Source organism: Orbicella faveolata, unplaced genomic scaffold, assembly GCF_042242905.1.
Source record: "Orbicella faveolata isolate gen_17 unplaced genomic scaffold, um_ofav_v1 contig_35, whole genome shotgun sequence".
Classification (NCBI taxonomy): domain Eukaryota; kingdom Metazoa; phylum Cnidaria; class Anthozoa; order Scleractinia; family Merulinidae; genus Orbicella; species Orbicella faveolata.
The window spans coordinates 16,935,006-17,056,901 of record NW_028301564.1 but is presented as its reverse complement, the minus strand read 5'-3'; the positions used below and the strand labels follow the sequence as shown (position 1 = coordinate 17,056,901).

At 39.1% G+C, this 121,896-nt stretch overlaps 9 protein-coding genes, 2 long non-coding RNA genes and 1 pseudogene across 16 annotated transcripts in view; 4 read left to right on the top strand and 8 right to left on the bottom strand.

The window, feature by feature from the left end:
- The first annotated feature begins 956 nt into the window (after positions 1-956).
- LOC110042530 (3-hydroxyacyl-CoA dehydrogenase type-2-like) lies at positions 957-6,432 on the top strand. The gene is made up of 4 exons (XM_020747913.2): positions 957-1,308; positions 2,698-2,856; positions 3,364-3,601; positions 4,798-6,432. The coding sequence occupies exons 1-4, from the start codon at positions 1,126-1,128 to the stop codon at positions 4,986-4,988; spliced, it is 771 nt and encodes a 256-aa protein (XP_020603572.2). The 5' UTR covers positions 957-1,125; the 3' UTR covers positions 4,989-6,432.
- A 3,397-nt stretch (positions 6,433-9,829) lies between these two features.
- Positions 9,830-19,905, top strand: LOC110042115 (transcription factor E3-like). Of its 4 annotated transcripts, none has more exons than XM_089272563.1 (12): positions 9,830-10,090; positions 11,638-11,679; positions 13,061-13,304; positions 14,443-14,556; positions 15,167-15,195; positions 15,589-15,652; positions 15,775-15,837; positions 15,973-16,027; positions 16,318-16,377; positions 16,617-16,689; positions 16,886-17,033; positions 17,737-19,905. In XM_089272563.1, the coding sequence occupies exons 1-12, from the start codon at positions 9,981-9,983 to the stop codon at positions 17,995-17,997; spliced, it is 1,263 nt and encodes a 420-aa protein (XP_089128689.1). In that variant the 5' UTR covers positions 9,830-9,980; the 3' UTR covers positions 17,998-19,905. The 4 variants fall into 4 exon arrangements, with proteins under 4 accessions (XP_089128689.1, XP_020603117.2, XP_020603125.2 ...); XM_020747458.2 differs by having other exon boundaries at positions 14,443-14,691; XM_020747466.2 differs by lacking the exon at positions 11,638-11,679 and having other exon boundaries at positions 9,831-10,090; positions 14,443-14,691.
- Positions 19,906-25,680, top strand: LOC110042023 (uncharacterized). Its single transcript, XR_002295851.2, has 3 exons — positions 19,906-21,939; positions 22,028-22,094; positions 25,048-25,680. It is a non-coding gene; the product is annotated as an uncharacterized LOC110042023 (long non-coding RNA).
- A 4,168-nt stretch (positions 25,681-29,848) lies between these two features.
- LOC149103539 (uncharacterized) lies at positions 29,849-53,060 on the bottom strand. The gene is made up of 4 exons (XR_016201771.1): positions 52,763-53,060; positions 48,552-48,684; positions 43,411-43,505; positions 29,849-37,199 (listed from the first exon to the last, which is right to left on the bottom strand). It is a non-coding gene; the product is annotated as an uncharacterized LOC149103539 (long non-coding RNA).
- A 23,096-nt stretch (positions 53,061-76,156) lies between these two features.
- LOC110042436 (diamine oxidase [copper-containing]-like) lies at positions 76,157-79,819 on the bottom strand. Its single transcript, XM_020747811.2, has one exon. It carries the CDS (start codon positions 79,609-79,611, stop codon positions 77,260-77,262), a length of 2,352 nt encoding a protein of 783 aa, XP_020603470.2. The 5' UTR covers positions 79,612-79,819; the 3' UTR covers positions 76,157-77,259.
- A 2,918-nt stretch (positions 79,820-82,737) lies between these two features.
- Positions 82,738-84,968, bottom strand: LOC110042418 (dopamine receptor D2.L-like). Its single transcript, XM_020747788.2, has one exon. It carries the CDS (start codon positions 84,246-84,248, stop codon positions 82,953-82,955), a length of 1,296 nt encoding a protein of 431 aa, XP_020603447.1. The 5' UTR covers positions 84,249-84,968; the 3' UTR covers positions 82,738-82,952.
- A 3,049-nt stretch (positions 84,969-88,017) lies between these two features.
- On the bottom strand, positions 88,018-90,749 carry LOC110042500 (G protein-coupled receptor 161B-like). Its single transcript, XM_089274003.1, has one exon. It carries the CDS (start codon positions 90,657-90,659, stop codon positions 89,700-89,702), a length of 960 nt encoding a protein of 319 aa, XP_089130129.1. The 5' UTR covers positions 90,660-90,749; the 3' UTR covers positions 88,018-89,699.
- Positions 90,750-94,400: 3,651 nt separating this feature from the next.
- LOC149103538 (neuropeptide FF receptor 2-like) lies at positions 94,401-96,325 on the bottom strand (annotated as a pseudogene).
- On the bottom strand, positions 94,401-98,435 carry LOC149103537 (dopamine receptor D2.L-like). The gene has a single exon (XM_089273657.1). The coding sequence runs from the start codon at positions 97,713-97,715 to the stop codon at positions 96,420-96,422; it is 1,296 nt and encodes a 431-aa protein (XP_089129783.1). The 5' UTR covers positions 97,716-98,435; the 3' UTR covers positions 94,401-96,419.
- A 3,040-nt stretch (positions 98,436-101,475) lies between these two features.
- On the bottom strand, positions 101,476-104,207 carry LOC149103536 (G protein-coupled receptor 161B-like). The gene has a single exon (XM_089272812.1). The coding sequence runs from the start codon at positions 104,115-104,117 to the stop codon at positions 103,158-103,160; it is 960 nt and encodes a 319-aa protein (XP_089128938.1). The 5' UTR covers positions 104,118-104,207; the 3' UTR covers positions 101,476-103,157.
- A 3,674-nt stretch (positions 104,208-107,881) lies between these two features.
- On the bottom strand, positions 107,882-110,503 carry LOC110042294 (RYamide receptor-like). Its single transcript, XM_089273851.1, has one exon. It carries the CDS (start codon positions 110,319-110,321, stop codon positions 109,152-109,154), a length of 1,170 nt encoding a protein of 389 aa, XP_089129977.1. The 5' UTR covers positions 110,322-110,503; the 3' UTR covers positions 107,882-109,151.
- A 4,141-nt stretch (positions 110,504-114,644) lies between these two features.
- LOC110041979 (E-selectin-like) overlaps positions 114,645-121,896 on the top strand; it is an 18,040-nt gene continuing 10,788 nt past the window's right edge. The window contains exons 1-4 of one of the 3 annotated variants that reach the window (XM_089272814.1): positions 114,645-114,865; positions 116,296-116,484; positions 116,809-116,997; positions 119,659-119,847. In XM_089272814.1, the coding sequence (XP_089128940.1) occupies positions 114,760-114,865; positions 116,296-116,484; positions 116,809-116,997; positions 119,659-119,847 (673 nt within the window). In that variant the 5' untranslated portion in view covers positions 114,645-114,759. The remainder of the gene's footprint in view (positions 114,866-116,295; positions 116,485-116,808; positions 116,998-119,658; positions 119,848-121,896) is intronic. The other 2 variants (XM_020747303.2, XM_089272815.1) reach the window with 2 other exon arrangements.

Below are 121,896 nucleotides of genomic sequence, written 5' to 3'. Positions count from 1 at the left end.
AGTCACAGCTAACAAAAGAACGCAATGAACCAAACGGAACACGAAGGAAATACGCGTAGTAGGCACCAAGCTCAGTAAAAGGAGCCCAGCAGCCTGGCCATATTTCGACTGGTTTTGGTTTTGTGTCTGAGTAAGTTCCAGACAGGTTTTCAATCAGTCTATAATTAAAGAAAGTTAAAAAAAAAAAAAAAGATTTCGGATTATGTTTGACAATTAAACGAAAGCCACTTAAACGTTCTATAACAGCGTTTTATTCTCAAAGCGCTTATCAATAAAGCGAAATGCATCTTTAAGGCGGGGGTTAACATGAAGGCCATATTTTTGCTGGGTATTATGGTTTGAATGCAAATATCTCGTTCACGTTTCAAGCAGTGAAAAATCTCTCTGCTCATTTCACATAGCTACGCTTTGGGCTGTTTTGTAAATTTTTTGGTGATTTTTGGGTATATTAGGGGATAGTTTTTCTCAAAGGATTAGTAAAATTTATGGAAATAGGAAATTTTGAAGATTTGATGATGTTTTAAAATTAGAATTTGAAGTTAGAAGTTGGAAGACGTACACCAAACAGTTGCCCACCAACCCGGGGTGCCCTTTTGGGGGCAATCAACTGAGCTGGTGGTGTTCCAAACCCCTTTTTATCCTTTTAATCCCTCTTTAAACTTCCTATTAAATTCATGCGTACCCCCGCCTTAATATGAACTAGCTTATCAGAAAAATTTTTATTCTCAAACCAAAATACAGCCATAAAATATTAAACAAGGAGGTCTGGTAGTGGGCAAAGAATGTTACCTTAGAGAAGAGGCAACAATCGAGATATTTCAACTGGGTGTAACGGTCTTTTTGCAACGCTGACCAGGTCATCCCCAGGGGTTTTAGGCTCCCAGGGGATAGGAGGTAACGCAAAAATGCGTTGTTATTTGTTTTATTTTGCTTTGTTTTTTGTGTTTTGGCTGGCTTCTTGGGAAAGAGTATATTCTATACTAATTGATAACCTTGGTTGGACTGTGAACCGCGAAATGCGACGAAAGGGCGCTCCTGCGAGAAGCTTTCGTTACTTTTATACACTTGCACCGCTGACAAGTTTGTTTCGCGAGCAGGCAGGCTCAATACACGTGTAACACCAACATGGCGGCCGCTTTACGGAAGGCGGTGTGTATCGTTACAGGCGGTGCTTCAGGGTTAGGCCGGGCAACTGTTCAAAGACTGGCACAGAATGGCGCAAGAGTAGTGATAGCTGATCTTCCTTCAAGTGATGGAGAAAACGTTGCCAAGGAACTCGGAGAAAGTTGTTGTTTCGCGCCAACTGATGTAAGCAAAGTTTGAAATATTTTTCCGTACTCGTTTAATCCGATGAGCGTACTCTCTCCCTGTCGTTGATAGGGACTGCAGGAACTGTTACCTCGATAGACTTATTCTGGACACTCCTACTGTACTAGCTCCATCGACAGGAACATTTGCACCGAGATCGGATATTTGCTCCTTGTCCGAAATATTACGCAACGCCGACAAGGCAGGGTAGGGGCGGCGACGAGTGTGTGCCCTGGAATCGATGATATGTAAATTTATATCTATACATTGATTGATATGGAAGTCGGTAAATAATTTTTGATACATCTTTTGTGGTCTTTCACTGATTGATGATTGATTTCAAAATTGATTGTTTTAATCTTCGAAGAATGTTTTGTGTGGAATGTATACAGGTCATATGATAAACACGAGAACGCATATCAGTGTTTACTTGGTGTGGCAGTAATGCTTGTCACATGCTCTGGATAATTGAAAATGAGCAGAAAGATTTTGTTGAAAAAAAGAATATGCAAAAAAAGTCTCGTAACAGTATGTAAAAACGTTAATACAGAATTACTATATTCTACTGGCTGGTACATTAAAGCCCTTGCTCCAAAGTTTGCTTTCATATGATTTTGATTTAGAGCTGTTCCTTCCAATGAGTGAGTGCCTCCCATGGGGGAGTAGCATGTTCATTTAAACCCTTAAAAATTTCATTTTACCCTTGTTACATCAAATTAATCCCAAAAATATCTCTAGTTACCCACAGTGTTTGAATAAAAGATGTTGTTGTTTAAATATATGATCATGTCCCCTTGTTCCCCAAAACCCCTGGGAGACCCTCACAAGTGCCCCATTTCTAATAAGCCCTCCCCACTGAGTGCAACCTTTTTGCCACTATTCCAATAAGCAACCCCTTTTAATGTGCACCCTGTAACAAAAGTGACATCCAAGAATGAATGAATTATGAAGTCAGCCCTCTCACCTGAATGAAGTCCTTGAATATTATAACCATCAGAGCCTCTGATGTTACAGTTCTAAAGTCAGAGTATCTGTTGTTTTTCATTTAAGTATTTTATCCCCATCTACATGTATGTGTTTAAAAAGAAATTTAAGCCCCTCATTCTGAAATCTAATAAGCGTCATCTCTAATAGGCACCTTCCCTTGAACTGCCCAAGCACCCAAAGTACTAAATCAAATTATTATGGTATTTCTTGGGCAATTATTTTTTTTCTTGGCCAGTTACTACTTTTCTTAAATTTATGTGTAAGCACAAAATTTCACACCTTAATCCAATGGGTAGTAAATAATTTTGAGAAAATTAATACAGGGCCTGATTTTTCAGGGAAGCAAGATTGAGAATTATTTATTTAACTAAATGGTTATTTAATATTTGTTTTATTGCCCAGGTTACATCAGAAGCTGATGTTCAACAAGCTATCAAGCTTGCTAATGAGAAGTTTGGACGTCTAACCGTAGCTGTGAATTGTGCTGGAATAGGTAATGCAGCAAAAACAGTCTCAAAAAAGGGAGCTCATCCTCTTGATCAATTTGAGAAAGTCTTGAAGGTAAATACCCAGTTTTGGCCAACTGCCTCAAATGCTACTCCAGAAAAATAAGTTGAGAACATTATTGCCATGCAAAATGCTCTTGTTGTACACAAACTAACAAGTAATTGACAACAGAACTTGTATAAATTTGATGGGCTGTTTAGAGGTATATAGTTCACTTACAGCATTGAGAAATAAATGATTGCATGACATGAAATTATTGAATACCAACTAAGAACAATACTCAAGATTCCTTAAAGATGCTTATTGTTAATAAACATCTAGCTCAAAATAAAGGCCTGTTTCGGGGAAACACGGGTTTTTCTGGGTTCAAATAAAATGGCTGTTAATTGAGAAAATATGGAAATTGTTTTTCACAGTTATATTGGCTCAAATCTCAGACTTCTTCTTCAGGAGTAAGACAACATGTATACATACAAGCATGTGTTTTCTCCTAACATTTTAGATTTAATGTAGTACCTGTTGAATACATGTCAAGTAATTTGAAGGTTTTGTCTTGACCAGGTGAATACTGTTGGGACTTTTAATGTCATTCGACTTGTTGCAGAACAGATGGCAAAAAATGAACCGAATGAGGGTGGGGAGAGAGGAGTGATTGTGAACACTGCTAGTGTTGCTGCTTATGAGGGTCAAATTGGACAAGCTGCATATTCAGCGTCAAAAGGTGCTATTGTTGGAATGACACTACCGATAGCTCGAGATTTGGCACAGTATTGGATCAGAGTTAATACTATTGCTCCTGGTAAGTTAGTTTATTCAGTAGGAACATGACACACACTAACCTCCTACGGAGACACTCTTTGGGCTTGTCACATAATCTTCCGGGGGAGAGAGATTACGTGACGAGTATGTGTACAGGTAGCTAGGAGGCTAGGCACACACAAATTCATTGCTAAATCTCGAAAGTAGAATTCTAACCATATGTGAATGCAAATGCTGCAATCTGATTTGCTGAGTTATTGTACACTATCAGCGATGAGTGTGCAGAACCTGTTCAGGTGATCTACAAAATGGTAACACATTCCCATTTTCCCAATGTTTTGAAGGAACATTTAGAAGTGAATGGATGGCTAAATTCCACAGAAGACTACAAGAAAGATATTCACAGAAACTATTATTTTTAATCTACTATTTCTTTAGCTTTTGCAATTTTAACTTTGCAGGGCCCCACTGAAAACCACATGTATGTGAAGTGGGCTCCCTGTTGAAAGATCTTTATTATTATTATTATTATAATTATTATTATTATTATTATTATTATTATTATTATTACAGTTTGTTGACATTTCGAAATTGTTCAATAAATTGATGTGCACATACAGATCAGCAAATTTCAGGTAATTAATCATTGCCAAAAGGTCTGGATGGTAGCAGACATGTTAAAATTTTTAGAAACAACGCAAAGATTTTTAAAATCATGTTTCAACATAATCTTCTGTCATCTTCAGTTTAAATTACAAAGTACAGAGTTGGATATATAGTGTACGCAAAGTGCTAATTGACGATAAGAACAAAAGGAAATGTTACAAAGAAAGTTTGAAATTAACATGATTAAATTAACATGATATCATGTTAATTTAAAACTTTCTTTGTAGTATTTTACATTGTCATGTTTCCTTTTGTTCTTATAGTCAATTAGCATTTTGTGTACACTGTATATCCAACTCTGTACTTTGTAATTTAAACTGAAGATGACAGAAGATTCTGTTGAAACATGTTTTTAAAAAATTGTTGTGTTGTTTCTAAAAATTATTCATTCTGTGCGATTTTCCTCAAGCTAGAAGTTTAACACTACAAAGAGAAATAATTGGGAATTTTCATTGTTGGGAAATTTTTCTTAGAATTCTACTCAAACAATTGGTGGGTCACTTTTGATTTTTACACATACATGTAGAAATTGCATACTTAAAGCCATGTTTCTATGACCCCTCTTTACAGGCCTCTTCCTCACACCATTACTGATGCAGTTACGGGAGAAAGTGAGGAATGAGCTGGGAAAGGCAGTGCCTTTCCCAAGTCGCCTTGGTGACCCCTCGGAATATGGCCAATTGGTGCAGAGTATCATTGAGAACCCAATGATTAATGGTGAAGTCATAAGGCTGGATGGTGCTTTGCGCATGCAACCTTAACATTTTGATGACAGTTAAGTGTCTCTGGGTAGATAGAATTTCAAAACAATTATGATTTTATACCAGCTTTCTGAAACCCAAGCAGGTAAATACTAATAACCAGAGAATCTCAGTGAGACTACTTGAACCAGGCCACTTGGAAAAGAGTCACTTGAGAATAAAGGATAAAGGATAATTTGCCATCAAGGGCTGAATCTCTTTAGAAGAGTGTGTTTAACACAGAGGAGTCGCTTTAAGTACTTATATGTCTTGAAAATGTCAAACAGCTCTTATTACTTGCCATATTAACTAAACTATCTCAGTCTAGACTTGGAATAATGTTTTAGGTTGATAATAATAATAATAATCAATATTTAAACAGGGTGACCCCTTCAGTCGCAGGACTGGTATCAACGGGGGCCCTGTATAACGTAAAATAAAAAGAGCATGTATAAATAATATATATCTATAAAAAAAAATAACTACTTTAAAAGATACGCTGAAAAGTTTAAAAAATTTAAAAGCTTAAAATGGTAATAGCGTTCTCATAAAAATTGGATATAGAATTGAAAATGTTCTAAAAAATAACCTAAGAAAAAAAATCGGAGATAGCCTTTGGATCATTTGGATCTTCAGATGATGTGTTCCAATGATGGGTGTTGTACTTGAAAATATAAATTATATATAAATTATTGGCCTGGAGCAATAAACTACTGACAGTACTTACTGTAATTCTGTTGTACCTCTGATGATACCCCTCTTTTAGGTGGACACAAACATGGACCACATTTTTCATTTTCCATCAGCAGAGATCGATCAATTGACCTTTCTTCTAAGCAAGCACTTTTTTCTGCTCTCAACAGTGTCTGCTTATACCAAGTAGGACTGCATTCACACTTAACTCATCTCTTAATCTCAAATGTTTGGAACAACATTTCTTATGTGCAGAATATTCTTAATGGCAAAGCTGAGTTTCATTATTTTCTACCAAGAGTTAAAACTATTTATTTATTGTTCTTAAACTCAATAATTAATAATTTATAGAGTTAAAACAAAGGAAATGATGACTGTGACAGTGTCTGGATATCTGATGCTTGAGTTAGCATAGATTTTTTACGATTTGTTTTCCATTTTCTCGTTAGTTTTAGTTTTGAGTGAGAAGATATATCAACCACTCAAGACCGTGTTTGGCCACATTTCAGAACACCACGAAGTTTGTGAAAAATTATCAGAGTTATTATAATAACTCCGCTGTGCATTGTAATTTCAACTCTCTTCTCAGTATTTGGAAAATGAGGTCAAACACAGTCTTTTTTGTTTGATATATTACATAGAATTCACTGCTGATTCCTCTTCTTAAAATTACTTCACAATTATACCTACCGATGAATATGCTTTATTATAAACACTAATGATAGGAATGGGAATAAAATGAATAAAAGTACAGTATTTTTGTTGGTCTTAATTTGCTTGTAAGCAGAAGTGGTTTTGATTTTTTGACAATGATCAATCATCACCTATTAAAATGTGCTTTTACTTTGGGTGTGCTTAGTGAGCCACTGGGAATGGCCAAATAGCTTTGAAAAACAATGGCTTCATTTACTAGCTATGGCATGATGTGTTCACATGCAAGAGACCTGAATATTCCAGTTTTTACCCCTCTCCTCCACAAGTCAAGCAAGTCCCCTTAGAAAGACAATTTAAGCACTTCTTTCTTGATCTTATCATTCTATTTTTATTTAAAATATTATACTCTAATAAACATGTCATAGAACAAAGTTAAAAAAGGATTGTGGGACTGCTATTAATTTTGTATCACCAAACACTTCTTCAGCTGCTGATACTTCTATTTCCCAAGCTAGGTGTTCCATTACAGGTCTGAGGTTGGATAATTTTTTCCCTATCCCGCAGAAATGTGTGAATCTGGGAAAGGGGAGCTCCTTAGGTACAATTTTTTTAATGGGGTGGGGGATGATGAAATTGGAACTTTTGTTTTTTTCCTATATTTTATTTATACTTTTTTGGCGAGGGGATTTTGGGCGCGGAGGGGGATGGGGAGGAATACGTTTTCACCAGTATTTTATGGGGTGAGTCGAGTTCCAGGGGGTATTCTAAACAATCTTTTTAGTGGTTGATATCGTGTAGGGTTTCTTGAATTTGAGACGTTTCGGCTGTATAGGTTCGCTTTCCTCACTTTCTCACCTCCACTCTCGACTCAGCCGGTACTATCACACTTACCTGGCTTCAAGAGGCTTTTTCTTGTCTATTTCTCAATCAAATCTGAGCTCGCTTCAGCCAATGCAATGGCGTTTTTATTTAACAGCAGTGGGGCAATTAAGGAGAAAGAAAACGTCTGGGACCAGGGTACAGGACTCCTTTATAATATAGGGTCACGTCTTCTGTTCAATGTTTAACGCATTTTTTTCCAGTTTTGCATATTTTCGTACACGTCGTTGATCACGCGATTGCTATCGGGAGGGGGCATTGGGGTCTAGTAGAAACCACAATCAAGAACTGCAACACCGCCCCTTTCATCAGAGTCATCAACTTTTTGGAGGGCTAAAATCAGACATTTTAGGTTTTACAAAGAGACGAATATAATATAATAAAATCTTTATTTACCCACGGTGTCTATTTCACATTGCACTCTTCTACCAAGACTTTTAGACTTTTAGACTTTTTTTGATAATAAAAAACTTATTTGACTTCAGTAAGTGCAAAGGGTTCCCCCATTTGAATTATGACATTTGTAAGTGTCCAAGGTCTTTATCCAGCTTGTTTGTTTTAAATATTATGAGTATTAATCTGTTTCTCGCCTCCATTTGGGATGTTTGTCGCACCCCATGGATTATCGGGTACGTGTATTTTCAAGTCACGGTCTGCAAGGTCACACCTGAGGTCAAGTGATGAAATGTCTCCTTTCATGTCACGTTTGCTAATTTATTTCCTCACATCCTAAGTACTATAAATATGCCAGGGCCGTAGCTAGTAACAGGCAAACCGAGGCGCTTGCCTCAGTCATTTTTTTCGTTTTTGCTGTTTATAGTCATCAAAAACACTTTAAATTCCCAGGAAAAGAATTAAACCACGGACATTGCCTCAGTCACAACTCATTTCTTGGACACTGCCTCAGTCATAATTTGTTTCTGGCTACGGCCCTGTGCGCCTTGTCGTTATTTTTAGTTCAATTCATTTGACAATGATGACATGAAGTCGCCGAAACGTCATGCTACTTTACTTACGTTAACTTTCTTGCTAAAATAGTCTAAATAAAACTAAAGAATGAAAATAAACTGAAAGAACACGCTCACAAAAAGAAGTCAAAACTAAACTAAACTGAAACAAACTGGAACGGAGGGTTGTCAAAGTGAGAGGGTTGGCCAAAGCTTCACTTGTTCAGTCTGCAACAGTTCGAAATGACCTTGGTTTTGCGCCCGCGGAAACCAGCTTTACCTCTTTTTCCAGCCTTACGTTCTCTTTGATGCAGTTTATAAATACACCTTTTATCACCTTTTACTACTGTAAATTTTCATTAATTAGCCGTTTGGAATCTTGAGATTCGTTTACATTAGTTTTTCCTAAATTTGCTTTAACTGAAATCATTTTAGCCAGACGCGTCAATTAACAAATGAAGAGCCACCTAGTGGAAAAACTGGTGATAAAATTGTTTTTGTTACTATGATGATGATGATGATGACGCTGATGATGGCGATGATGATGACTATCATCATCATTATTATTATAATTATTATTGTATTATGTAAAATGTTACCGGAACATTTTTCGTTTCCAGGTATGTCACACACACAAAATCCACTTTTCGCGATGGCGGAGGCCTCGTTAAATTCAAATTGAAAATTTGTTGACCCTCTGCTATCTGCAATATGCAAATTGTACTCTCAGATAAAAAAAACTTTGGTTCATCAAGTGAGTTATCCGACTGGTTGGAGTCACGAGGTGCGTGGGATTATGTTTGTCGAGGCCATCTGAAGGAATACGGCGCTACTGAAGTTTTCTTTGACAGCATTTTAAGCCACTTGAAACGAGTAGGCGGCATTTGATGCCATTGTTCTTTCTGAGAAAGAATGAAAATGACAAAACATATTGCTCGTGTGAGACAGACCATTCATAGAACAGGTGCTTTTTCGTTATTTTATTTGGACAAGTTGTTCCCCTCAATCAGCATTGGTCGCATTTGTGCGCGTTCATGATAATACCAACTTTTGCCCGCAAGCGCGACCCCAGCCTGAACTCCAGTCACGAGATTCAATTCAATTTGTTTATGAGAGATTTCATTGTCAATTTTCAATTACGTTATTCCAGAAAGAAAAAGCTCAAAGATCACACACAAAAGAGGGACTTACCCCTGCCGATTTTCAATTTAGTTTTTTCTAGGAAAACTTCGTTTTATTTTAATTTTATTTAAAAAAAAAATAACACGTGTCACACAAAAAAGGGGGGTTACCCTTCTATATAAAGATAAAATAAAAATGTCTCTATAATTTACATGATTTCTGAGCTTTCTTTTGCATTTGATTCTATCGCCCGCAAAATGCTATTTTCTAAGGCTTTGTCAGTGAAAGGATTACCTGCGAAGCAGAGCACCTTGACTCCAAGTCTCATATTTCTTTGCTTCTCAAATGAAGGAAACTGGAGACATTGGTCGGAGAGGCCATAAAAGATTTGGTATTTTCATTTTCACGCCCGTACTTATCGCCTCCCATAAAAGGCATAAGGATTGACGTTTAAAACCACAAGAAAACATACTATTAATTATAGCCCTGCCCATTCCCAATAGACCAATTACATTACAGTGATGTAAGATGCTATTTTTAAAGTCACATGGTCCAAAGTGACCAATCAGAGCACAACCTACGCAAAGAAAAAACATGGCAGGTCGGCTTTCGGGATGAAACTCGAAGGTGGAACTCAGCGCTAGTTTCTACGAAGTTTTTCTTCCTCTCGGTACAGCAACCTTAGCTTCTTTTCAATCCCGATTCTCAAGGCTTTCAAATGAGTGAGTCCGGAGTAGATCTCGACTTTGATATTCTAAGTCCTGAAGGCTTCGATACACAAGACGACAGTGAAATATTTTACGAGCTGAAGTCGAAGGCTTGGCCAAGGTAGGTTTTTACAAGGAAGTATGTTTTTTTAAGACGTTCAATCGCACCGATTACACATTTTATGTGATTCAAAACCCCCAGAGGCCTTCATCATCGAGTGTAAGTTTGGATCGTTGAATGTCGACGAGCTTGCCTGTCGATTAATTCCTACGCAACGCAATTACAGTCGACCTTCCAAAAGTACTGGCTCGCGTTGGGCTTCATATGGTTTACTGTACACTGCAAAATATCTTTTTATCGAGCTGCATTTTGAAGACTTACATATTAAGTATTCCATATTGAAAGATCCGGTCCTCGTAATATTGGGATTTGCTAGTTTGTGGAAGCGAAATACGATCGAGCGCTAGCTCTCCGTCAATCAGGGCTTTGCATGAGCGAAGATCTTAAATAAGCTTAAAGTATGGTTTGCTTAGTTTCCAAGGATAAAATTTCGTGTCACCTAGAAGAAATATCCTTTACATGCCCGTTGTGCAGCGGACATCGACTATTGGCTCGCCCGGCAAGAGAGTTCTGCAGATGTATAGTCATATGACGATTGTTACATCAGAAAACACATGCGCTGCTCTATATACCGCTCACGGACTTCGCAGAGCTGTAATTTCTACAGTATTTATTACGTAAGACCCTTCTGTCAACTGTGAATATGATGTTTGTGGCAACCATTTTCTCTTGTATGTCAAATTTGTAATCACAGTCTGCAATCGCACAGACAATGCCTTTATTGAAGAAGGGTCCCTAGAAGGGTCCCTAGCCACCCATTTGTAGTTTTGTTTGTGTACAAATTGTACATACCTCGTATAAGATTGTTGTAAGCTTTATTACCTGTATTTTTTTACTTTGCCGTGGTAAATGTCGTTCTTCGTTTCGTAGAAATAAAGGAAGTTCTCGAAAGCGTGCTCGCGCGATTTCTGAACGATCAAATTTCCTGTCGCTTGAGGGGCTTCCATTCCTTTCGGTTTCGTTTGGCCTGGCCCGTAAAATGTTTCATGAGTGCTATCCAGTCGCATTTTTAAATTTATACTTCACTTTCATACACTTTAAACAATTTTATCTTTTCTCGTGATTTTTTGCTAGATCGATAGCTTCCTTAAAAGATTTCATTTCAATCGCAAGACAGCATCTTACAATTGGTTCTAAATAGTTGCAACTAAAAAGAACGTTATGGTACAAGTACATCTTTTACGGTGTTATCCATTTGTTTATTAAGTATAACCCAAAGTTAAGTGAAATCACGCATCCGTTAGTACATGTTTCTACCACGTGCGGTTGTTTTGCCCAGATTTATCGGAACAAAATTTTTAATAAGTTTCATGTGATGTTCACGTTAGATATTTTAAAGTCTGAAGTTACAGTTATATGCTGTTTAAAACAAGCGCTGCTCGCGGATTTAACAAAAAATCGGGACATTTTCAAAGGCTAATGGATCAAAAACTTTCTGGAAAAACCATGCAGAAATTGTGGTCTCCCACGAGAGGTTCTCCCCTCTCCTCATTTGGACCTGAACGTCGGAAATTCCCTTTCCATTTGCTTATTTCTCCAATCTCCAGTCTTGCAAGGGACAGCATTACCAGGAAACCAAATTTTAAATGGTAAGCGCTATCTATTTGGGTTGGGTTGCTGAAATTGGGGAAAACCCTTATCATGAATTAAAAGTCCATCCAAGCATTGAAAGCTTTTTTACATGATAATATACAGTTTTAGATTTAAAACTATTGAATTTGCGAAAGATCCATATCTATGATGTGCTCAAAGGTTAGAAAAGATTTTTGTTTTTCACTATTTGAGCATTGTTTTGACTCATTTGGGTACTTTTTGAAATTACCGCTGTATGCCTTATAAGGTTGAAAAGCACTTAATAATTGACTTAAGCTGTGGTTCATTTAACTACATTGAATAAATTTAAAATCTTTTCCACATTCAGAGAAAATTATCATACTGGTGTACACATACTTTTTCAGAATTATTGCTCAATGGCCTTATGAGGTTGAAAAGCACTTAATTTAAGTTGTGTGGTTCATTTATCTGGATTTAGAAAAAGCAAAATCTTTTCCACTCTCAGAGGATACTAACACACTGGTGTTAAGTTGCATTTATAGGACGATTTATCGTTTCCACTGCTAAAGTTGTTGTTCAAAGCCTTAAAATCTTAATTACATAATAGTTTTGGTACTTACCTCTTACCTAACGACATGGAAAATTTTCATCCAAAGAACCAACTTTTTTAAACAAAGTTGTAGTTTGGTGAAAAGTTCGCTCACCAGGTTGGTGATGCCACAGTGGGAAAAGGTTCTGGAGAGTTTGTCTTAAATATCATTTGTTGCTCTGAGCCTATTTGAGTATGCCCATGAAAGGAACTAGTGCTTTAACATGCTCAAAGGGGATTCCTTTAAATATTAAAGCTGTCCCACCCAGAAAAATCAAATTGCATGGTGTTCAATCCATTATGGACATTGAAAATTAAAATTTTCCACTTCCTGTGCAAGAAAATTAGATTGAAGGGCGTGAAGCTAAATCACACCATTTAAAACAAAGGGTAATTCAGAGCAGATCCTTGTATGGAACAATTTTCAACACTTGTGTTACATTACAGGAAATGGAAAGATCTTATTACAATTAATGTCAAGCAGTATAGGCTCCCACTGGACACATAGCAACCTTTACCCCCGGGTTTGGTTTGAACACTGATACGTGAAATTTTTATAATGCGTTATCTATTTTTAGACTGTTGGGTTAGAGATAATAAAAGTCCTGCTGTCACAGTCATGTTCAGCATTAAGAGAAAATCTGCACCAGACACTTGTATACTTATTGAAGTCAACTTGTTTTATTTATATTGTCTGACAGGATTTATACTTTAATAGTCATGATGGCAACAGCATATGCAACAAGTTATAGTGCGGGATATTATCCCCATATAGAACAACCTCTGAAGTGGATTCTAAGTAGTTTTTCTAACTCTTTCAAATGCAGTGACGATTCATCAACTCTTGGGCTGTTGTTAGACCGTAAGGATCCCATCAAGAACATGACAAATCCTATGACACGGACAAATTTTAAACAACAGCTCCAGCGTCAGCAACTTGAACAACAAGACCAGCTCTTTCACTCGCAGAAAGTAGGCCAACCTGATCAACCCCATTCACAAAGTATAGCCGTTCCGAGGACTTCATCTCCTACGACACTACCTCCTGATGTTCCTTCAAGCGTACTTCAGGTGGGAAGGCATTCTAATAAATTACTTTCCTGTTCTTGTGGTAAAATTGAATTTTGTCTTACATGTGTTGAGTTGCTACTTGGCAGATTTTTATGGAACCACTGGGACTCTGCAATCAGGTTAAGGTGTCTTAGCTCAAATATTTTTTGCTCAAAACATATAATAGTTTTCGTCAAGCTGGTAAACCTTTTTATCCAAGCTCCCTAGTTTGGGTAGGATTTCCTGCAATAATCTCAATTAAAGATGATTTATTTGATAGGTTTTTTTAGAGGAAGCTGTTTTTTGTTACAGGAAGTAAGAATCAGAGAGAGTGTCTAATTTTTCTTGTTGATAAGTTATATTTCTCTGTGGGCATGTGTGGACTTTCACATGGCTTTGATAGTTTTTAAATTTTAATTCAGTACACTGTTAATGTATATTATTATTTAATATTAACTCGTGGTCTTGGGGTATGTAATTAATCTTGCTCGGGCATTAACATCTTCTAATTAAAAACAGGAACCTTGTGATCGAAAAAGAACATATCATATGATTGTCATGTCTGGGCAAATCTTTTGAAAGGAAATTTTATTTGTTATGGGTGCACCCAAGTGTAAAGTCCATTTTAAACACAGTTGTTTGCTGTCTTTTGGGAGTCCAAAGTTTGGAGTCAACAAATATGGGTAATCAAACACATGAAGATGTGGGCATAGTTTTTGACAGTGCAAAGGTTTGAATACTATAAAGGGACGATAAAATGGATTCACTCTTTTTCAAAGGTTAAACATTAAGCTTGACCTTTTAAATCCACAAGAGATTCATTGCATGTTTCCTTTTATGGCTGTGTATACCTTTGTTAATCTATGATCTCTAAGGGTTCTTTAGTCAAATGCAGAAGAATGAAATAATGAAAAGATTTTAACTTAGTTGTATACTTTGGCTAACTTTTACACTTCTCCCAGAGAGGCTGAATGTTCTCAACTGAACAGAACATGAAAAGCTAGAAGGAATTCATGGAATAATATTTTTTGAACATGTTTTTTTTTGGTATTTGGTTACATGGGCTTGTGAGTGCAAATAATATTTAGCAGATCCATCAGGTGGATAGAATGAATGAAGTGTGGCGTGCATTGAGATAACATTCATTACTCTATTGCAGGTTAAAACACAGCTGGAAAATCCCACACGCTATTTCATTGCCCAAAAACAGAAAAGACAGTTAAAAGAATATTTGAAAACTCAAGGCTCGCCCTCTGCGGCTGGAGATTTAGCTGTAAGCAGTGCAAGTCAACCCACCCTGAATGCTATAAATCAACAAGCTGTTGCTGCTTTATCTTCTGGTCAGCTGGTGGGGCAATCTGGGAGTCCCATGGCTGTTATGAGTCCAGATGGAAATCACCCAACAGATGTAAGTTCTAGGACAGGCTTTCTTCAAGGTCTAACACATTATGTAAGAGATCTTTTCATGAGATGCCCCTTGTAATCAGATACATTAATTACCAGTGAAATATATGACCAGCGAGTTTCACATTACGGCAGCCTTTTGGTATCAGCTATTGGGTTCTCCAGATTCTTTTGTCTTGAATTGCTGTTAATCAAGTGCTTGTGATAACAAAAAGTCATATTGAAATCGTTTAGGACTAAATAAGGTGTAACAATGTGATCTTACATGGCAGCCATTAAAGAAGCACAATCTGTGATGTGATTTATACTACTGCACCTTTTAATATCAGGATAAATTTTTTCATGCAGTCATTTACAACAAATTTATAATTACCTTTAAGTTATTTCTTACAGCTTAGAAGCAGAATTTGTGGCTGTTTTTTGATTGAGTTATTATGCATGTATCACTAACATAGATTATATTTTGTGTCATTTTCTAGGTCGATAATTTACTTGATGACATCATAAGGTGAGTGTAAACATTCTGGTTGTCTTAATTATTTTTTTAAAGTTATATTTATAGCCTCTGGAGACAATATGGGATCATCTTCATGGTTTTTTACCTTAAAGTTTCCATTAAACGCCATAAATTGAGACAAACTTTGACTCATTTCACAGATTGTATCAAAATTGCAATATAATGGCTGAGAAAGTAACATAGTTCACTCCATAATCCCCTGCAGCGAGGAAAGTTTTTTCTCTTCAAGTAGACATAACTAAATTAAGAAATATCTTCTAAGAGGTACATGTAGTGTCTTTATTTAGCACAAAATTGTCAGAACTAAACAATATTAATCATTTAAGGAAATGTGTAGCAGTCAGTAACAGGAATTTATCTCTTGATCATTGATTTTGTTTTTAGTCTGGAGTCGAATGCTGGAGTCGATGATAGCCTTCCTTGGGATGCGACTTTAACTCTGGGATCGGTAAGTATAACTACTGTGAAAGTTTTTTATTCTAATTATCTTTATTTTTAATATTTTCATTGCTTAAACTCCACTTACATGTGTGCCTATGTGCTAACCAAATTGCATCATTTTCATCTAAGGTTCCACAAGTTGCAACAAGCAACGTGTTTGATTTGTATAATGGACTAGGCATGAGCACCTTGGTAAGTAACTTTGCCCTCTGAAAAATTTGATTTATAGGTCAGCTTGGAATTTTTTGTTTTTAAATTTGGTACACTGGATTGATTTTCTTGGACCAATGATTGTTTGACAAATGGATTGTTTTATATTTATTTTAGATCCAGGGCCCAGCGGCATCATCCTGTCCAGCCGTCATAAAGCAAGAGTCACAAGGTAAGGGATGTTTGGTGACAGATACATAAATGTCATATCATGCCTCTGATTGACATCACAAAGATGTTAATATTTCCATATAACTTCTTTGTAAACTAGTTTTCTATTGGACAAACACCCCGCATAGTACTAGGATTATGATGAAATCACAGCATGCTGCACGCAGTGCGATTCATGTGGTGTGATAACGGTGAATGGCAAATGGCTTTGATGAGATGCCCATATTGTGGAAGTTTGAATGTAGAAGTGAAATTAATTTATAAAATGTTTTTTCTTTCCCCTTGATCCAGAGCTTATGTTGGACCAAAGTTTTGCCAAAGACAGACAAAAGAAGGACAACCATAACATGAGTGAGTATCTGATTTTAATTTCACGTTTTAAAACCATGCTTGAAGTACATAAACATTATATAGATGGCTACCACAACACGGTTGTCTCTTGGTTGATAGTTGTCCTTATTCTCTTTACCTGTTTGCCGTACTGTGTGCTGATTTTGTAAGGAGAAATGAGGTTCTGGTCAGTCTTCCAAAATAAAAAGTGGAATGTTGCATTCACTTACTTATTTACATCTATTGCCTTTTCCTTACAGTTGAAAGAAGGCGAAGATTTAATATCAATGACAGAATCAAAGAACTTGGGACACTTCTTCCAAAGCAAGACTCGTAAGTTCAATCCTGCTTGATTTTATTCCTGCAAAATTGCAATTAGAGTGACAAAATTTTCACCATTTCTCCAAAGGTTGCTGTCTTGGATTTTTTTTTTTTGCATTTTGGCTGTTTCATTTTTGGGACTGCAGTGTTGCATGGTGGGGAAAAAATGTCCAGTGCAATTCACGAATGGGTTTTGTTTTGTTTTTAGTGATGTGCGGCAAAACAAGGGAACCATTCTCAAGGCTTCGGTGGATTATATCCGGAAGTTAAGACGGGAGCAAGATCGCATGAGACAAGTAGAGGAAGAAAAACGGAACACTGAGGAACTCAACAGAAGACTTTTACTTCGAGTTCAGGTGAGGATTGCCTTTGAGTAACTATTGATCTGTATTCATAAAGTTTCATCATCATTTATGCTTTGTAATGCAGTTGGCTGCATTGACTATTTCTTTAATAATTAAGGGAACTGAGCTTAAGTTACAGTCGCGTGAATCAGCTAGGTACATGTATATTGTTACTTCCTTTGATGGGCTGCTAGTTTATTGTGGAATCTTTTAAAATTGTTCTGGTATCTATTTGCTAGTATACTCATGGGTATGATTTAGAGAGAGAGGTGTAATGAGTGAAGAGTAGATCTGGCCTAAAAGCACGACATAACTATTTACAGTGTACATGTGTGTTTGGCAGGTGCTAGCTAGCATAGACCTCTTTATTCAAAGCCCAGCACAGTTCATTCACTTACTACTAAAATCATAATGTTGATGAATTTTTGTAAACATTCACTTTGGTTAGACTGTGAATTGGAGAATTAATCAAAACTATAACAAAATTAGCAAACGTGATTGGCCATCAGCAGCCCATTTTGAGTATTAACTGGTCAGTGTACGTGTCATGCTTCGCGTCGTCCAATTCAGTCTGTAATCATACTCGTGATTAACAGATTGGACTCCCGCTTTGCGGTTGTCTGATTTTGTTAATCACTTGTATGATTACAGACCAAATTGGACTCCACTTAGTCCTATTACCATTATTAATCGTTGTTTCTGTTGAAATCTTCAGGAGCTTGAGATGCATGCTCGTGCGCATGGAATTCCTACGACGCCTCTGACATCAGACACCACAACAGCATTGTTGTCAACTATTTTAACCTCAAAGCCAACCACGGACGTAATGCAAATAAAGCAAGAACCTGTGGACAGTGGTTGTGCAGCAACTCCATGTAGTCGCGAAAACCAGGAACCAATGGAGGACTATTCGCTCCCCTCATCCTGCAACCCCAGTCCACGCTCCGCTAGTATGGATGATGAGATGACAGATTGAGCTGGAAATAAATGATTGCAATAACTTGAGTTGCTTGTCAGGAATGCCTTAGGCCCACTTTCAAAAGGGGTTTAAACCTGTTCAGTAGCGGAGCTCCTCATCTTGGTCATTGGCATGATGGGACTGGGATCATGAAGGGAAAGCTGAGCATGCCAAGTTTTCAGAATGGTGCAAGTTCTTAGCAACACTGCCGACTTGCAGGCCCTCTTCTTGATAAATACACCCAAGCAGAGGCCCGGAAGAATGACATATCAGACTTTCTGCATCAGGAACAAGTAACATTACTTTGTCAGGGCTGTGTAAGGTTGTTGACATGTAGTTATTCAACAACGCTGTAGAGCACTGTTTGAAAACGTTTTAAGTTCAAGATCAGTCAATATCCTGTTGTGGGTACTTACATATCCTAACCTTCAGTCATAATATTGTCTTATTTATCTTTTCAAGACCCTACCAGGGGTGGGGCAGGGTAGGGACCTCTTTTTGCTGATGTCATTGGTCATAGCTTTTGGAACACTGATAGAATTACAAATTATTGTTTGAAAGAAACCTACTGCCTCTCACAAATCTGTGTCAGTCATGTTGCTGGATTTTTACTGAAGGCAATACCTCTTTCATTAGTGTATAGCAATGTTAAGTCATAGTCAAGTCAGATTTCTCAAAATTCATTTGTATAAAATACCTGTGGTTGCGTATGTGAACATGTCTTTGAAAAATATCATCTTTTTGGGTATGGAACATAATAAAGTTTGTGTTACAGTCTTCCAAACTTGAAATGCAAATATGTGTGATACCCAATTAGATCATGTTTTTTCATGATGTGTTTATGCTGAGATGCAATCAATTGTATATACAATGTCTTAAAGAGAGAATTGAAATTTTCCAAACTCTGGGATTAAATTGTGGAGTACATGTAGACGCGTAATCATCATGGGCTAAAGGGTGTGCATTAGACTGGGGCTTCAATACTTGAGTTCTTTTTCAGTGTCATGTACAGCTATAAAAGTTTTCCAAGTATGTTATCAGTCAGGTGTTGTTGGAGAGTTCAGAACTTCTCAACTCTTGAAGTCCCAGGTATGCAAACAGTTGTCTATCAGTCCTCGCATGCTTTGTGATAGACCATTTGGAAAATGGTTCTAATTTAAACATCTGTTGTTCAGGACTGTCCCACCAGACTTTCACAGCATTGCATCATAAAAGTATTTTTAAGTAATGCATATGAAGGTAGTCTTGGACAACAGTGATTTGAATTCAAAGCCATTTGAGGTCATAACAGAATTCTCAAAGCAGATTTTAAATTTAAATTCTCCAAAGGGAACTATAGAAAATACAGGAGAATAGGAAAGAGAATTTAATTTGTCATCTTGGGATTTGAAGACTTTAGTGACCACCGTACTGTAGTTAGTTACTGTTGATGTATCTGAAGGTCATTTTATTTTTTATCCATACGTGGAAGGTTGAAAGTGATTACAGCTTCAAGAGAGAAAGAACTTGGTCATTTCAGAAATATTGTACGTGTGAGAATGCCAATGAGTTTTTGATGGAATTTGTAACTTCTTGATGGAATAATACAAAAATAGTTTTATAATGTCTGCTAAGCACAAATGGGGACAGGACAGGCGGCAACTTGAGATTTAGCTCTTGTATACTGAAGTGCTAATGGGACAATAAAATAATAAATTTGAATAGCATTTTTATATTTAACTACAAAAAATGGTTTTAGGAAAAAAAAAGTGGTTTGAAGAAACCACTAGAAATCACATCCAGACATTAGATTTAACATACAAAAGTGTGATTTGTGCATGTGTAGGCCAACGCTGTTTGGCATCACTTGGTAGTTGGGCTTTGTGCGTAAATTAAAAAAACAACAACTAAAACAAAAGAAAAAAAAAATAAAAAATCATTGTTGAATGTTTGTTGTTCGATTCTGCTTGGTAGAAAGTGTCCCAAAGAGAAAGAAATTCAGTAGCAACAAACCAAGTAATTGCTTTAATCGTCATGTTATCTTTACAGTGCAAAGGTGTCATTGACAAACACTGTTATCATCGCTATCATCGCTATCATCACCATCATCATTTGTCGAATCACCTACATTTATAGCCGAGCACACAGTGTTATGTTCAATTTGAATTATTCGTTTCAGTTGTCTGCTCGGCCCCACTAGCGCTTGTGCTATAACACTTTCCATTTTTCTACCAGTCCAAGACAAGAACGATTTCATTTTCATCACTGTGATCTTTCTACAAATCACTACCAAAATGTGTTCCCTTTTTAATACGGTGATCTTTCAAATAGCCAATCACTATCGAAATGGATTCATCTTTTTACCACGATGATTTTCTACCAATCACCACGGTTAGGGTGACACGAACAAGACAAAAAACATACGCCAAATTCACTGAGAACGCAACGAAACGCACGCACAGGAAGAAAAACAGGGACCGTACAGATTAGGCGGTTCACAGCACGCGAAAGAAAAAGCGAGGTCCCTACCCCCTACCCATTCTCGTCCCCATAGCCCTTTTCGCTTCTCTTAGCCGGCGGGGCCTTGGCACGAGAATCGAAGGGACAAAATAGAGGGCTGTGAACAGTCTAGTACAGCTAGGCAGAAGGGACTGAAACTGAAAACAAGGTAAACAGGCAAAGAAAACCACATGGAAATCCCGGGGGGGTACTTAACAAATGTTAATATGGGGAGGCTCCGCTCCGAGGTCCAACCCCTTGCCATTATATATATATATATTATATACCATTTTGGCAGAAAAGGTACCCTTTTTATATATCTTTTATTGAAAAAAAGTACCCCTTTCACATACGTACTTTAGAACACTGCACCCCCTTTCTAAACCCTTGTAACGTCCATTCGAAATATTTTAATTAAAGGCCCTTTTAAATACCTAAATGACAGATTTCCCTACCCTTTTATATACCTCAACTTGTGAAATCCATACCCTTTTATATACCTGAAGCCTGGAAAAGGTGCCCCTTTCGGGCGGAGCCTCCCCGTATAGGCCATTATAGGGAGTACCTCCCGGGATGGAAATGTACAGGGAAAGCCCAGAGGAACGCACTCCGGGGAAGATCGGGAATACTCGTCGGAAAATTTGAATTAAATTCCCAACGGAGACCGATCTGGGTTTGGCTAGAGCTTTATTTGACCCCTTGACCGACAGCGGGTTTTTACTATTTCTTCGAGTGCAACCCTAGAAGACGGCAAAAATAGTGGCGTGTCGTCCTGAACATCCTGAGTGAGATCAAAATCCTTGATTTATACTCTTAAGCGAGTCGACGAGTATCCCCGACCTTTTCATACGGGAACACCTCCCCCCCGCTACCCCGGACCTATGTGTCCCCATGAGTTCCCGGCATCAGCTTGTCTTCCCTGTGGATTTTTACAAACCTCTCTTGGCGCTTCTTCTTACTCCCTCGTTCGTTATCTCCCGGGTTCCTTGGTGCGTTATCTCAAGGTTCGTTCTTATTATAATGTTTCCAGTGAATTTGGCGCCAGTTACCTCTGTTCCGGTACTAAAGGGAACGCACGTCATCCCTAACGGGAGTAGCCTGCGAACGCAGACGTATCTCCGACAGAACTAAGTGACAGCCGAAAATGCGTCTGCGTTTGCAGGCCAAAGCGGGAAACTTGGTGTACAAGTACATAAGGTATACCCTGGCCTTCTCTCGAGTCCCTGAGATCTCAAAATCCTTTCAATTTATTTAGACACAATATTCAGTTAAGATGTAAAATTTTTCTCTGCCCTCTTTATAGTCTAATTTCCATCATTAAATTGTTGGAAATGCGAGGTGCCTGTGGCATAATCGTCTTTCCCGCCCCCTCCCCTCTCCTCCTGACTATTTTCTTGTGATCTCTTCGAGTGTAGTTCGTCCTCCATTTTGGCACGTGTGCAAGAAGAATGGTGGAAAATTGGGTTTTTCGTAATTTCACAGGTTTGTTCTTTGTTTAAAACCGGCTTGAACCAGTGATGTTACTTGATGTGCGACATAAGCTAATTTGTTTTACATTCTCGCTTGTCAGAGTCATGAGATGGAAAACGGAGACGGTTGTCTGTTTGTTGACAACCTCTGAAGACCTCCGGACGAAGGTAAGGTTGAATTAGCTTGTAAATTGGTTTACAGAGTCATTTCCTCACAGTTTGATGTAATAAATACTATAATAGAATAGATAATAAGATAGCACATAAACATTGCTTGTGAAACCTATCAGAATTTATTATGGCTTTCTCCTTTCTACCATGTTAGAGGAACATGAAGTGGCAAACTTGTAGCGAGGTACTTGCGTGGGTAGAGATGAGTTTGTTTACAATCCTGTTCACAATCAGCTTGAGTTTTAGCTTATTCTGAAAAATCAAAATCGTCACTTTTTTCCCATTTGAATCTGCTACTGGTCATGTATTAGGTATATAGTAGGGATTCTTAGTTCTCAGATAAGTCAACGAAGACCCCCTTCCCCGCTCCATTTGGTCAACATTACTCTGACATTCCGTACGGTAGCTACGGATATTTCTGGAACTGCACAATGCATGTGCATGCGTGTCTAGGCGTACATTTTAAAAATTGCTTCATGCTTGAGTGATTTTTTCGAGTATTGGATGTAGGCAGAGTTTGGAGAGCATAGAAAAAGGGAAAGAGTTATTTGACCCATACGTAAGAGCAGTGCCAGCTTTTCAAGTGCTCTCTAATCTTCCAAGTGCATAATGTACCAAGTAGTGGATGGTGATCTGTGTTGTCGAAGCTTGAGGTTTAGAAAAACTGCTAGTGGATGCAAGAGCAGAGTGTGCATGCATTCAACAGTTTTTTTAGACCTCAATAGTGCATTATTTTCTTTGAAAAAATAGAAACACCATGCTTTGTTTGGTTTAGAACATAGCATGAAAAGGCAGAAATTTTTATATCTGAGATGGGCCGGTGATTGCATGTGCACACTGCTTTGGCCTATGATTTCGATTATTTCAATGAAATTTGTTCATTCATTCATTCATGTCTAAAATAATGTTTTACTCAGGACTAACAGATATAAACCAATAAGACATACTCCTAGGTAACTTCAAATGTTTTTTCAGGACATTCCCATTAAAATGCTCACATTTATACACTTTTTTTGCAAACTTTTGCCTCGGCTAGATAATAAGTTACTTTGGTAGAAATAGAAAGATTTTTTTTTCACTGTTTTGCAAAATGTAGAATGATACTAAATATAAGCTAACCTTGACATAACATGGAATGAGCTAACCTTGATGTAATATGGAATTCGCTTTTCACAAAAAAAAAGGGAAAAATTGCAATAAGGATTATCCAAAGCTTCTTTGACCAAAGAGAACAATTCTGACAGCAAACTTTCACATAGATCTTTTCCTCGGTCTTCATGCCCACAGGTTATCTAAAACCTGTTAACCAACGCTTTAAGATAATGCTGACAGATACATGTGTAAACCAACCTTTTCATGACCCTCAACCTTTCCTAGTCCCCTTTTCAGCATTTACATGTACCTCACTGTCAGGGATTGGGAAGGCAAAACAGGCAAAAGAGCCTATGGCCCATGGCATTGGAAAGTTATGGACCATTTATAACAAGTTTGGGTCATTAGGGTAAATAAATGGGCCATAAAAAAATTTTGACAAGCGATACATAATTCTTGATTGCTGTTGTTTTATACTTTTTACTGGACTTCAAGCTAGGTTAAAGTGTACAGTTACAGAATAGAGCTAACACAAATTATGTAACCTTTCATTGAGGTTAAACTATACATTCCGAACTGGAAAGTCTGACTAAACATAACACTCTGAGTCTGATATCAACATCACTGAGGCATGCTCAGTTTTAGATTTAGAGAACTTGAGCTACTTGTATGGATGAACTGTACATAACACACCTGTAGTTCTCTAGTAGTTAATGAAACGTTAACCAAAATTTTTTTTTGTTCCTCATAACTAGAAGGCTTAAAAGCTCTGCCTTGATTGTTGTTTTCAGGATCACAATTCATTGTGGTGGACTCGGCATTCGTAGTGCAAAATGGCGACAATCTCTGAGTCTTTTCCAATTTTGGAACTTTCACTTTTGGAGGCATATTATTTGGCTAATTGCAGCATGCAAAACATATTTGGATCAGCTGATTCTGTCATTGAAAACAGAAAGCACATGGATTGAGCAAGAACCTCGTTTGTGAGCAGAGTCCAAATAAGGGGTCTGGGGATGAAAACAAAACAAATGCTTTTATAATGTTGACTAGAGAGCAAAGGCATCATGATTTCTCGCGTGCTTATTCGTCATTACACTAAAAATTTCACAAATGAAAATCCTTTCCACAAAATAGTGTATATTGTACCAGCTGTTTCACGGCTAGGGTGCATCACGTAATATGCTAGCACAGAGGGGAAAATACCCTATGTGGTATTTCAGAACTCTTGTAGTGAATGATGATGATTGATAGGAGCCAACCTTTGCATAATATGGAATTACTCTTCATAAAAAAAACACTCGTGTCTTAAGTTAAGAGGAAAGACTACAGTAAGCAATAACCAAAGCTTCGTTAACTGAAAATAATGATTCTGACAGTAAACTTTCACCAGAAATTTTCTCCAGACTTCATGCCTGCAACAGAAAGCTTATTTAAAAACCGTTTACTGGAAGGGCTTTTGTTGATGTTCCTTTTGATAATGCTGATGAAGAAGCTTCTTCTAAAAAATGTAGCTATTTCAAGACTAGAGTGCACAAATCATACCCAGCGTCCCTGTAATTATTGAACCAAAATGGCCAAAATCAATACCCAATTTCAGACCAAATATATAGCCCATATAAGGGCTCTCACCTCAATTTTGTGCACCCCAAAATGTGTAAACACTTCATGTGCAATGTACTGGCCAATTGACTGGATGACTGACTGATATATTTACTGGCAGATTGATGAACTGATTCACTGACCAGATTTGACTAGATAATTAACTGATTGTTGGACTTACTGACAGCTGGCTCTAAGTAGTTATCTTATGATATCAATGGTAACTTGAGACTGAAAGAAGTTAATCTTGCTTTTCCAGATCAGATGCCAACAGAGACAAAGTGGACCAAAGCTTTGAGCAGTCATCTTTAGAAGGGCTGTATGTTTTATTTTGCAATCCAACTCTTGGGGGAACCGGGTGAACAAAACTCTTGAATAAGCCAAGTTCTGCCCTGATTAACTTAGTTCAGTCTTGCAATGTACATTGTATTCTTCTGTGGTTGACTTGCACAATGAATAGAAGAACTCTCATATAACACTTTGAGCAGTACAGTTTCAAACCCATCCTTGCTTACTGACTGACTGACTGACTGACTGATGCATGGAATGACAGACTGACTGATTTACTGACTGACTTACTGAAAGACATATGCACAGAATAATGGACTGACTGACTTACTGATCTACTGAGTGACTGACAGAATGGGAGACTGACTGATTGATGGTCTGACCGACTGACTGATTGACAAACTCGTTGACTGACTCACTGAAAGACTGATGCAAGGAATGACAGAGGCACTGACTGAGTGACTGAAAGACTGATGCATGGGATGATGGACTGACTCAGGGTTCGTATGGGTCATGGAAAACCTGGAAAGTCATGAAATTGAAGTGTGGGTCATGAAAAGTCATGGAAAGTCATGGAAAAACAATATACTTTCTGAGAATAAAAGGCAAAAAAAAAAAAAAAAAATCAAAAATTGAAAAAATAACAGAAAATTCAGTAAACCAGTTCTAATTCCAGTATTATTATAAAATATACAATGGCGCTCATTTTCTGTGTCATAATGTGACAAAATATTTTAAACAACAGATTGTTTTGACAATACTTTAAAAACAACTGCTTTTAACTGATTTTAATCTTTCCCAGTTTTCCATGACCTATGTTAAAACATAGCTCATGGAAAACTGGGAAAGGTCATGGAAAAGCCTAAAAGAGTATGAACCTTGTGACTGATTGATTGTCTCATTGACTGACTGGCTGACAGTATGATGGACTGACTGATTGATTGAGCGATCAACTGATTGATTGAATAAGTGCCTGAATAACTGATGGATCAAATGTTTGATGGTCTGACTGACTGACAAACTCATTGACTCATTGACTCACTGAAAGGCTGAGGTAAAAAATAATAGACTCACTTACAGACTGACTGACTGACTGACTGACTGACTGACTGACTAACTAGCTGACTGACTGACTGACTGGCTGACTGACTGACTTACTCTCTGGAAAACTAATGCAAGAATGACACACTGACTTATTGATTGTCTGGCTTATTGTCTGACTGACTGATTGAAAGACTGGCACACGGAATCACTGCCTGATTGACTGATGGATCAAATGTCTGATGGTCTGACTAACTGACAAACTCATTGACTCATTGACTCACTGAAAGGTCGATGTAAAAAATAACAGACTCACTTACAGACTCACTGACTTACTGACTGACTGACTGGCTGACTGACTGGCTGACTGACTGGCTGACTGACTGGCTGACTGACTGGCTGACTGACTGACTGGCTGACTGACTGACTGACTGACTGACTGACTGGCTGACTGACTGACTAGCCGACAGACTGACTGACTGGCTGATTGACTTACTGACTGACTGATTGTCTGACTGACTTACTCTCTGAGAACTGATGCAAGAATGACAGACTGACATATTGATTGTCTGGCTTACTGACTGATTGAATCATGGAATCACTGCCTGATTGACTGATGGATCAAATGTCTGATGGCCTCGCTGACTGACAAACTTATTGACTCATTGACTCACTGAAAGGCTGATGTAAAAAATAACAGACGCACTTACAGACTCAGACTTACTGAATGACTGACTGGCTGACTGACTGACTGACTGACTGACTGACTAGCTGACTGACTGGCTGTCTGGCTGATTGACTGACCGACTGACTGACTGACTTACTCTCTGGAAGACTGTTTCAAGAATGACAGACTGACTTATTAATTGTCTGGATTATTGCCTGACTGACTGATTGAAAGACTGGCGCACAGAATCAATGCCTGATTGACAGATGGATCAAATGTCTGATGGTCTGACTAACTGACAAACTCATTGACCCGTTGACTCACTGAAAGGCTGATGTAAAAAATAACAGACTCTCTTACAGACTCACTAACTAACTGACTGACTGACTGGCTGGCTGGCTGGCTGACTGAGTGACTGACTGACTGACTGACTGGCTGGCTGACAGACAGACAGACTGACTGACTGTGACTGTCTGATTGTCTGACTGACTTACTCTCTGAAAGACTGATGGAAGAATGACAGACTGACCTGTTGATTGTCTGGCTTATTATCTGACTGACTGATTGAAAGACTGGCACACGGAATGATGGACTGACTGATTGATGCCATGACTGCCTGATTGACTGATATGTTGAATGTAGACAGACATATACACAGAAAGCTCTGTCAGACATGACAGGCAGACTGAATGACTGATTGACAGACAGACCGACAGATAAATAAGACAGACAACTGATTGGCAAACTTACGGACAAACTGAACTAAGATTTATAGAGAGCTTCTGTCTATACATTTGATTATTGTGTACTGTGGGCTGTTTACAGCTTCTTTGTTTTCTCAGAGGACTTTGGCAGTGATATGAAACTAAAGAACCGTGGGCAAAGCAAGTTCACTCTCAGGGTTGCCAAGGCACTGGCGTTGCTTGTGATTCTTTAGCCTTGTGTTCCTGCTAAGGTCGTGCTAGAGAAAAGAGAGACTGTAAGCCATCTACAAAATTTGTAGAGATCACACCATTAAATGGTGAGATCTTGGTACAGTACATTACATGTCTACATTGCATTGAACAGTCGAATCTCACTAAGTGACCACATTGTTTATTGTGACCATCTTGAGTCTGTTATACGATTCCGTTTCAAATTCTTCGAAATTGTTTTGTGCAGCCAAATTATTAACCTGTCATAAGCGCTCCATCAGTTTTGCAAAACTCATGTAAGGTCGCCTGTGGGTGGCTCAACATTTCATTTTACTGTAAACCTTTGTGTGTACGTTTTTCAAAACATTTCCTTTGCCAGTGTATCATCGGGTGTCTTTAAATCCTTCACTAAACGTTCATTCGAGATTGCAGCAGAAAGTCTTTTTTTGTTTTTCCAAGTTTCGTGCCTTTTTAAGCAGCAAATCTCTTTTTCTAAAAGGATGCATTATTGCGTGACCGATTTACCTTGTGCTACTAAAAGAACGTAACAATGTCACGCAAGACGAGAAGTACAATTTCCTAAGTATTTTTGGTCTTGGAGTTTAAAAACTTAGCTAAAGCAGACTTCAACTCTTGTTGTTATAATTTTTCCAAGCGACTGCTAATTATACGATAACTTAAATCATCTCTAAACGTGCAAACGGACTCGATTCTCGCAAAGGTATTAACTTGAAGAACTTGTGAGCCTTTGTTATTATGCTAATTTGTAGAGACTCTAAAAAGTATAGAAATCAAATCTTCGCATGAATTTATTCACTTTGCCTTGAGAATGGTGCCACGATGACGTCGAAACGTCGGCTGTTAAAACTAATATTCGTTTGGTTATATTTTAAAAAGTCGCTATTGATCAAGACTGCAAATTGTTAGAAAAAAATAGTTCTTTGAAATGCATGTTTTTCTTCCATGTCTGTTTCTTTAGCAGAGCCTATTCTTGGGAATGAAAGGAAAAAACGTAAAGTTCTTTTGATTTTTTTAGCGGATTTAGAGCGTTTTATAACCGTAGAGAAAACGACAATTTACACAACAGTTGATTACAAAGCAAAAGTTCGAAATATTGTTTTGATCTATAAAAATCCAAATATTTGTGCGGTGGGTGCGATCAGCGTTGAGAAATTTGCATATTTTTTGTTCCTACGATTTTAAGCCTACGTTGTTTTCACAAATATTATAACTGTGACTTTGACAACAATTTTGCTGCAATCTCGAATGAATTCTTAATGCTACCCAGTTTGGAATCCTGGAATAGAATGATCGATTTATTTTGGTTGTTTATATGACGCGCGTGCAACAAATTTCTTTCAGATTCTTTTTTATTTCTCTTGATAGTTTACATAAGCAGGAAAAGCGCAAAAAACGCTCAGTTCGTATCTGGTTTCGAATTTTCTCGGGTCTACCAACGATTTATTTAGAAACGTACCAACAATGGAGTTTTAGTACAGAGGTTTTTGAAAAACGTTCTCCGTGCCAGTCCTTATGGTGGACATATTTTTTCTCCTTACAGTATCAGTAGATTTCCAAAACGACCGGAGATGAGAACAACGCAAAGATATTATTATACTTAACTCGCGATAGTCTTTATGTACTACCAAATTCTCAAAGCTAAGATAGAAACGCGTAGGGCACTTAGCAAGGAGAATTAATATGTCAAGCTTAGGACCAATACGGTTATGTTTACAGTAATAATGAGGTCTCAATAAAACTAAGCGGTACGATTGCAAACTGGTTTTAGTAAACGGTTTGTTTCTGTTACAATTTACGCCACAGGTACGTTCACAATTTAATATGGAAAAGAACTAGGCACCAGGGATTGTCACGCAACTGGACGCGACATCTTGTCACCCTTGTTCCTTTGCGTGACCACCCTTAGGTTGGGGTTTACACGCTTTCTAACAAAATATATTTCGTGCGTTTTGAAATGATGAAAAGACGTATCTATGGCGTACATTGATACGGGAAACGAACTGTTTATCAACACTAAGTGTTGATCGTACTGCAAAGTTTTCTTGAGACTTCTCTAGGACTTGGCTTATTTTAGAGAGTTTATCTGGTTTACTCAAAAGGTTGGATTGCAAAATAAAGCAACACGGGAGGAAAGATAACAATGTTTTATTGAAATAAAAAACTGCCTCTGTTTTCCATTACTTGAAGTTGAAAAAAAAAAATAATCTAGCCAATCTTGTCCCTGCCATCTGGGCTGCTTCCACTCTGCTTCTTGAAGTCGGCGTTGTTTCTTTAGTCCTCATTTAATATTCCAACTTTGAAATCCTGGTCTGTTTTATTTGATCCCTTTACCCAAGTCGGGGACAGGTGAACACTTGGAAGAGTTGACCGTTTGCTCTCAAGTGGGGTGGACAGCGTGAAGGAAAGTGAGAGTTTGCTCCCCATGCCTCCGGGGTCTCAGTCTTAATTTGTCACAATGCCACACTCATTTTGGAATTAATAAGTCCGAACAATAAAAAAAAAATTGAAAGCCAAATTCGTAGTTTGATTGAAGATGCTAATGCGCAAGTCAATGCATCGAAAAATAAATGAACTGTCGATAAACTCGCCCTCCCGGACTATTTTAGATGAAAACCCATTAAAGTTGGAAATGTCCGCCACCTAGACAAGAAAACCCGAAGCGCTAAAGTATGGCGCTTAATTCCAGTGCATCACCGTTGAAATCAAAGAAAGAATTGAACACAGAATCCGCCAGTCTGACCTCCGACCAAACCTTCGACCGACCGTCATTCCACAAACTTCACCAAAGAGCACAAGTCACAAAAAATCTTTCATCTGTGAAGCTACCATTGTCAGGAATCTCTCTTTAATTTGGATGAAAGAAATTGGCCGATTATTATGGCGAAAAAAAGTTTAGTTTTGTTTATAAAAATATAAATATTGTACCTAAGGTTTTAGTTAATTATGCTTATTCAGCTTGTTTGTTTATTTTCCTATTTCATCTCACGTGATGTTACTCTGGAGAGTTGTTTAATTCAAATGCAAATCAAATTCCCGTGCGAATGAATGAATGAATGAATGAATTAGAAGGACAGTTCTCCACAGAACATCCGTGAAGCTGAGCAGGTCCTGTTATTATATTAAAACTAAAACAAGTTGGAGGTTTAAGCCTAATCGTTGCTTACAGTGATTTAAAAATTTGGGAGCAAGAATGTGTTAAAGTTATGTTGAGTTTAAATTAAATAACTATGCGTGCAAAAATTTTAAACTAGAAAATTGTTGACTAACAAATTTGGTCGCGATCGTATGGCGGGTTTTGACTCGTTAATTTCTAAAATGGCTTCAAAAATCCTCCTTGCAAGTGATTGTAGCGTCCTTGTAGCGTCCTTCGCATCCGTGACTTCTCTACTCACGCAGAGCATTGCGTGACAATCCGAGACAGCCTGAATATTAGTCGATTTTAGCGGAAAAAGATAGAAACCGATGAAAAATCGAGCCAACCTAGAAAAGTGCAAGCCCCTCAGAAAATGTGTATGACTGAAGTTTTAGTGCTATTGCAAAAACTATATTCAAAACTAAAGAAATGATACACTGATTTAATTTTTATCTATATAAATTATATTTAGAAACTGTTGATGAAAAGTTTTGAATTCCTGTTTGGTTAGTTCAGTTGGTAAGAAATTAAAATAAGTAAAGGGCTTAAAATAATGATAAATGTAAGATATTTCAGGATTACCCTTCATCAATACTAATTAGCTGTTCAATGGAATGCTGCTGATGTACCTTAAAATAGTTTACCAGCCTACCAAATAGAATTAAGACCTATTATATATTTAGTTTCTAATAAATCGCCAACAGACCAATTTCGATAAATTAAAATTCAGCCTAAAACAAAAGACCTCATGACGAGGCCTTGGGGAATAACTACAGAGTTTGCGGCGTTTATTCCCCGGAGCGTCGTGCAGAGGTCTCTTGTGTTTGGCTGAATTTTAATATATCGAAATTGGTCTATTGACAAATGAGAATTACCCTTAGGCTAGTGAACATTCCCGAAACTTAACTACCAGTAGACACAAGCTGTCAGAACGAGGATTCCTGGGATTGTTTTGGGTCCTAGCATGAGCTATGCTTGGTTTGCGGTTACCAAGGCAGCTATTGACCCAATCACAGCTCATGTTGGTTACCAAGGCAATTCTAGAGACCCCGGTGCCAAAAGCTGGCGCCAACCTCTCATAAAGTTAGTGAAGTGTTAACTATAAATGAAAATTATTTTTGGAAATTTAAAAATTATGTTTAAAGTTCAATGAAAATGAAACAGAGAATGAAACTAGTTAAGTTGTGAAATTCCTTTAAAGGGAGAATGAAAATTTAAGATCGAAAGTGCTTAGTAATAATTTTTTTTGTAAAAAAGATGCTTTGTTTATAATTGGGCCGATAGGATTTTATTTTAGTTAATTAAAGTTAAAGCTTATTTTTTAATGGAAAACTAGAAAAGAGAGAAATCCTGACCCAGTAGCAACCCAATCAGAGAGACCCCCAGAGACTCAGCTCAATTTGATGTCATTTGTGAAAATCCAATCAGGTCAGACCGATGAAATTCAGTGATCTCCTCTGTCTATGCTTTCTCTAGAGATGCACCTTCCTCAAGCCCCACAATTCAACACCCTGTTTTGCGTCCTTGGTTGTGGAACATTTCCTGATACATTGACTGCGAAAAAGCATCTTTCTGGGCCAAAATTGATTGCGTAGTATTGTGACAAATTAAGTGAAACCCTAAAGACATGAAAAGCAAACTCTCACCTTCCTTCACACTGTCCACCCCACTTGAGAGCAAACGGCCAACTCTTCCAAGTGCTCAAACTGTCCCGACTTGAATTACAGGATCAGATAAAGTTTCCCAGGATTTATCAGTTGGAATATCTCAGAGGACATCAGAAACACACACCTTCCCAGATGCAGAGCTTCCACAACCCAGCAGGGACGTGATTGGCTAGATTTGTGTCTTGGTATGTGTGCCACCTTCTATCCTGGAATTAAATTATAACCTAACATTTTTAGTAGATACATGCATACAAGCTCATTAGCAATATAACTAAGCTAATGAAGAAAAAAATAGCTGTTTCTTGGTGATACTCGTCCAGAGGGAACCAAGATTGTTCAAAGCTTAAGCTAACCTGTGGGGGTTTGTGTTTAGGGTACCAGGCAAAAACAACCAACTAGCTTAAACAGGAAAACAGTACGAAAAAACCTATTTGTTAAGTACTGAAAAAACTTAAAGGAGGCCTAAAGGAACAATCAAAATATGACGACTTGCAACACCAAGAAAGAGCCAAGAAATCTGGACAAATCAAATTAAAATAAACTAATGTTCATCAACAGTCTGCATTATGAAAGTAATTTTTGCTGTCACTGATCACTTTGATCAGGCTAAGCAAAAATGATTATTTAATATACTTATGTGAAAGGATAAAAAGATGCTGTTTCTAGATTAAAATAATAAAAAAAGAAAATAATAAGGAAAAGAAGAGAAACTAGTGATTAGTTAAAATTAAAATGCAGACAGTTGATTTAACTTTTGTCTAAGCTAGTAATAACTGAATCAAAAATTGAGAAATTGAAAATTAAATGAAAATAAGCCTTTGGAAAACAAAAATAGGCCTATTCCAAAATAAATAAATAAATAATAATAATCCAAAGTGTTAAACCAAAATTATTTTTGGCTTATTTATTCTTCAATGACGCTACCACTCAAACTTTCTCCTGCAGTCAAGTAGTGTCATATTTGAACATTTTGGTGAGTGTTGAAAGTAATTAATAAATTCAGTTAAGAAGATAAATAAATTGTGATGGAGGTACAACAATAAGGCTATCATCGCACCTATATGTGGCTAGTTCACGTAGTTGCAACTTTTGCAGTGCTTGAAAATAAGTACTTTGTTTTGCTTGTGTAATTTCAGCTTGTGCTAATGAGCTTGCAGATCCACTTAATGTACAAAGTAAACTAAGATAAACAAAGGAAGCATTAACAACTATAACTATTAAAAGTGTTAAAAAAATAGGAAAATTGGTAACACTGCAAAAACTACCGTAGTAAGCTGCTAAATATTGTACTGGTCCACTTCCAGTGGTTATGACAACTGAACATGGAAAATGACATCTGTTTTCCCAGGCCAAATTTTGGAGATGAAACAATTTTTATCCAAATTGATTTAAATTTCAATGAAAAATATTTTGCTGACTATCTTGAGATTATTCAAGTTATAACCTTGAATGCTTCCCTTGTTTATGAATTAATCAACCACCATCAAACTGCCACACACTCGAAAATAAATACAAAAAGCATCTCAAAAAGTAAATACCCAGGTGAGTCAGTAATTAAAAAATAATTATTATTTTTGAATTACACATGACTTTCTGTTTCAAAAGCAGCGAGTCAATGGCTTAAACTAATACAAAACTTTTAACAAACTATATTAAAAATAAACATTGTTATTTTACGATTTTGTGAAAGCTACAGTAGGTAATAAGGTCGAGTGGCAGCATGTTGCTGGTTGTTGTTAGAGTTCATTAGACAGTTAAATATCTTACTGATAAAAAAATACTCTAAAATAACAATTAATCATTTAGCGAGCTTCCCTTTGAGCAGTGAAGAATGTGCTAGCTACATTCTAAGAGTTTTCTCACTTAAAAGTAATTTATTTTAGCCTGTAATGAGGCAAACCCTGCTGCAGAAGCAGAATACTGTAAATCTCGGTGTCCTGTGCTATGCTGAAGCCCTGATCTAATCTTGCATTTCAGGCTAAGAATGAAACCTTAGTATGCGCCCTTGGAATAAAACATCCCTAAGCAGTTACCATAACTGGCAAATTTTAAATTTGAAGCTATTTTTAGTCACATTTGTTGTGGTTTGCAAATCATCTGAATTTTGAATTGAAGAAATTAAGTCTTGAAATTCATTTGAACAAGATTTGTTGTCATTAATTTTTATTTTACCTTTACAGCCCAAAAATGATCAGCAGCTAGTTTTTCCTCACAGAGTAAACCAGACACATCACAAGAATTGACCAAATGCTCATGCATCACAAGGAAAATTAATTTGCCTGAGTTTGTTTCTCAAAATGATCAATTGGTACCCATTAGAAAGGTATGAAGACAAGATAAGAGAATGTGCTATTACCATTTGTTTGTTCACGATTGAGATTGAATTGTGTTTTTTTGCAACTTTTGGCCAACTTTTCTAAACAATTAATAGTTGAGACTTTGTCTAGGAGCAGTTGTAACTTACACGTCTAAAGAAAAAACCCACTGCTCAAAGGGCTCTTATGCTGGGACCTTCAGACCTAACTCAAAAGGAACAAACAAGTGCAAGAGTAATATTTACTGTTCAATGGATTCAATCAGCCAAGTGGAATGGGTTTCATGATTAACTGGTTCATTGATCGGAGTCATAGTTCTCTGCTGCAGCATGTAGTTCTCTCAAGAATATGTATCCAAAAAAAGTAAAATTTGCTGTGAAAGAGATGGTGGCTGTTCATTGTAAAGTGAGTTATTGTCTGTCTCATGATGTAGTCACTATAGGATGCAGATCGTGGTGTTTGACTACTTTCTGCAACCCCTCATTGCCAGATGAAGACTATGAAGACTTGTAGTAAGCAGTCAAAACATTACAGTCTACATCCTAAGGGACCTCATCAGGAAACAAACAACAACATTGTTTTTAATTAATTTATTCTGCATACTGCAGTAACAGAGACCTCTGACTCCAATCAATGGTGACCCAAATAATCACATTCAGAGTACAGCTTGGGTGATTTTTTTTTTCAAAAGGGCACTTGTTTGAACAATGGTGGCACACACACCTACATGTAACAATAATATTATCTGTCTATTGACTCAATGCTAATCCTTGCATTGGTGTGATGCTTGTGCAGTTTCTGTAGTCTGTAAAGTCTTGACATTCCTCAAAGGGGCACTCAGGATTTCAAGTGTCAGGGATGATCAAACTGGGGAAAAAATCAAAACCCCAAAAAATCCCTAGGGCTTCAAACAAACCCCTAAAATAATCCCTGGACCAAAAATTAACCCCAAGAAAATCCTATGCCGAATATATGAGCCTTAAAAATTTCCAGAAAGAATTAAATGTTATAACATGAAGAAAAAAAAAGAAAAAAAAAAAACAGAAATTTAATGTTACATGTACTTTGTGTTTGTTTATTCACAAAATCATCTGAATTTACCTTTTCATCAAACAAAATTCTCCAGTTGAAAAGGAGAGAGTCACAACCTTTCTTTATTATAAATGGACTTAAGCTTTGCAATTTCACTAGGGACACCCAAGAACATCTACTATTGGTTGTACTTTATTCACAGAACTATGCCGCTGGGGCAGTTCCATGAAACTTCAGATTGTTTTGAATACTCGAAACAAATCCCTACTTAAATCACGCCACCCAAAAAATAAAAATTTTCCCACCCAAAAAACTCCCAGAATTGAAAATTTCCAATACACAAAAATCCTTTGATCATCCCATCACTTGAAGTCCAGAGTACCACCTATGTGGCAATCATGGAAGAAGTCGGTAGTACCTGGCAGTGTCAATAACAGTCTTGTAATTTATTATCCTACACTGAAGTGCTGAAGTCACAAGTAGCTTTTAGGTTTGTTGAGGTCATGAATAACACAATAATTATTATTGTAAGGGTTAAGTTAGTAGATCTTAGTGTCAGAGAATGTCAGTCTCAATCCATCTATTGTTGGTCAAGTTTGCACTGGTCCTATTTTAAGTTCATGTTTGTTGGTTGGTTTGTTGAGGTCACAAATAAGTCATTTGTAAGGTGTCAGTAGTTGTTGGTGTCAGTTTCAGTCCATCTATTGTAAGTCAAGTTTGCGTTGGGTCTGTTATTTGAAGTAAATGTTTGTTGGTTGGTTTGTTGAGATCATGAATAAGTCATCTGTATGTAGTACATGTAAGTAGTTGTTGTTGTCAGATTCAATCCATCTATTGTTAGTAAAGTGTGAGTACAATAGGTCCTGTTTGAAGTCACAGTTAATTGTCTATTGCTTCGTTGAGGTATTGAAAAGTCACCTGCTTGGTGAAAGACATTAGTACAAGCCATGTAGTTGTTAGCATCAGTTGAGAGTTGTTTGTTCTAATAAGTTAGTGACTGTACATGTTTTAGAAATCATTGCGTTGACTTGCTCAAAACCAATGCAAGCAGTTAGCCAAGAGTCTATCAAGCTAAAGAAATAACCAACTATCTGTAACCTGAACAGGGGTTGTGGAACAACAGCTGGGTGAAAAACCTCCCCGTACGTCCACTTGCCCCTAGGAGGAAAACCCCAGGCCAGCTGTACCCCACGTTCAAAGGCCTCCCGGGCTGGGCCAAAAAAAAATATAATTAAACAGACAATCTACTTAAACCATCTTGTTGTCTTGCCTTGGTTTTTTCTAGCCTCTCCAAGTCCATGCTGTCTTGTGAGGACCTCAGCTGTCTAGCATCCTGAGATGAAACAACCAAAATGATAAATCATTGTGGAATTCAATCTTAAGCTCTAGACACCAAGAAAGATAGACCTTTTATTTACAACTTGTTTTGGTTTCGCAGACCAAAAAACAGCACTCACATGCATCAAAAGTGACAAAGTGAATTTAACACTATGGGATTATAATCCAGTTAGCTCAAAGTTGTTTTGGTGCTATTAACACATGTGCGGCTTTTAAAATTAATTTGGTTTTACTGTTATCTCATTAATATTCATATAATAATATTTGATTGTTCAGACTCTTGAATACAATATCATTAGGCTATTTACCATGGTCCCCATGAGTTGGATAATCGAAGTTTGACTGTACCCACCAAATTAGATTAGCCCTTAGTGGGGTTGCTACGCTATTAATAACTAAGGATCACAAATTATTTAAAGGGACTTTTAAGTGCTTTATAAAATTTAAAATTGGTGTCACAAGGAGTAACAACGAGGATTGAACGGAGCTTAATAAACATGCAAAATTAAATTTGCAGTTATTGCACTCAACGAAAAGGAGAAAATTGAGATTTTATGAGACAGCCGGTCTTGAAGGCAAACTTGGCCTCCCATGGCCAAAACCATTGTATATGAGTACAGATGAGTCTGTTTTGGTTTCTCAATTGATTCGCTTGTTTGTAGCAAAACTTGCAAAATTTTTCAGGTGCAAGAGAATTCAGGACAGGTGCAGTGAAAGTTATGAATTTTGTAATAAAATGAAGGACCACCAAGATAAACGAAGAGATGTTTACTCAGAGAAATCTCTATCACAACTGACTATGAATATTTAGGTAGGTTGAACTAGCGGTAGTGGGTCTCTAGAGAACGTACGTGTTGCTAAGTTATACAACGTAACGCATCTTATTATAACATCCTCCCTTTTATAAATGAAAACAAAAAGAAAAATTACAAACCAACACACGAGCTGACTTATACACAATATGAATTAAGCACGCATTAATGAAGTAAATACTCGAACTCTACACTGATGTGTTAGAAGTCTTTAGAGCAGTTTATGGCTTAGTCAAAACAAAGTCACTTAAGTACTTTGGTGGTCGTCGTTGACGCTCAGATTGTCTTAGCACTGGCTCGGCTGGAGACTCTGCTGCAGTTGGAGCAACTTCCGGTCTACTCAGAGGAGCACTTTCTTGACTTGATGCAGGTGGAGTTACTTCTCCGGGAACGGTGGTCAGCAACTCACTAGACTGCGGTTAAAGGGGAACAGAAACTTCAGCAGAGGCCTGCTCTGATGACAGCGGTGACAGCTCATTTGTCTTTCGTAGGTGAACACGGTTGCGACGAACCACATGATGGGGTGTCTCAACCTCATACAATCTCTCATCCTGTCGACCTTGCACAATTCCTTCCTCTCATTCTCACTTGTCCAGCTGAAATGGTTTTACTCTTACTATAACATCTCTTCTCAAGGGATCCAGATTGACAGCACCTCTGTTGTAATACTGAGCTTGTCGCTGTTTGTGCTGCTCAAACTTCGCTCGGCACAGCTTGTTGTCTTAAACCATCTGTAGCGCGAACAAATTGGCAGTCATTGGTAAGAGACTCCTAGCCCTTCTGTTGAAGAGACACTGTGCTGGACTAAATTGGGCACTCGCGCGCGGGGTGTTGCGATGATGGAGTAAGGCTAGAAATGCATCTGATCCACTCGCTCTGCATTTCTGAGAATTTTCTTGGCTTCCTTCATTGTGTTCACTGCTTTGCCGTTACCCTGACTGTGATGTGGGCTGTTCATGAGATGTTCAAATTCCCATTCCTTCGTGAACCTCACGAAGTCACGTGATGTAAACTGTGAACTATTATCAGTCAGCAGTTGCTCAGGTATGCTGTGGTGTGCAAAATGAGCCTTCAACTTTCTGATGACACACACTGACGAAGGAGATCTCAGATGGTCAAACTCAAAGAAATCACCGTTAGTAATAATCTCAAGTCACTAAGTAAGTTTTTCCTTCAAACTCAACAGGTTGGCAGCAACTCATTGCCAGGGTTGAGTTGGTGTCTCAGGGGACATCATCGTTTCCTTAGCTTGTCCTCACTCATATTATTGGCAGACCTCACAGGCTGACCCACAGGCTGACAGCTGGGGTTAAGTTAAAGCTCAGTTTTTCCTCTGAAAATGAAGCGAAAAATGCAGCAATCGCTGTTCAGTACCTGGGATAAATTGAAAAGAAAATAGAGAAGGCATAAACGAAGGTCATAAGTTGTTTTCTTTCAAAAATATAATTAAAATTAGTTTTTTAATCTCCAGTGAATGTACAAGCTTTGCAAGATCTTACACAATCTTTAAACTCAGCAGCTGTAAGATGTTTGTGTAAATATTGAAAGTGAGATATAAAACTGGCGAGCTTATCGAGCAGGGAAGTATGAATAAATACATGCACTATTTCAAGGCTTCATTATAAAGTGAAACATTTGCAAAATATGTCAAGTTTAAGTTTGATTGTATTAATTTTATCACTTTTGAAATCATGAATGAAAAACCTAAACTACCGCAAAGGTTCAAAATGTTGATGATGGTCCGCACGCTTAATCAGAAAAATTCTGAGTTTAAATCCGCGGGAAACTTCACCAAGTATTACAGGCTTGCGCTTGCAATGGTTACCAATCACAAGCTTCATCACGTTCAATGAATTCCACCCGTAGCACTGTGTTAAAGCCATTCAAAACTTGCCTTTTAACAAAATAAATGTCAAACCTCAATCTAGTACCTTCAATGCCAGCAAAACTCTTTTCTCGTTTGGCTTTCTCATGTTTTTACACACGTGATTGACCACAAAATGAGAACGTTTTTGATATTTTTTTTCAAATTTGATACAGATGACGATGATCAACCCGTTCAACTAACACAATACCTTACATGTATGTTTTTCTCGGTGAAATTGCTTTTCTTTAACAAAAGAACAAAAACCATGATTGCTTGAAATACACTGAAATGCACTTTTTAGAACCCCAATTTCAAAATTTTCCCGGGGAGGCTCCCAGACCCCCAATAAAAGGTTGCGGTTGTCCCCCCTCCACGTGGCTCCAATAAAACCACTCCACATCTTTTTATCGGCATTGTCCGCCGCCTACTCAAAGTTATTCTCCCTCTACTTCAAATTTTTGGGAGAACCCTGCACACTGCACCCCTAGCGGCTAATTTGGCTTGTAGTAGGATAGCATAGGGGCAGACGTGATGAGGCTCTTGACCTCACTCCAAGCCCGTTCTTGTGCACTGGACCAACACCATTCTATATCCTTATGTGTCAGTTCACAGAGCAGTTTCATCATGTCAGACAGGTTTGACAGGAAACGACTGAAGTAATTAACCATACTATTTAGACGTGACACATCGCCTGGGTTTTCAGGTATGGTATTTCGACAATCGCTCTCACTTTCTGCGGGTCTGGCTTCAGGCCTTCTGTTGTCAGGAGATGCCAGTGAAGGTGACTCTCTCACACTTGCTTTGCTAGCTTTGCACGGTTGAGCTTTATGCCTTTCAGCTTACACCTCTTCATGAAGCCCTCCAGGTTACCATTGTGATCAATGTCATCTCTTCCATAAATAAGCACATCATCGCAATACACTCCACACCTGGTAGGCCCAACAACTCTTGGTGTAATGCTTCTGGAATATCTCACTTGACACACACAGACCAAATGGCAAACCAAGCCAGCAGTATCTCCCATGAGGAGTGGCAAAAGTTGTCAACAGACTAGACTCATCGTCCAGCACCAACTGCCAAAAGGCGGATACGATATCAACCTTAGTGAACACTCGAGCCTCTGCTAAATCGGGCAGCGACTCGTCAATAACAGGAATCTGGTATCTTTCCCTCTTCAGGGCCGCATTCAGCACCTTAGGATCAATGCAAACCTGTAACTCAACAGATTTCTTGACAGCAACAACGAATTGGGTGACCCCCTCTGTCGGTTCATCAACGGGAGCAATGACCTTGAGATCCTACAGCCTTTGACGTTCCGCCTTGAATTTCTCTCCGATGGCGATGGGTACTTTCCTGGTCGGGAGAATTACCGGTTGACAAACCAGATCACATGTAGATGAACCTTTCCAGGAAGCTTGCCAGGACATTGGGATATTTGATAATCAGATCATCTTCCAATTTCTCCACAACACTCTCAAAGTTCTCCTTGTGCACGCATGGTTAACAAACCCATCTTCTCGGTGGCATTCAAACCCAGATGTGGAGTTAGATTTTCCTTGACGACCAAGAACCTTACTTTGTACGTTGAATTGTTTTGGGGATTTTCAACTGGCAGAGCACATGTCACCACAGGCTTGACCATGGTGCCATTCCACATAACAAGGGACTGGGAACAAGGAGCAAGATCCACATTTCCCACATGCTTGTATGGTAAAATGTTAGCGCTAGCTCCAAAGTCAACTTGAAATCTGACAGGTTTCTGCTGGACAGCATTTCAGCAAAGAAGGCCTTATCTTTCATAGCTTGAACCCTAACAACACTTATCTCTTCCTGGGCTTCATCACTCTCGATAGTGTAAACCGCAGTAACTTTACCTTTGCATCCTTTTGCAAAATGATTCTTTTTCTTACACCGTTTACATACTTTACCCCAGGCAGGACACTTCTTTCTCTCCAGGACATGATCATAACCACAAGATTTACATGAAATTATCTTTCCTGACCGTCAATCCAGCATCAGAACTTGAGGCTTTTTCTTCTTTGACTTGACCTGATTAATGCTGTCTGCCGGTCCCAACAGCGACATCATCTGTGACTCCATAATTTCCTCACTGTGACATATGTTGATACACCGATTCAAAGTAAGATCTCTTATTCTCAACAGCTTCTTGGTGGTCTGCTCGCTTTTGATTCCAAGGACAATACGATCATGGATTAGGCTGTCCTGCAAACAATCACAAAAATTGTACGTCTTAGCCAGCATTTTCAATTTGGTGACAAAACTATCCAACGACTTGGTTGGAGTTTATGTCACTTGTTAAAATAATACCTCTCATAAATTGTGTTGACCTCTCCAATACAATACTTCTCCAATTTATCCATTACCATGTGCCAATCATCCAAGTCCTTGGCTGCAGTGTAACTGAATGGTTCGATAACTTTCAAAGCATCATCTCCAACCGTATGCTTAAACATCACTAGTTGGTACTCTGGGCTCTCTCGATTCAGCTTAGAAATGATGAAATAGTAGTTGTATTTTTCCTTCCAAAGCTTCCAATTTTTGGCTACTTCTCCGCTGTGTTTCAAAGCAAGAGGTTCAGGCGGCATTATCTGATGAAACATTGACGATTGAGGTGGTAAAGTTTGGGATGTTGTGCCTGAGCTTCCCACAACTGCCACCGTGTAATAAAATCAAGGACAACCAGGATAAACTAAGAGACGTTTACTCAGGGAAATCTACATCGCAACTGACTATGAATATTTAAGTAGGTTGAACTAGCAGGAGTGGGTCTCTAGAGAATTCATGTGTTGCTAAGTTATACAATGTAACGCATCTTATTATAACAAATTTTATGAAAAGTAGTGACAAAATTCATAACTGTACACTAAACCAAAATTGATTGAATGTTGTTAATTCAGAAAGGAACTGATTCCTTACTCAGAGTGGATTCTAAATGGTTTCTTTCAATTGATGCACCATGATCCGAGTGATGTTGGATTAATCTGTTTAGTATACAGAAATGCAAATTCAATCATGAATTCTTAACTCAAACACCGTGTACCAAAGGTTTTTTGGTTAAATGGAAAGCCTTATTGGAAAGCTTGAAGTCATATTAACATGTGTTCCATGCTTAGCAACAACTACTTTTTGTATTGTAGGAGAGTTAATAAAAATAATAAAAAGTTATCAATTGAAGGGGTGCGTGGAAAAAGACCCGAAGTGACATCCGATAGACTGCAAAATTCTCCTAGCAAATTGCTTTTCACTTCCTTGTACAGAAAAGGAGAATTTGACATGAGATCAAGAGTCACTTAGGGCCTTTTTCCATGCACCCCTTCAATTATAAGTTCATGTAAAAATCGTTATGTGCTTACTGTAATAATTTATTATTAATAAATCTGCCAGTAGTTAGGTGTTCCACATTGCTCAACATGAGCCATGAGGGGATTCTTCCCAGCTAACATCACTTTGCCCTAAATTTGACAAGGAATGTCTAGCAAGGTAGGTTACAAAATAAGTAAGTTTACCTGGTGGGTGAGGTTCTGCACATTTTGGGTTTTCCACTGTCCTTCAACATTTCTTGACTGTCCATCAAGGTTTGTCCACTGTCCATCCTGATGATCTGAAGTAGATTTAACAAATTTTTAGAAACAAGAACACTTTATTATTGTTGACCAGGCCCAAGTTGTTGGAAAGGTGGCTAGTTCTACAAAGTGAATAAATCACTATCCAGTGGATAGCATGGTTTGTTTTGCGAAGACTTATGGACTGCATAGTGATGTGTTAGAGACAGATGAAATTTTTAAATGAGGTATATTTTACCAAGATCTGAGTTACCAGTTAGCAAAGTTAGGATGTCATACCTCATGTTACACGAGACCAAATTAATAGCTTATCATCAAGGGATAATTTTGGAAATACCATGTTGGGATCTAAAAGCTGAAATAGTTGTCTAAATGATTGCAAAATTAAAAAAATTGTACTTTCATATATTGGTGATTAATTTGACTCTAAATAAACCTCAAGGTCAACATGTACAACATGGCCACTTCAACACAACTTTATTACTGCAATGTACTCTGGGTACTGACACAATAATTATATACTATAGGGTACTAATATATTACACTGCTTCCCCCTTAGGATTAACTAAAGATATTCTTACAACAAGTGACACAATATTACCTATTACATCGCCTTAAAACAACTGTGATGGAGTGCTTTTTGCATGCTTTTCATTAATACTAGAATTTGGCTCATCATCTTCTTATGAGAAATTAACTGGCGGCTGCAGCATGCCAGTTGAAACTTGGCCATCATCTATACCTAAGCTAGATTGTTCACATAATTCTAGGACAGGTATATCTAACTCTCTAGTTTCATTGGGCACCTTATCATGAGCTTTGATCAAATGATTAGCATGAACATATCTTCTTTTATGGCCAGTCTTAATCAAATAAGTTCTGGGTCTGAAGACCTTAACTACCCTTCCCATGATCCACCTCTCAGTATTGCTACTGACTTGAGTATTTCTCACTTGAACTATGTTATTCTCTACAAACAGCCTATCTTGATGACTCTATAAATCCTTTTATTCCTTCCGCTTATTCTGTTTAGTCTCCATTGTTTGGGCTAGATCAGGTTTCACTACACTTAAAGAGGCAACGTCTCATCAACAATTCAATTCTGTGGTGCTGTAAGTGGTGGTACAATGTCTGTAAAGAAAATCTGCTAGTCTATGTTTGATAGACCTACTCTCATTTCCCTTTAGAACCTGTTTGACAAGCACCTCTTTCACTATTCTGACTGCTCTTTCAGCCGCACCATTTGATTCTTGGTGGTAAGGAAGAATAGCCAAGTGTCTTTGAAGCCATTTTTATGCACTATTTGCAACGACTGACTCTGGTAAGCTGGTACACTAATCTAGAACAAATGCCTCTTAACAGATGTCAACAACTACTGGCGCCTGACAAATGACTTATCCATGACAGAAACGAAACCGACAAATGGACTTCTAACAGACCGACTTAATTTGACTAACAATAGACAGACCAAAAACTGACCAATCTGACTAACAATAGACGGATTGAAACTGACCAATGACTTATGACAAACTTTACACGAGTCTCTCAGCCAATACCATCATGGCTACACTGACCAATCACGTTCAACGGACAAGACTTATAACATCATCAACCGACGGATACTATTCACCTGACTCTGAAGATGACTTCTGCTCAGGTTATTGAAAGGTCAGACACCAATGACAGTTCTTTTCATAACTCCCCTGACCCGGATGATCACACTATACCTCATACACTATGTCACTCTGCACTGAGATTTCGCCCGACACATCAAGTACTTCACCCAACATGTATGTCTTCAGTGTTGCTTTTGAGGGAGTCAGAGGCTTATCTGTAAACTTCTCCAGATATTCAGTTTTACTCATTATCGAGAAATCTGCAGCTATGTTTAACTCCATCACACATAGTTTACCAATTTGAGTTTCATTTCTATAGTATACCTGTTGCGATTGGGCATGTTTTCGTCAAGTGAATACAGAGAGTAAATCCCTAATTCATCATCATTCTCACACTAATCATTGCCTGATTCCGAAGCCTGTACACTATGAACTTTACCTTTCTTTCTTTCAGCCTTAAAGTGGCAAACAGAAGCTAAATGCCCAATTTTGGAGCAGTTGTAGCATTTTGCTGACTTAAAATTAATTTACAAGACTGACAAAATATACACTATAGGGTACTTAACATGTTAAATGTGAAATGTATGAGAGCGTTTTTGAAAAACTTGCTGGTGAAGTTGTCAAAACACAACAAAAACAAAGCTGTTTTAGTTATTGCAAACTATGTCCACAAGACATGACTAAATGGTATCCCGGTCTTAAATGAATCTTATAACATCTAATTATCTTGAGTGAAATCTCAGAGAAATCACGTCATTTGATTTTCAGAAACATCAGCTTCAATATCATCTGGCGTGGGGTGTTATTTTGCTTTTTGTCCAAAATTGCCCCTAGAATTTATTATTATGGATGGGAATTAAAATAAATTTGATGAATTTTTCTTTTATACTTGACCCTCAGTGAGATTAATCCATTTTCAAAGTAATCCGACCTGGAGTTTCAAATAAACTGAAACATTTTAAGGTCACTGATTTTCAGCCTCAACTCAGGAAAATATTGTAGTGATTTTCACTCATGTTGTTTGTTGTCTTTATTATGAATTTCTTTTGTCTCGAATCACCACGCTATTGTACATATGAATTCATAAAACAAGCAATTGCTTTCCAACGATTTTCTCCAAGCATGCTAAATTTTCCCATCTAGCACTACAGTAAAATATTTGTCACACTTTACTTATGGCCGCGTTAACGTCGCCACGCCGAGAGCAAGCAGTGAGGACGAGTGGGAAATTGGCATGCTAAACATAAACAAGGTATCCAGCATAGCGATGATTTTTTGCTTGTGCTCACCACTTTCCCTCAGCTTGGCCTCTTTACTGCAAGATGAGTGAAAACGTCACATACATGTACATGTATATTTTATTCTTTTTGTAATGCTGGCTTGAATTATTTTAGCAATCTTCGTTACTTATTTCCGTGAGATGTCTGGACTCTAGTGGGCACATCACCCCGAGGCATCATGCAATCACCCAGGGGGGTGCGAGATAGCGCACAAGATTTAAAGTTTGCAAAAATCAACATAAACATGGCGGCTTTGTTTCCGCCAAGTGTAGTAAGTTGTGTTATCAGTTATTTTCACCTTCGAAAACATCCATCCTTCAGGCAATTTCAGAGGGAAAACATTCTTTTAAACTGCTGCGCTAGATTGTAAACTAAAAATTGTGATGTTGCTGTTGTGATTAAACATGCCAGCTATCAATCTAAAAAACAGCAGGGGAAAAACTACTCTTCAGGTTTTCTTCATTCTTTTTTACTTGGCCAGTCTCACCTTCGGTTATTTATGGTACATGTACTCTTCTTCTACTGCTTGTGTTGCTAACAACAACAGCGAAAAAGGAAATATTGCTGGGAGCAACAACATCCAAGATTTGTGTAGAATCGCGGGCTTTACTGATCAGCCTTCATGTGTGGCAAGGGGCGATCTTGCAAAGTCAAGATTTTAATTTGTGCATAGAACGCATGCCAAAAATTCCTTATCCACCAAGTTAATATTATGAAAACTGATCCGGTGACCCTAATATTTTTAATGCAACAAATCATTCAACTTACAGCAAAGCAGAATGCATGTGCAAAAATGTAAAAAAATTGTGGAGTGGAATTTCTCCAGCTTTCTTGGTAATTTACATTTTTTTTTTACTTATGCAAAATCTACTCCGCAGAATTTTTCATAATTTTCCCTGTTTCTTCTTCTGTGTGTAATAAAAAATTATGGGGTCACCGGCTTAATTTTTTAGATACAGAAGATGCAATTGATGGTAAAAAGTGGGTCAAGTTTGTTGTTATGCAACAGAACAGTGCAAACTTAATTTAAGACTTAAACACAATGAAAGGTATGTGGAGAGTTACCTTAAAAAAATAGTACAGCCATTTAAAACAGTTCAGTTGAAGCCTAGCCCAATGGTAACGTCAAATGCAAGCATATGGTAAAGTTTGCATACAAGCCAAGTGGCCCATCAGGCCAGCACCTACATGTACCTTGGGTTTCTGTAGCATAAAGAGACTAGCAGGATTCTTTCTCCACCCTGGATGGGATGCTTGCCCATCACAGGGTTAACCCCCAGCATTACATTTGCCAGAACTAATTTATACACAATATACACCTGGGTGGAGAGAGGTACTATGAGAGTGAAATGTCTTGCTCAAGAACACAACACAATGTTCCCAGTCAGGGTATAACCTGGGCCGGGTGGTTGAAAGACTGAATAAACCAACCCAGGATTAGCAAGAATTTTGATTTCAGTTTTGAGACTTTTCGGTGAGCTTTTCAGTCTACACTGTTGGTCCTCCTGATTTTAGTTTTAATGATCACAAACTATGCAAAACATAAGTAGTACAAAACATTTTTATACGTAACCATAAAAATTAATACTTTGGTTAACCCTATAAGTCCCTGTAGTGCCATATGGCACAAAATGTTATAACAAGCTGAATATTCGGCCAATTCATTTCAAATTTGGAGGTCAAAAGGATCTTCGAGAGATCTTCACATCGAAAGCATAAAATCATACCCCACTCCTAAATCAGACTTGATTAACCACCCCTCAAGTTTTAAGGTCAAGTGAATATCTGATAAAAATCTGCACACCCAGAGCTGCAAATTAAGCTATTGTTTACGGGTAAACCCAGTATATACAAGGAATAAGGTATTTTTGAATGTTTTCATTTTTTTTCTTAGTAGACTCCTCAATTCAATTTGTGACATCTTGTATGTCTGTTGTGGTGATTTAGGACATACCCCAAACAATACCTTTCAACTGTTATATTACTTGTGGTCTTTCGATCTACTGTTATAATCTTAGAAAAATAAGGTTTTTCTCCGGGGCTTAAAGGGTTAACTTTTAATCCTGGGTTAGTGTTAACCGGTTTTCGAACAACCTGGCCCTGGACCGCTTAATCCGGGGTCTAGTGCACTAACCACAAGGTAACCATGCCTTCCTAAAGCATTATGGAAAACAATATAATTATTTACCTGGTCAGTCAAGGTGACTGCTTTGGTTTCTTGTAATTAAAAATGATGCATTTGGATGTTCAATTCATCAGCAATTCTAAAGCTCCCTGGCTTCTTTATTTTTTTGTTGCCTCTTATCCTGTCTGTCCTTGGTCTGACAAAAAAAATATAATACATTATATATATATGAGAAAAACTGTGCATCTCTGCTACACACAACATGACATAAGACTGCAACAGTCGGATCATGTGTACTTAAGGCATCTGTGGGCCGAGTATAGATCGATACTATTGGTTGATATGTTGACTGACAGTGGGCCGACATATTGACTGATAGTCGGTTGATATGTTGACCAAGTCTCGGCTGACATATCGACCGACATCGACCGCTACGCATGTTGGCCTACACTTGGCCAATACTTCACTGCCACTTGGCCGACACTTGGCTGATACTTTTCCGACACTTGGCCAACAGTACGCTCATTTGGTTGGCTCTAGTTACTGAGTTCTATATTCTCTACTCAAATATTAAATAATCATTTCTAGCCCTTTGAGAGGGTCTTTTGGTGGCTGTCCTTCATTTTTTGGCTTTTCATACTGGCAACATTCATCTATATCAAAGACTGTTTTTCCAGCTATGTTTTTTCCTCTTCACTGCTTTTACATACGACCCTCATTACTTTCTGAAGTAGCAGCCTCTGGGGCTTGTTGCTTTCAGAAGGTTGTTACTTTCGGGGAGCAAAAAAATGATGTAAAAAGTTGGTATGACTACGCTTTCTTCCTGCGCATGGATGAGTTTTTCATTTCCAGACCCTGTGATATTTCACAACACTTCGTGGCAAAAGCAATACCTTCCCTTGTTGTAGAGTGCCTTAAATCAAGTTATCATATGTAACTTTCACCTGACTATTGATCAGTGGAAAATATCTACGCTAATTGAACCTGGGACTTGCTATTTTAGGTGGTGTGGGTTTGCTGAGGGTGGGCTCGCTACTTTCGGAGAGCATGTTACTTTCGGGGGTCGCTACTATAGGGATTTAATCGCGGCCACAATTTTTTGTTGTTACTTTCAGGGAGTTGCTACTTTCGGGGGGGGGGGGGTCTTTTCTTTCACAAGTTTACGGTAGCTGTTTAGCAGTTGCTTCAGCTGTCAACTACTATTGATTTTTCAGCGTTGATTTGTTAGTTACATTTCTTCTGCATTTCCTCATTTATTCATTCCTTCGTTCATTCGTAAGCTGGAGCAATGAAAGTTGCTAGAGTTATCGCAGCATTCCAGCGTTAGATATGTATTCGAAATAATGGCAGTTTGAGCTGCATCCTCACTCTATCAACATATGAGCATACGTGATAGAGACTCTTCTTTCGCGTCCCCTTGTGGGCAAGGAGACAGCTGCTATTTCAGCCAAACAATGGTTAACAATACACTGATACCACTGACAGTGAACCGATACACCACTGACAGATAGTGTCGACAGACGGTCTTGAACAACATGTAGATCGACACTCGGTTGACTCTCGGTTGACATGTCGACTGAGTATTGGCCGATATGTCGGCCGACTGTTGGTTGACATATCCGCCGATAGTATCAACAGATACTTGGCCAACAGATGCCTTAAGTACACATGATCTCAACAGTTGATACCCATATTTTCTCATCTGTTACAAACTTTCCAAGATGGCAATGGTGCCCAATAACAAAGGTGTTTATAGGAAAAACAAGCGCCATTGATTGTCTAATTTCTGGAAGCAGGACATCCCTGGCCAATACTTACTGATGCAAAGAAATGAGGCCAGTGGTTAAACTGGACGTGTTTTGAAAATTTAAGATGGTTCTGAACCCCATGCACAGAATCCTTTTAAACCCATTGCTTTGATGTCTTATCTTGCCAATCAAAATTGATAATTTAAATAATGGAGGTCTCTGAGCTCACTTTTAGGTCAATTTAGCAGATAAAGTTAAAATTAGGGGTCATACTGTTGTCATGATAACACATTGTATCACTAAAATGATAAACACATGCTAACCAACGATTGAATGATCAGTTTCTTGATACCATGATTGTAGCATCAGTTGATAAAGAGTAGTTATAAAGACCCATCCCAATCTCAGAAAGTGCTCAAAACTGTTGCCAGCCACCTTAAGTTGAATTTGACTTTTTTAACACAGAAAAAAATAGTTCAAGAGAAGCAACAGATCAAATGTATTTTTGCACAATTTGTATTAGAATGGTTGTCATGTTGATTAAATAACACAATCATAAATTTTCATTTACAGTCTCAACCTCAGTTACCAAGGGTATCTTTTGGAGATCTTTTGTTGAACGAAAAAAAAAAACCTTTTATTTCGCTAAACAATGACGTCACCGAAGCATGGCATTTGCCGCTAGTTGTTCGATCCGATAAAAATTTTATTATTTGTATAATTACACTATTCTCTTGCCATTGCTTTGTTAGCGCAAGCGAATAAGGCACTGAATGGGCTGGATTCAAGCTTGTTTTGTTTTGACACCGGTTAGACACAAGATTGGTTAATTTTTTTTCTGGTCTATTTCTCTACTTCTTTCAACAATAAAAATATCTATTTAAAAAACTGTGCTGTTGAAGCTGCTAAAAGTAACCGTATAAGTTCGAATCACGTCGAAATCCACCTTTGAAGGATTCACTCTAAAAGATGCTGCTTGGAAAACTGAGTTTTTTTGCACACGTTATTTCTTGAAAATGAAGCACAAATAAACAAAAACAATTATGCAACGATGCTTTTCATGTCAAAACAAGTCAGTCTGCCAAAAATTAGCTCGATCCTGCAAAAAAATAAAAATCAGCCTATTATGCCCTTTTTACACAAAAGCCTTCAATTGTTCAAATAATTTGATTGGCTAACAAGAAAACGACTGTCAATCACAAGCTGGACTTCAGCGAAGCTTTCAGTATCGAGTGGCTTTTTGAAAGAAGGATGATGACTTCAAAGTTTGCTTTTTGGTTTAATTTTTATTAAGGATCTAAAGGCTTCTAGTCCAGAGGAATTCGGCCGTATTGTGGCTCATGAAAACATGCAGTTTTCCAAATGAATGGAAATTGCAAAACAAGGAGTTCAAAGCTTGCATATGAAAATGCAAAATGATAAGTTGTATTTGAAAGGAGCTACAGTTATTTATGGCTTGCAGCTCCTTGCAACAAGATTGCCCGTGCTAGCATTAAAGTTGGAAATACTAGACTGCTCCTACTGGTTCTACTCTGAGTACAGCAGAGAATAATTTTATCAAGGAAAGCTTTCTGTATTCAACTGATCACTCATCGCGCAAGCGATAATACGAAATTGTTAAGGTTCAATTTGCTGAGATGGCTGGAGATCGCTAATAAGCAAACAAGCATTACTACGCTGCATGTAAGTGCTGTTTGAGCATTTTGACAAAGCTAAAGCTTCTCATCATAAACAGAGACAGCTCAGTTGGTGTTTTCTGTTGTTGCCCAGCTGTAATTCTTAAGTATAATTATTATTTCTGCCTTCGTAACAATGATGTTTCGGAGTAGTCATGATGTCATTATGGAGGGCCATATTGTAAACTACTGGGCAACCAGTAAATTATGTTACCCTCGTTAAATAAAGTCTTTTTGTTTTTTGTTTTGTTTCATTATCAAGAAATATACCGGTATATTGGTTCATGCAAATTACATTACTATTGTTAACAATGGTCTCCGTGCAGCCATATTTACTGCAGACAAATAGCTTGTTTCCATCGCGTTTGTCTGTCAGTCACAGGGCATGTTAAATTTGGGTCAAATTTGTCAAATTATTTTGAAAGCCAGCTTACCGTCATCAACCCCTGCTTTTATCTCTGATAACGCACGCTGTTTCAACCAATCAGAGCGCTCGTTATATAGAAACCTTATTATAAATATGCATATTTGATGGTGCCCCTTTGTGTTTTTTGTATAATAATTTTAGCACCTTTTATTCTTTTAGCATTTTTCAGCACCTTTAGAATTGCCTTTGAGGATTTTTGAGGCGTTGGAACTTAGTATTATAAGTCAGTCTCGGAACCTTGTTGCTCAAAACAACGGCGGCACGTGCGAGATGTAAGAATTTGAATTTCCCGCTGTATAAATTATAAAAGCGCAACACAAAAACTACTCCACGAAATCAAAAGCTTACTTAAGCAATAACAAGTACAAAACACTAGAGGAAATACCAATTTTTGAAAACAGTAGCTTTTGGGCCTAAGCTTACCTTCAGGAGTCTTGCTGTTGTTAGTGAGCTGTGCCGCGTGAGCGGTGGGACAAGGAGTCTTCATTTGTTTGTCTTCATGGCTGTTCTGCAGCCACCAAAACCATTTTCCTTGCACCCAAATCCCAACACGAGGAAAAATGTTTAAAAAGGCAAATCATGCCATAGATGGCGTATTCATTGTACCTTAGGCACCAAAATAAGTTTATAATCGTCCTCAAAAATGCGAGCTCCCGCCGCCATGTTGGATTCTCTTTCGTCACCAGTTTCTTTCGCGTTTACGAAAAGTTCTCGCGGGGAACAGGGTTTTTACGCGGAAACGTTACGCGGGATCACGTTATTCATGTACCGGTACCAACATCTCGCGTCAGGCTGGGTGTTTTATTTCCCTTTACAGGCGTAAAGACAAAGATTTAGCCAAGCATAAAAGCAGAGCTCCTGGACCGGAACTAAACGAGAATTTTTCTTTGAGTTTGTAACTTTGCGGTGAGGTTTGCTGTTTATATTCTTGGTATGCACGTGACATCATCATTTTCTAAAATTTAAAACTAAAGAGCCACCAAAGTTTTTATCCTCATCAGGCATAAGAGGGGGGTAAATTTATATCTGTGAACAAATTTTCAGCTCAACAGCTTGCTTCGTCTGAAAACAAGCACATTTTGAATTTCAGAGTTATGACGGCGCGTGACATAAAGCTACGGAAAGCGTTTATCGAAAAAAAAAAACTTATTTCGTGATTTTTAGGGAAGTTAAAGTATTAGGAAAAGTGCTTATTTAAATGTTTCCTTGATCAGTTCAGATAATCAGTCGCCTAGGTAGCCAAGATAAGTAAGCTCTAAACATGAGCCCGTGGTATGGACACGTGATGCTGGTCAGCTGATTCCTTGTTTTGACAGGCGTCAATTGACCATAACGCGGACGTCCAATATAAAAGACGTACCCGACGATGTACGCTGTAAACCAAGGCTGCAGAGTTGGTTGACCTAATATATATATTGTTGTTTTCGGTGTCACGCAATTCAAAATAGATCAAAATAAAAATCAAAACCGGTCAATAGATAAAGTGCAGAATCTGGGAAATAAAAGAAGGTAAATATGCAAAGACTCTCGCCAAAATCCTGGTCACAGCAATTTTTCTTATGCGAGATACGTGGAGAAATTTTTTTCCCAAATTTATAGAGATTTGTATGGAGACACCATGCTGGTACCCATCCGTATGGGCACCAACATGGCGGCCGGAAACCAACAGAAACATCGGTCTCTGAGTTTTGCTACAAAAGTGCGAATTTATCCCTCGAGGAACTCTAAAACATTAAAATAATACTTTTTCTAAGACATGAACTGTTCAGATAGCCAAGTTCCCCAAAATAAGTCACTTTTTTAACCATCATGACAGCTCTCTCATCGGCCATGCTAGTCTAAAAAGGCCGCTATCTTCAAACGAAACCCAGCATCTCGGGTCTATTAACGTTTTTCTTAGTACCTGGTTAGATTTTGTTCTAACATCAAGGCAGTCTACTGTCGCCTGGAACTTCATCTCTCGATATTAGAATCCAATCTCTTTCACGGATGGAAAAGAGGATGTAGTCCAAACAATGGCCAAGTTAGTTTAATATGGCCGCCATCTGAAAACGAAGTGTAAATTTTCTGGTCTAATGAGTTTTCATGTAGTAGCTTGGTAGTTTTTGTGTTAATATCAAGAAATGAAACTTCCACGTAAAACTTCGTCTCTCGATGGTAGAATCCCATCTCTTCAGCTGGTGAAAAAGGGAATGATGTCAAACATCGGCCATGTTAGTCTAAAAAGGCCGCTATCTTCAAACGAAGTCCAGCATCTCGGGTCTATTAACGTTTTTCTTAGTACTAGGCTAGATTTTGTCCTAACATCAAGACAGTCTACTGTCGCCTGGAACTTCATCTCTCGATATTAGAATCCAATCTCTTTCACGGGTTGAAAAGATGATGAAGTCCAAACAACAGCCAAGTTAGTTTAATATGGCCGCCATCTGAAAACGAAGTGTAAATTTTCTGGTCTAGTAACTTTTTATGTAGTAGCTTGGTAGTTTGTGGGTGGATTTCGAGATATAAAATTGTAACGTAAAACTTCATCTCTCGATGGTAGAATCCCATCTCTTCAACGGGTGAAAAAGGAAATGATGTCAAACATCAGCAGTGTTAGTCTAATATGGCCGATATCTTGATATTAGGATCCAATCTCTTTCACGGGTTGAAAACCGGATTAAGTCCAAACAACGGCCTCGTTAGTGTAATTTGGCCGCCATCTTGAAACGAAGTATAAATTTTCTAATCTAATAACTTTTTATGTAGTAGCTTGGTAGTTTTTGTGTGGATTTCAAGATATAAAATTGTCCCATAAAAGTTCATCTCTCGATGATAGAATCCCATCTTTTCAACAGGGAAAAAGAAAATAATATCAAACATCGGCCATGTTGGTCTAATTTGGCCGCCATCTTAAAACGAAGTCCAAAATCTCAGGTCTAATGACCTTTTTCCTACTACCTTGCTAGTCTTTGTCTTTACATTAAGACAGTCTACTCTCGCCTGGGACTTGATCTCTCGATATTACAATCCCATTTCTTTTAGGGGTTGAAAAGAGGACGACGTCAATCAACAACCATGTAAGTCTAATATGGCTGCCATCTTGAAGCGAACTGTAACGTTTGTGGTCTAATAACGTTTCTCCTAGTACCTTGTTAGTTTTTGTCTTTACACCACGAGGGTCAATTCTCGCCTGGAACTTTGTCTCTCGCTATAAGAATCCCATCTCTTCTACGGGTTGAAAAGAGGATGATGTCAAACAACAGCCATGTTCGTCTAATACATGACGGAACACACGGGGCTTCTACTATAAGTACCGCAGAGAAATGGTAGGAAATTTTCCTAGCATTCCTTACATACTCTCACTAGGGTTCTTCGTCTTGCGACCAGGGAAGGCGTCAAAATCTGTTTCAGTGAAGTCATAATCTGTTTCAGTGAAATGTTGATGATATTAAATAAAAAGTAAACCAGAAAGGGCCGATGGAATATGAGACAAGCTTTAAAATGAAGTCACGATATTAATAGTGCTTTAAAAGTATATAGTGCGTTCGAGTCATTCCCGATGCTTTGAAATAATGGCGGACTCCACCGACGCCAATAATCCGGAACAAAACAAAGTCATTGTGTATCGGATCACGTCTAAAAACACGTGAAGAAAGACTTGGCCAGGAAAAAAACGTGAGCGGACAAAACCTGAATGCCGATAAACAAAGTAATCCGGCAGTGATGAACGGATGACACAACATGAACCTTCCTCTGCTTCTCCCCCTAAACCAAGTTCAGATCTACGAACTGAACTTAAAGATACCAAAGCGCTTACGAATGGATGTTGAGCGCGACGAACAGACGTAAATGTCTTGTTTACCCAATGAAAGCCATCACAATGAACTCTGAGCTTGCATCGCGATGCTTGTCCGGGCGTAAAGGAACGTTTGATTAATCAATCTAAGACAGATCTTAGGAATAAAAACCCAGATGATCTGGAATACTTGTCTGAGTATGTCGTTGGCAGTGGGAGCCACGTGCAGTATTATCAGGCTCGGCATTTGAAGTTATTGTGTAGAGAATATCGCACAATTAATTACACAGTCAAGGGCAAAAAAAAAAAAAAAAAAAGCGCGGGGAGAAACTTAGTACATGGAGCTAAGATAGATTGTCAGTGCTTTAGGTGACCATGCACGGCTACCAATGGCTTGGCCAATCGCTTGGCCAATGGTTCGTACACGCAACGAATCATAAAAGTCTGTAAGTAACGACCTCGGAAAGAAGTGAGCCCATCCCCCATCCCCTGACAATAGAGGAAGTAAGGTTCAAAAGTATAATTATTTTTCCAATCAATAACCTGCATAACGTACATTAAACTGATGACGATTCAACTAGGAAAGGTATAGCTTATTCCAGGAGGCGTCATGAAGCGCCCTGGTATAACAAACCTGGCAAAATTTTCATCAAGAAACAAGAAGGTGCTAACAGGACCTTTTCTTCAAATTGAAATTACTAAAATTTACAACTTTGCGTCATTTTTAACAGGAACCCATAAAAAGAACGTTTAATCACATTGAAATTAAAAACTCGACCAGAGCAGTTAAATATTTATAAAGCAGACTAACGTAGCAGTCCATCATGAACAGTAAAAATAGTTTAAGGTGTCTTACATCACGGTCTACATATAAAGTGCCCATCCATGTGCCAGCAACATAAATTTGAACTGGAACGAAGAATTTCTAAACGATTTATAAGAACTCAGTGTTTTTACGAATTACATCCACAGCCTTAGAAGAATACAGCCCTGTTCTCATAATATTGAAAAAAAAAAAAACAACAAAAAACACCAGGAAGAGATACTTACAGTAGAAGTGATTTGCATCCTCTCATGGAGTGAGAGACTCTCGCCCCTATAAACTTTCTTTTCTCTTGTACGTTCTCGCGCGTTTAGAGATGCGCTACACTCGCGTTTTAGGTGCGGGAATCCCAACCAATGCTTACCTAACTTTATAAAGATGCTACTTTTAGCCCGCCCCCAAATCTACACACGTGTATTTCACTTGTGGAAGTCTATCGATTTGGACAATGCTGTGTGAGAGATTCTCGCCCCTATCAACTTTCTTCTCTCTTGTAAGTTCTCGCGCGTTTAGAGATGCACCACACTCGCGTTATAGCTGCGGAGATCCCAACCAACCCTTACCTAACTTCTTAAAGATGCTACTTTTAGCCCTCCCTCAAATCTGCACATGTGTATTTTAATTGTGGACGTCTATCGATTTGGACAGTGCTTGGATTAAAGATTCCCGCCCATTTATATTTTTTTTCTCTCGCGTGTTTTCGCGCGTTTAGAGATGCGCCACACTCGCGGTTTTGATGTCGTGATCTCAAACTACGCTCACTGGACTTTTTAAAGATGCTACAGTTGTCCCTTTCTCAAATCTACACACGTGTATTTTACTTGTGGAAGTCTGTCGCTTTTGGACAATGCCAGGGTTAAAGTTTCTCGCCCATTTAAATTTTCTTTTCACTCAAGTGTTTTCGCGCCCCTAGCGATACGGCACAATCGCGTTTTTGGTGTAGAGATCCGAAACTGTGTTTACTGGACTTTTTAAAACTGCTAGATTTGGCCCTTTCTCAAATCTACACACGTGTATCTCACTTTTGGTAGTCTGTCGCTTTAGACAATGCTTAGGTTGGCGATTCTCGCCCATTTATACTTTTATACCTTTTCACTTGTGGAAGTCTATCGATTTGGACAATGCTGTGTGAGAGATTCTCGCCCCTATCAACTTTCTTCTCTCTTGTAAGTTCTCGCGCGTTTAGAGATGCACCACACTCGCTTTATAGCTGCGGGGATCCCAACCAATCCTTACCTAACTCCTTAAAGATGCTACTTTTAGCCCTCCCTCAAATCTACACGTGTGTATTTTAATTGTGGACGTCTATCGATTTGGACAGTGCTTGAATTAAAGATTCCCGCCCATTTATATTTTTTTCTCTTACGTAATTTCGCGCGTTTAGAGATGCGCCACACTCGCGCTTTCGGTGTCGGCATCTAAAACTATGCTACTGGACTTTTTAAGGATGTTAGATTTGGCCGTTTTTCAAATCTACACACGTGTATTTCACTCGTAGAAGTCTATCGATTTGGACAGTGTTTGGGTTGGAGATTCTCGCCCATATAAACTTTCTTTTCTCTCGTAAGTTGTCACGCGTTTAGAGATGCGTCACCCTCGCGATGTAAGTGCGGGAATGCCAACCAATGCTTACCTAACTTTTTAAAGATGCTACTTTTAGCCCTGCCCAGAATCTACACACGTGCATTTCACTTGTGGAAGTCCATCGATTTGGACAGTGCTTGGGTGAGAGATTCTCGCCCCTATCAACTTTCTTTTCTCTCGTAAGCTTTCGCGCGTTTAGAGATGCGCCACACTCGCGGTTTTGGCGTCGGGATCTTAAACTATATTTACTGAATTTTTTAAAGATGCCACATTTTACCCTCTCTCAAATCTACACACGTGTATTTCACTTGTGGAAGTCTGTCGCTTTGGAGAATGCCTGGGTTAAAGATTCTCGCCCAGTTATATCTTCTTTTTACTTAAGTGTTTTCGCGCGCCTAGCGATGCGGCACACTCGCGTTTTTGTTGCAGGGATCCGAAACTACGCTTACGGGGCTCTTTAAAAATGCTAGTTTTCGCCCTCCTCCAAATCTACAGAAACGTATTTCACTTGTGGAAGTCTATCGATTTGGACACTGCTTAGGTTGGAGATTCTAGCCCATATTACCTTTCTTTTCTCTCGTAAGCTCTCGTGCGTTTAGAGATGCGCCACACTCGGTTTTAGGTGCAGGGATCCCAACGAATGCTTACTTAACTTTTTAAAGATGCTACTTTTAGCCCTCCTCCAAATCTACACACGTGTATTTTACTTGTGGAAAAGTATCGATTTGCACAGTGTTTGGGTTGGAGATTCTCGCTCATATCAACGTTCTTTTCCCTCGTAAGTTCCCGCGCGTTTAGAGATACGCCATACTCACGTTTTAGGTGCGGGAATCCCAACCAATGCTTACCTAACCTTTTAAAGATATTACTTTTAGCCTTCCTCCAAATCTACACACATGTATTTAACTTGTGGTAGTCTGTGGCTTTGGACAATGCTTGGCTTAAAGATTCTCGCCCATTTATAATTTTTCTCTCGCGTGTTTTCGCGCGTTTAGAGATGCGCCACACTCGCGGTTTTGGTATCGTGATCTCAAACTAAGCTTACTGGACATTTTAAAGACGCTACATTTGGCCCTCTCTCAAATCTACACACGTGTATTTCACTTGTGGAAGTCTGTCGCTTTGGACAATGCCTGGGTTAAAGATTCTCGCCCAGTTATATCTTCTTTTTACTCAACTATTTTCGCGTGGCTAGCGATGCGGCACACTCGCGTTTTTGTTGTAGGGATCCGAAACTATGCTTACGGGGCTCTTTAAAAATGCTAGTTTTCGTCCTCCTCCAAATCTACACAAACATATTTCACTTGTAGAAGTCTATCGATTTGGACACTGCTTAGGTTGGAGATTCTCGCCTATATCAACTTTTTTTTTTCTCTCGTAGGCTCTCGCGCGTTTAGAGATGCGCCATACTTACGTTTTAGGTGCAGGGATCCCAAGCAATGCTTACCTAACCTTTTAAAGATGCTACTTTTAGCCTTCCCCCAAATCTACACACATGTATTTAACTTGTGGTAGTCTGTAGCTTTGGACAATGCTTGGGTTAAAGATTTATATTTTTGTCTCTCGCGTGTTTTCGCGCGTTTAGAGATGCGCCACACTCGCGGTTTTGGTGTGGCATAGTTTGAGATCACTCAAACTATGCTTACTTGACTTTTTAAAGACGCTACATTTGGCCCTCTCTCAAATCTAAACACGTGTATTTCACTTGTGGAAGTCTGTCGCTTTGGACAATTCCTGTGTTAAAGATTCTCGCCCGGTTATATCTTGTTTTCTCTCAAGTGTTTTCGCGCGCGTAGGAATTTGGCAAAGTCGGGTTTTTGTTGTAGGGATCTGAAACTATGCTTACAGGGCTCTTTCAACAAATCCACACAAACGTATTTCACTTGTGGAAGTCTATCGATTTGGACAGTATTTAGGTTGGAGATTCTTGCCCATATCAACTTTTCTTTTCTCTCGTAAGGTCTCCCGCGTTTAGAGATGCGCCACACTCGCGTTTTAGGCACGTCGATCCCAACCAATGCTTAGGTAAGATTTTAAAGATGTAACTTTTAGACCTCCGCCAAATCTATACACGTGTATTTTACTTGTGGAAGTCTATGGATTTGGGCAGTGCTTGGGCAAGAGATTCTTGCCCATATCAACTTTCTTTTCTCTCGTAAGTTTTCGCGCGTTTAGAGATGCGCCACACTCGCGTTTGAGGTGCGGGATCCCAACCAATGCTCACTTAACTTTTTAAAGATGCAACTTTTAGCCCTTCCCCAAATCTACACACGTGTATTTCACTTGTGGAAGTCTATTGATTTGCAGAGTGCTTGGGTGACAGATTCTTGCCCCTATCAACTTTCTTTTCTCTTGAAAGTTCTTGCGCGTTTAGAGATGCGCCACACTGGCGTGTTAGGTGCAGGAATCTCAACCAATGCTTACCTAACTTTTTAAAGATGCGACTTTTAGGGCCCCCCCCCCCCCAAATCGACACACGTGTATTTCACTTTTGCAAGTCTATCGATTTGGACAGTACTTGAATAAGAAATTCTGTCGTTCTGAATGATGCTTGGGTTTGAGATTCTAGCCCATTTATATTTTTTTTCTCGCGTGTTTCCGCGCGCTTAGAGATGCGCATTACTCGTGATTTTGGTGTCGGCACCTCTGACTATGCGTACTGGACTTTTTGAAGATACTAGATTTGGCCCTTTCTCAAATCTACACAGGTGTATTTCACTTGTGGAAACCTATCGATTTGGACAGTGTCTGGGTTGGAGATTCTCGCCCATATCAACTTCCTTCTCTCTCGTAAGTTAGAGCTGCGCCACACTCGCGTTTTAGGTGCGGGAATCCCAACCAATGCTTACCTAACTTTTTAAGATGCCACTTTTTCCCCTGCTCCTAATTCTACACACGTGTGATTTGGACAGTGCTTGGGTAAGAAATTCTCGCCTATATCAACTTTCTTTTCGCTAGTAAGTTCTCGTGCGTTTAGAGATGCGCCACACTCGCGGTTTTGGTGTCGGGATCTTAAACTATGTTTACTGGACTCTTTAAAGATGCCAGATTTGGCTTTTTTTAAAAATCTACATACGTGTATTTCACTTGTGGAAGTCTGTCGCTTTGGACAATGCATGGGTTAAAGATTCTCGCCCATGTATACCTTTTTTTCACTCGCGTGTTTTTTCGAATTAGTTTAGAGTCCCTGGGACTCGGAAATATCGCCCACGTTCTTGGAAATCGACCCAAAGTTGGTCAAAATCACGTTGCGCGTAGCCCAGTCTCGGCGACTTTCTACTTACTGAGAGGCTATATTTCGGCCAGACTGCTTATAACCAAGCGTTCAAAAATTTTTCCTCGGTTCATTTCACTGAAAACCAAAGTCCTGTCGACTTAGTTCAGAGTCTTTGAGACTCGGAAATATCGCCCAAGTTCCTGGAAATCGACCTAAGAATGGTCAAAATCACGCTGCGCGTAGCCCCGTCTCGGTTACTTTCTGTTCACCAAGTGAGTTAAAAAGGGGCTATATTTCGGCCAGACTGCTCATAACCAAGCGTTCAAAATTTTTTCCTCTGTTCCTTTCACTGAAAACCAAACTCTTTTCGAATTATTTTAGAGTACGTGGGACTCGGAAATATCACCCAAGTTCCTGGAAATCGACCCAAAGCTGGTCAAAATTACGCTGCGCGTAGCTCGGTCTCGGTGACTTTCTAGTCACTAAGTGGCTATATTTCGGTCAGACTGCTCATAACCAAGTGTTTAAAAATTTTTCCTTTGTTCATTTCACTAAAAATCAAAGTCTTCTCGAATTAGTTTAGAGTCCCTGGGACTCGGAAATATCATCCAAGTTCCTGGAAATCGACCCAAAGTTGGTCAAAATCACGTTGCGCGTAGCCCAGTCTCGGCGACTTTCTACTTACTGAGTGGCTATATTTCGGCCAGACTGCTCATAACCAAGCATTCAAAAATTTTTCCTCTGTCCATTTCACTGAAAACCAAAGTCTTCTCGAATTAGTTTAGAGTCCCTTCGACTCAAAGATATCGCTGATGTTCCTGGAAATCCACCTTAAGTTGGGCAAAATCACGCTGCAGGTAGCCCGGTCACGGCTACTTTGAGCACTGTCCAAATCTATAGACTTCCACAAGTGAAATACACGTGTGTAGATTTGAGGGAAGGCTAAAAGTAGCATCTTTAAAAAAATAGTTAAGCATTGGTGGGGATTCCCGCACCTAAAAGGTGAGTGTGGCGCATCTCTAAACGCACGAGAACTTACGAGGGAAAAGAAAGTTGATTTGGGCGAGAATCTCCAACCTAAGCACTATCCAAATCGATAGACTTCTACAAGTAAAATACGTTTGTGTAGATTTGGGAGAGGGCTAAAACTAGCATTTTTAAAGAGCCCCGTAAGCATAGTTTGGGATCCCCACACCAAAAACCCAAGACTGCCGCATTGTTAGACGCGCGAAAACACGGCAGTGAAAAAAAAAAAAAAAAAAAAAAACTGGGTGAGAATCTTTAACCCAGGTATTGTCCAAAGCGACAGACTTCCACAAGTGAAATATACGTGTGTAGATTTGAGAAAGGGCCAAATCAAGCATCTTTAAAAAGTCCAGTAAAATTAGTTTAAATACCGACACCAAAACCGCGAGTGTGGTGCATCTCTAAATGCGCGAGAACTTACTACAGAAAAGAATGTTGATAAGGGCGAGAATCTCTTACCCAAGTACCGTCCAAATCAATAGACTTGCACAAGTGAAACAAACGTGTGTAGATTTGGGCAGGGCAAAAAGTAACATCTTTAAAAAGTTACGTAAGCATTGGTTGGGATTCCCGCACCTAAAACGCGAGTGTGGCGCATCTCTAAACACACCAAAACACACGAGAGAAAAAAAAAATAAATGGGCGAGAACCTCCTACCCAAGCATTGTCCAAAGCGACAGACTACCACAAGTGAAATACACGTGTGTAGATTTGAGAAAGGGCCAAATCAAGCATCTTTAAAAAGTCCAGTAAGATTAGTTTAAAATCCCGACACCAAATCCGCGAGTGTGCCGCATCTCTAAACGCGCGAGAAGCTACTAGAGAAAAGAAAGTTGATATGGCCAAGAATCTCTTACCGAAGTACTGTCCAAATCAATAGACTTCCACAAGTGAAACACACGTGTGTAGATTTGAGGCAGGGCTAAAAGTATAGCATTTTTAAAAAGTTAGGGAAGCATCGGTTGGGATTCCCGCACCTAAGACGCGAGTGTGGCACAACTCTAAATGCGCGAAAACACGCGCGAGAAAAGAAATATAAATGGGTGAGAATCTCCAACCCAAGCATTGTCCAAAGCGACAGACTACTACAAGTTAAATACACGTGTGTAGATTTGAGAAAGGGCCAAATCTAGCATCTTTAAAGAGTCCAGTAAGTATAGTTTGAAATCCCGACACCAAAACTACGAGTGTGGCGCATCTCTAAACGCAGGAGAGCTTACTATAGAACAGAACGGTTGATATGGGCGAGAATCTTTTACCCAAACACTGTGCAAATCGATAGACTTCCACAAGTGAAATACACGTGTGTAGATCTGAAAGAGGGCTAAAAGTAGCATCTTCAAAAAGTTAGGTAAGCATTGGTTGGGATCCCCGCACCTACAATGCGAGTGTGGCCCATCTCTAAACGCACGAGAACTTACGAGGGAAAAGAAAGTTGATATGGGCGAGAATCTCTCACCCAAGCACTGTCCAAATCGATAGACTTCTACAACTCTGATCTGGGGAAGGGCTAAAAGTAGAATCTTTAAAAAGTTAGGTAAGCATTGGTTGGGATCCCTGTGCCTAAAACGCGAGTGTGGCGCATCTCTAAACGCGCAAGAATTTGCGAAAGCAAAGAAAGTTGATATGGGCGAGAATCTCCAACCCAAACAATGTCCAAATCGATAGACTTCTACAAGTGAAATACACGTGTGTATATTTGACAAAGGGCCAAATCTAGCAGTTAGTTAATTAGTAGATTAGATAGTTTAGCTAGTTAGTTAGTCAGTCACTTAGTTAAGTTAGTCAGTTTTTATTTAAAGGTTTTAATGATTCCTAGTTTTACTTTCATTTTTACAGCTTAGCTATTTTATTTGTTAGTAATTTTTTATCACTGATGTAAATTTTTAATGTAAATTTTATTTTTAATAACATTTTTTACTGTAAAGCGCCATGAGCCCTGGATATGGCGCTATACAAATCTATTATTATTATTATTATTATTATTATTATTATTATTATTATTATTATCTTTTAAAAGTCAAGTAAGCATAGTTTGAGATCCCGACACCAAAACCGCGAGTGTGGCGCATCTCTAAACGTGCAAGAACTTACTAGATAAAAGAAAGTTGATGGGGCGAGAAAATCTCACCCAAGCACTGTGGAAATCGATAGACTTCCACAATTGAAATACACGTGTGTAGATCTGGGGAAGGGCTGAAAGTAGCATCTTTAAAAGGTTAGGCAAGCATTGGTTGGGATTCCCGCACCTAAAACGCGAGTGTGACGCATCTCTAAACGCACAAGAACTTCCAAGAGAGAAGAAAGTTGATATGGGCGAGAATCTCTCACCCAGCATTGTCCAAAATCGATAGACTTCCACAAGTGAAATACACGTGTATAGATTTGGGGAAGGGGTAAAAGTAGGATCTTTAAAAAGTTACGTAAGCATTGGCTGGGATCCCTGCACCTAAAACGTGAGTGTGGCTTATCTCTAAACGCGCCAAACTTAGGAGAGAAAAGAAAGTTGATATGGGCAAGAATCTCCAACATAAATACTGTCCAAATCGATAGACTTCCACAAGTGAAATACGTTTGCGTAGATATGGTGAAGGGCGAAAACTAGGATTTTTAAAGAGCCCCATAAGCATAGTCTCGGATCCCTACACCAAAAACGCGAGTGTGCCGCATCGCTAGGCGCGCGAAAACACTTGAGTGAAAAGAAGGTACAACTGAGCGAGAATCTTGAACCCAGCCATTGTCCAAAGCGACAGACTTCCACAAGTGAAATACACGTGTGTAAAATTGGGGAAGGGCTGAAAGAAGGATCTTTAAAAAGTTAAGTGAGCATTGGTTGGGATCCCCGCACCTAAAACGCGAGTGAGGCGCATCTCTAAACGCGCAAAAACTTACGAAAGAAAAGAAAATTGATATGGGCAAGAATCTCTTGCCCAAGCACTGCCCAAATCCATAGACTTCCACAAGTGAAATACACCTGTGTAGATTTGGAGGAGGGCTAACAGTAGCATCTTTAAAAAGTTACGTAAGCATTGGTTGGGATCGTCGCACCTAAAACGTGAGTATGGCGCATCTGTAAACGCACGAGAACTTACGAGGGAAAAGAACGTTGATATGGGCGAGAATCTCCAACCCTAACACTGTGCAAATCGATACTTTTCCACAAGTAAAATACACGTGTGTAGATTTGGAGGAGGGCTAAAAGTAGCATCTTTAAAAAGTTACGTAAGAATTCGTTGGGATCCCTGCACCTAAAACGCGAGTGTGGCGCATCTCTAAACGCGCGAACACTTACGAGAGAAAAGAAAGTTGATATGGGCTAGAATCTGCAACTTAAGCAGTGTCCAAATCGATAGACTTCCACAAGTGAAATACGTTTGTGTAGACTTGGAGGAAGGAGAAAACTAGCATTTTTAAATAACCTTGTAAGCATAGTTTGGGATCCCCGCCATAAAAACGCGAGTTTGCCGCATTGCTAAACGCGGGAAAACACGCGAGTGAAAAAAAAGATATAAAAGGGCGAAAATCTTTAACGCAGGCATTGTCCGAAGCAACAGACTTTCAGAAGTGAAATACATGTAAGGAGATTTGAGAAAGGGCCAAATCTAGCAACTTTAAAAAGTCCAGTAAATATAGCTTAAGATCCCGACACCAAAACCGCGAGTGTGGCGCATCTCTAAACGCACGAGAGCTTACGAGAGAAAAGAAAGTTGATATGGGCGAGAATCTTTCACCCAAGCACTGTCCAAATCGATAGACTTCCACAAGTGAAATACGTTTGTGTAGATTTGGTGAAGGGCGAAAACTAGCATTTGTAAAGAGCCCCGTAAGCATAGTGTCGGATCTCTACAACAAAAACGCGAGTGTGCCGCATCGCTAGGCGCGCGAAAACACTTGAGTAAAAGAAGATATAACTGAGCGAGAATCTTTAACCCAGGCATTCTCCAAAGCGACAGACTTCCACAAGTGAAATACACGTGTGTAGATTTGAGAGAGGGTAAAATGTAGCATCTTTAAAAAGTCCAGTAAGCATAATTTGAGATCACGACACCAAAACCGCGAGTGTGGCGTGTCTCTAAACGCGCGAAAACACGCGAGAGGAAAAATATAAATGGGCGAGAATCTTTATCTCAAGCATTACCCCAAGCCACAGACTACCACAAGTTAAATACATGTGTGTAGATTTGGGGGAGGGCTAAAAGTAGCATCTTTAAAAAGTTTGGTAAGCATTGGTTGGGATTCCCGCACCTAAAACGTGAGTATGGCGCATTTCTAAACGCGCGAGAACTTACGAGGGAAAAGAACGTTGATATGGGCGAGAATCTCCAACCCAAACATTGTGCAAATCAATACTTTTCCACAAGTAAAATACACGTGTAGATTTATGGAAGGGCTAAAAGTAGCATCTTTATAAAGTTAGGTAAGCATTGGTTGGGATTCTCGCACCTAAAACGCGAGTGTGGCGCATCTCTAAACGCGCGAGAACTTACGAGAGAAAAGACAGTTGATAGGGGCGAGAGTCTCTCACCCTATGAGGGGACGCAAATGACTTCTACTGTAAGTATCTCTTGCTGGTGTTTTTTTTTTTTAAATATTATGAGAACAGGGCTGTATTCTTCTAAGGCTGTGGATGTAATTCGTAAAAACACTGAGTTCTTATAAATCGTTTAGAAATTCTTCGTTCCAGTTCAAATTTATGTTGCTGGCTCATGGGTGGGCACTTTATATGTAGACGGTGATGTAAGATACCTTAAACTATTTTTACTGTTCATGATGGACTGCTACGTTAGTCTGCTTTATAAATATTTAACTGCTCTGGTCGAGTTTTTAATTTCAATATGATTAAACGTTCTTTTTATGCGTTCCTGTTAGAAATGATGCAAAGTTGTCAATTTTAGTAATTTCAATTTGAAGAAAAGGTGCTGTTAGCACCTTCTTGTTTCTTGATGAAAATTTTGCTGGGTTTGTTTTACCAGGGCGCTTCATGACGCCTCCTGGAATAAGCTATACCTTTCCTAGTTGAATCGTCATCAGTTTATAGTACGTTATGCAGGTTATTGATTGGAAAAATAATTATACTTTTGAACCTTAGCTCCTCTATTTTCAGGGGATGGGGGGTGGGCTCACTTCTTTCGGAGGTCGTTACTTATGGACGTTTACGATTCGTTGCATGTATGAGCCATTGGCCAAGCGATTGGCCAAGCCATTGGTAGCGGTGCATGGTCACCTAAAGTACTGACAATCTATCTTAGCTCCATGTACTATGTTTCTCCTCGCGCTTTTGTTTTTGCCCTGGACTGTGTAATTGTGCGATATTCTCTACACAATAACTTCAATTGCGGAGCCTGATAATACTGCACGTGCATACTCAGACAACTGCCAATGACGTACTCAGACAAGTATTCCAGATCATCTTGGTTTTTATTCCTCAAGATCTGTCTTAGATGGATTAATCAAACGTTCCTTTACCCCCGGACAAGCATCGCGATGCAAGCTCAGAGTTTATTGTGATGGCTTCCCGGGCGGGGGGGGGGGGGGGGTACTGCCATATATGGACTAATAGGTATGTGCCGCTGTGAAGGGTATGGTTTTCAAGCAGTATACTCTAGGATAGGTTATATAAATCAGAGCGTTTGGGTCTAGAATAGGGTGTAATTTTTGACAAAACTGACTGGTTGGTTGAAGATTTTATCTAGACTAAGGAAACCAGGAATTGCCCGCTCACAAATATAAAAAAAATCAAAACGGCAAGTTTAAATTTATGCAAATCAGCGTCCACAGTGCCCATAGATTGGGGGATTTGAGGAGTTAACTGTAGTATAGGGTAGCAAAATTCAGCCGAACTAGCTCTGGTATAGGCTAAGGGTTCCAGGGTCCCAGCGGCCCATCCCCACCCATAAATTCCCAAAGTACCCCCCGCGGGGATGGCTTATATCGGGTAAACAAGACATTTACGTCTGCTCGCCGCGCTCAGCATCCATTCGTAGGCACTTTGGTATCTTTAAGTTCAGTTCGTAGATCTGAACTTGGTTCAGGGGGAGAAGCAGAGGAAGGTTCATGTTGTGTAATTCGTTCATCACTGCCGGATTACTTTGTTTATCGGCATTCAGGTTTTGTCCGCTCACGTTTTTTTCCTGGCCAAGTCTTTCTCCACGTGTGTTTAGACGTGATCCGATAGATAATGACTATGTTTTGTTCCGGGTTATTGGCGTCGGTGGAGTCCGCCATCATTTGAAAGCATCGGGAATGACTCGAACGCACTATTTACTTTTAAAGCACTATTAATATCGTGACTTCATTTTAAAGCTTGTCTCATATTCCATCGGCCCTTTCTGGTTTATGTTTTATTTAATATCATCGAAATGTCACTGATACAGATTATGACGCCTTTCCTGGTCGCATGACGAAGATCCCTAGTGAGAGTATGTATGGAATGCTAGGAAAATTTCCTACCATTTCTCTGCGGTACTTAATATAGAAGCCCCGTGCGTGTCGTCATGGGCCGTCATCTTGAAAAGAAGTGCAACTTTTCTGATCTAATGAGTTTTTATGTGGTAGCTTGGTAGTTTTCGTGTTAATATCAAGAAATGAAACTTCCACGTCAAACTTCGTCTCTCGATGGTAGGATCCCATCTCTTCAACAGGTGAAAAAACCAATGATGTCAAACATCGGCCATGTTAGTCTAATATGGCTGCTATCTTCAAACGAAGTCCAGCATCTCGGGTCTATTAACGTTTTTCTTAGTACCTGGCTAGATTTTGTCGTAACATCAAGACAGTCTACTGTCGCCTGGAACTTCATCTCTCGATATTAGAATCCAATCTCTTTCACGGGTTGAAAAGAGGATGAAGTCCAAACGACGGCCAAGTTAGTTTAATATGGCCGCCATCTGAAAACGAAGTGTAAATTTTCTGGTCTAATGAGTTTTTATGTAGTAGCTTGGTAGTTTGTGGGTGGTTTTCAAGATATAAAATTGTAACGTAAAACTTCATCTCTCGATGGTAGAATCCCATCTCTTCAGCGGGTGAAAAAGGAAATGATGTCAAACATCGGCAGTGTTAGTCTAATATGGCCGATATCTTGACGTTAGGATCCAATCTCTTTCACGGGTTGAAAACTGGATGAAGTCCAAACAACGGCCTCGTTAGTCTCATATGGCCGCCATCTTGCAACGAAGTGTAAATTTTCTGATCGAATAACTTTTTATGTAGCAGCTTTGTAGTTTTTGTGTGGATTTCGAGATATAAAATTGTCCCGTAAAAGTTCATCTCTCGATGACAGAATCCCATCTTTTTAACAGGTGAAATAGAATGATATCAAACATCGGCCATGTTGGTCTAATATGGCCGCCATCTTAAAACGAAGTCCAACATCTCAGGTGTAATAACCTTTTTCCTAGTACTTTGCTAGTCTTTAACTTTACATCAAGTCATTCTACTGTTGCCTGAAACTTTATCTCTCGATATTAGAATACCATATCTTTTACGGGTTGAAAAGAGGATGATGTGAAACAACAGCTATAAAAGTCTAATGCGGCCGCCATCTTGAAGCGAAGTTCAACATCTCAGGTCTAATAACGTTTTTCCTAGCACATTGCTAGTTTTAGTCTTTACATCAAGGCAGTCTACTGTCGCCTGAAACTTTATCTCTCGATTTTAGAATCCCATCTCTTTCACGGATTGAAAACAGGATGAAGGCCAAACAACGGCCATGTCAGTCTCATATTGTTGTCATCTTGAAACAAATTTTCTGGTCTAATAACTCTCAATGTAGTACCTTGGTAGTGTTTTTGTGAATATCAAAATATAAAATTGTCAAGTAAGACTTTATCTCGCGATGTTAGAATACCATCTCTTTAATGGGTGGAAAAGGGGATGTCTATGTAATATGGCCGTCATCATGAAACGAAATCCAACATCTAAGGTCTAATAACGTTTTTCTTAGTATTTTGGTAGTTTTTGTCTTAACATCAAGACAGTCTACTGTCGCCTGGAACTTAATCTCTTGATATTAGGATCCCATCTCTTTCATGGCCGCCATCTTGAAACGAAGTGTAAATTTTCTGATCTAATAACCTTTTATGTAGTAGCTTGGTAGTTTTTGTGTGGATTTCGAGATATAAAATTGTCACGTAAAAGTTCATCTTTCGATGATAGAATCCCATCTTTTCAACAAGTACAAAATAGAATTATATCAAACATCGGCCATGTTGGTTTAATATGGCCGCCATCTTAAAACGAAGTCCAACATCTCAGGTGTAATAACCTTTTTCCTAGTACCTTTCTAATCTTTATCTTTACATCAAGACATTCTACTGTCACCTGAAACTTTATCTCTCGATATTAGAATCCCATTTCCTTTACGGGTTGAAAAGAGGACGATGTTAAAAAACAACCATGTAAGTCTAATATGGCCGCCATCTTGAAGCGAAGTGTAACGTTTCTGGTCTAATAACGTTTCTGCTAGTACCTTGTTAGTTTTTGTCTTTACATCACGAGAGTCAACTCTCGCCTGGAACTTTATTTCTCGCTATTAGAATCTCTCCTACGGGTTGAAAAGAGGATGATGTCAAACAACAGGCATTGCCGCCATCTTGAAACGAAGTGTAACGCTTCTGGTCTAATAAGTTTTTTTATGAAGTATCTTGGTAGTTTTTGTGTGGATATCAAGATATAAAACTTTCACGTAAACCTTTTTCGATGGTAGAATCGCATCTCTCGATATTAGAATCCCATCTCTTTTACGGGTTGAAAAGAGGATGATGTCAAACAACAACCATGTAAGTCTAATGTGACTGCCATCCTTAAACGAAGTGCAACTTTTTTGGTCTAAGACATTTTTATTTAGTAGCTTGTTACATTTTGTGTAGATATCAAGATATAGAACTGTAATGTAAAGCTTCATCTCTCGATGGTAGAATCCCGTCTCTTCAACGGGTGAAAAAGAGAATCACGTCAAGCATCCGCCATGTTAGTCTAATATGGCCGACATCTTGAAACGAAGTCCAACATCCTAGGTCCAATAACATTTTTGTTAGTTTTTCTCTTTACATCACGACAGTGTACTGTCACCTGGAACTTCATCTCTCACTATTAGGCTCCCATCTCTTTCACGGGTTAAAAAGAGAATGATGTCAAACAACGGCCATGTTAGTCTAATATGGCCGCCACATTCAAACGAAGTGCAACTATACTTTTCTTATAACTTTTTATTTGGTAGCTTGGTAGTCTTTGCGTGAATATCAAGATATAAACTGTCACTTAAAAATTCATCCCTCGATGTTAGAATCCCATCTCTTTAGCGGGTGGAAAAGAGCACGATGCGAAACATCGGCTATGTAAGTCTAATATGGCCGCCATCTTGAAACGAAGTCCAGCATCTCAGGTCTAATGTCATTTTTCTTAGAACTTTGCTAGTCTTGGTCTCTATATCAAGACAGTCTAGTCTCGCCTGGAACTTCATTTCTTGAAATTAGAACCCCACCTCTTGAATTGGTTAAAAAGAAGATGAAGTCCAAACAATAACCGATGTTTTACATCATCCTCGTTTCCTTGCTGATCTAATATGGCTGTCATCATGAAAGGAAACCCAACATCTCAGGTCTAATAACGTTTTTCTTAGTATTTTGGTAGTTTTTGTCTTTACATTAAGACAGTCTACTGTCGCCAGGAACTTCATTTCTTGATATTAGAATCCCATCTCTTTCACGGGTTGAAAAGAGGATGAAGTCCAAAGAACGGCCATGTTAGTGTAATATGGCCGCTATCTTGAAGTTTTCTGGTCTAATAACGTTTTATGCAGTTAGCTTGGTAGTTTTTGTGTAGATATCAAGGTAATGTATATATTTAGCCAAGCCTAAAAGCAGAGCTCCTGGGCCGGATTGTTTTAAGCGTGATTAAGCTAACACAGGATAAGCGAGAATTTTGATTTGAGTTTTGCAAGGTTGTTGAGTTTTTGTGAGGTTTTCTGGTTATATTGTTTGGCCTTCTGAATGATCTCAAACTACAAACGCAGCCCATGCCCATGCCCATGCCCAGTGGAAAACATTTGTGTGCAAGAAAAAATTATACTTCGGTTAACTTGTAATCCTGGGTTAGCGTTAACAAGGTTCCGAACAACCTGGCCCTGACCGCCGCCCTAAGTACAACCAATAAACCCGACACGAGCCCGCGATCCTATCGAAAGCCAATATTTGGTCAGCGGTCAGCTTAAAAAAACATGACCTCGATGAGCTTTTAACCTGAGGCCACGATATGGTCACCTGACACAGGTCAGTGGATAGCTTGCTTTGACAGGTGTCAGTTGACCATAACATGGATGTCCAATTCAATACCAAAGACATATGCCGTAAACCAAGACTGCATGACTCGGTATTAGCTGGATGGCCGCCATGTTGTGCGACGTCGTCGTCGTTGTGCGCACGCGCCCGCGATCCATCTCGCTAGCTAGGTTGACCATGAAAAAAGAGTTGCATGGGTTTCTATTTCTATGCATGCATGTGGTTCTGTTCGTATAGTTATGGTGCTCCGCTTGGCGTCCCTTCGGGCCGCGGCGCTCCGCTATTAGCTGGAGTATGGCCGCTATGTTGACGTCGACGTCGTCGTCGTCGTCGTAGGGCGCATCCGCGATCCATGCCGCTAGCCATGTTGAGCATGAAAAAAGAGTTGCATGCTTTTCTATTTCTATGGATGCATGTGGTTCTGATCCTATAGTTATAATGCCCCGCTTGGCGGCTCACCCTTCTTTGTAAACTATCGGCATTTCACTTGTTTCCAACATCGCGTCATATGACACTCAGTTTTCTCAGATTATCCTAGTACTGTACGTGAATCATAGATATGGTCATTTATTCTCCTAAGAAATTTAGACCTGAAAAAGCACGGTTTCTGCTTCAAGTTTAGTTTTGGAAAATAGTAATTAATCAAATTCAAAACTCGCTTCATATTTGCCCCTAAAATCTAATTTCACCTTCATTTAAAGTAAATGAAAGATTCATTGTGTTTTATTGTTGTTTTGAAGGCTCAATTTCTTCTCATACTAAAAAAAGTATTACGGATGGGGTTTTCGAGTTTATTTCAAATTCGTCTTTGCCACTCGTGAACGTTTCAAACACAAGTGCAAAATTATCGATGACGCCACTATTTCTTTAGTCTTTGCCTTGTTTCAGTGAAGAATAAACCAAACATTGTTGGTACATTGTCGAAGCATCTTCGATGATCGCTCCTGGAGATCCTCGCAATCTGTCGGAAAATAATTGTAAACTGGGGTTGGTAATCTTAATTCGGATAATTTTCAAAAATCTTCGGAAAATCACCGAAATCATCTTATTCCGTGTTGCTTGTAAAATAAGCAAAATGATACAGGGCTGCTTGTAGATACGAAATTTAAGTTTACAAATCTGGCTTGGTCAGTAATTGCGCCCTGGCCGGTGAGTTGCCGGGGCGCGGGAAGAGGGGTGGCTGGGTAATAGGTCGGATCTTATATTACTCTCTTATAAGGTTATGGCTCACACCCTGGCCTGGAATTGGCCATGTTGTGTAGTTTAATCTTACCTTTCAACGTAACGCAAAAACTGGGAAAATTTGGAGCCCGTTCTCAAATGTTTTCACAAATGGAAGTAATTTCTGGTTAGTTGGGGTCATGTATTAGATACTTCTATAGATTTCAGAGGTTTTAAATCAGGTTTACCACGAGTCAGGAAATGGTCAGGAAAAATCTTTTTTCCAGGTTAGGGAAAAATCAAGGAATTTCATTTTTAAGTCAGCGAAGATCGACATTTTGAAGAAAAGAAGGTTCTAGAAAATTTCAGGTTACTTTGAATTCAACGGTGTTTTTCGCTTACAAAGGTTAACTGCCACGTTCAAGTAGAAAAGACGGCTGAAGGCCACTACCATACCAGACATTTATCCATTATTTGCATATTCTTTTTTACAGTATCAGAGAAAAGTTAGGGAAAAATCAGAGAATTTTGAAAACTGATTTCTGCGGCAACCATCGTTAACGTTAATTTTTAAGGTCATCAAAAATTAATGTTGATATGTAATAGGGTAAAGGTTTCGAGAAAAGCGGCAAATGCCAAGCCAAAATGTTTTAGCGGTACTCATGAATGTTCTTGTCGAATACGAGCTGCTGGACTGAATGCCAAAACTTATTCCATGATTTCCGGACAAAACGTCCTGCTATCAGAAATGCAGCTTGTTAACCTGGATATACCTACTGGATTTAGTATTTGGGATATCGTTATAAAGTACAGTTCATATGACTTAGTTTTTTCCTCTAGTACGTTGAGAAGAAAAAAACAGTGTGTAAAAATACTAAGTGACTTGACAGAATGTCTGTGCATTACAGGTTTGATGACACCTGAACGCAAAGATCGATGACAGAGTCAATCATTACAGCTTGGACCGGTCAGTTATTGTTTTAACTGTAAATCTAGAACTATGTTAACAGTTAACTAAGTTTTGACTTGTGTTTGCCTTTGACCGAGGTTATGAAATGTATCAGACTAGTTCCGATTCTGGAAATGTTTAAATCTGAAAACAATTACGCAACGGTAAGACATTTTGACTTTCACTTTCAAGTCATCAGGGACCTTGCGCTTGGCACCGGCTACATGTTTCCCGCGCTTGGCGTCGATTGCATGTGTCCCGCACTTGGCATCGGTTGCATTTTTTTCCGCCCTTGGCATCGATTTACATGTTTCCCACGATTGTCTTCGGTTACATTTTTCTGCACTTGGCATTGGATTCCTTGTTTCCCCTGTTTGGCATCGGTTTGCCTGCCATCGGTCACATGTTTCCCACGCTTGGCATTGGTTACTCGTTTCCCGCGCTTGGCATCGGTTACATGTTTCCCGCGCTTGGCATTGGTTACACGTTTCCCGCGCTTGGCATCGGTTACGTGTCTCCCTCGCTTGGCATTGGTTACTCGTTTCCCGCGCTTGGCGTTGGTTACTCGTTTCCCGCGCTCGGCATCGGTTACGTGTTTCCCGCGCTTGGCATTGGTTACATGTTTCCCACGCTTGGCATTGGTTACTCGTTTCCCGCGCTTGTCATCGATTACATGTCTCCCGCGGTTGGCATTGGTTAATGTTTCCCGCGCTTGGCATCGGTTACATGTTTCCCGCGCTTGGTATCGATTACATGTTTCCCGCGCTTGGTATCGGTTGCATGTTTCCCGCGCTTTGCACCAGTTATTACGTGTTTCATGTGTTTGGCACCAATGGTATGTTTTGCCACGTTTGATGACGAGCGATTACGCGATTACTTGTATTTGTGCCCTCTGACAACGGTTGCAATTCTACATTCTTTATGTGATTTTGCTTTGAGTCTTGCAAGAACCACTATAAATTAAAACACAATACTTGAGCAGTTGAAAAGTTACCATGACAGTTACTTTTATAACATTTTTAATGTCGGTGGCGTACGTTTATTTTTGTAATACATATTACTAGGAAGACGAGGTTTTAACATGGCGAGATGCATGTAAAGGTTGGCATCCAAAAAGTGGTTATCATAATAAAATAAAGGTAACAGCAAAATACAAAATTGAAGTTGCAACTGAATCCGTCCTATACAGGAGACAGTTATACACTTTTAAGAAATTTAGAAGATTAATATGATAGATACATAATCAGAGAGATTTTACTTAGTATAGTGTTAATGGATGGTTTTAAACCCCACTCGTTCTTTGGAGACGGGATTTTCTTCCCGAAAAGCTTCATATTCTGGTAAAATGAGGTAGTATATTAAAAAAAACTAGCATGCTTTCAAACAAGCACACAGTGTCTTTATCTTCCTAGATGTCAAATGTCTATTGTGTCACATTTCTATTCCTGTCTTTGTGAATTCCTCGAGTCTTCCAGAATATCAATCTTACTCTCTTTGCACAACTGCCGGCAACATCGTGGAGTACTTTTAAAACAGCCAACTCCTGCTCACATTTAGGTAGTTTGCTGCAGACATTTTGAAAGGCCCTGCTGTAAATGGAGCTGTTATAATTTGTTTTTAGATTGATATGTTGATAGAAGGCGCGTGAGCTGGTTATAGTGCGCTACTTCAATAGGCTAAGAAAGCGGTTCCAGGCCCTTACCAGGACCATTCCTTGCAAGCCAGCGATATATATATATATATATATTTTCTGGGGTGTGCAAAGCTAATCTCACGCGAATCACCACGTGAAACTTTCATACAATCGCTTCACTTGTTTGAATGACTACTATCCCTATCCATCTGTCTGTAAAGCTGTATTCCAGGTGGTCTCCGCTAAAACAACACATCAGTTGTTTCAAATTCTTTGATTCCCGTATCCCCAGCTGTCTTTCTGCCGGGCAGTTCTATGCTACAGGTATTGGGCGCTGTTTAAACTTCTAGCCGTCAGCTTCAGCGTTAACTTTGAACTCTACCATTTACTCATTAATAGCAAGCATAAATATGACATAGTTGACCACAAGCCTACGCATTTAATGTGCATTGCTCCTTAGTTCAGATATAGATCACTCGTAACTTCCTTTCAAGTTGATATCATATTTCTTCGGCACACAGACCTCTTCGTCGGACAATACGGAACTTTGAGCTACATTACTCTTGTCTTCATCCTGTTTAATAAACACCGCATTGCTGGAATCCGTGGAAGGTCCTTCGTCGAAGTAATTAAACGGCTGAAGAAAAAACCTCGCCGTGTTTGCAGCCGAAGCAACGTTCGGGACGTCTTCGGAACTCGGAATTTCTATACAGCCAATAGAAACCCAAGCGACGAGATCTACGTTGGTGATACGATCATTTGCACTTTGGAAGAAACTTTCGAAGTCGACAACTGGTTGGGTTGGACTGTTCTGGTTGTAAAGTGAACTACTTCTTAGCTCAGTTTCTTTGTATCTCGTGACAACGAGTGGATAAACCGACCACGGAGCCATCTTTGTGATGAAATAGTTCTCTGGAAGTAATTGCTTGACCGCTGACAGGGGTTGAATAAGATATCCTCTCTTTGAGTCAAACTTGTTTTTGTTATCGCTATAGACGTTGAAGAAGGTCGGCTTGTCAAAATCGATCTTTTTCACTTCCGCTGAGTCAGTCTCAAGTCGCATTACTTGAGACCGAAGAACTTTTAAAATTCTTCTTTCCGGTGGGAGCCAATCATTTGCTGTATCTTGGGTGCTAATTTCAATCTTTTCAATCGAATTCGACCTGCCGTCGACGTCGAGATCAACTTTATAATGAAAGATTTGGTCGTGCAAATTTCCAAGCAGCTTTGTGTGAATTTCGTGTCCGAACAAGTCATCCTCCACTTCAGGCCTGTCATTTTCAGATTGCACATAGCCGGTCGGAGTTGATTTGACTTCTATGGCTCCACTTTGATAAAACACGAAGTCAAAGATGTTATCGTAATTGCGAACGGTAATGATCGTGCGCAGAACTAACACACGACTGGCTAAACCTTCATAAAACTTGTACCCTGTACCGTTGGTTTCAAAATGGCGTCTTAGGGGAATGCCGCTGTCCATTTCAAACACGCACACCGCATTCTTGATCACTTGTGGCTGGTCTGTATCCACGAAATGCACAACATCAAAAAATTTAGACGTTTCGGGACAGTCAACTCCGCCAACCAGTTCGAAAGTTTTCGTTCCCATTGCCCATCCGCCATAAACGAAGTTAGCGGCCATAAAGTACGGAGAAAAGCCAGAGTAGAACGATATCGCCTCCTGAAGACTAAGTTCGTAGATGATTCTTTTGTCTTTGAATCGAATGTCGAAGAGTTGAGGACCTGAAACCGAATCCATCCGAAAATCGAAGCTCCATTGCATGTACTTGATGTGGCGACCGCTGACGCTGAATCTCTTTCCATCGGGCTCAAACATCCTGGGGCTGCGCCTTGCCTTCTGCGATAGGGGGATTCCACTGGGGTCGTATGACGAAAACAACGGTGTTTTTGGCGCGGGAATAAAGGATTTTGAAATGGCGTTCAGCTTATTGTATTGAAAGAGGAGGTCATCGACGGTGTTGAATGTTTGTCCGTTGTAGTAAACCTTGTTTATTTTCCATTTGGAGACGTCAGAACCAGGGAAATCTATGTACAGTTGAAAATCGACTGGGTTCAGTGATCCGCCTTCGAGATCGCGCGTGAATTGAAGCCAGGTCGTTCGTTCGTCTCTTGTTTTTCCAAACGGTCCCTGCGGGTGAAATTTCAAGAGCTTGTTTGTGCAGTTGTGGTAGCAGAAACCATCGTAGCTTTCGTTTAAAAGGCGAAAAGCCTTTGTTGTGGCTTCTAACACGATCTTAGTTAGGGCCTTACGTTGTACTTGATCGTAAGGACGCACGTTAAAAAGGATGGGGTTGCCATTGCGTTTCTCGTATGTCATCTCCCCACTGTTGTTTGGCCATGTAACAATGTATTCCTGAACAAAGGGAGGACTGCCTTCACCCTCAAAAATAACAACAAGTGCCTTCCTTGCGGGTTTCGCCTTGTCTTCTTCTAAATAGTCCAAGACCGCTGCTTTTTCGGGAGGGTGTAGCTGTATCATGTAGATGTAATTGTCTTTAACGGAAGCGTTTTCAATTCTCTTTAGCTTCAGTGAGGATTGTTTTAGCATGAAATCCCTCGCGGCGATTAACTCTTCGCTTGTGAGGTCATTAAAAATACCCTTCGTTTTCGGTGGTTCTCCCTCGTTGAGAATACCCTCTGCACACATATTGCTTTCAGTATCGCTCGGATATTTGTCTCTGTACTGGGAGAAAACGACAGCGACCACGATGAGTGCTATTAGCAGCCCAACGCAGAGAAGGAATAGAATAGCGACAGCGATTTTCCATTTGATGGGAACGACCACGCTTCCTTTTCCATTCATGTCGACCGAGAAAAAACGATCAGCTTATGCCATGATAAGTATCTGACTGAATAAACACCCGAGACGGGCGATAACTGGCGGGTAGGAATCAGGTCGATTTGGCCCTTTCCACACCTTGGAACTCAACGGTGTAAACAAGCTTGATTTGGTTGATTAAGGCATGCAAGAATTTCTGTCAACGAATCGGTGTTTAAATATTCATAGAATTGTCGCGTGTCGCCTTTTTCATGTTTTTCTTTAGATGACCATCTGTCACGTAGCATTTGTTGAAACTGTTTTGCATTTCGTCAAGGAAACAGAGATTCGACTACTTTGGATTATCTTCAGGCTTTCGTTTAGAGCCATGAAGGTGTTTATAAGAAAATAGGAAGAGAAAAGAAACTGAAACGGGAAGAACCTGCACAGATTTTCTGTCCGCTGATTATATTATGCAGAAAAGCATGCGGAAAAACACTGTACATGTAAATATTGTTTCATGGTTTTTCTGTTGTCGCGAATAATTATTTTCATTTAGACAAAAGGTTTTTAGGACCAAACAGGTTTAACACCGAAGCTCCCTTAACCAGTGACAAATATTGGATATTGATATTCACTCCTGTTTGAATGATAGGAAATACTGAATGATAGAACATTCGTTTAAATTCAGTGAGATCGATGTATGTTAGATACCCAGCATACCTGTCAACCAAGCAAAATATTAATCAATATTCATCGAATTTATTGCTTTGCAGTCTTGTTGACGTCGAAAACACATTAACAAAAGGCTACACAAAGGTCGCAATCGTTCTCTTATACACAAATTTCAAGTTAAATTCGTTCTAATTACCGTTATTTAAGGGGAGTTGAGTTCCCTCGTAGATATCTATTGGTGTAGTTTTGATGTAGCTAAGATACAAAACGTGTTTCGGTGGCTTGCGAAATGTTTTATATTTTTCCTATGTATTTGAACAAAAACATGGCAACCGTTCATAAATTAAAATAAAAGAGGTCTTGATAAATTTACAGACACAAGTTTTGTATGGGAATAAAAACCGGTCAAACGGGTATTTTTGAAGGGGTTTTCTCAAGAGAAATTGACATCAACAACGACACGTCTTTTTTTTCCAGTGCTAGTTAATTTGTTCAAGATAAATTAAACAATATGATGCCTTCGGCTATTGCTGATATATAACATGGGATCTGCAATAACTTTGTTAGATCAAATAGTTATTTAGCTTTCACCTGACAGGCGTCAACCTCCCAGTCACTGAGGTCTGACTGAATAACATTGATAACAGGGAAGATACATGTTTAGAAACATTGTTTTTGTTATTCAAATTTTCAGATCATGACATGGCAAAAGAACTCTTTGTTTCAGCTGCCAGTAGTTATCTGGTTGACACAATAATAACAACGCATGGGTGGCGTCACCGATATATCCCAGATCCACGCATGGCGTCTTAGCTTACGGGGACTCGTGTCGAGGTTAATTAAGAGACCAGCGAGGGCATTGGGACGCGAGCATCGTGTTAAACGACTGCAACTGACGAGAATATACCCTTGGCTACGTATCGGGCGGATTGAACAACGGCCGCTTAGCACTGATTAGAAGAATGTTTTACTCTCAATTTAGCCTGCGAACAGGCTCCCGGCGAGGACGGAAAAAAAAATTCGGCGAGCAAAGCGAGCGGACGAGCGCGAAACTGAAGAATTTGGAGAGCGAAGCGATCGGGGCGTTCGAGCTCGTTTCGTTCGGGCTCGCTGGGAGAGTAGCCAGGCTCCCGGTTTACAATGAGTCACATGTTCAAGTCACCAGTGTAAGGCCTACTTGCAACAGAACACAATGAGAGGGATGCGAAATGATTTACGTATTTATTCAGATCAAACTCTCATCTTCCTAGTAAGAAGCTAATTGCCAGAAACCGTAATATCTGGCCGAATAATATGAATATATTTATGATTGCCCCAGCAACAAATGTGTGAAATGAACGTGAAAGAAAATTAAATGCAATGAGAGTAGCCCTGGTCTACTCTCACTTCATAAACTTTGCGAGTACCTAGAGGGTATTCCAAGCAATCGTCTTTATTGCTTTTAAATATGATGAAAGTGTAGGTTTTTTTTTAGGACTGGTACCTTAAGGGTTGAAAACAATTTAAAGCCACGGCCACAAAACAGGATCTTGGTACCTCTTAGGAGTTCTTTTCAAAATTTCCTACGAGCACCCCCGTCATTTTATATACGCGAGTTCCCCCCCCCCCTCCCCCCACCTGCACCAGGTCATTTTGGTCTCACAGTCCTTTATGTTTTATAGAAAAGTGTCAGGAGTCATGTGCTCCTGAAAGTAGTTAGTTTCTAGTTCAAGATATTGCTGGTTGTCTTCATAAAGGGCTGGTTAACGCTTGAAACCGCTACTTTACTTACCTGGTTTAATCTTCCAAGTGTCTCACTTTAAAACCCCTCTTCTTCAGCTGTTTATAACACAGCACTGACGGACGAAATCGTAGACGAAACTTTCCTTTTTTTATAATGAATTCAAGTGGACAGTTACGGCTGTCGAAGTGTAACTGAATAAGGCGAAAGCGTTGAAAAATGCGGTGGACTAAATTTTTTGCGGGGGAATTTTTATTCTTAAATTCTCCACCCAAAAAGCCTTAAAGGAGCTACTTCACGGTTTCCGCATCTTGAAAAGCTTAGCCTGACATAAATTTTTCAAGTTCGTCGTTTGTAATCTGGGTTAATCTGCTTCATACTTAACCATCCTCGTTCCTTAATGGTTTATTATTATATCTTTGGTGTTTTACTATCTTAGTAAACTACTATTTTCAGGTTTCCCTCAATTTAAAGGCAATTTTATACGTGGCCAAAATAACTCAAAATAACATGACTGAGCTCCTTTAATACAAAGACAACATGATCAGTTAGAAAGTTTAAAACAAGTTCTAGACAAAGTATTGTCTTTCATAAAAAAAGTATTGTCTTTCATACACGAAGCCTGAAAACTTATATATTTTATTCAGGGACGCCAAACAGCCGGTGTCAGCTCGTCAAATCAAAACAAACAAGCTCAGTTTTTACTAGCTAATGCACCAACCAACAGCTGTTGCAGCTGGGGTAAAACACAAAGCGAGCAACACAAAGAGAGGATAGCCGCTTGAGAGATATTTAGTTCAGTATCTGTTAAGTGCTTTTCAGACATCCTGTCGAGAACAATACACACTTGAAGGTATTTCGCTATGAACACCTAATCTTTACCCTCTTGAGAGTCATTGGCAACGTCCATAAAAATATAACAACTGAATCGGTTTTAAATTTGATGCTCATTAACAAACGTTTAATGATTCGTAGACTACATTGCTGCCGACTAGATGCCGCATTTTAACACCTCCATAAACGCTTTTCTCAATTTCCTGTTTCTTATTCCGTATATGAACGGTCCGACCACACTGTCCAGAAAAATCAAGTAAATTCCCGCCATTCGAAGATTTCTTGGCGGGAAAACGCCAGCCGCGTCCATGCTGTCCATGACGAAACATGGCAGCCAACAGAAACAAAACACAAGCACGATAAGCGAGATGGTTCGCGTTATATGAATATCATCTCCGCGAATCTCTTTAGTTTGTAATTGTTGCTTACTTTCCATCGTTTGTTCTGTTGTAATCTTGCTACAGCAGACAACTTGTGAATCGGCATAATGAAGTTGTCGAAGATGATCTTCTTCACGTTTGTTTACAGCGTTAAAGTCTGTAGGCTTTTCCTCCATAGGGGTACAGTCTCGGTGTTTTTCTGAAACGAAAATAATTCTCACAGCGCTAACGCCACAGTTGTTATTGCTAGGTCCTAACTGTTCTTTTGTCCAACACTTTTTATGTTTTTGAGCGCCAAGTGAATTGAAGACATTGAACGTTTTATTGCCAAGATTTTTGTCTGTATCATGTTCAACCTCGCCGCCATGGATTTTCTTCGCTAATGTAAGGTTACTCTGAGAAAATTCCTGCTTAACAGCGATTTTTCTCCGATGGGCGTTCACCGTCTTCACAATTTTTACGTTGCAAAAAACCACGGTGATAATATCAATTAGCATGAATGTATTGGCAGTGATTTTGAAGGAATAGCTCGTATTGTCTGTGTGACATAAGGCCGTTCGCGGATTAAAACTGTAACGTCCCCATCCAAACAAAGGTGGACTGCAACTAACAACGCAGCAGATCCAAATACAACAGATTATTTTCCGCACAAGTTTCTTGTCAAATAATCTTCGGTATTTGTTGGGAGACCAGATCAACATGTAACGACTTACACTTATCGCGGTCAGTGTGAATAAAGTAAGGGCGAACAAAAGATAGTTTTGATATCCTTGAATTACACAAAATGCTGCGCTAAATGTCCAGTGTCCCTTTTCAAGAGTCCACACAAACACAGGTAGAACTGTGACAGCCAGGAGAAAGTTTCCCACTGATAAATTCAAGACAAATATGTTGGGTATGGTTCGCAGTTGTTTCTTCTTGTACATGGCCAACATCATTAAGAAATTTCCAAGCGCGGCCAAAACAAGAATCAGAGACGCAAATCCCACTTCGAAAACAACTTGCGCAGTGGTTCTGTCGTCCAACGGAGGGAAGATGCTCCTTAATTTTAACGGCTTTGCGGTGTTATTCATGGCGACTGGCACGTTATTACTCGTAGTTCATCAGTACATCTGACTCACAGCAGTTTTAGCTCTTTTAATTAAAGTTGCCGAGAACAATAGACTAAAGCTTAAGACAAGTATTGTTTGGAACAGTCGCGACCAATGGGAAATTTCTTCCCTGTAGTAAACACATACGGAAGTAGATGCGTGTCTTAGTTAGACGTCATAAATATTAACATTTTAAGTGACTGCGAGATTCAAAACCTATTGAAAAACAAGATTTAAGTTTTTGCTGAATAATAGAGCTGCAGCTAGAAATAGAAGCCTGAGGGAAATAATCTTATGAGGTGTCCAACAACCACATTTTCATTCAACTGCATTTAATATTTGATATAGTTAAATTCAATTCTCAATCTGTCGAAGGATCGTCAATAATAAAAGTGACAATACCGAATTTTGTATATTTTAACGCACAAAAACTTATTAGGGTTAGTCAACGAGACAGGATGCTACCGTAACAACTGCCTGGCGTTTCCAAGAGATTCTTTCGAATTTCCGCGCCCTTAAATGTCCTGAATGACAAAGCTCACCCAATTTTTAGATCCCTAAACGCAGTCGTAAATTTTGAGGACCAAAACTCTCAGTGTATACATAAGGGACTTTTAAGTTCCTTCCTTGCAAAACCATTTCGTGATGAAAATGGAAACATGCAAAAAAAAAAAAAAAAAAAAAAAAACAGATTACATTTCGCTCATCAATAGCGCGAATAACATAATGTTATTTATCATACGAGTACATGCCACGATCAAGCACTTGAGTTGTATTTGCACAGGAGCACCTTCCGTTCGTCTTTTAAAGATTTACATATTTTCTCGCCACAAAATAAAGCTGGATGCAGATGCTGTCTAGAAATACCTACTTTGTTTTCTCTTCAGGCAAAAAGTGTTGAAAAATTACAAGTTTATCAGTTCAGGAAAGAGATAATTTATATTTTTTTAACCTGCGTTTTCCAAATCAAACTTTGCTCTAGTCCTTCCCAGTTTGTGGGAGCCCACTTATTTACAACGGAAGGATTTTTCCTCGCAGATTTAAGGGATTATGTTTCGCAGTTTCTTTGTTTTTCAGCTTTTCTTGGTAAGCCTTCCATATTTTACTAATTGCACTCTCTTTTAACGTCCCTAATCTACAAATGACAGGCAAAAAATCTTACAGCTTAACACTATGAACCATTTGTTCCTTGGCAAATTTAATTTTAAGGACATGAACCAGTTAAGAGATTATAACAATTAAACGACCAAGAGACTCTTAAGTCCTCTTCGCTACCTCAGGATGCTCTTGATGTTCCTGAGCTTCTTAACTCAGAAAAAAATTCTAAAAATAAGTACAAAGATTACGCCTACTCTGGCCACTCACGCACTCTAGAGTCAAGAGGTACATGCCAAGAAAACATTACTTGGAAAGCAATTTTACGAAGGTGTGTTGTTTCGCGTTAGCCGGTTTTAAAATGAGATTTTGTGACATTTTGAAACAGGTAACAACGCTTACGCTTGGGTTCTCTTCGACCGAGGCAGAAACTTGTTGGTCACTTGTTGATCGATAAATCTTTTTCACTTTGAAAGTTCCGTGTTCCCGTGAAGCTTGGAATTCGAACGTATGACGTAAAGTTCAAACAAAAGAAAACAACAAAAAAAAAAGCTTAATTACTTTTAGCACGGCCTTAACGCTTTGCAGTACCATTATCAAGAGATCTTTTTGTTTTACATTTTAAGTTAATATCACCTGAGTTACAAGATGGCAAATGTATTCCACCACTTAAATTACCAATCATAAAAGCGTTTGAGAATATTAAGAAATGAATTCGTCTGTAATTATATTCTTGTTAAAGAAATCGGAAGCACAATCAGATAACACTCCTTCGAGTACTTTATCATGGTCTATTTTCACCCAGCCTTTTCGTGCCAAGTTTCACAAATAAGGCCTCAAGCACTTCAGCTGAAAAAAATACTCCCCAAGTTAATGTATCTTTTGTTCATGTCTTTTTTCAAGAAAGCGAAACGAAACTGGGATATGATTGAATATTTTTCGGTATACATGACCTCATTGTTTTTATTTCCAAAACGAGTAATTTACTACTCTAGTATAGCAGCATGGAAACCTTCCGTTTAAAGGTAACCTGTGTCATTTCTAACAAGATATCGGCAATGGACTCCAACATATATGAAGCATAATGACTGTCTTTCTCAACATACGAGTAGCCGGTCCTATTTTACGCGGCGTTGGGAGAGAGGGAAATTAACAACAACTGATGGCAGTGTAGATCCACTTTAAAATACCACATAGAAGTATAGTGAGCAAAGCATTTTATTAGAGTGCGTGTATTAACTGTAGTGCTCGATATAAACTGCTTCAATTCTATGAAATTTTTTCTCGAAAAAAAAAAAAAAAAACTATAAAGGAAGCCGGAACGAGAGGTGTTTACTTAAACTTTAAAATAAATTGACTTCGCAAAGTACATTTGTCAAGATAGAAATATATTAATTTCATGCGTGCGGCCACGCTAGTTACTAAGCAACAAATGTTTAATTTCCAATTCAGCTTTTGTCGCTCGTTATGTTGCCATAAGAAATAGACCAATTTCGATATGTTAAAATTCAGCCTAACATAATAGACCTCAGAACGAGGCTCTGGGGAATAAACCCCACAAACTCTGTAGTTATTCCCCAGAGCCTCGTACTGAGGTCTATTGTTTTAGGCTGAATTTTAATATATCGAAATTGGTCTATTATCTGATGCCGACGTCCCCTAACAAGCCAGAAGCCCAAAACACGCTCTTAACTTTAAATATTGCTGACGATCGCTGGAGGTCCTCCAGGTCTATTTCTCGTTTCCTTGGAAGTGAAAACCATTCCACGACGTCATATTACACATCGAATAGTATAATCTAATTTCAGCTTCGTTTCGCTTTCCTGTTGTAGGCAGCTGATATGCTCGACTAAGTTTATCTGAATGTCCTTTCAATTCCGTGAGTTTTATTTTAAGGGATCAAGAAAAGCGAAGCGAATACAATCTCAGAACAAATCATGAAGGCACGTGTTTTTTGGAAAACGGAAGCCTTGTATACGGCTGGTGCGCCGGAAATTATCATTGACCAATCAGGATTCAGCAGGCAGGATACATTGTACTGTCCTGACGTGAAATGCGTGTTAACAGGAAAGGCATTGAGGTCGGGCAACTTTTCTCACTGAAGGCGGCATCTCAGACTGTAAAAAGCGAAAAATATGAAACATTTTGCTTCTCCAAGCTTTAAATTTGGCGCCAAAAAATGGGTCACCCGCGCCCGGCAACTTGCTCGTCGCTCGTCGATTGTCACCGGGTAGGACAATCATAGTACTCTCAAGTTTGTCAAATTAAACCCTGAATTCTTGGGTTAAGTGTTAGGAGAGGCCAAAGCAACTTTAGCATTACCTTTGTTCTTGTTAGCTGCGAAGAAAAAGACTATTCTCGTGTCGTTACGGCAGGACAGCTCGGTTTTGACTGCCACTCGTCTTGCGGGCGTAGCCACCGTCTGTGAGGAGAACTTGATGCTACTTTGCACGAAGTCTGGATAGCTGAGGGTGAATGAATAAAAACCTAAATTGCAGTTCTCCGTACCCTTCTCAGTTCACACTTCATCTCGTGAAATCCCTATTCTTTTACTAGTATACACTTCTAGCTTGACAAACCTACCCTTTTTCAGGTGGAGCGTCACTATGGAGTCCGTTATACAACTACAACAACAACAACAACAACAACAACAACAACAACAACAACAAGCTTTATTTGCAAACAATGTCGCAAAAGCTTTTGTAAACTAAAACTAAAACAGTAATGATTATCGTGGACATATAATAAGGTTATGATATAGCAATGATATAACAATCAAGTTACATCGAGTTGAAAGAAATCTATTACATAGATCAAAGCAAGATGAAATGGATTTTGCTAATTGAATATTAACATAATGATTTGCAGAAGTCATAAGTTCCCCGGTGGCAATGGAGATAATTGCTTAAAATTCGGAACAATAATAGAGTATTTAATGCAATACACAAGGAAGTGAGATTCATCTTCAATTTGATTGGATCATTCACAAATATGGCAGAGTTGTTACTGAGGGAGTACCTCTACCCTTGGATGTCTGGCAGTTTTTTCGTTTTGCGGATGATGCAATCACAACAATCGTCAAACAAAGACCAAAAAAGCTAGGTTCAAAAGACAACAAACAATACCCACTAGTCCACTCCATTAATCAACATCAAGATATGTCTTCCTCGGTACCCGCCCGAACACAGGCCTAACCTGCCCTTACTGTAATCCTTTTGACCTTGGTTGTCTGTGGAAATATCCTCCTGTGTTTCGCAAGGTACAACAACATGAAACCATTCCTGACGCCTTTTTCCTAATCCTAGCAGTGTCTAATCTAGTCAAAATGCCACAAAATTGATATTTGCCGCGTAGCTCTCAAAATAAATGCAAAAAAAACGTCGAGAAATTGTTATAAATACTGTGATGTCAGTATCCCTTTTTAAAAGCACTCTAACATATTTCTCAATTTTTTCTGTAATTTTATTCAAATGCAAATATTTGTTATAACGTTGAACACAATCTTCTAAGATTAAGAATTGCTGAAAAACAGTTTCTCTTTCCCATCTGAGTTAGAGAATATCTTTGTTATTTTTTTTATTTCTTTTTTTAATTTCTTGTGGGAAATATGTGTAAAATGTTATAGTTCTCTTTGTTCCCTCGATCAGAATGCCGGAACACAGCTGGTGCTGGTTTTTTTTAAAGTTCTTCTGACAGTTTTAGAAATACAATGTTATGTGCATGCATTCTTATGGGGTTTCTCTGATAGTCTGTTATATCATATTATAAAATATTTACAGGTGATTTATTGCCTGGGAAAGTCTTTCAATTTCGCTAAAACGTGTTTGCAAAGCCTTCTTGTGGTCAAAAATACAAATTTAATGTTGTATTCATTGTGTGTATCACTGCGATAGATGATTAATCATGTCTTCATATCTTTCTCCGCAGTTTAAATATAATATCTTTTATCTATTCACTTGTATCTTCATTATCTACGGGTGTATTACGAACTCACAAAGTGACCAGCTCCCAGTTGGCTTGATAGCTCAGTTGGAAGAGCACTGCACCGGTATCGCAGAGGTCATGGGTTCGAATCCCGTTCAAGCCTGAATTTTGTGTAAAGTTTGTGTTTTTAACTGCGACGATCAATCATGTCTTCATATCTTTCTCCGTAGTTCAAATATATGATGTTTCATCTTTTCACTTGTTTAATTACTTTGATGAAATGATAGTCTCTTAATCAGCAGTTTCAATTACGTTTAAAAGATGTGCTTTCAGTGGCTCTAGACTTGAGGTTAGCACAGGTTACCATAACAACATCGTTCCTCTTATTCAACAGTTGTCCGATTCTTGATGTCTTCAGTCCAGATGAAATAATCGCTTCAACATGTTTCGTATTTCTCTGTTTCTCATGCCATAGACAGTTGGATTGATGACCAGATCAAGGAACATCATGTAAACGCCAAACATGCGCACTTCGCGAGTCACGTGCACCCCACGTGACACAAGAATGTCCAGGATCGCATTTGGGACCCAGCACAAGCAGAAAAGGACCACTATGACCGACACTGTACGAGCGATATGCACGTCCTCCCCTCTCAGCTCCTGTGGGTCCCTTATAGCTCCGCAAAGTCCCTCATGTGCAAGTTGTAAGGGGCCTTCGTTCTGAGGAGGTTTTCTTTCTGTGACGATTCGTCTCCTGTGGTGACGAACTACTTGGGCGATTTTGACGTGGCAGGCAATTATCATGAAGATGCAACAGGAAACAATAACTGAGCTCATGATACGAAATGAGCTTTGAGCGTTTTCCGAAATGGAGCATAGCGACTTCAGCGGAATAAACTGGTATTTGCCCCATCCTAAGAAAGGACCACTGCACAGGGTGATTGCTAAGCACCAAATGAACACAATCACGAAGATCACAGACTTTCTGAAGAAGACGTTTCCGTAGCGGTTTGGCTTGACTATCTTAAAATAGCGATTGACGCCGATCACAGTTAGCGTGAAAAGATTCATGCTAAACAAAGCGATGTCAAGAAAAGCGCAAAAGTGGCAGAACCTTTCTCCAAGACTCCACTCTCCTCTGACTATTGTATCGACGAGAATGGGAAGTTGTGACAGCGTCAGCAATAAGTTGGACACTGCGAGGTTCAAGAAAAAGGCATTAGGAATGGTGCGAAGGTTGCGTTTCTTGTAGATTGCGAAACACAGGAGAAGATTGCCCCACACAGCAAAGATGAAGAGGAGGGCCGTTATGGTGACTTCTATGGCGGTTTGTCCCTTTGATCGGTTGGGAACTGAGAAAGATAAAATCTCCATAAATGCGAATAGGATCAACCGCTAAAAAATATAGATTACATGTACGCACCGCTCTGGCTTGAAAGGTTGAACACAAAGTGCTATTCTGAGGCAGGTGAGGGGGAAGCTAGTTCATAAAAACAGTGTACTTATACTGACAGTTCTTTGACATCCAAGAAGCGTTTTATTTATCCATAGTTAATGAAACGGATAAAATTACTATTAGCTTTTGTGTGGACTGTAGGAGGTAGCTGACTACCGAGCCCGGGTTACAAGACAAGATGCTGCTGAGGCCAGCAACGCAAGAAAGTGGACTGATTTATCGCGAAGCGAGAGTCACCCTGTTCTAAAGAAGAGAAAGTAGCTTGACACCCAACGTTCGGTTTGTACCAGCGACTATCGGGCACCTGCAGAATTATTTATTCATGTGCGTGTCTTGGGTGATTTTTACTTGTTTGTTCGGACCCGTACGTCAATGGGCCAATTTCGGACTTGGCTCCCAGGCTTAATAATTAACAAATAAAGAAGCCTCAGCTGTGCTCTGTTCTGTTGTAAAGCACGCAGGAAGCGGTAGAGCACGAAACAAGTGTAGGGGAAAACACGAGACGTAAGCGAGTGTTTTTCCCTACTTCTTGAAAGGAGCTACAGTTATTTACGGCTTGTAGCCGCTTGCAGCAAGGGTGCCCTAACTAGCGTAAAAGTTTAAGACTACACTGCTCCCACTGATTCTACTCCGACCACAGAAGAGAATATCAGAGCAAGCTTTGACCTGACCACTCGTCGGTTCACTTCGCTGAGATGACCGGAAAACGAGCGTTACTACACTGCATGTAAGTGTTGTTTGAGCAATTGAGCACTTTTACAAAAATAACGCTTCTCATCATAAACAAAGACAGTTCAATTGTTGTTTTCTGTCATTGCTTTACTTCTTAAGTATAATTTCTGTCTTCGTAACAAATATAATGTCTTTTATCGAAGCACTATTTAGGTTGAGAATTTGTTTATTTCGCTACGTGTTTTGTCGGCGGGAATCTAGCAAAACTTGTTATTTTAGTACAGTTTTAACACTACTGTTGCTAACAATGGTCTCCGTGAGCCATATCTACTGCAGACAAATAGCTCGTTTCCATTGCGCTTGTCTGAGTCACAGTGGATAATTAATTTGGGTCAAATTTTTCAAAATTCCGAAGCAAAAATTTGAAAGTCAACTTACTGTCATCAACCCGTGCTCTGTTCTATGATAAAGCACACTGCTTCAGCCATTCAGAACGCGCGTTATATGGAAACTTTCTTTTTTTTTTTATTATTTTATTTTTTTTTGGAAACTTTATTATAAAACAAAATAAGTTATTATTCGTCCCTCAACTTCGATGCGATTACTTTCGCGAGTTTTTGCTTTCCGGTTGCGGTTTTAGATTTTCTGTGGTTTTTTAGTCAACAAAGATGAAAACTTTGCCCAAGTGCGACCCATGCCTTTGTTGCAAGGCTTAGTATAAGTAATAAATCTGTCAACAAGTAACGTAAAATAAGTGCGACCCCCAGTTCCAAATTTTTGCGGATTGCCAAAATTTCGCCAATCTTCAAAGAAGTCGAAGTTTGGAGGCTTCCAAATTTTGGCAAAGAAAACAATTTTGTTTTTCTAACCATTAAACTGTCATATTTCTTAAAACATGTCTGGATAAAGTTATGGCGACAAAGTAATTTTGGTCGGCTAGTCCAGTTTGGTGCGTACGATGGCTGGACAAAATTATTTTTTTATCCGGTCTATCTGACCCTTTTCACAGTTATTCATAGAGGGAAACGAGGAAAATGAGAGGCGCTATTATTTAAATATTTTTGACTCGTTTCCTCGATCTGGTTACTGGCAGCAATATCGAGAACAAATGGCTTCAGAGAGACAAGTCTCCTTCGATCGCAAATGGAAGCCAGGGAGCGGAAAAGAAAAGCCGAGGCAAACAAACCATTCTTCCATAATTTACGCCCTAGACGTTTCGTTTTCTCTTGCGAAGAACGCATTTAGATGAGTTTGTGCCTAACGAATATGTCAGTTAGCCAAGTTTATGGCTAAAGCATGTTGGTTTGATGCGACCACTGCCGAAAGTTGGAACTTGCGAAAATTTTGCCAATTTTTTCCTCGTCAAAAATTTGAAAATATTTGAATTCGCTCTAGTGCGACCTGGCCCTAACTCTTCCGAAGAATTTTAAAAATCATCCAAAGACTTACGAACGCTTCGAAGATCACCAGAACAGGATTTGAAGATTTCCGAGGATCTTCAGAGGTCTCTGATTTTCGTTCATTTGGAACATTTGCGTCAATTTAAGTCGCCTTGATTTCAATTAATAAACACAAATGTTAATGTTATAACATTTTCTCTAATTAGCCCGTACAAATCACCTAAAAGTCATCTTGGTAGCCGTCAAAGAGACCGTAGCTCTGTGCTTAGCAAGCATGCCCACCCCCCCCCCGCCTCAAAACCATGTCAGTTGGTTGTCCCACATACCTCTTGGTTTATTTTGATACTAATGGGTCAGTTTCGTATTTTTACCTTTCTTCGGAAGGCTCGGTAGTGACGCATTTATAGTCTGTATAATGCATGCCTAGTGTACGATCACGAAAGACACACATAGAGATAACCGACTGACTTCTGACGATAAAAATACGAGGCATATATATATATATATATATATATATATATATATATATATATATATATATATATATATATCAGTAGTACGGTAGGTACTGGTTGGAGCTTAGTGTTCAATAGGAACATAGGATTAGTCATCATGAAATACCTCGCTCTCAGTTATTACTTAGTATGGAAATCTTCGTGGTAACTGACTCGTATTACAACTTTGCACTCGTGTTACAGTAAAGCGGACTGTACTCCCTCCTTGTACTGGATGGCTAGCAGGATAGCGTGCTAGCTAATAAAGTGGTTCATTGTGCATGAAGGCCGCGGTAATCAAACAGCGAAGCAACTGTGAGTGTTCAACCAGGCGGGCGAATAATTGTTGGTTTAGGCATAGTTAATAGGGGAAATGGTTCCGGGGGTACTCCCAGAAAAGTTGGGTGGGGGTGTGCGGCCCACTTCCCAAAACCACTTCTCCTTACCCTATTTATGACCAAAATCTGCGATTTTTGCTACCCTATTTATGACCTGGCCAAAAAATTTGACACCCTAGTTATGACCGTTGCGGCTGACAGTAGAAGACTAGAGTGCTAAAACCATTCCTTATTTAAGACCAAAATGGTAAAATCGATACCCTATCATGACCAAAACGGCTGAAAAATCCCACCCTTTAGGGCTGTACATACCTATATAGCCCATATAAGGGAGAACCTCCCGGGGAAATGGTTAAGAAGCCCGGTAAACATCAAAGAAGCAAACAGGCTAAGATTGACCCTACACATCTTTTGTTTTATGCTCATTGACTATGCATGAATTACATAATCGCAATGCTACTATTGGTTACTTGTATGGGCACACACAACCTCCTTTTGAATTTTGCCAGGTTTTTTGCAAGGTCAACCCCCAAAATAGAAAAAAAAGAAAAAAAAAAGAACTCTACCAGGTTTCATAACCATTTCCCTCTATTAACTATGGTTCAGAACTGGACAAAAACCATAAACAAAATCTTCCAGCAACGATTGTACTATACCTTTTGCATCTTAGACCTGTCTTGCTTCGCGTAATAAACGCCAGTTTGTACACTTTGTAGCGAGCAATAATTTTAGGTGCAATCATTCACACAGTGAAAACTAGTTTATACGCTTTATTGCGAACCAAAATACATTTATTTTACGTTCAGTGCTCGACGAGAGCACTAACTTGTCCTAAATCCCATCACTATACTTGGTCTCTTGTAGGAAAGAAACTGTGGTCATACTGGGAAATAAGTCAATTAATAATTTCGTATTAGTTTACTTGAGAAATGCTCAGTGGTTATTCTCGTTGGCGTGACTGATCAGATCGCGTGACTGTCTTTGATTAAATCGCGTGACTCACATTTCAAGTGACTTTGCCCGTGTTTTCACGAGAGATGTTTACCTTGGTTTTGTTTTAACTTTACTGAAGTGAAATTTTTAATCGCGTAAACACAGCAGCAAACCTCGATAAATGGCGGCAAAATCAAAAGTAAGCCAAGCTAGGCTTGTCGACAGTTGAACGCCTCATCGGGCATGATTTAGCTCAATAACCGACGGTAACCGAAGAAAAGCAGACATTGTCGAGATATCTTGGCAGCTAGTGTTCACGCGGGCAGCGCGTAAAGAAGAGAAAATAGACAAAGATTCCTCCTAATGTAAGTAGGTTTCAAGTCAACGGGCAAAAAAGCTAAATAAACTCATGTTTAGGTAAAGAAATCCCGGACTGCTGTTTCCTGTTCATCGTCAAGTGCCGTAAGCGTTTCCTTTCTGTTAGAAGCTCAGTAGCTTCGTAGCAGTGTACAGGCAGGCGCAACTAGAAGACGACCTACCACAAATAGAGAGAAAAAAAATCATAATTGAGGTCTATGGAGAAGAAAGGCGAATGTTGGAATTTAAAGCGGCCCCGAATAAGAAGAAGTACCGGCAAACATTTACGTAGCCCGGGCTCCGTGGCAGATGTCGTTTCAGGTCTTTTGCAGGAAGAGGCTCAGCGAGATATCAAAATTTCCTTTCCATTATTCATCTACAAAGCTTTACATTTAAGGAGAGTTTGGCTCGACATCACAGCAAGCAAATTGACAACGATCTGCGTTTGGTATTGGAGTAAAGTCAAATTTTATAATTTTCCAATAGCAACATTGCAGCACTTGCTTTCCGAGAAAACCTCAAACCGTCCATTGTATGCCTCCTACTTTAGTTAATTAGTTTCGTGTAAACAGCTCCTCTAATAACTGCGGTTTAGTTACGAAACCTCGGTAAGCAGTAACCGTAGTAAACCTCTCTCGTGAAAACACGGCATTTATCGCATGCACTGGTGCTCTACTGTCTCAGGTGTCAGTTTCTTTTCGCTGTCAGTTTCAGCAGCGTTTACAATGAATTTCATTACAAACGTGTGTCCTCAAAAACAAAGGCCGCGTTTTGTTGGCCAGTCACTACCTTAAAATTGTTGTTACTCCTCAAAGTAATCATCGGTGACGGTTGTGGCGATGTGTTCAGCTCTAAATCCTCATATTTTCGTTTTCTAATGGCTCTATTACGAAATGATCTCGATTGCAAGCTTTGCCTACGTTCCACTGAGGTCTTACATGTGATTAAAGATTTAAATTCGTCACGAATATCCAAGTTAAATACGCTGTAAATGACAGGATTCGCAGTTCCGTTGCAAAGCATTAAAAAAGCCGAGATTATGTTATAGTATGGACCAAGCTTGTCGTAGAAGCCGAAGTGAACCGACAGCTGAGAAATCCAGAATGGAATAAAAGAAACGTAAAATACAAACACCAGCGTCGCTAACATTTTTAGAGCTTTGTGTTTTTTCGCTTGAACTCCTCGTTGAACTTCTTGAAGTTGAAAACCGGGAGTTTTGTGAAGCCAGATTCTCACCCCGATTGCTGAATACAGTGTAAGCGTGATGAAAAATCCCATCGCCAGAAGGATTGTTTGAAATATAAACCATTTTCAGACATCCTGTCGAGAACAATACACACTTGAAGGTATTTCGCTATGAACACCTAATCTTTACCCTCTTGAGAGTCATTGGCAACGTCCATAAAAATATAACAACTGAATCGGTTTTAAATTTGATGCTCATTAACAAACGTTTAATGATTCGTAGACTACATTGCTGCCGACTAGATGCCGCATTTTAACACCTCCATAAACGCTTTTCTCAATTTCCTGTTTCTTATTCCGTATATGAACGGTCCGACCACACTGTCCAGAAAAATCAAGTAAATTCCCGCCATTCGAAGATTTCTTGGCGGGAAAACGCCAGCCGCGTCCATGCTGTCCATGACGAAACATGGCAGCCAACAGAAACAAAACACAAGCACGATAAGCGAGATGGTTCGCGTTATATGAATATCATCTCCGCGAATCTCTTTAGTTTGTAATTGTTGCTTACTTTCCATCGTTTGTTCTGTTGTAATCTTGCTACAGCAGACAACTTGTGAATCGGCATAATGAAGTTGTCGAAGATGATCTTCTTCACGTTTGTTTACAGCGTTAAAGTCTGTAGGCTTTTCCTCCATAGGGGTACAGTCTCGGTGTTTTTCTGAAACGAAAATAATTCTCACAGCGCTAACGCCACAGTTGTTATTGCTAGGTCCTAACTGTTCTTTTGTCCAACACTTTTTATGTTTTTGAGCGCCAAGTGAATTGAAGACATTGAACGTTTTATTGCCAAGATTTTTGTCTGTATCATGTTCAACCTCGCCGCCATGGATTTTCTTCGCTAATGTAAGGTTACTCTGAGAAAATTCCTGCTTAACAGCGATTTTTCTCCGATGGGCGTTCACCGTCTTCACAATTTTTACGTTGCAAAAAACCACGGTGATAATATCAATTAGCATGAATGTATTGGCAGTGATTTTGAAGGAATAGCTCGTATTGTCTGTGTGACATAAGGCCGTTCGCGGATTAAAACTGTAACGTCCCCATCCAAACAAAGGTGGACTGCAACTAACAACGCAGCAGATCCAAATACAACAGATTATTTTCCGCACAAGTTTCTTGTCAAATAATCTTCGGTATTTGTTGGGAGACCAGATCAACATGTAACGACTTACACTTATCGCGGTCAGTGTGAATAAAGTAAGGGCGAACAAAAGATAGTTTTGATATCCTTGAATTACACAAAATGCTGCGCTAAATGTCCAGTGTCCCTTTTCAAGAGTCCACACAAACACAGGTAGAACTGTGACAGCCAGGAGAAAGTTTCCCACTGATAAATTCAAGACAAATATGTTGGGTATGGTTCGCAGTTGTTTCTTCTTGTACATGGCCAACATCATTAAGAAATTTCCAAGCGCGGCCAAAACAAGAATCAGAGACGCAAATCCCACTTCGAAAACAACTTGCGCAGTGGTTCTGTCGTCCAACGGAGGGAAGATGCTCCTTAATTTTAACGGCTTTGCGGTGTTATTCATGGCGACTGGCACGTTATTACTCGTAGTTCATCAGTACATCTGACTCACAGCAGTTTTAGCTCTTTTAATTAAAGTTGCCGAGAACAATAGACTAAAGCTTAAGACAAGTATTGTTTGGAACAGTCGCGACCAATGGGAAATTTCTTCCCTGTAGTAAACACATACGGAAGTAGATGCGTGTCTTAGTTAGACGTCATAAATATTAACATTTTAAGTGACTGCGAGATTCAAAACCTATTGAAAAACAAGATTTAAGTTTTTGCTGAATAATAGAGCTGCAGCTAGAAATAGAAGCCTGAGGGAAATAATCTTATGAGGTGTCCAACAACCACATTTTCATTCAACTGCATTTAATATTTGATATAGTTAAATTCAATTCTCAATCTGTCGAAGGATCGTCAATAATAAAAGTGACAATACCGAATTTTGTATATTTTAACGCACAAAAACTTATTAGGGTTAGTCAACGAGACAGGATGCTACCGTAACAACTGCCTGGCGTTTCCAAGAGATTCTTTCGAATTTCCGCGCCCTTAAATGTCCTGAATGACAAAGCTCACCCAATTTTTAGATCCCTAAACGCAGTCGTAAATTTTGAGGACCAAAACTCTCAGTGTATACATAAGGGACTTTTAAGTTCCTTCCTTGCAAAACCATTTCGTGATGAAAATGGAAACATGCAAAAAAAAAAAAAAAAAAAAAAAAACAGATTACATTTCGCTCATCAATAGCGCGAATAACATAATGTTATTTATCATACGAGTACATGCCACGATCAAGCACTTGAGTTGTATTTGCACAGGAGCACCTTCCGTTCGTCTTTTAAAGATTTACATATTTTCTCGCCACAAAATAAAGCTGGATGCAGATGCTGTCTAGAAATACCTACTTTGTTTTCTCTTCAGGCAAAAAGTGTTGAAAAATTACAAGTTTATCAGTTCAGGAAAGAGATAATTTATATTTTTTTAACCTGCGTTTTCCAAATCAAACTTTGCTCTAGTCCTTCCCAGTTTGTGGGAGCCCACTTATTTACAACGGAAGGATTTTTCCTCGCAGATTTAAGGGATTATGTTTCGCAGTTTCTTTGTTTTTCAGCTTTTCTTGGTAAGCCTTCCATATTTTACTAATTGCACTCTCTTTTAACGTCCCTAATCTACAAATGACAGGCAAAAAATCTTACAGCTTAACACTATGAACCATTTGTTCCTTGGCAAATTTAATTTTAAGGACATGAACCAGTTAAGAGATTATAACAATTAAACGACCAAGAGACTCTTAAGTCCTCTTCGCTACCTCAGGATGCTCTTGATGTTCCTGAGCTTCTTAACTCAGAAAAAAATTCTAAAAATAAGTACAAAGATTACGCCTACTCTGGCCACTCACGCACTCTAGAGTCAAGAGGTACATGCCAAGAAAACATTACTTGGAAAGCAATTTTACGAAGGTGTGTTGTTTCGCGTTAGCCGGTTTTAAAATGAGATTTTGTGACATTTTGAAACAGGTAACAACGCTTACGCTTGGGTTCTCTTCGACCGAGGCAGAAACTTGTTGGTCACTTGTTGATCGATAAATCTTTTTCACTTTGAAAGTTCCGTGTTCCCGTGAAGCTTGGAATTCGAACGTATGACGTAAAGTTCAAACAAAAGAAAACAACAAAAAAAAAAGCTTAATTACTTTTAGCACGGCCTTAACGCTTTGCAGTACCATTATCAAGAGATCTTTTTGTTTTACATTTTAAGTTAATATCACCTGAGTTACAAGATGGCAAATGTATTCCACCACTTAAATTACCAATCATAAAAGCGTTTGAGAATATTAAGAAATGAATTCGTCTGTAATTATATTCTTGTTAAAGAAATCGGAAGCACAATCAGATAACACTCCTTCGAGTACTTTATCATGGTCTATTTTCACCCAGCCTTTTCGTGCCAAGTTTCACAAATAAGGCCTCAAGCACTTCAGCTGAAAAAAATACTCCCCAAGTTAATGTATCTTTTGTTCATGTCTTTTTTCAAGAAAGCGAAACGAAACTGGGATATGATTGAATATTTTTCGGTATACATGACCTCATTGTTTTTATTTCCAAAACGAGTAATTTACTACTCTAGTATAGCAGCATGGAAACCTTCCGTTTAAAGGTAACCTGTGTCATTTCTAACAAGATATCGGCAATGGACTCCAACATATATGAAGCATAATGACTGTCTTTCTCAACATACGAGTAGCCGGTCCTATTTTACGCGGCGTTGGGAGAGAGGGAAATTAACAACAACTGATGGCAGTGTAGATCCACTTTAAAATACCACATAGAAGTATAGTGAGCAAAGCATTTTATTAGAGTGCGTGTATTAACTGTAGTGCTCGATATAAACTGCTTCAATTCTATGAAATTTTTTCTCGAAAAAAAAAAAAAAAAACTATAAAGGAAGCCGGAACGAGAGGTGTTTACTTAAACTTTAAAATAAATTGACTTCGCAAAGTACATTTGTCAAGATAGAAATATATTAATTTCATGCGTGCGGCCACGCTAGTTACTAAGCAACAAATGTTTAATTTCCAATTCAGCTTTTGTCGCTCGTTATGTTGCCATAAGAAATAGACCAATTTCGATATGTTAAAATTCAGCCTAACATAATAGACCTCAGAACGAGGCTCTGGGGAATAAACCCCACAAACTCTGCAGTTATTCCCCAGAGCCTCGTACTGAGGTCTATTGTTTTAGGCTGAATTTTAATATATCGAAATTGGTCTATTATCTGATGCCGACGTCCCCTAACAAGCCAGAAGCCCAAAACACGCTCTTAACTTTAAATATTGCTGACGATCGCTGGAGGTCCTCCAGGTCTATTTCTCGTTTCCTTGGAAGTGAAAACCATTCCACGACGTCATATTACACATCGAATAGTATAATCTAATTTCAGCTTCGTTTCGCTTTCCTGTTGTAGGCAGCTGATATGCTCGACTAAGTTTATCTGAATGTCCTTTCAATTCCGTGAGTTTTATTTTAAGGGATCAAGAAAAGCGAAGCGAATACAATCTCAGAACAAATCATGAAGGCACGTGTTTTTTGGAAAACGGAAGCCTTGTATACGGCTGGTGCGCCGGAAATTATCATTGACCAATCAGGATTCAGCAGGCAGGATACATTGTACTGTCCTGACGTGAAATGCGTGTTAACAGGAAAGGCATTGAGGTCGGGCAACTTTTCTCACTGAAGGCGGCATCTCAGACTGTAAAAAGCGAAAAATATGAAACATTTTGCTTCTCCAAGCTTTTAATTTGGCGCCAAAAAATGGGTCACCCGCGCCCGGCAACTTGCTCGTCGCTCGTCGATTGTCACCGGGTAGGACAATCATAGTACTCTCAAGTTTGTCAAATTAAACCCTGAATTCTTGGGTTAAGTGTTAGGAGAGGCCAAAGCAACTTTAGCATTACCTTTGTTCTTGTTAGCTGCGAAGAAAAAGACTATTCTCGTGTCGTTACGGCAGGACAGCTCGGTTTTGACTGCCACTCGTCTTGCGGGCGTAGCCACCGTCTGTGAGGAGAACTTGATGCTACTTTGCACGAAGTCTGGATAGCTGAGGGTGAATGAATAAAAACCTAAATTGCAGTTCTCCGTACCCTTCTCAGTTCACACTTCATCTCGTGAAATCCCTATTCTTTTACTAGTATACACTTCTAGCTTGACAAACCTACCCTTTTTCAGGTGGAGCGTCACTATGGAGTCCGTTATACAACTACAACAACAACAACAACAACAACAACAACAACAAGCTTTATTTGCAAACAATGTCGCAAAAGCTTTTGTAAACTAAAACTAAAACAGTAATGATTATCGTGGACATATAATAAGGTTATGATATAGCAATGATATAACAATCAAGTTACATCGAGTTGAAAGAAATCTATTACATAGATCAAAGCAAGATGAAATGGATTTTGCTAATTGAATATTAACATAATGATTTGCAGAAGTCATAAGTTCCCCGGTGGCAATGGAGATAATTGCTTAAAATTCGGAACAATAATAGAGTATTTAATGCAATACACAAGGAAGTGAGATTCATCTTCAATTTGATTGGATCATTCACAAATATGGCAGAGTTGTTACTGAGGGAGTACCTCTACCCTTGGATGTCTGGCAGTTTTTTCGTTTTGCGGATGATGCAATCACAACAATCGTCAAACAAAGACCAAAAAAGCTAGGTTCAAAAGACAACAAACAATACCCACTAGTCCACTCCATTAATCAACATCAAGATATGTCTTCCTCGGTACCCGCCCGAACACAGGCCTAACCTGCCCTTACTGTAATCCTTTTGACCTTGGTTGTCTGTGGAAATATCCTCCTGTGTTTCGCAAGGTACAACAACATGAAACCATTCCTGACGCCTTTTTCCTAATCCTAGCAGTGTCTAATCTAGTCAAAATGCCACAAAATTGATATTTGCCGCGTAGCTCTCAAAATAAATGCAAAAAAAACGTCGAGAAATTGTTATAAATACTGTGATGTCAGTATCCCTTTTTAAAAGCACTCTAACATATTTCTCAATTTTTTCTGTAATTTTATTCAAATGCAAATATTTGTTATAACGTTGAACACAATCTTCTAAGATTAAGAATTGCTGAAAAACAGTTTCTCTTTCCCATCTGAGTTAGAGAATATCTTTGTTATTTTTTTTATTTCTTTTTTTAATTTCTTGTGGGAAATATGTGTAAAATGTTATAGTTCTCTTTGTTCCCTCGATCAGAATGCCGGAACACAGCTGGTGCTGGTTTTTTTTAAAGTTCTTCTGACAGTTTTAGAAATACAATGTTATGTGCATGCATTCTTATGGGGTTTCTCTGATAGTCTGTTATATCATATTATAAAATATTTACAGGTGATTTATTGCCTGGGAAAGTCTTTCAATTTCGCTAAAACGTGTTTGCAAAGCCTTCTTGTGGTCAAAAATACAAATTTAATGTTGTATTCATTGTGTGTATCACTGCGATAGATGATTAATCATGTCTTCATATCTTTCTCCGCAGTTTAAATATAATATCTTTTATCTATTCACTTGTATCTTCATTATCTACGGGTGTATTACGAACTCACAAAGTGACCAGCTCCCAGTTGGCTTGATAGCTCAGTTGGAAGAGCACTGCACCGGTATCGCAGAGGTCATGGGTTCGAATCCCGTTCAAGCCTGAATTTTGTGTAAAGTTTGTGTTTTTAACTGCGACGATCAATCATGTCTTCATATCTTTCTCCGTAGTTCAAATATATGATGTTTCATCTTTTCACTTGTTTAATTACTTTGATGAAATGATAGTCTCTTAATCAGCAGTTTCAATTACGTTTAAAAGATGTGCTTTCAGTGGCTCTAGACTTGAGGTTAGCACAGGTTACCATAACAACATCGTTCCTCTTATTCAACAGTTGTCCGATTCTTGATGTCTTCAGTCCAGATGAAATAATCGCTTCAACATGTTTCGTATTTCTCTGTTTCTCATGCCATAGACAGTTGGATTGATGACCAGATCAAGGAACATCATGTAAACGCCAAACATGCGCACTTCGCGAGTCACGTGCACCCCACGTGACACAAGAATGTCCAGGATCGCATTTGGGACCCAGCACAAGCAGAAAAGGACCACTATGACCGACACTGTACGAGCGATATGCACGTCCTCCCCTCTCAGCTCCTGTGGGTCCCTTATAGCTCCGCAAAGTCCCTCATGTGCAAGTTGTAAGGGGCCTTCGTTCTGAGGAGGTTTTCTTTCTGTGACGATTCGTCTCCTGTGGTGACGAACTACTTGGGCGATTTTGACGTGGCAGGCAATTATCATGAAGATGCAACAGGAAACAATAACTGAGCTCATGATACGAAATGAGCTTTGAGCGTTTTCCGAAATGGAGCATAGCGACTTCAGCGGAATAAACTGGTATTTGCCCCATCCTAAGAAAGGACCACTGCACAGGGTGATTGCTAAGCACCAAATGAACACAATCACGAAGATCACAGACTTTCTGAAGAAGACGTTTCCGTAGCGGTTTGGCTTGACTATCTTAAAATAGCGATTGACGCCGATCACAGTTAGCGTGAAAAGATTCATGCTAAACAAAGCGATGTCAAGAAAAGCGCAAAAGTGGCAGAACCTTTCTCCAAGACTCCACTCTCCTCTGACTATTGTATCGACGAGAATGGGAAGTTGTGACAGCGTCAGCAATAAGTTGGACACTGCGAGGTTCAAGAAAAAGGCATTAGGAATGGTGCGAAGGTTGCGTTTCTTGTAGATTGCGAAACACAGGAGAAGATTGCCCCACACAGCAAAGATGAAGAGGAGGGCCGTTATGGTGACTTCTATGGCGGTTTGTCCCTTTGATCGGTTGGGAACTGAGAAAGATAAAATCTCCATAAATGCGAATAGGATCAACCGCTAAAAAATATAGATTACATGTACGCACCGCTCTGGCTTGAAAGGTTGAACACAAAGTGCTATTCTGAGGCAGGTGAGGGGGAAGCTAGTTCATAAAAACAGTGTACTTATACTGACAGTTCTTTGACATCCAAGAAGCGTTTTATTTATCCATAGTTAATGAAACGGATAAAATTACTATTAGCTTTTGTGTGGACTGTAGGAGGTAGCTGACTACCGAGCCCGGGTTACAAGACAAGATGCTGCTGAGGCCAGCAACGCAAGAAAGTGGACTGATTTATCGCGAAGCGAGAGTCACCCTGTTCTAAAGAAGAGAAAGTAGCTTGACACCCAACGTTCGGTTTGTACCAGCGACTATCGGGCACCTGCAGAATTATTTATTCATGTGCGTGTCTTGGGTGATTTTTACTTGTTTGTTCGGACCCGTACGTCAATGGGCCAATTTCGGACTTGGCTCCCAGGCTTAATAATTAACAAATAAAGAAGCCTCAGCTGTGCTCTGTTCTGTTGTAAAGCACGCAGGAAGCGGTAGAGCACGAAACAAGTGTAGGGGAAAACACGAGACGTAAGCGAGTGTTTTTCCCTACTTCTTGAAAGGAGCTACAGTTATTTACGGCTTGTAGCCGCTTGCAGCAAGGGTGCCCTAACTAGCGTAAAAGTTTAAGACTACACTGCTCCCACTGATTCTACTCCGACCACAGAAGAGAATATCAGAGCAAGCTTTGACCTGACCACTCGTCGGTTCACTTCGCTGAGATGACCGGAAAACGAGCGTTACTACACTGCATGTAAGTGTTGTTTGAGCAATTGAGCACTTTTACAAAAATAACGCTTCTCATCATAAACAAAGACAGTTCAATTGTTGTTTTCTGTCATTGCTTTACTTCTTAAGTATAATTTCTGTCTTCGTAACAAATATAATGTCTTTTATCGAAGCACTATTTAGGTTGAGAATTTGTTTATTTCGCTACGTGTTTTGTCGGCGGGAATCTAGCAAAACTTGTTATTTTAGTACAGTTTTAACACTACTGTTGCTAACAATGGTCTCCGTGAGCCATATCTACTGCAGACAAATAGCTCGTTTCCATTGCGCTTGTCTGAGTCACAGTGGATAATTAATTTGGGTCAAATTTTTCAAAATTCCGAAGCAAAAATTTGAAAGTCAACTTACTGTCATCAACCCGTGCTCTGTTCTATGATAAAGCACACTGCTTCAGCCATTCAGAACGCGCGTTATATGGAAACTTTCTTTTTTTTTTTATTATTTTATTTTTTTTTGGAAACTTTATTATAAAACAAAATAAGTTATTATTCGTCCCTCAACTTCGATGCGATTACTTTCGCGAGTTTTTGCTTTCCGGTTGCGGTTTTAGATTTTCTGTGGTTTTTTAGTCAACAAAGATGAAAACTTTGCCCAAGTGCGACCCATGCCTTTGTTGCAAGGCTTAGTATAAGTAATAAATCTGTCAACAAGTAACGTAAAATAAGTGCGACCCCCAGTTCCAAATTTTTGCGGATTGCCAAAATTTCGCCAATCTTCAAAGAAGTCGAAGTTTGGAGGCTTCCAAATTTTGGCAAAGAAAACAATTTTGTTTTTCTAACCATTAAACTGTCATATTTCTTAAAACATGTCTGGATAAAGTTATGGCGACAAAGTAATTTTGGTCGGCTAGTCCAGTTTGGTGCGTACGATGGCTGGACAAAATTATTTTTTTATCCGGTCTATCTGACCCTTTTCACAGTTATTCATAGAGGGAAACGAGGAAAATGAGAGGCGCTATTATTTAAATATTTTTGACTCGTTTCCTCGATCTGGTTACTGGCAGCAATATCGAGAACAAATGGCTTCAGAGAGACAAGTCTCCTTCGATCGCAAATGGAAGCCAGGGAGCGGAAAAGAAAAGCCGAGGCAAACAAACCATTCTTCCATAATTTACGCCCTAGACGTTTCGTTTTCTCTTGCGAAGAACGCATTTAGATGAGTTTGTGCCTAACGAATATGTCAGTTAGCCAAGTTTATGGCTAAAGCATGTTGGTTTGATGCGACCACTGCCGAAAGTTGGAACTTGCGAAAATTTTGCCAATTTTTTCCTCGTCAAAAATTTGAAAATATTTGAATTCGCTCTAGTGCGACCTGGCCCTAACTCTTCCGAAGAATTTTAAAAATCATCCAAAGACTTACGAACGCTTCGAAGATCACCAGAACAGGATTTGAAGATTTCCGAGGATCTTCAGAGGTCTCTGATTTTCGTTCATTTGGAACATTTGCGTCAATTTAAGTCGCCTTGATTTCAATTAATAAACACAAATGTTAATGTTATAACATTTTCTCTAATTAGCCCGTACAAATCACCTAAAAGTCATCTTGGTAGCCGTCAAAGAGACCGTAGCTCTGTGCTTAGCAAGCATGCCCACCCCCCCCCCCGCCTCAAAACCATGTCAGTTGGTTGTCCCACATACCTCTTGGTTTATTTTGATACTAATGGGTCAGTTTCGTATTTTTACCTTTCTTCGGAAGGCTCGGTAGTGACGCATTTATAGTCTGTATAATGCATGCCTAGTGTACGACCACGAAAGACACACATAGAGATAACCGACTGACTTCTGACGATAAAAATACGAGGCATATATATCTATATATATATATATATATATATATATATATATATATATATATATATATATATATATATATATATATATATATCAGTAGTACGGTAGGTACTGGTTGGAGCTTAGTGTTCAATAGGAACATAGGATTAGTCATCATGAAATACCTCGCTCTCAGTTATTACTTAGTATGGAAATCTTCGTGGTAACTGACTCGTATTACAACTTTGCACTCGTGTTACAGTAAAGCGGACTGTACTCCCTCCTTGTACTGGATGGCTAGCAGGATAGCGTGCTAGCTAATAAAGTGGTTCATTGTGCATGAAGGCCGCGGTAATCAAACAGCGAAGCAACTGTGAGTGTTCAACCAGGCGGGCGAATAATTGTTGGTTTAGGCATAGTTAATAGGGGAAATGGTTCCGGGGGTACTCCCAGAAAAGTTGGGTGGGGGTGTGCGGCCCACTTCCCAAAACCACTTCTCCTTACCCTATTTATGACCAAAATCTGCGATTTTTGCTACCCTATTTATGACCTGGCCAAAAAATTTGACACCCTAGTTATGACCGTTGCGGCTGACAGTTGAAGACTAGAGTGCTAAAACCATTCCTTATTTAAGACCAAAATGGTAAAATCGATACCCTATCATGACCAAAACGGCTGAAAAATCCCACCCTTTAGGGCTGTACATACCTATATAGCCCATATAAGGGAGAACCTCCCGGGGAAATGGTTAAGAAGCCCGGTAAACATCAAAGAAGCAAACAGGCTAAGATTGACCCTACACATCTTTTGTTTTATGCTCATTGACTATGCATGAATTACATAATCGCAATGCTACTATTGGTTACTTGTATGGGCACACACAACCTCCTTTTGAATTTTGCCAGGTTTTTTGCAAGGTCAACCCCCAAAATAGAAAAAAAAGAAAAAAAAAAGAACTCTACCAGGTTTCATAACCATTTCCCTCTATTAACTATGGTTCAGAACTGGACAAAAACCATAAACAAAATCTTCCAGCAACGATTGTACTATACCTTTTGCATCTTAGACCTGTCTTGCTTCGCGTAATAAACGCCAGTTTGTACACTTTGTAGCGAGCAATAATTTTAGGTGCAATCATTCACACAGTGAAAACTAGTTTATACGCTTTATTGCGAACCAAAATACATTTATTTTACGTTCAGTGCTCGACGAGAGCACTAACTTGTCCTAAATCCCATCACTATACTTGGTCTCTTGTAGGAAAGAAACTGTGGTCATACTGGGAAATAAGTCAATTAATAATTTCGTATTAGTTTACTTGAGAAATGCTCAGTGGTTATTCTCGTTGGCGTGACTGATCAGATCGCGTGACTGTCTTTGATTAAATCGCGTGACTCACATTTCAAGTGACTTTGCCCGTGTTTTCACGAGAGATGTTTACCTTGGTTTTGTTTTAACTTTACTGAAGTGAAATTTTTAATCGCGTAAACACAGCAGCAAACCTCGATAAATGGCGGCAAAATCAAAAGTAAGCCAAGCTAGGCTTGTCGACAGTTGAACGCCTCATCGGGCATGATTTAGCTCAATAACCGACGGTAACCGAAGAAAAGCAGACATTGTCGAGATATCTTGGCAGCTAGTGTTCACGCGGGCAGCGCGTAAAGAAGAGAAAATAGACAAAGATTCCTCCTAATGTAAGTAGGTTTCAAGTCAACGGGCAAAAAAGCTAAATAAACTCATGTTTAGGTAAAGAAATCCCGGACTGCTGTTTCCTGTTCATCGTCAAGTGCCGTAAGCGTTTCCTTTCTGTTAGAAGCTCAGTAGCTTCGTAGCAGTGTACAGGCAGGCGCAACTAGAAGACGACCTACCACAAATAGAGAGAAAAAAAATCATAATTGAGGTCTATGGAGAAGAAAGGCGAATGTTGGAATTTAAAGCGGCCCCGAATAAGAAGAAGTACCGGCAAACATTTACGTAGCCCGGGCTCCGTGGCAGATGTCGTTTCAGGTCTTTTGCAGGAAGAGGCTCAGCGAGATATCAAAATTTCCTTTCCATTATTCATCTACAAAGCTTTACATTTAAGGAGAGTTTGGCTCGACATCACAGCAAGCAAATTGACAACGATCTGCGTTTGGTATTGGAGTAAAGTCAAATTTTATAATTTTCCAATAGCAACATTGCAGCACTTGCTTTCCGAGAAAACCTCAAACCGTCCATTGTATGCCTCCTACTTTAGTTAATTAGTTTCGTGTAAACAGCTCCTCTAATAACTGCGGTTTAGTTACGAAACCTCGGTAAGCAGTAACCGTAGTAAACCTCTCTCGTGAAAACACGGCATTTATCGCATGCACTGGTGCTCTACTGTCTCAGGTGTCAGTTTCTTTTCGCTGTCAGTTTCAGCAGCGTTTACAATGAATTTCATTACAAACGTGTGTCCTCAAAAACAAAGGCCGCGTTTTGTTGGCCAGTCACTACCTTAAAATTGTTGTTACTCCTCAAAGTAATCATCGGTGACGGTTGTGGCGATGTGTTCAGCTCTAAATCCTCATATTTTCGTTTTCTAATGGCTCTATTACGAAATGATCTCGATTGCAAGCTTTGCCTACGTTCCACTGAGGTCTTACATGTGATTAAAGATTTAAATTCGTCACGAATATCCAAGTTAAATACGCTGTAAATGACAGGATTCGCAGTTCCGTTGCAAAGCATTAAAAAAGCCGAGATTATGTTATAGTATGGACCAAGCTTGTCGTAGAAGCCGAAGTGAACCGACAGCTGAGAAATCCAGAATGGAATAAAAGAAACGTAAAATACAAACACCAGCGTCGCTAACATTTTTAGAGCTTTGTGTTTTTTCGCTTGAACTCCTCGTTGAACTTCTTGAAGTTGAAAACCGGGAGTTTTGTGAAGCCAGATTCTCACCCCGATTGCTGAATACAGTGTAAGCGTGATGAAAAATCCCATCGCCAGAAGGATTGTTTGAAATATAAACCATTTGACGACCTCTTCGCAGGTCAGACAAACAGCGCACATCGCCGTTCCACGGCGACCCACTTTAAGATGCGCGACGACAAACAAGGGAGCGGAATAAAGTCCGCTGACAAGCCACGTGGATACAATAATAAAATACGCACGCTTCTTGGAGACAAACGTTTTCATTGGAAAGAATATTCCCAAAAATTTCTCCACGGCGATGGCTAGAATCGTGAGATTCGATGTCAAAATTAAAACCGCGGATAGGAACACGTCAAACTGGCACAAGAATTGACCAAAGCGACCCTTAATATGCCATTTACTGTTCATCAACATGTGCACACAGATCATTGGTATCATCTCAACGGCAAACAGAAGATCGGCCACAGACAGGTTCACAATGAACAGATAGTGCACTTGCCTTCGTAAAGTTTTTCCAATCCTTCTAATGGCTTTGATGACGACGGTATTTCCCACTAAGGAGAGGGTTGCCATGATATAGTAAATGACAGCTAAGATGGCTTGAGTTTGTTGAATTTGTGTCTGTGATCCGCCTGCATCTGTGCTTGAATTTGTCGGTGAGCTGCAGCTAAAATTCGTTCCGTTTCGGTTATGCATTGTCGCTTGAGCGGTCTCCTGCCGTCTTTTCAGTCGCCAGATGGTATAGAGTACAAGATGCACGCTGTTCGTCGCGTGCTCTTAAGGCCGCATTATTTAAATTTCTGAATATTCTTATGTTACACTTATTTTCCGGTTTGACCAGGGCTAATAATGTTGTTACCGCTCAAGTGTTTAACCCTATTTAGCCTGGGGGTGGGAGTGGTGGGGGACACAAAGTGCCCCTGCTTATTTCAGTTTTTTCTTACAAAGACAGCATGCAAGCTACAAATGGCCACAGTATCATCAATATTTTTAACAGTTTTAATAACTTTTTTCTTTATAACTTTTCCTAAAAATTATTTAGGGATTAAAAATATAAAACAGCGGTGATAAACATTTTAAAAACATGCATTTTATGAACTTAACGTTTCGTATGCTAGTCAACATACATTTTCAAAAGTATATAACTGTTCAAAATTTTTGGAAAGCTATTTATACTGTATCAATGGGGGTCTGGAACCTAGACAGAAAACATCTGCAGTAGAAATTTAAGACGGCTACAAACGGAAACTGTTTGTAAAGTGACACAATGGGAAAGCTTTCCTAATAACGTAAAAGCTTTTTACTGCTGACATTGGCATTCAATGCTGGCTGCAACTCCTGAATAAACAAGGTCTCTTTAACCTTACAATGGTAGTCAGTCTTGCCGGACGCCAAAATGTCAAAATGGTCCCATTTGATCCCAGGGGGGCATTTCCAGAAAAGTTGGGTGGGGGTGTGCGGCCCGCTTCTCAAACCCTTACCCTATTTAGGACCAAAATGTGCGATATTTCCTACCCTATTTATGACCTGACCAAATCATTCGATACCCTATTTATGACCTAATCATTAAATTAAAACCCTGTTTCAGACATGCTTTATAAGTTCCCCAGTTCAGACCAATGTTAAATTACCGTAAACATAATTTGTGAAGGGCTTTTGTTCATTTGATAATAATGAAAAAGTGGCTTCTTCTTAAAAACATATCCATATCAAGGCTGGAGTGTTGTGACCAGTTGCTTTAACCCTTTGAATACCAAACATTCGCCAAAAATACCGTTTTCTTACCGTTTAGTCAGGTTTTTTTGGCTGCCTTGACGCTGAATAAGCCTAAGGAAAAGGAGGAGATTTTTCGAGGATTACGTACAAAATTGAGCAATAGTTCAATTCCGGGCATGCGCATAAGTCAAAATTTGCTCCACCGCTTCATTGTTACAATCCGCTGTCGAGGATCTCAAAACAACCTCGTTCCCAGGGTCTTTTCCCTGGCTTGGGGGTGGGGCCAGGGAAAAGACCCTGGGAACGAGGTTGGATCTCAAAAGGCTTTTGCTGTAAAATGGCCACCCTCAGGGCATTACCACTTTTAATATCAATGACTGTCCTGAACAAGAACAAGAACAAGCCAAATGAACCCGTAGCAACAGTCCCCAAAAAAGATGCTATTATTTTATTACCTTATATAGGTCTCCACAGCAATTATATTACTAAGCGTCTAAAATCTTGTGTAAGTCGTTTCTACTCTTTTGTTAATGTCAAAGTTATTTTTCAAAACACCCGGCGCATCAAATCCTTCAGTTCCCATCCAAGGACTGTCTCAACAGATCACAATTATCCAAAGTCATTTATAAAGCTAGTAGCTGGGACTGCAATGATTTTTACATCGGGAAAACGAAGCGAAGACTTCACGACCGGAAAACGAAACATTTCAGGGCCGTGAAATGTTTCAAAACATGATCACCCTTCTGCTATTGCTGATCACGTCAAAACAACTGGTCGCAACATCAAATGGGACCATTTTGACATTTTGGCGTCCGGCAAGACTAACTACCATTCGGTAAGGTTAAAGAGACCTTGTTTATTGAGTGAAAAGTGAAAAGCTTTTATTTTATTAGGAAAGCTTTTCCATTGTGTCGCTTTACAGACAGTTTAATTATAAGTTCGTAAACGTCATTTCTACTGCAGATGTTTTCTGTCTAGGTTCCAGACCCCCATTGATACAGTATAAATAGCGTTCCAAAAGTTTTGTTGACTAGCATGCGAAGCGTTAAGTTCATAAAATGCATGTTTTTAAATGTTTATCACCGCTGTCTGTTTTATATTTTTAATCAAGCTACGATGGCCGAAGACCAAAAGTTTATTCAGGGATATTTTGGTGTATCAGTTGCTTGGTCACGAGACTTGATGTTTCTATAGCACCCATGTTTTCAAAGGGATGTTTTATTTTGAATTAGATTTTACAACTATTTTATGGCATTTTCTTTGCTGAACGTGTATCCATATGATTTTTGATTGTTTGAATCAATTTTTGAGCACTTCTAACTTCAGTAACTTATTTGAAAAAGATTATGAAATCCAAGATGCCCGACATTTTGAAATGTGTGACGTCATTTTGGCTCTCTGCAACGCCATGGAACAATTTTGTAGCTTCTACATACATGTACCATATAAGTTTGATTTAAGCTCAGGAACGGAAAAAATAGCAACGGCTCAATAGGATAAGAATAGCCGTCGTCGTTCACGTTCTCCAAAATTCTTACAAATTGATCTTTTCACATTGTTCTCAGTGTGCAAGACCCAACGCTGTCTTGTTGCCGTGGTTGATTGCAGAAGGTCCTAAATGTTTCCAGGGTACGACTTTCATACGAAGCGTTAGGACAACAATTGTTTTTTGCGAAAAGCTGAGTGATGTGTCACACCCGAAGAGACGTCACGACAATACTAGAACCTGATTAATAAAAAAAGCCAAATTACCAGATTACCCTGTTCAAGTTACAGTCTCCCCCCAAAGAGACATCTTAATCCTGTTACCCTACTTAGGTCTTCAGAGTAACCAAATCACGATGCGTCTGAAATCCTGTGTATACAACATCTACTCTTTCGTCAACCTCAAGATCATATTTCAGACCACACGCCGCATCAAATCTCACTTTCCATATACAAAGATCGCTCGAACCGCTCTCAGAGGTCCAAAGTCATCTATAAAGCTGGTTGCTGGGACTGTAATGAATTTAACGTTGGCAAAACAAACGAAAACTCCATGACAAAAAAACTGAACATTTCAAGGCCCTTCATCAGCCATTGCAATTGCTGATCTTGTAAAAACCACTGGTCACCAGTAAAATGGGGTAATTTCGACATGTTAGTGTCCGGCAAAACTGACTTTTATTGCAGAATTAAGGAGACTCTGATCATTCAAGAGCTAAAGCCTCCTCTATATGACAATATCAGTAGTGAGAAGGTGGCGCTTTGCTAGCTGTCACGTCTAAACTGGTTAGTTTACTGCTGCAGATAATTTTTCTCAGTCTAGGTTTCAGAACTCTAATATCTACGTTATAAGTAGTTTTGAAAATGTATGTTTACTAGCATAAGAAACGTTAAGCTCAGTATTAAATTGGGTTGGTTGAATACAACGTCTATCAACGCTGTTTGCTATATATTGTCAATCAAACCAGACCTTGGGCTCTTCTTTGCTAAGACACTCGATCAACTTTGATGGGCGTAGCTCAAGCGGAAACTACAAATCACGATTTTCGGGTAAAAAGGGCGCATGGTCGGAAAAAAAAAGGACTGATTTCAATGCTTTACAGAAATACGAAAACCTTAAATTTCTGTAACCGATATACACACTTAAAATCAAAATTCTGTGCGTGAATTGATGTCGTTCATTTCGAGAATATCTTATTGTAAATGGTAAACAAATCCAAGTGTTTCGCCTACGCTCATTTTTAATTGGAGAGCGCAAAAGATGACAGATATCTCTTGGTGCTACTGATTGATTTCCCAGAAGCAATAAGGAAACTTTTGCCGAATCATCGATTATATCCAACCATTGCATTACTTTACTTATTGGCTTCAAGTTGTCTTTCTAGATCTCTCTAGAAACACGAGTTAAATATGTTAAATCACGAGTATCATCTCTCTTTATTTTAGATGTGTTCTAATATACCTAATTAATATTTGCTCACGGAGTAATCAAAATTTTTTGCCACTGAAATTTCAAACCCTGACGTGTGTACTATCAAACGAGAATCTTGAATGAACGTCAATTACATGAATAGCAAATTACTGAGGCCAGATTTTTCATATGAGTTTTGTTTTAAATAAAAAACGCTGAAGAAGATTTCAAAAATAATATTCACGTTCTCTAGGTAGCAATGAACTTTGAAGTGTTCATTTTTCAGTCAGTGTCACAGCTGATTTGGACATATATTATCGCTACAAAAATATAGGCAAACATTTGTCGAATTTAAATAAAATTATTTGATCAGCCTTCTATTCCACACCTGTTGTAGGTTCATGACTACATTTTTAGTCGAAAGAAAACTAACAAAATCAATAAACAAGTGAGAAATATCATACTTTATCGTCCAAATTAAGCACGTTGGTCCGGAACAACTCTGAAGATTAAAACTAAGTAATGCCGTGTAGATTTGCAGCGCTTTCAGCGTGCTGCTTCCTTTTTGCAGTTTTTCTGTCAGTTTCCCTCAGCTGCCCTATAGGGTATGTCGGTTCACCATGCACAGGTAAGTTATCAAAGTCACATTTGCTTCCTCAGTTCGATAACTATCATTTTTGTTCGAAAGTTATTTCATTGCTTATTAATGTATTTCTGTCTTTATCACGGCTTTTCAAATTCAAAATTTTCCTGATACGTGCATATAGATTTGGAATCTAAACCTGACTCAGAAAAAAAGACATAATTTGGATTTTTGTTTCATGCGATCTCGTGAGGAAGTTTCAAACTACAAGACTGCCCTTGGTAAAGAAATCAAACCATGTCTAAAATTCTAACGGATAGCTGAAGTTCAATGTTAAAGAAGTGACTGTCCAGTCAGGCGACAGGTCGATGTGATGCGACTAACAAATCTCATCCAAGAAGAAGCCAAACTACAGCTATACAAATCAATCATCGATGCCAATCTGACCTACTCAGTTCTCAATAGTATGCCTTGTTCTCCTAAACTCAAAAGGGCCCAAGAGGCACTCATTAGAAATCTACCGCAGTAAACTAAAGAAGCACCAAGTAGAGGGTTGATACAATAAACTACAACGCTATATTTTTTGAATCGCATATCACAAGACGTGCTGTACTGCACTAATCTAATGTTGATGCTAGTTAATAAGAACTCAGGCAGCAGCAGGTTAAGAAATCTTCAGACTTTTTTCATTCCACGTTTTAGAGCAGGGAATTACGAAAAGATTCTATGAAGTATAGCAAAACACCTGAGCTAAAATACATCGGAAAATGTTTAATTAAATTCTCAGACTCGAGTGTGTTGTTTTGGTATCCATCATAACGTAATTTTTATTGCCTTAAGCAATTTTTAAATAATTTTTTAAAAATCATAAATGATATTTATTTCTTGTTTACTTTTCAACCTTCGGTCCGTGTATTACTGTTTCTAATTCTAGCCTGATTTAAATGTCCCCAATCAGCAGTAAATGCTAAATCCTGAATCGTTTAAACAAATTTGTCATTCCAGCTGTGTTTGTTCGTTCGTTCGTTCGTTCGTTCGTGCGTTTATTCCCTCGTACATAGCTAGATTTTGCCGCTAATTTATCTCTGTCAGTATTTTCATTTCATCAGTTTTTCCAAATTGTCTTGATTCTAAAAGAGAGCCAGTGGTAAAGGGGGATAGAGATCACGTTTGACGGAACTAAGAAGATCCTTTCGCAGTTCACGAAAAATAAAATAGGGATTTCATTTGGCATGCTAGTCCATCGCAGGGTTGCCCTCCAGCATTAAATTCACCAGTACCCATTTATATACCTGGGTGGAGAGAGGCACTATGAGAGTTAAGTGTCTTGCCCAAGAACACAACACAATGTCCCCGGCCAGGGCTCGAACCCAGACCGCTCGATCCGGAGTCTAGCGCAAAACCTATGCGGCCACCGCACCCTCAATCTACTTTACTGTACTTGTATTTTATAATTTTCTTTATTAAAATAATAGTTCGTCGATGTGAATCCCTGATTGCTCCAGCCAACGGTATTATCGTGGGTCAGTGCCTCAGGGAATACTCATCGGTTTGTCGCATGCAGTGCTATGAAGGCTACGTAGCTGTCGGTAGTGTGGAACGAAGGTGTGATGTGAGTCCTAGTAATGTTATGGTATGGACAGGCTCACCGCTGCAGTGCATAGGTGAGAGAGTTCGCTAAAAAGTACATACAAATCCCCAACATAGCTTACGAACTATCTAATCACTTTCCTGATTCACTGCCCTAAAAGTCCGATATGGCCGAATTTGACTGGGCTGTTCTTCGATGGATCCTAAACAAAGCATGCCATCGATATTTCCAGCGAAATTCAACGTGAAAGAATTGTATAAAAATAGAAACGAAGACGTGAAAAACTAAGAAGAATAAAAAGGAACGGAGCTTGACTTATCGCAGTCATTGACTCAGTTTCGTGATAGCTTATCTAGAACTGATGCTGTATTTGTACTTCATGATTTTCTACATATAGTTCGTCGATGTGAATCCCTGCTTCCTCCACCCAACGGCGTTATCGTGGGTCAGTGCCCCAGGGTAATTTTGTCGGTTTGTCGCATGCAATGCTATGCAGGCTACCTAGCTGTCGGTAGCGAGGAACGGAAGTGTGATTTGAGAGCTAATAACGTTATGGAATGGACAGGGTCACCGCTGCAGTGCGTCGGTGAGTGAGTTCACTGGCAGTTACATACCGTGAGCTCCCAAAGCTAAAATTACTGCCACATTGTTGATACTTGGCCTTTCAGTGTTGTTTAGACAATTTATTGGGGGACTTTCTTCTTGAAGGGGTGGGGATGTAAAAGGTTTTCTTGCTTGTATCAATGACATTGTGTATGCTAGGTGTGCAGTTTTCTCAGAACTTTTAAGAGGCTGTCTCGGTAAGAACCGACCTCTGGTTTTACTTCGAAAATTCGATTTTTCTCATAAGTTGAGATTTCGAAGCCCTTACCTAGTCAATCACTAAAATGAGTTTTATTTCATTAAAAATTCCAATTGAAGTTTTCTAGGATTGATTGAAGTTCGGTCCGCTTAACACAAGTTTCATGCCTGCCGAAACTGTAAAAATAGCACATATTGCCGGCACTCTAAAAAAAATAATATTCGCTCAAAAGTCCCAATTCTTTTTTTCAACTATAGATATATCATAGCAGTTTGTTTAGTCATGGTGCAATTATAATTCAATGTTGTTCCTTCAACGGTTAAAAGAAGATTTTCTACCCGTTAAATCGAGTTTTGAACCAAACGCGAAAATAGCTCTACTTTGAAGGCATGTTTTAAAAATGTGGCACCTGTTTGAAACTGCTGAACTACATGAATAGAAAGTATAAATGTCCCTTAATTTAAAACAATAATAAAATTTGTCTGCCCACTAGGTTTTCGAAACTAACGACCGCTTAAAGTTCTGGAAATTTTGAAAATATTCCAGTGAGTAACTAACACACTCGCTTTCGTAAAGTGCTCCGATAAATTCCCGTAAATCTCTTACCTGGCTTCAAGATTAAAGTTTTGGTCCTTTGTAGCGATCCTTGAAACCTAGGTAGCATTAAAACTGCCAGCTTTTCCTTCCAACTGTAGGTCTACATATAAAGTAGATTTATACGTTCCTCATCTGTGTCGAGCGTGACCGTCACATACTTCGATGTTCTTTGTATTACTGACCATTGTCTTCCTCGAAGCCGGTTTAATTATGTAGCCTCCTCTTGAAAGGTTTGTAGAAGCACTCTTTTGGACAACTCTCGGTACACATACATGTATGAACAGTAAACGGTGATTCGGGAAGCCAAGGGATTGATAAATGCCACGACCATTTTGTGTTTACAACAAGTGATTTAGTTCCCAATCTTCCCGTTATACTCAAGGGAAGATTGGGAACTAAATCGCTTGTTGTAAACACAAAATGGCCGTGGCATTTATGACCATTTATCAATCCTTCCTTAGCTTCCCGAATCACCGTTTACTGTTCACACATGTATGTGTACCGAGAGTTGTCCAAAAGAGTGCTTCTACAAACCTTTCAAGAGGAGTCTACATGATTAAACCGGCTTCGAGGAAAACAATGGTCAGTAATACAAAGAACATCGAAGTATGTGACGGTCACGCTCGACACAGATGTGGAACGCATAAACCTACTTTATATACAAACCTACAGTTGGATGGAAAAGCTGGCAGTTTTAATGCTACCTAGGTTTCAAGGATCGCTACAAAGGACCAAAACTTTAATCTTGAAGCCAGGTAAGAGATTTACGGGAATTTATCGGAGCACTTTACGAAGGCGAGTTTGTTAGTTACCACTAGAATATTTTCAAAATTTCCTGAACTTTAAGCGGTCGTTAGTTTCGAAAACCTAGTGGGCAGACAAATTTTATTATTGTTTTAAATTAATGGACATTTATACTTTCTATTCATGTAGTTCGGCAGTTTCAAACAGGTGCCACATTTTTAAAACATGCCTTCAAAGTAGAGCTATTTCCGCGTTTGGTTCAAAACTCGATTTAACGGGTAGAAAATCTTCTTTTAACTGTTGAAGGAACAACATTGAATTATAATTGCAACATGGCTAAACAAACTGCTATGATATATCTATAGTTGAAAAAAAGAATTGGGACTTTTGAACGAATATTATTTTTTTTAGAGTGCCGGCAATATGTGCTATTTTTACAGTTTCGGCAGGCATGAAACCTGTGTCGAGCGGACTGAAGTTCAATCAATCCTAGAAAACTTCAATTGGAATTTTTAATGAAACAAAACTCATTTTAATGATTGACTAGGTAAGGGCTTTGAAATCCCAGCTTATGAGAAAAATCGAATTTTCGAAGTAAAATCAGAGGTCGGTTCTTACAGAGACAGCCTCTTAATTTTTGTGCGTCCAAACGAGCGTTGTTAGAGTTTTCGTGGGCTAAGGACTATGGGCAACTGCATCAGTCGCTTTCAAGTTTTTTGGTATCGTGGACTGCCCTTGCTGCGCTCAATACGTTTCGGTTAATTGCTCCGTTGGTAGAGTGTTGCACCTGATTGCACCAGTAATGAGTAAACTGGAATAACATTAATTTTAAAAATCGCCTTTGCTCGTATTTGGATGCATGGATGCACTTGACTAGCCTATCCCTCAAAAACTCGAGTCGTGCCATCAATATTTGAACTTCATTGTCATTTCGAAGTTTTGAATTCGTTTGTAAAAAGGACTTCATGCCATTTTTAAAATAAAAAAAAAAGATAAAAATGAAACCATCAAACCTGGCCCAGTTGAGAGTAAACCTTTCTACTCTTAATGCCCCATTTAGAGCATGATATTGTTCTTATAATTCAATTCTCCTTGTCTACAAAGCTCGTCGATGTGAATTCCTGTTTCCTCCAGCCAACGGCATTATCGTGGGTCAGTGCCTCAGGGAATACTCATCGGTTTGTCGCATGCAGTGCTATGAAGGCTACGAAGCTGTCGGTAGTGTGGAACGAAAATGTGATGTGAGCGCTAATAATGTTATGGAATGGACAGGCTCACCTCTGCAGTGCGTCGGTAAGTGAGTTCAGTAGTAGTTACCTACAGCCACCAAACCTAGCTTATTAACTAACTAATCACTTTCCTTATTCGCAGAATCTACAGAGTTAGACCACGTCTTAAGCATGAAACGCGGTTTACAATAGCTGTTATTGAAAATGAGTCTGTAGTCAAGTATTTTTTTGTTTAAAAAGGTATGCAAACGAGACGAAAGGGTCGATACAATGCAGAATTTGAGCCTTTCGCCTTGCTTGTATGTCGAACCGCTAGTAACTTCAAAAACTATTGCTGTCCGTAATGCTTGCAATATATGTGGCTTTGTTTCTCAGTTGGCATCGCATCGCATCTGTAACATGAGAATTATTAAATAGATCCCTCCAGAATAAAGATTCATGATTTAAGATCAATTCAATCTTCTTAACAAAAAGCTGACCATATAACGAACTTTAAGTAGTGCATCTTAAATTGATGATGGATGAGGTTTATCCAAACCACTTATTTGAAACTTACGATCTTAGTAGCTAGTAGCGGATTCCTTGATTTCTAGGGCAATGAAATCACATACAAACGGGCACACCGTTCGCGGTAGACCAACACTAAAGGACTTTTTAAGCGTTTTCGCGACGGGTCGGTCTGCAAGCCTTACGAGAGATCAATTTACGAGCGAACATTTTGAGTGAATTTATCAAGAATCATCAGGAGCCATAATCGGGGACGGAGACCGTAAGTCTTGGGATCCGCGCACGCCTATGATATGGGACAATTTTTCTATTTTTAGAACAAATTGCGCCATCCTGACGTCATATATCCACGCGGATCCACGCACATGTCGGGGCCTCTCGCGTGGATGTTGTCACGTTGCGTAATCAAATGGTGAGAGTTGCGAGATTCTCTTGCAGATTTTTCACAGCGATGTCAGGGAATAATAATAATAAGGCAGGGAATAAGAACCAAGGCTCTTATATGTAGTTTTATCCTCTGAGCTAATGGAATAGGTGAGTTTTTCAGGGTCGAAAACATGACTTCGATTTCGCGCTGTGAATGAATGCTCGCGTTAGTTGCACTTGTTCTATAAAGAAAAGTTATGTAAGAAAACTCTTTACTCTGGTATCGAGTTAATTTGTGAGTTTTCCAAACAATGCTTAATCATAACCAAAACCTGTTTGGATAGTTTCTTATTGTTTCTGTTTGTTTGGCGAGTTTGCAAAAGTTTTTGAAAGGAAAGTCTGACGCGTACAAGTAGCTCATTTGCATAGTGCAGCGCGTGCACTTTCAAGCCCGAGTCGGTGTTTTCAATTGTCAACAAATCTTGACAAAGATTTTTTTCGCTGTCCTTTGTGCCGAGATGCTGCAACAATTTTCACCAACGCCAAAAGGCTACTAACATCATGAGTGTTTCTTTAACATAGTAAAATTTTACACTACGAAAATAAAATAGACAAGGAGTTTTGATAGCTCAACGAACAAACTCGAAATCTTTATTCGAGCACCGTGACTATTCGAGTTGATTAAAGAAAGCTGATTATTTCTGCTGTATTCACATATTTTCAGCTAAGCTTTTAATATGTTCTCAAACGTTTATCAACCTTAAACATATCTAAAAATTAGAGATACATGAGTTCGATGTACGTTTTCACTTGAAAGTGGGGAAGTCCAGTTTGTCATGTTTTACTGACTGTACAAAACACGCATCGGCGGGCGCTCTTATTCATCGACAACAGTCAATTTATTGGATTTTTACACAAACAAAACTGAGCAGCATCTACAGACATAAACTTTATTGTCACTTATTGGCCCTTAATAAAACATCAAGCGTGCTTACGATTCAGGCGAATTTCAAACTTGCAATTATTATTTTTTTTTTACTGTTCGGTCGAGATAGACTCTGGTGAAATCCTCGCAAGCTTGTGGCAAGAAGAGGGAAACTTTGAAGTCCTGAAACGCTGCTATATCCAAATATATCCAACTAGTTTTTTGCTGTGTTTTGGAAAAGTTGTCAATCTTCAACATATGTGAAACTTAGAGTGGAGTAATGTGGAGCCCTTGTAAAAGAAGCTGCAGAACACA

Excerpts from the sequence above, each read along its gene's own strand:
- LOC110042530 (XM_020747913.2), top strand. The coding sequence starts at position 1,126 with ATGGCGGCCGCTTTACGGAAGGCGGTGTGTATCGTTACAGGCGGTGCT. Across the intron at positions 2,857-3,363 it reads AATTTGAGAAAGTCTTGAAG|GTGAATACTGTTGGGACTTT; the intron begins GTAAATACCCAG and ends TGTCTTGACCAG. Across the intron at positions 3,602-4,797 it reads AGTTAATACTATTGCTCCTG|GCCTCTTCCTCACACCATTA; the intron begins GTAAGTTAGTTT and ends CCCTCTTTACAG.
- LOC110042115 (XM_089272561.1), top strand. The coding sequence starts at position 11,447 with ATGCTGTTTAAAACAAGCGCTGCTCGCGGATTTAACAAAAAATCGGGA. Across the intron at positions 13,305-14,442 it reads TTCCTTCAAGCGTACTTCAG|GTTAAAACACAGCTGGAAAA; the intron begins GTGGGAAGGCAT and ends ACTCTATTGCAG. Across the intron at positions 17,034-17,736 it reads GACTTTTACTTCGAGTTCAG|GAGCTTGAGATGCATGCTCG; the intron begins GTGAGGATTGCC and ends TGAAATCTTCAG.
- LOC110042436 (XM_020747811.2), bottom strand. The coding sequence starts at position 79,611 with ATGAATGGAAAAGGAAGCGTGGTCGTTCCCATCAAATGGAAAATCGCT.
- LOC110042418 (XM_020747788.2), bottom strand. The coding sequence starts at position 84,248 with ATGAATAACACCGCAAAGCCGTTAAAATTAAGGAGCATCTTCCCTCCG.
- LOC110042500 (XM_089274003.1), bottom strand. The coding sequence starts at position 90,659 with ATGGAGATTTTATCTTTCTCAGTTCCCAACCGATCAAAGGGACAAACC.
- LOC149103537 (XM_089273657.1), bottom strand. The coding sequence starts at position 97,715 with ATGAATAACACCGCAAAGCCGTTAAAATTAAGGAGCATCTTCCCTCCG.
- LOC149103536 (XM_089272812.1), bottom strand. The coding sequence starts at position 104,117 with ATGGAGATTTTATCTTTCTCAGTTCCCAACCGATCAAAGGGACAAACC.
- LOC110042294 (XM_089273851.1), bottom strand. The coding sequence starts at position 110,321 with ATGCATAACCGAAACGGAACGAATTTTAGCTGCAGCTCACCGACAAAT.